This window comes from Cupressus sempervirens, chromosome 5 (assembly GCF_028749045.1).
Source record: "Cupressus sempervirens isolate cs-2001-9-10 chromosome 5, ASM2874904v1, whole genome shotgun sequence".
NCBI lineage: Eukaryota > Viridiplantae > Streptophyta > Pinopsida > Cupressales > Cupressaceae > Cupressus > Cupressus sempervirens.
Window position 1 is genome coordinate 446,715,025 of NC_143122.1, and position 144,179 is coordinate 446,859,203.

A 144,179-nucleotide genomic window follows, 5' to 3' on the forward strand; every position below is an offset into this window, starting at 1 on the left:
CCTACGTATGCTTTGAGCCTTTTTAGGATCCCAAGAGAATTTGTTGATGCACTTGACAAAATTCAAAGAAACTTCCTTTGGTATAGGATAGAGGAAAATAAGAGAATGGATTTAATTTCTTGGGATAAGATTTTTAAACCTAAATTAGAAGGGAGTTTTGGTATAAGATTTATTAGTTAAATAGGGTTGGAGAGTCTACCATGATAACAAGGAATGGAGCTCTATCTAGAAACATAAGTACCTTTATAAGGCTCCTTCCTTTTCTTATTTTCTTTCCTACCTATTGTTTCTTCATGTGATATAGTGAGCTAAACATATTTTAAATAAAGGTTATAAAGGGAAAGTAGATAATGGGAGCAAGATAAGGTTTTGGGATGATGAATAGCTTCTAGATCATCCTTTGATTGAGGATTTTGATGATATGAATTTTGTGGATAGATGTAAATAGGTTTATGGTGAATATGTGAGGAATTATTGGGCTTAGAGTAAATGGGTCAATATTGATGACATTAATCAAGATTTTTCCAGTGTTCAGTTGGCCTTAAATGCTGTTAGCCTCTACCCTCAAAAATTAGATACTATGGTTTCTAGGATTGAACCAAGAGGATGCTTCAAGGTCTCTTCTATGTTCAAATTAGAGGATAGAGGAAATAATCCTCTATGGGCTAAAGCATGAATTAAAGGGCTTACAACAAAAATCAATGTATTTTTTTAGACTTTGCTTCAAAATAAAATCTTAACTTTGGATAACTTGCAAAAGAGAGGTGTCTACTTGGTGAATAGACGTTGTCTCTATAAGAAGGAATTTGAAGAGAGGACCCACCTTTTTAAAATTTTCATTTCATCTAGAATGTTTGGAGCCATCTTCTCAAATATTGGAATTTAGATTGGGTTCAACACAATGAAATTGATCTATGTTTTCAAGGTTGAACTTTTCCTACCAAGAATGATGATATTCATTTTCTTTGGAAGATTTCTCTACCTCATGTCTGGTGGGGAATCTGGAAGGAGATGAATAATAGAATTTTTAGAAATAAGGAGACTCCTGATTGGGTTTTAGCTCATAATATAATTAGATCTATTAAAGAGAATTTTAAAGCTTAGAGGAAATGCCTAATGAGATTCTAATAAGTAATCCGATGAATGCTAATTGTACTACAACTAAACAAAAGGATCAAAGAAAAAATGCTAAGTGGAAATATCTGTCTATGAGATAGATTAAAGGTAATTTTGATTGCTCTACTAAAGGGAACCTGAGAAAATGAGAATGACAATCTTTTCACTATGAAGATGGCAATAGAATTTGATTTTTAGAATCTTTGGTTGGAAGGACACTCTCTTAACATCATTAACATGTTGAACAACAAGAGTCTGATTACTTTGAGTATAGAGGAAAGTATATTGGAAATAAGAACCTTATGAACAAATTTGATAATGACTTTATTTCTCATATTTTTTGGGAGGGCAAAAAAGTTGCTGACTAGATTGCAAATCAATCAATCTATAGGGAAACTAGGTTGAGTTGGCAAGATGACTTGATCAAGGATGTTGAATAGACAACAATTGTTAATTATGATATGGCACATACTAATGATGGAAAGATCAGGCAAGATCAAGGAATTTATTGAGAGAAGTGATGGGTTTGTGGTAGATTGTTTGAGTATCCATAAGTGGTACTTTTTCATAATTATGGATTATACTTAGCATGCATGCAAGGTTAAAGGATTTTTGGAAATAATTAAAAATTTACTCTACTTTTTGGTGACCATTTTTCAGTCCAATTGTAGATGTAGAGCAGAATACAAGATGGAATGGGAACCAAGAAAGCAAGAGCCAAACAAATGCAAAGAATAGAGGGAGAATTCAAATGTTTGGTAAATACTGAAAGAGGGAAATTCACGACTTATATTGAGAAAATTCAAGGGTATAAGCCACACATTACAAAGACTTTCTTCAAGAATTGGAGTGAGGGTAGGATAATGTTGCATGGAGTTATCATGAGGTTTTTAGAAAAGTCCATTGCTGAGATTATGGGTCTTCCAATGGAGGGTCTCTAACTTAGCAAGAAAACTAGTATCTTGAATGTGACCTTCAAAAAATTTCCTAAAGCTGATGAGGAGGAGAAAAGGCTAGAGAAGAATGGAAATTTTTATGATCTAAGCTAAATAATTTTTATGATCTAAGCTAAATAAAGGTAATCTAGAGGGATTTTCTATCATGCATTCATGAGTATTTTATCCTTGATTGTACAACTAAGAGATTCCACAAGTTTCATTTTGTGTTCCTAAATCATTTTAGGTATAAAGATAGAATTTCCTTCCCATTCTACCTAAAGTACTCTATGATACAAAGCCTCCAAGCACATATGAAGAAGGATTCTCATCTTGTACTCCATGAGGGATTAATCCTTCTTATTGAAAAGTATTATAAAATTAAGCTTGTTAAACCCTCTCTAACTTTGGAGAAAAAAGGGAAAGTGTTTGGTAATGAACCCTCAAAGAAAAACATTAAAAGTAAGGAAGGAATTAGTGATAGTAAGAGCACCAAAAAGGGTCATAAGCGAGAGATTAAAACAAAGAATGTTGAGGAAGTGACAGATTCTGATAATTCTACCAAGGAAGACAATAAGATTAAAATAGGAGACCTTATCTTGAACCTGGAAGGCTACTTTGGAAGTAAGGGCATGTCAACTCGTAAGGACTAAGTGGAGGAAAGTGAAGATAGAAAAACTAAATGAAATGTTGGGTCTAAAGCTTTAATGGATGAGGAGGGGAAATAAAGTTCTTCTTCTCCTCCTAATACTAAATCCAATGAGGAGAATATGGACATTGATACAATAAATAAAAATGAGGGTAATGTCCTTGTGATGAAAGAGTAAAGCCTGAGTAAGGAGAAGGAAGAGGAGTTAAAGGAGAAGCAGGATGCTAAACTAACATCCAGGTATGTTGTGGTTTCAAAATGCACACCCCATTTCTCATAGAAATAGGTGTATATGAGAAATATGTTAGCAAGTAATACTAATCTATCAAAATAACAAAGAATTAACTAGCATAAAAACCATAACATATATGAGACACAAAGTGAAAACCCTCAAATGAGAATATGAGCCATGGAATGGCTCTCCCAATGTGAATGGTCACTTGATCTAGAGATGAGTCTAATGGATTAGTTTGGTATGTATGCTCAAGGTTCTCAAAACTAGCTTCAATGGAGATGAAAAATGGAAAATTGGTAGCTTTTTGAGCTCTCAATTTGGCATCATAAGGGTATGGTTAAGGGCTTTGGTTTCTCAAACTAGCATTATAATTTTAGCTTCAAGATTGTGATGAAATGGCTTGGGAGGGGATTGAATGTATAGGCTAAGGGCTTGAGGGATGGAGGGCTAAGATGGAAGGAAAGATGAAAGCTTAAGGAGGGCTAGGATGCACTCAAAAGGGAGCACATGGATTGTGCTTGTTTAGCACCAATCAGGGAGTGACACATGTCACAAGGTGAGTGGATGGAGGAAAGGGGAAGGATGAGTCAACAAAGGAGGCTCAAAGGATAATATCTTCATAAAGACCCTTCATTATGGCTTGTAAGAGCTTGTAAGAGTCTTTATGGCTTTTGTAAGAGCATTCAATGTTGGGTGGTTGGGATATTTTGGAGGGAGTTGAGATTGTTGACTTTCCTTGGCTTAGGAAAGTCTTAAGCTTGTTTAGGGAATGTGACAACATTAGGGGGTGGATTAGGCTTGTGTTTAGGATTAGATTAGGGATGTTAGAGATTTGCAAGTGGATGGCATTCATGAGGGTGGGTGAGTTAGTGACTAAGCTTAGTTAGTATGGGTGGATGGGGTGGATTAGGCTAAAAAGAGGGTTTAGGAATAAGTTAAGGGCTATTAGATTTGTGGGTTTTATTTATCAAATAGATTTATTTAATAAATGGGGATTTTGGAATTAGATAGAAGAAAAGGATTAATTGATAAATAATAGGTTATTTGATTTATCAATTAGGACTATAGATGATTAATTAAATTAATCAGCTAGGGGATGGAAAAGGATTAATTAAATAGGAATTTAATTAATGATGCCTTTAGAGATGGCTAAATTAGATTACCAAAGCGGTGTAATCAAATTTAGGTTTCTACAATAGGGACCCCCTAGTATAATTTTTTACTTCCCAGACCCTAATCAGTCTTTTTTAGGGTTGTCTATGTTGTTTGAGTCTAGCTTGGCCCTCTGCTTGAAAAGACCAATTGTTAGAAACTAAGGATTTCAAGTGTAAAATTGATTTGAGAAAGGAAAGGTACACACTAGCGCTCCTAGTGCACATGCCCACCTAGCACACGTGCACACCCCACAAGGTGTGCTAATTTGCTAAGTGCCTTAGTGTGGGAACACTTCCCTTTAGAAGTGCACATATGCAGGTGTGCATCCCCAAAGGGTGCACACTTACCTTTTCTCACAAAATCTAACAAAACTAAAAGTATTCACCTAAGTGAAAGTTGTGAATTTGTGCACCTATCCAAGGTTCACACATGTGCACCTTTCAAGAACTTAAAACTAACTCTTTTGCATCGTTAGGGTGTGCACATGTGTAGCCTACAAGGTGCACAAGTGTGCACCCTATATCAAATACATAAGAACACTTTACATAAAGTTAAGGGTGTGCATAGGTGTGCACCCTTAGTTTTTTCAATTTGCTTAGCTGGTTAAGTGCACTTGGTGCACACTCAAGGTGCATGAAAAACAACATATCAGAGGATAAAATGAGGTTTTAGAGTATTTTACAATGTTTTTGCATTCTTGGTCTAATTTTTTTATAACTAGGGTTTGTTTAGGTTTTTATTTTTCAACTCTCTAGACTAATGTTTTCTTATTTATACAGATAAAAAGTATCCTTAACTTGTTGGTGTCATAAATTTTTACCTAGAGCTCAGAATTCAAAACCATTTACAGCATTGGAAAAGAAGAACTAAAATTCTAATTTCAGTCCCTAAAACAACGAGCCTTTGGTTTCCCAATTTTAGGGATCAACAAAGGTTTTCAACATGAAATTTTGAGCAGAAGACCTTTGAAAAAGCCAGTTAAAAAGACCTAAAAAACTTGTAAAAATGTATGAATTTTTTTCAAAAATTTGATTGTTTTGGATAATCCGAATCAATTGGTCTCTGAACAAGAAGGATCAATAGTTGGAGAGAAGAAAAGATCAAAGATACAAAGGTTGGAAACATGAACTAGAATAAGTTCCTCATCTTATGCAACTGTTAATGAAAAGATTCAACACAGGTACCTTGGGATTTTAGAAGTAGGAGCTCAGGTCTATGAAAGTTTTTGGCTATAAAGAGGGTATAAATCATTAAGAGGATCAAACTAAGTACACAAAAGTGATCTAAACCCCCATTTGAGAAAAACCCAGAAACCATTTTCAAAAGCGAGAACTTTAATTTTTTTGGTGAATTAAGCACCTTGCACAAATTTCTCCCAAGGTGTGCAAGGTGTGCTTCTTTAGAGGTGCACTGACAGCTAACTACCAGTTCCAAATTTAGAGCTTTCCATGCATTGAAAATTCATTTTGAGGATAGTTTAACTCCTACAAACATCTGGAGAAAGTTGAGCTTCTATTTTTTGCATCTCCAATGACTCCTACATCATCTAATGGTTGTCTTATTCTTATTTTCTCATGCTTTCTTTGTTTTAAGACATGTAAAGGCTCATGCATCCATTAAATAATATAAATAAGGATGGAGTCCTACTAAGTACTAGTTAGAGATGTTGATGTCAGATGGGTTTTGACAAATGAGTGTCTACACACTTAAGTCATTTATTTAGTTCATGTCGAACAAGTAGTACATGCCAAGCATAACATGCATATAATAGAGCATGTCAAGCCCATAGTGAGTATCAAGTCACTCATTTCCTGAGTCCCTCAAATGCCAAGTAGAAAGTGTATGCCAAGTGATTCAAGAGTTGAGCAAGTAGTACATGCCGAGCAATATAGATGTCAAGTGATTCAGGAGCTGAGCAAGCAATGCATGTCGAGCAATACATATGCCGAGTCATAGTATAGAAGATAGCATATGCCAAGCATCAAAGACTTCAGATGTGGAGTGAGATAGTTTTGTTATAGTTGTTTGTAATAACACAAACAACTATGTAAATTTTTTTGAGCTGACTTAAAGATGAATTACGATATTTTGGAGATAAGGACAATCTTAAGTTGGATTCCAATGCAAATACATGTGGCCAGTCAAAAAAAGGGAAGGTTCAAGTAGAAAAATTGATGAATCAAAGCTATTGATTCATACCTAAACCTAAGTCACCCAAGTCTTCTTAAGGAGGGAAAACCCTAAACTCTCTAGAATGCAAAGAAGGTGTATGAAGGAAAGTATAGAAAGGTTTGTATGCACAAAAAGAGAATTCATGGTGGCTAAGGAGTTATAATTTGAGATTGCATTGTAGAATCAGTTAAAGGAGAATAGAGGAAGAGAAGAGCATACAATAAAGAGTCATCTGATCAACAAGGATCAAGAATACATTAGTTTAGAGGCAATATTTTATCAAGCAATCAAGTGCTAATTGTAGGATCATTGCTAAATCATTCTAGCAGGTGAATTAGTCAAATCTCTTAACAGACTAGTTCTAACAGGCTATATTAAAATCCTCTAACAAGGTGCTTAATTGTGAGTTGAAGTCCTTTAGCAAGGCACACTTCTAATGGGATGTTGAAATCCTTTAATAAGGTGAGACCTAATAGCCTTTGTGAGCCTTTAACAAGGCAAACCTTTCATACGGTAGATCATATCTCATGATTAAAACATTGTAACCTTCATTGGATACACTTTATTACTATAGTAGTGAAGATTTGTGGGTGTCATCCCCACACCAATTTTACCTTCTCATTGGATGGTTTTTGGGTAATCATATCTGGTGTTATATGCGTGTGAATGCTTATATGTTTACATGACTTAGATGTACATGTTTTACATGTTGTTCTAGTTTACTCATTGAATGTATGAGATGGATGTGTGTTGAAAGTTTCATTGGTCAAAGTTTAAACTACCAATTCACCCCCACACCCACCACCACCCCCCGCCCCCCTTAGAAGTTTACCTTTCCTATTGTAATTCCAACAAGAGAGTTAGTTTGTACATTAATAGAATTGTTTTATTAGTTTAGAAGCATATGTTTGCGTAAAGAGATCTCTTACTCTCAACATAAATTGAGGAGATGATTTCTTATAAATTCAAGAATGTACTATGTATTCTAGGCCATTATTTTGATGCAATAATATATGCTATTGGTGCTCTCATTTGGAGTGTAGTTATTCTTTCCTGAGTGTGTTGTATTTTGTGAATGTATGTTCATGGAGTGTAATTGATACAATAGTTTTATTGTGTTATTTTGATTGTAGGATCTTTTATTTCTGGTGTTTTCCATGTATTTACAAACTCCACTAACATACTTAGTTGGAGAAGAGATCACCATATTGTTCCTGCATAGCTTTTTGTCTTGCATGAGCTCACTTTTTGTGGCCTTACAATTTGATGAAAAGTGAAACATCTTATGGTTATTGAATTTCCATTGATGATTGCATTAGTGGAATTGAGGAAGTGTTGCTCCTATTTTCATTGGTTGCCTATTGATCTTTTCAAAGGCTTAACTTGTAGACGTGTTGTTTCTGTGGCTTATGTCTTTTGGGATTTACTTTTCAAATAATTTTCTTAAACTTATTATTACCTTATATTCATTATTTTCTTTGCTAACCCTTGGTTAAATTAGGAATTCATATAGTTGCATTGTTAAATTCCATTTCATTATAAAACAAAAAACATAAAAATATATCTCTTTGTGGTTACTTTGAAAATAGCAAGATTGGACATCTTACATAAATTGGTTTAGACTAATAAATCCCTCTTTGTGAACAAATACATTTATCTTCAACTAAGAGGATTCTAGTAGGTTGCAAGATTGCCTAGAACCTTGGAGTTGATCCCAAATTAACTTTTCAAGAGATGAGTTCAAAAGGATTCCTTCCATTAAGAATTGTGAAAATTATAGCTCAACATTATACAATGAAATCATGGTGCTCAACAAAAAGGTTGGAATCATTCAAAAAGAGTTAGACCATGCACGTGTTATGAGAGCCCACCTAGAGAAACTTGTCGAAAACATCCCTGACAAACTAAAGGATTATGAGCTAGAACTCCATCAACTTATTAAGTAGGGGGAGAATGGATCAATTCACTTCCAATTTGTGTACTACTGCAGCTAGTCTAGGCAAGAAAAGCAACGAGGAGATCATATCTCCAAACACTACTGTGATGAGGATTCTAGAAGTGCCTAGAAAGAGAATGAGGTAGAGTATGAGAAAAAATATTGTTGATGCTCCTAAGTTTCCTGTTTCTACCGTGATTGATATTATCTAGGCTACTGTTGAAGCTGGTAAGGAGGTGGAGAAGAGCATCATGGAACTAGTGTAGGTGTTGGTTGTGGTCGTTGGTGTGCTAGTTGCTGGTCTAGTTGGTGTAGCTAGTTTTATTTTTTATTTTTTCTATCTTTCTATTTTAACTTTAGATTTGAGGTCCTTGTAAAACCTGGGTGTGTTTGGTTTAAACTTGCAGTTTCAAGTCCTTGTAAAACCTAGTTTTTTTATGTTTTTTCTTTACTCTAGGTTTTAGATCCTTGTAAAACCTAGCTAGTTCTTAAAGTTGATCTTTAGCTTTTGTTAAAGGGTTTTGGGTCCCTTCAAAAACTATTTTTACTTCAATCTAAAAAATTTGGCATCCTTCCACAAGATCAATATTGTGACATTGATTTTGGGTCCTCTACATCCATGTTTAATGAAAAAAAGAACCTCACATGGGAGGACATGCAAAGAATGTAGTTTCAAACTACTTGCTCAAAGAAGGGTTAAATTTTGAAGATTCTATTTGGCACAAATCTAAAGCAAGAGATTGTGGACATCCTCATACTCCTTAGACTGAAGGGAAAATAAGGGATTTTGGAGTTCATCGAGCACCATTTCTTCCTAGTACTAGCAATATGTGCTAAGGATATAAAGATTGATTGGGCACAGATCATCTATGATGAGCTTGCATCATGGTTGACTTCTATTAGAGGATTTAAATAATTCTTTATGTTTTCTTACTTGATTTATACTTTGGAAAAACATCATTTGTGGCCTGGTGTTTCTAGCATCCCAAATATTGATGAGTGCACCAAGGTTTATGAATTCTATCCGCATCTACAACTCCAAAGGAGCTATGAGGAGTATGTAGTTCTCAATGATGCCTTTATAATGAGGTTGTGTTAAGAATTGCAAGGGTGCCTTGAGATAAGATTCTCACCAGAGGCAATTTTGGCTATAACCCAATTTGGATGCTCATTCATCCAATTTTTGAGCTTCTCCTATGAATAGGAGACTATGATAGATTTCCTAAGAGATTGCCTAGATATCCAGAGGACAAGGTAGTTCTAGTCGAGCTATGTCAACAAATCCTAGAGGTGAATACCTTTTGTTAAAGTGTTAAGAAGATTGTTGGGATTCCATTCCCTAATATGGTAGTCTTGTATTTGTGTGTCTCTAGGTCAGATGCTCAAAAGCTAGTAAAGATTTTTGAAAAAAAAAATTGAATTGGCAGATTATGATGTGCTCAGGCCTCAATATGATCTAGTGAATTTTGTAAGGGATCATCTAAAGCTGGGATATGCCTATAAGCATGTTCTAGATGTTGATGATTTCTAGTCTAGGTGTCTAAATGAGTACTCAACTTGGGAAAGATTTTGGTCAAGACTAACCATTGTTCAAATAAAGTTTTATAATGGCTCTATTGATGTCTTTGACCTCGCAAATGATGGAGCCTACATGAAGCCCACATCTTACAAGAAAATCAAGAACACACCAATTCTATCTACCCCACCTACTGAGCCACTCATTGATACAATGAAGGTTCTCATGTGAGGGATAATCAAGACAATAGAAAAATGGGTGGAGTGGACCTAGGTAAGGAAGAAGAGGATTAGAGCCACTAGTTCTATAGATGGAGTGTCAACTAGGGCAGCCTAGTTAGCTGCAACAATAACTGCATGAATTGCCACAACATCAACATCTACATGGCCATCACAATCCATTGGCCAAGGAGGAGACCATCCTCCAAAAAAGAATGTGCCACTTACTCCAACCTGTGGAGTTGGACCTCTTCTAAACATTGGAAAGACTAGAGGAAAGGAAGATGATAATGATAAGAGGAAGGAACAAGAAAAATCTACGACCAAGCCATCATCCCCTATTCAAATCATTAATCTGGATGGAGATACCAACCCCATTGATGGTTATGATTAGGATGCATCTCAACCAAGGGATGCCTTAACCCTTTAAATAACTAAGGTAGCTTCCTTTCCCATTGCTTCTCAGAACATGCCTACTCCATTGATTCCAAGGAAGATATTCAACCCCTTTGCACTACAATCTGCTATCAATGTGCTCTCTACAGATTCTTGGATCAAAGAGACCATTGATAGGAAGAATAGGACATATGAGGATGTAGCCCCATCAAAGGACTTGATCAAAAAATTCACCTCCTCTTAGCCATCAAAGAAGACTAAGAAGTAGAAGACAATGACTGCATTATCTATAAATTTGAAACCTGGCCATATGCTAGTTGAAATTGTTGATCTTAGATTGGTTTTGACAATTGAGTGTCAACACACTTAAAATATTTTCTAAGTTCATGTTGAGTTAGTAATAAATTCTGAGTATAATATGTATAGATGCTAAGTTGAAATAAGTGTCAAGTCACTCAAGTGTCGAGCAAGTCAAGTGTCAAGCCAGAAATAGAACTATAGTATGTTCTAAGCATCAGTATTATCAAGTGTCTAGTAACATAGATTAGATCTAGTTGTCTGTGATGGCACAAAAAACTATGTAAACCATTTTTATGTTGATTTATGGATAAATCTTGAAGCTTTGAAGATAAGGGCAAATCTATTTGGATTCCCTATGCAATCAACATGCAACCAACCAAAAAATTGGAAGGGATTAAGTGGAAATATGAATGAATCTCAACCATAAATTCATACCTAACCCTAAGCCACCAAAGTCTTTATAAGGAAGAAGAAGCCCCAAAATTCAGTATGCATGCAAGCGAAGAGTAGAATGAAGAAAATGGGTGAATTGATCATAAAGAATTCAAGGTGATTTAGCAGAGTGAAAGAATTGCAGAATCAATTTACAGAATAGGGGATCGAGGATACATCATTGGCATATTAGATTAGAAAGGATTAAGAAGGATGGAATGGTGATTTGAAACTAGTAAGTTAAAGTTGTAAATCATCAGATCAAATGATAACTCTAGTGAATTCAATGCAGCAATTGCAAATCTAATTGAAAATAATTGAACACAAGCTAAAGAGATTAGAAATATCAAGTTGGAAAAAGAATCACAAGCTATAATGCTATATGAGGTGATTGAACAAAAGAAGGAAGTTGTAGAAAACAAGGCCATGATTGAAGAAGACAAAAGAATTTTGGAAAAAAAATTGGAGGAAAAGTCAATAGAACTATCCAGGATCTCAAACATGCAAATGGACACTCTAAGCCAAATGATGAATACTCATCATGAGTTGAATGTCAAGGAAATTGAAATAACCACTTTAAAGCTATAGAACGACGTGAATAGAGAAAAGGAATTTGTTGAAAGTTTCAACAAGCCAAATAAAGCCATCAAGTACTTTGAGCAACTACTAAAATCCCCTAGATCCAGTAGAGATACATTAGGATTGGGCTACATAAGCATTGAAGAAGGAGAATCATCCAAAGCTATTGAGGAAAGGAACAATAAAGGTAAAAACTCTAAACCTACTCATCATCATTGTGGCAAGAAAGGACATACAACTAATGTTTGTAGGAGCAAGAAAGAAAAATAGAATGGTAAGCCAAAGAACATGACTCATTATCACAAGTGTAACAAACAAGGTCATTAGGCACATGAATGCAGAATCAGAACTATGAATGCACCAAAATTTGAAGGACATTGCTAAAATTGTCAGAAGTATGGACATGAAGCCTTTGAATGTAGATCCAATTCCACATGCTCATCAAGCAACCCAACAAAGGTAAGAAGCTATGAAAAATCCTATAACTGGGATTAAAATACAAGATAAAGCTATCACTATTGTCAAGAATATGGGCATATACCTGAAAATTTTATTAGAACATACTTCAGTGGTAACTAGAAGAGATGGTTGAGTCAAATCACATGTTTTAGCTATCACAAGACTGGTCACATCAGCAAGCATTATCCAACTAGTTCAAAGGAACGCAATTCTAAATTTGACAAAGGTAAAGGCAAGATAGATGTTGAGGACATTAGGAATGAAATGAACAAAACATGGAAGAAGAACGATGCTAGGAGTACATCATATGGAGAAGGGATCACTTCACCCAATGGGTCAAGTGGTCACACTTCATCAAACTAAGAAAATAAAAGGAATGTAGGATTGATATTTAAAGTATTGCATTATACATCAGTCCCAAAAGAAATTAGCACTAAAATGATTCCATTAGCATGAATTAAGATGCAAGAATTCAAGGAAAATTCAAGGTTAAAATCTTCAAGTTTTTATGTTGTTACCAAGTATGAAAAATCTTCTATGTATGCCAAGTAAATACTAGTGTGTGTCGAGCTGTCAATCAAAGTCAGTTGGAGCCGAGTAAAGGTAATTCCAATAGCTATTGAGTGGTGGTAAAATCAATGGATGTTGAGTTTTATATTTATACACAACTAAGCATTAATTGTAGAGTTTTAAAGGGTATATGGTTTATTTTTACCTATTTTTCATCATTACAAACTCAAAGCAAGAACAAGTAGAGTGAAGAAGTGATCTACAAACTGGTTCAAAGAATTTGCAAGGATTTTTTGAATGATTAAGCCTTAGTTTATCAAATCTAAAAGGTATTCTTCATAAGCTGAGTTACACAATTTTTAAATTTGATAAAACCTAGTTTGTCAAAATGGCTTCTAGTTAAAAAAATTGTGAAAGAGAAAGAGGCATTTGACATTCAATTAGTTAGCAATGAAGTTAAACAACTAGATTTCAAAGCTATTCCAAAAGTTGCATATAAAAATGACCCAGTTATAGTGTTATCTATGATCCTGCCTAAGGTTATAATGGTACAAGATGTAATAAAGTGTTATAACTACAAAGTAGGAGCCATAGGTGACATGGAAATAAGACAAACATATGAAAAATTGTGTGAAAATGGAGTCTGAAGGAAGAATTCAAGATTTTGGAGAGAAAGGGTTTGACTCATGCCCTAGATTTTCACATAGTTTTTAAAATTGAATGGATTAAAATAGTTTGAAATAGAATAGATGATGGATGTCTATGGTTAGAGGATGGACCCATTAAAATTTCAAAGAGAATTTTCCATAGGGTTACTAGTTATCCAACCCTAGACCAGCCCAAGACATTAAGAAGCAACTCCAAAGAGGCAATAGAGAAAAACACGAGTACTAAGTCAAACAATTGTGGAATGACTATTGACATTGTTACAGATCCACTTCTTGATTTTGTAATAAGGGTCATATTAGAAAAATTCTATCAATCAAGCAGTTTAAACAATGTGCCCTATATAGCAATGGATGTTGGATACAAGATTGTCAAGAAGGATTATACTTATGATCTAGCAGAACTTCAACTCTAGCAAATAATGGAAAATCTTGGAGCTATTAGAAGGTCAAAGAGTGCTCAATGCATGTTTAGATCAATACTTGTATGCATGTTTTTCTATGTACAAAATGAGTTTCCATCTTTTGGTAAAGTAGGATGGAAGACAAATAGGTCAATTATTGTTCAGATCAATGAGTATATTGAGAAAATGGGAGAAAATTTTGAGTCAATTATGACAAGCTATTTTGAAACCTTCAAGAAGTCTATGAAGTAGAGGTTAAGGATTCCTATTTCCCTAGTTGAGAAATACTACAATGACATTTGTTTCCTTGTAGATATTGATTACACTTACATCCAAGCTATTGTACCTCTAGGGTAAAATGGCTAAGGCCCCTAGGCTATGAAATAAATGTCAATGAAGCCTTAGCTGCAATTATTGCAGTCCTTGCTGAAGAAATTGACAAAAGTGCCAAGATATTTGACAATTATGATGTTGTGAAGTAAAAGGTTGAGATGGAACTGAAGACAACCTCTACTTTGAAAAAGAAGGACAAAATTGTAAGGAAACTAAAGGAAAACTTTGGAGAAGATGCAGGCGATGATGAAGAAGATGAAGAGGAAGAAGATATGCAAGGTCAAGAATCTTTAGATTTAACCCAAGGCATGGGTGAAGACCAAGGAGAAGAAGGTGCAGAGGAAGCCCCAGTAAAGCCTCAACCTAAAAATAAGAAGGCTAAGGCATAGCGTATATCCAAACCAAAAGCAAAGAAGGCTACCAAGCCAAGCACAACAAAGCCAGTTGCCCCATTAATAAGGGCTAGTACAAGGGCCACTACTCAAAATGCAAAAGAGTAGACAAAGGAGAAAATAAATGCAACTGAACAGAAGGGCCCAGTGTAGAAGAAACAAAGGTTAAAGTACGTTGCACACCCTGAAATAGATGATGAAAAGATAAAGTTAGAAGATACAAGTTAGTTTAGGGTGGTAATTCATGCAACTAAATATGATCTTGAGAATATTTATGATAATGTTAAAGATAATGCAAATATGACAGGATTAAAGAACATTGATTTTGGAAAACTTTCTAGAGAAGAGAAAAACAAAGTAGAAGAGTCAGTGTATGCCATGATGTCTAAGTTCAAGAATACTCCACTTGAATTATACAACACAATTCCCAAGGAGCTATACACCCTTGTAGAAAATAAGTGGCATTATTGCTTAAACGTAGAGAAGAAAATAAGGGAATCAACCCTAGCCCAAGTGATGTCTAAACTAAAAAAGTGACAAATTATTAACGCAAATAAGAAGTATGGTAGCAGATTTGCACCCAAATATAGGGCATTCATCATACTCCAAAACAACATTGAAGATGTTGCAAATAAATCCACTCAAATGTGGAAACTGATATGTGGGTTAACAACTATCAAAGCAGGAGAAGAGGATCCCTTTTAGGAAAGAAATGATGGAGAAGGAGAGGAAGAAAAGGAAGAGGAGACAAAAAAGGAAAGGAAGATACCACTATGGAGGAGACAAAAAAGAAGAAAGATGAAATGGCCACAATTGAAAAACAAAAAGAAGCACAAAGTGTGTAAGACACAAAAATACCAGCCATGAGCCCTCCACATGATACAAGCACACCTACAAAAACCATAATAGTAAAGGATATTCCTGATAACTCACTTGAAAACATCAACCCATTAACTATAGAGGACCTAAAGAGAATCCTTGACCAATCCACGCTACAAGCTAGATTGTGTGAGAATCTTGTGTTGGTCAATGTTGAAGAGCTTCAGAAGGTAGTAGCTGATATAACAAGGGATAAGGTGAATAGACATGGACCACCTTTTTTCATCCCTTCAACTATTGGGTCTCAACCTTTAGTGCAAACATTAGATGATACATCTACAAAGGTTGACACTACTATAAAAGCTGACATGGTTGAACAAAAAACTCAGACTGCTCAAGAAGAGAAGGCTACAGAAGCACCAATAGGATAGATAGAGGTATCTATACCTAAAACACAAACACAAGGAGTAGGTTAGATATTAATGATTGATCAAGATAGAACTGAAGAAAATGACATACCAAACGAGAAGGAGCAAGAAGCCATACAAACATTGGTAAATTTACCAACATCTAGCACTCCAACTAAAGTCCTTCAAAGGTAGAGCACTGATGTGATACCATTGCTGATTTTAGCACTAGGCTCTAGCTCATCCTAGGTTGCCAAGGTATTTTTCGATGGAGATGTAATTTTAGATGAAGAAATAGTGATACCAAAATATGACTATGCAACCATGACACTAGAGAAAATAGGCATAATGCAAGAAGCCTTAGAAAAGAAGAAACAACAAGAAATACTCAAAAAATAGTATAAATAAAGGCAAGCATTACAAGATATTAAAGACATCTTTTTAAATTTTTTTAGCTTGCAAACACCTGATGAATTTAAGCCAATATTATAACAATTATTAGAAATTGGGGAACAGGTGAAAAATAAAGACTAGGAAGCCAATGTCAAACTAATGGAATGGTCTGAAAGAAAATTTCCATGGAAAGTCAATGGGAAAATATTAGGTGAAATAGCATTCTCACAAGTTGAATTGGCCACAAAAATAGAGAAAGTGAAGAAGGTACTTGAGAATATATTCTCATTGTACACAAAATTTTGTGATCCCACACTCTTCACATAGGAAAGAATCCATAAAATTTTGATTCTAGAGAACAATTTGAAACTATCAGGTATGCAATTACCTAAGAATCTAGCTCAAAGTGAAGCATTTCCATTCATTACTTCAAACACAAGTTAAGTAGTTGTGTTAACAGTAGAAGAGGCTAATAAAAGAGCCAAGTTGACTAACATTTAAGCCTTCCTTACCCTTCAAATGGAGACACTCCACAAGGAACTAGGATATGCAGAGACCTTCATGAAGAAAGATCCAAATCTCTTAACATCAGATGGACTAGTTCACCTTGCAACAAAGATAGCCGTCCAAATAAAATCATTAGATGTTACATTAGAAAACTAGGATGCTACTCTGATGATTATAATGGAAGTCCACAATAACTTTTTGGACAAATACAGAGACAATGTATAGACCCTTTGACATAAGTGTCAAAAAGGGGAAGATTATATAAAAGGGGGAGATACACAAATATACAAGGGGAGATATTAAGGAAAAGAGGGAGAGATAAACTAAAGGGGGAGAGCACACAAAAAGGGGGAGATTGTTAATCTCATATTGGTTTTGATAATTGAGTGTTAACACACTTAAGTTATTTACTAAGTTCATGCCAAGCTAGTAATAAATGTTGAGTATAATATGTATAGATGTTGAGTTGAAATGAGTGTCGAGTCACTCAAGTGCCAAGTAGATAGACCATGCTAAGTGATTCAAGTGCCATGTAAGTAGTTGATGTCAAGCAATTTAGGCATTGAGCCAAAAATAGAAGTATAGTATGTGCCAAGCATCAATATTATCATGTGCCAAGTAACAAATATTAGATCTAGTTGTTTACGATGGCATGAACAACTATGTAAACCATTTTTATGCCAACTTATGGATAAATCTTGGAAGATAAGGATGAATCTATTTGGATTCCCTATGCAATCAACATGCAACCAATTAGAAATTTGGAATGGATTAAGTGAAAAAATGAATGAATCTTAGCCGTAGATTCATACCTAACCCCAAGCCACCAAAGTTTTTATAAGGAAGACAAAGCCCCATAATTTAGTATGCATACGAGTAAAGAGTAGAAGGAAGTTAAGGGGTGAATTGATTAGAAATTATTCAAGGTGACTTAGTAGAGTGAAAGAATTGTAGAATTATTTTATAGAAGAAAGGATCGAGGATACAACATTGGAAAATCAGATCAGAAAGCATTAAGAAGGATAGAATGGTGATTTGAAACCATCAAGTTAAAGTTGTAAGTCATCAGATCAAACATTCTACTATTTCTTTCTAACAACTGTATCACCAGAGTTAAATCCTTTGGACTAAGGTTGACTTAACAGTTAGTACAAAATCCTTTAATAGGGTGACATTCCAAGTGAATGTTCTAATGTCCTTTATCTAGGGACACATCTAACATTGTATTAAAATCCTTTAATTGGGTGGGACTTAATAGTCTCTTGTAAGCCTTTAATAGGGCATGATTTTCACAAGATAGATCATGTTTTATGGTCAACTTATTATAACCTTAATTAGTGACAGTTTATTGTTGCAGTAGTGAAGAATTGTGGGTGTCATCCCCACCCCCATTTTACCTTCTCATTTGGAGGGTTTCTAGGTAATCATATCAGGTATTAAATGTGTGTATGCTTATTTGATGCATTTGCTTTACATTTCATTTCAATTTATTAAATGCATCTAATGAATGGTAAAAGAGTTTTAAATGCTTTAGTTTTAACTTCTAACTCAACCCCCCCCCCCGCTTAGAAGTATATGTTTCCCATTTGTAATTCCAAAAATAATTGTAGAGCCTTAGGAAGTAGAAAGATTTCATGATCTCTCAAAGGATGACTTCCAAATTAGAATGTTGGATCTTGGCATTCCAGTTCATGACCCCATGGTGAACATGTGGATGTCAACCAATGAGAAGATTGAGGACAAGATGTAAGAACTAAGAGTAGAAAAGGATGAAATCTAATTTCTTGGCATTTGTTGACAAAGCCATTGACCTGCTTAACTTCCAAGTTGCCAAGATCTAGGAACTGTCAGTAGTAGATGTAGTCATCAAGAGAGAAATGGAAAAGTTCGAATCAAGGGTGGCCATAATTGATGAAGTTATAGAAATGCATGATTACTGGATGATCAGAGCTGATAATATCCTCATTCGAGGTGTTGAAGAGTTGGATAAAGTAACCAAATCTATGAAAGCATATAGGGCTAAATCAATTACTTCTAAGAAGGCATGATGATTCTAATGCTTTTCCAGACATCTTTCATTCTTCCCTTCTCTTTCTTTTTTTAGAAATTCTTGGCATTTTTCTAATCTTTGTAATACAAAATTATTTGAGCTTGTCCTATTTTTATATTTTTCTATTCAAAGATGCTCTGTTGAGAAATCATCCAATGTAATTGGCCATTTTGAGAAGGCCTATAAATGTAACCTTTTAAGATGTAAATAAGATCGACAAAATTTACTTTGGGAAAACCCCTATAGTTGGGACTATTGTGTGAGTCTCTAAGTTCATTTTTAGGTTTTTTTTGTTCATTTAGTTTAAGAAAAATTTATGGAATGAATGTTTTAATGCTGAAAGTTGGATGAATGTGAATGAACTTGGTTTTATTTCCTTCATTCAATAGATTGTATTCTTTACTATTTTTAGAATAAGCATGGTTTCTGTTCATCATGGTCTATGTGTTTAGTTTAGTTCTTTGCATAAGGAAGATGGAAGCTGGTGTGGGAGCAACTAAGGAATAGATAGTCTAGGTATTATCAAAAGATTGACTAATTTTGTAATCCAAAAATTACTCACTTCACTATCTTTCCTTTCTTCCTGCTATTGTAGTCATTCCTACATGTTTCCTTTTCTTTGCATTATTAGTTTGAGTAGATTGCATATTGTGAGATAATCCCCTTCTTTGCCTGGGTTGTTTAAAGTGTTGAGCAACTTGGTTTCTTCCTCTTGTGATCTCTGATTAAGAGCATACCCCCAAAATCTGAAAGATAAATTCATTGCATATCTTGGACAAATAAGGGAGTTGTACCTTTCAATACAAGGGTCTTTGATAGATTACTACATTGACCCATTCTTTTGTTAACTTTGTATTTTCCATAAGCCTTTGGGAAATTAAAGAGTCAAGGTATAAACCAATATATCAAGGAAGAAAAATTATTAACCAAAAATATCAAATGTTATATATGATATGAATGCAACTATTTCTCATCAGATGGATACTCTAATTAAATAAGTTGCAAATAAAGTCCCCAGGTTAGAAATAATAAAATTGAAGGTAGTGGAAGATAATTATGAGCGGAAGAAAAAAGAAAAGATCTTGGATATAATAGAAAAGGATGAGGTGACATTATCTATAGAGATTAGTGAAGGAAAAAAATACATAAGGAAGTTGGAGAACTAATGATCAAAGTATCAAAACTATCATAACTCACAGATGATTTGAAGAAGTACAAATAGACAACATAGAAGGAAATGGATTCATTATCTAGAAAATTTGATCCACTATTAGGTTCAACAATGGAGCACTACTCTATGGTGAAAAGGATTACACTAAAGCTAAAAATAGATGCAATCAAATAAAAATAAAAGGGTGAATAAACTATTGGAGCTACAATCCTATCTATCATCTACATTGGAGAACATTAAGCAATGTATTAAGAATGCATAAATATTACTCAGTTTATTTGATATAAATCCATTGGATTCAATCGAGGAGCTAGTGGAAACTTGTTGAGTAACTAATTACCTTATCATACTTGAAGAAATACTTAGAGGAATCAATAGAGCAAGAACACACTTCAAATAAATCTTTGAAAAACTATGAAACACCTTTTTCATTGTTGAAAAAAGGGGTAGAAAATGATAGCAAGATAAATTGGCAAAAAGGGAAAAATAATCTCGAGAGTTGTGAGAGAAGATCAAATAAGTATGAAAAGATCAAGAAAAGATAAAAGGAAGAAGGAGACTACCCATACAAGGAGGTGTAAGATGAAAGGAGGATCTATCACAAGTAAGGTTTAAGAAAAGTTTTTCCATCACTGCCAAAGAGGGTGATTGTTGGCATTTGGCACTAACCAGAGAAGAGTGGTCAAACTCATTAGTCAAGAAAAATAGTCATAGATTATTAGTTGGTTTTCATTCATGTAAACTCAGTGATAAAAAGAGAGGTGATAGATGAAACTCCATAATGGAGGCAACTGACATGATCAATGATACTTACTCACAATTGGTAATGTAAGCAAAAGTGGTAGGTCAAAAGAGGATGCCAGGATCCTATGTTACATGTGACTAAAAGCATAATTAGATGATTGATATAACCAATTTAGTTGAAGATAAAGTAGTAATGATTAATTTTATTAAAAGGAGGTATTATTAAATTAAAAATTATAAGATGGAAGCAAGATAGGTGAAGAGGATTTGAGAAGGAATCTTAATAGATCAAACATGTTTTGAATTATCTTGGGAATTACACAAGAAGATCCAATTACAATCAAACAAAAATATTGAAAGTGTTTCAAGGACATAGATATATGAGAAGAGGACAACATACAAGCACATCAAGAATGTAATTTGAATGAATGATTAATATTAAGAGGCAAAATTAAATAAGCAACAAAAGGAACAAGTACATATAAATCAAGGACAAGTGATCAAAGAGGGATATAGTGAGAAAGTAAGTGGTGCACATAGAGAAAATTCTAAAAATAGAGATATAGAGGTGAATGCATTTCAAAAAAAAGATATTGACTAGAGGGAAGTTTTAGTGAGAGCATAGTGGGAAGGATCTGATAGACAAGGAGTGCCAAATATAGGTAATCAACTTATTGATACCTAACAATTTCAATGAGGGAAAACCCTTAAATGGGTGGACTTGAACCACTCTCTTTATGTAAATCCTTTAATAGGATAGACTATAAAAGGAGTTATAAATCATCTAACTAAGTTAGATCCTAATAGATCTTGTATTCCTGATAGTGTATAAAAAACTCTTAACATGGTGAACCCATAAAGGGTATTTGTAAGCTCCTTATAGGGAAGCATTTTAACTACAGTGAAAGAATTGTAGGTAACATCCTTGCTATAGTTGTTACCTTCTGACATGTGCTTCCTACATAACCAAAACACTAGTGTTATGTGTTGTGAGTAATTGGTGATATATGCTTATTATATTACAACAATTATTTGTTTTATATTTGGTTGTATAGTTTAACCAATGATTTAAATAAATTGATTACATATTGTATCAACCAACCCCACCTCTTAGCATCATTTCATACCAACAACCTCAATACTATTAGATCATAATCCAACCCAATTTTTTATAAAGATGAGGTGGAGGTGGAAGAAAAGGTTGAGAAGGTGGAAGAGAAGTAGTGGGCTAAGGATTAATCCTCATGGTGTGAGACACCAGATGATAATCCTTAGATTCACTAGAGTCCCTTTAAAATTAATTGGGGAACAACCTTTAAGGGTGATGAAAGATTTATTTGATGAAGGGTAACCCTTGAGAGTGAGAATATTTTGAGAAACATTAACTTGATTAAGGTCTTGCTTCTCCATAGATGCATCACTAGAAGTAAAATCATTAAGGAAACTTACATGATCATCTTTTCCTAAGGAATCCTTATAATAGGGATGGTATATTTCCATCAATGGTTTCTCACTATTAGGAGAATCAAATGAAGGTAAGGTCACATTGATGAAAATATTTATAATGTTTTCCTCTTTCTCTAAAATATCACTAAGAGAAGGATACATATTAGTAGAAGAAGAAACATGAAGCTTTTTATGTTTAAAGGATAATGTATCAATCATGTTAACTCCTTTGTGAGGAAGAAAATTGTTAATATTAGTATCAAGAGGTTGATCCCATATAGTGTATTTATCAATGAAAGACTCATATATATATATATAAATCACACCATATAGGAATGGTCATGAATTGAAGTGAGGCCCATTAATGGGAAAGGATTCAAAGTAGGACTACCTTCAAGAAATACATCCTCATAGTCAAGACCTATATTAGGAGAATGGAAAATATCAATCCACTACTCATCTTCATATGGTAAATCTAAGTTGATAGGAGGGTGATGTTTAATGTCAAAGATAAGGGAGTAATGTTTGGAAAATTCTTTTTCAATACGAGAAAAAGATAAGTTTATAAAGAGTAGATCCCACTAATCATTGATTCATCAAAATGTATAAAAAATCCCATAAATATTTTAAAAATAAAGCATTAAAAGTAAATACTTATGAATGTTGCAAAATCCATGAAAAAAAATTCAAAATGCTTCTAGATGTACAATAAAGAACCTAAATTAAAGAGGGAAATAAGGGAGATTAAATGATCTAACCCTAAAATCCACAAGAAGTAAATATAAAAGAAGAGAAAGTTTATGAAAGATCTAACTCCAAAAGAAAGAGGTAAGCTGAGGGGTTCACCAAAAGAAGGAAAAAACCTCAAAAAATCTAACTCCAAAAAGAAGGGGGGACTTGTCAAGTTCACCAAATTGTTTGGGATAAAAGGGAGGGATTGGAATAGGACTGTAGGTCTCCACAATTCTGGGCCACTAAGCCATTCAAATAAGTAAGAAATGGAAAGAGGGAAATTTTCAAATATGATTCCACTTATTATCAAAATTAGATTAGAATGAGCCCAAAGGAAGAAGGTTGATAATACTAGGTTTAAATTATGAAGGGGAATGTAATACAAGGAAAAGTACTCTTTGGACCTTACTAGGATAAAGTGAATGTAAAATTGAACTAATTACTTAAATAATGTAAATCCAAATGCTACATGAATATAAGTAGCCCAATAAAGACATAGATCTATAGTAAAGATATGAAAGGAAATAAAATATGAAAGACTCACCTTGAAATGTATAGAGGAAGATGTATTTTAGCTCCAAAACTTGTGGATTTGAATTATTTTTTGAATACCCATCCATAGATCATGAAATAAAATAATGAGAGGAAAAAAACCCAAAGATCTCCCCAAAAAATGGCATTGAAGGTCTAGGTAAACTTGGAACACCAACCTACAACTAGGTTGATATAATCCAATGAATTGGAACAAAATTCTCTAGAAACCTCCTGAAGAGTAGGTTCTAAATCTATATCCTTTGATTGGTATCAAGGTTGATATAGCATAATTAAGATATAGATCCAAAGTAAAGATATGAAAGGAAATAAAATATGAAAGAATCACCTTGAAATGTGTAGTTTTAGATGTATTTTAGTTCCAAAATTTATGGATCTGAATTATTTTCTAAATACTCATCCATGAATCTTGGAATAAAATGACAAAATGAACAAAACCTAGAAATCTCCTCGAAAAAAGGCATTAGAGGACTAGCTCAACTTGGAAGGGATTCCTAAAACTAGGGTGATGTAGTTCAACAAGTTGAAACAAAATTCTCCATAAATCTCACGAAGAGTAGGTCCCAATGTTGACATATTAGTCAAGTTTGTTATTAGTGACATACACTTATTCAGATTGTAAGTATCTACCGAGCTTATTGTATAGTTTATAGTGTTAACCAAGCATTTTAGTTGTTACTAAGTTCTACAATTTCTATCAAGTCCTTTGGACAAATTCCAATGTTTACCAAGCAGTTGCAACTATTGTGAAGATTAGTAGTGTAAACTGAGCATCTTAGTGCATGCCAAGTTTACCAATGCAAACTGAGTTGTGCAGTGCTTACCAAGTTCACAGTTGATGTGATGTGAGTCTAGTGTTAACCAACCTACTATGAGTTAACCAAGTGACTTAGTTTATATCAAGCTCATGTGGTGGTAGTTTTCACCAAGCTATGTAGTGGTAACTAAGTTATTTAGTTTATATAATGAGTTTTACAGTATTTATCGAGTCACCAGTGTAGATCGAGTTCAAGAGTACTTGGAAGTGATTAGGAAGGACCGAGCTTGTACGTCTACCAAGTGCATGATGATGCCAAGAATTTATAGTGGATGTCAAGTATTAGAACCTCACCAAGTCAGTCTTCAAAACTTGAGTGTCTATATTTGAGCCAACTTTGTAATATTTGTGTAAACTTGTATTATGGCTAACTTTGTAATTGTATAATTGGATTGGTATATATGTAATGTATTATATCACAACCAATGTGTGAATGTGTATATGAATATATGCATGGAATCAATGTGATAATTAGAGAAGAGCAAAAACTGCAAACTACAAAGGCTACAATAGTATAAGGAGTAGAAAAGATTCATCTATCACAGCAAGGTGATTTGTACACTTAAAGGAATCTCATTCAACAAACCAAGTTGCAGATAAAAGATCAGCTATTGCTTCATCCTAACAGGTTGATTAGTCAAATCCTTTTACGAGGTAGACCTAACAGTCTTTTTCAAATCTCTTGACCAAGTGCATACTTCATTGTATGTTTGTAAATCCTTTAACAGGTGGACCTAGTAGTCCTTATTACTCTTAATAGGGAAGATCATTAGAAGTGATCAATGTAAGCCTTAATGAGCCAAATTTATAATGTAGTACTAAAGCTTGTGGGTATCATCCCCACCCCAATTTTACTTTCTATTTGAAAGGTTTTTGGTTCACCAAATCTTTGTCTCAAAAGTGTTATGAATGCTTTCATGTTTTTAGTTTCTCATGCATGCATATTGGATTAATTGTTAATTGATTTAAAGTTGAAGAAGTTTTAGAAGTTACTAATTTACCCCTCGCCTCTTAGTAACTTAGCCTTTAAGAATATTTCTAGCAATAGATTATCTCCAAAAATTGGTATCAGAGTATTGTGGCTCTCAGGAGAAAGTTTAATAGCTTGAGCAAAGATCAAGGCCATGGAGATATTCAAACTTGACAAGGCTATTGACAACAAGAAGCTAGATTTGGAAATGACTATTGCCCAACTCAAAAAAGAAAAGGAGAAACTCTCTCAATCCTTGAAAAGAAGAAAAGAGCTTTCAATTCAAATGAATGATCATCTCTACATTTAAGAAAGAATTGGAGACTATCATTCAAATAATCTAGATGAAGCCAATGAAACAATCAAAGAACTCCTAGAAAAGAATGGTTCACTACAAGAAGAAGTAAGAAAACTAAGAAGAGAGCAAGAAATTCAGTTAGTAAGACTATGTGAAGTCATGGAAGAGAAGAAAAAGATAAGAGAAGAGATAGAAGGAAAGAACAATGAAAACCAACACCAATCCCTTCAGTAAGTAGACTTCATTGATCAAATCTCCAATGCAAATGAAGTAATCGTGAGCCTAAGATTTGAAAATGAAAGATTGTGGAATGATCTAAACTCTGAAAGGTAAATTAATGAAAGAATAATGAAGTCCCAAGCAAAAATGAATTAGGTGAATGAGAAAAATCCCTATAGACAAAAAGGAAAAGTAGGAATTGGATATACAGAAGAATGAGAATCATCCAAGAAGAGAGCTCAAAAGAATCAAAGACCTACTTGTAATCACTGTGGCAAGATAGGTCATACTTCAAACAAATGTTGGAGCAATGGAAAATGTTACAATTGCAATCAGCATGGTCATAAGGAAAATTAATGGAAAAAGAAACCAAGATTTGAAGACAAATGTCACAAATGTAAGAAGCATGGGCACAAATCACCAAATTGAAAAACCAAGATATTGAATCTAGCAGAATGAACTGTGAAATCTATTTTTGGTTGGGACTATAACACCTAGTGCAAATGTCATTACTATCGAGAATTTGGACACATTGGAATAAATTGTGTAAAGCATCATTTGAGGAAAAGAAATATTACTAAAAGATGTTTCATTTGTACAAAACTTGGTCATCTTGCCGAGAACTATATAAATACTAGTAGACTTGAAGATGAAAAGAAGAAAAAGGCTAATAAATTCCTAAAATAGATGAGACAACAATGGGTTCCAAAGTCTATAGAGAATGCAAGTCCAATCAATGATGAACAAGTTACTTAAGAATTGGGTGGCTCCACAACTTCTACTTGATTTCTCAAAGGAGAAACTAGGACTAGGCTATCAAAAAAGATATCCAAATCAGTTCCATTTGAAAGGACAAAAAGATCCATATCTATATTCAATATACAAATGGTACCAGTCACTACCGAGTTACTTTCCTTTCTGAGTGAGGTTGGGTCACAGACTCTACCGAGCTAGGTCAGGAGTAACTAAAATTTCATATGGTTGCCAAATGATGGAAGACTCCACTAAGTAATCAATGCAAGGAAGTGAATGACAGTTTATCAATTTGATCTACCATCCATATTGAACATTTATGGTGAATTTTGATAAAAGGAATGGAAACAAAGTCATTTTTACCATGAATTTTTTAGAGCTATTATGCAGAGCGATCTTTAGAGAATCCAAGCGATTTGAGTGAATCGTTACCAAAAGATTTCAAATTCTCTCAAAACCTATTGAGTCAAGATGGTATCCAACAATGGCAAGGAAAAGTGAGGTTCAGACATGCTAGTTTGTGGTGAACGAAAAGCTCAAAATTTTAAGCTCACTCCTACAATCGCTGAAACCCTAGATCTAAGTGGAGCGTAGTCACAAATCCTTCCAAAGGTACTATTAATTAATGAGATTCATTCTCACTTTAAATGCATGAAGAAGATGATTCATAGAATCACTCATCTCCCAATGTTAGCTAAGGCTAAAATGACCAAAACCCTAGGTCGGGCTGAACATGGGAAGAAAACCCTAGTAGAATGGGATGGTAGAGGCATTAAGATAAGTAGCATGACTAATATGGAATTAAAGTTTGGTATACATATCATTGCACATAAGATATATATCTCTAGAAATTTGAACACTGTGTCATGTGAAGCAATTGACCTTGAATACAAGGTAGTGAAGAATAATCTTTCTCTTGACCTTGTCAAGCTTCTATTGAAGCAATTCAGTAAAAACATGGAAAGCATCTGGATGTTAGAGAAAAACCTATTCAAGTTTGGTTCTCTATTGAATTTTTTATTCTTTTATGTATAGAAATTCTTCCTTTCAATAGGATCAGTTGTATGGAGAAAAGATGTGCTAGTTCTCTACCAAATTAATGAATACATTGTTGAGGCAGGAGAGAATTATAATAGTATCATGGATAACTATTTTGATTAATTTAGAGAGAAAATGAATAATAGATTCAAGATTGCAAAGAAATTAGTTGAAGACTACAAGGATGATGTATGTTTCAAGGTAGATAGTGATAAGGTATACATTCAGGCAATTAGGCCTAGAATTGCATGGGTGAAACCTATTGGATATGAGGTTAACATAGATGAAACTAAGGATATTATTGAGCCACTTATAAATGAACCAATTGATCCCAAGGCTGCATATTTTGGTATATATGATGAAGCTAAAGCTAGGATAGAACTAGAGATCAAGCTCCCTCAGGAAGTAAACAAAGTCAAGAAAATAATTGCCAAGTTGGAACTAGTTCTACTCTTTTGTTGACCAAGGGAAAAGGTGAGGATGAAAAAGTAGAGGATGAAGAAGAATCAGAGGAAGAGGAACCATTGAAGAAGAAGGAAAAGGTAATCATTACCAAGCCTACCAAGCCATCAACTACTGTGTTTACTAGAAGATCCTCAAAGAAGAAGGCTAATGAGGAAAGAGGAGATATAATATTTAGAAAACCTCCACCTACCTTCCAAGATAGATTGAAATAACTATAGGATGGGGTAGCTACAATTTTTTTTAAAGCATTAAAGTATGAAATTAGGATTGAGGAAGAATAAAAGTAGATTGAAGACCTTGTGATGGACAAAATGGGTAAGTGGAAATACTCACCAAACCAGCTTACTTCTCAGCTTCCTAACATTTTGTTGGATAAGATTAAGCCAAGATGAGAATTTTCCATGCAAAATATAAAATACATCTATGGGAAAACCCCGAGGCAGCTTATGCCAAGCTTAATAGACAAGGAGATTAAGGAATCTCTAAAGAAAAATCAGGAGAAATTAACTCTGAAATTCAACACTTGTCTAGTTTTGATAAAAGATATTGAGCATGTTGTAAGGAATGAAACTAATACATAGAAGAATATATATCTTCTTCATAAACCAAGTGATTTTTTTGTTGAAGTGAAAGATGATGATGATGATGATAAAGAAGAAAAAGATGTAGAGGAAAATGTTGAAGAATCAACACATTTTGATAACATTGATGATGAAGATGAACAAGAGCAAGAGGCTAATGAGGAAGAAACTAACCTGGTCAAGATTGCTACAATAGTTGTTGCCTCAGTTCCTCATTCTCCAAGTAAGGTATTGAAAACATCAAGCATGCAGATAGTCTCTACAGGATTGACTATGACTAGCACTCCAAGCATGACCAGCCAATCAATCTTTGCACCAACTTAGCTTAGCACATCATTGACTGAGCACTCCAAGCATGACCAGCCAATCAATCTTTGCACCAACTTAGCTTAGCACATCATTGACTGAAGTGACCTCCACTTCATCTACTGAGCTACAGATTCTTCCCTCTTCTACCTTGTTGGCTACATCAATTTTTGATACAGTAATTTTGGATACATCAATTTTGGCTACTATAGGTATTTCTATAGGTACTAGTACAAGTACTTCAACAAATGCAATATCATTTTTTTGGCTAGTCCTATTATGTCTACTATTGTTTCAATTCCTAGTAAGAAAGAAATAAGTGTAAGGATAGTTGAGACCAAGTCTCAACCAAGCACAAAATTTTTGGGCCATGGAAAAGAAAAGGAGGAAATAGTGATCCCAAATTGGGACATTTCCAAACTCGATCTAGATCAAATTCAGACATTTGGTGAACTTCTCCAAAGAAAGCCTAGTAGAAAAGACTAAGAGAAGAAAGGGACAAAGAATTCAAAATCATTGAAGATGCCAACAATATTTTTGCAGAGGCTATAGGTATAGAGATTGATTCATCTCAACCAATTTTTTTCAACTAGCAAAGGCAGTCCAGATGTTCAATGAAGATATAGATGGACAAGATAGATTATTGTAGAAGGCAAAGAAAAAGTTTGAAAATAAGGTGCTAGAGCACATTGCTTAACAAATTACAATTTATCAAGTAGAACTCTCTACTATTTTGGGATCTCTGGAAATGTCATGTACAAATGTATCATTACTTTTTGGTAAGTTATGTGATGTTTCAAATTTTACTAAGGAAATAAAGGACAAATTGTTCAAGATTGATGAAGACATTAAGGCAAGTTCTCAACAGCTTTAGCTTGACCCAAATTCAAGTTTTGAACATTTCAATAAGATTAATTTTTTGACAGATTTACAAGCAGAATTGCTTAGAGAAGAGGCCAAAATCATATCTACACTAGTAGATATTTAGAACATGATTCTTCCCAACATGAATGCACTACAAAAGCATATTGCACATTCAAAACCCTCATCCATGACAACAACTTCTCCATAGCAGACCACATGATTGAGTTTTCAACAGAAGTGTAGATTGCACTACATACATGTAAGGTATTGTAGGACAATTGGGAGAAAATATTGGCTATAATACTCAAAGTACATTTAGACATTTTGTCTCATTTTGGCATTAATACATAAATATATAGAATAAATCTTTGGCACTATTGTCAAAAAGGGGGGAGAAGATATAGAGAAAATATAGAGAAGACATAGAAGATATAGAGGGAGAAGATATGGAAATAACGAGTTATGGGGGAGATAATGTAAGAATTGATACATAAGCTATAAAGGAAATAGGGGAGATAGATGTGAGATAAATGTATAGCAAGTATGTATAGTATACTATATAGGAGCCTTACCTTGTACAGATATATATCCTACAAAACCAATTTTGAAAAATCTCAAAAATAGTATACTCTACTGAGCTAGAATTAAAAGATGATGGATAAAGATATTTAGAAACTTTTTTTGAATTTAGTTTTGGCTAATAAGTGTTTTTGTCATTAATGCCAAAGGGGGAGATTGTTGACATATCAGTCAAGTTTGTTATTAGTGACATACACTTATTCAGATTGTAAGTATCTACTAAGCTTATTGTATAGTTTATAGTGTTAACCAAGCATTTCAGTTGTTACCAAGTTCTACAGTTACTACTGAGTCCTTTGGACAAATTCTAGTGTTTACTGAGTAGTTACAACTATTGTCAAGATTAGCAGTGTAAACCAAGCATCTTAGTACATGCCAAGTTTACTAGTGTAAACTGAGCTATACAGTGCTTTCCAAGGTCACAGTTAATGTGATGCAAGTCCAATGTTAATTGAGGTACTCTACCAAGCTCATGGTGATAGTGTTTACCAAGCTATGTAGTTGTAAACTAGTGATTCAGTTTATATGATGAGTTTGACAGTATTTACCGAGTAACCAGTGCAGATCGAGTTCAAAACTACTTGGAAGTGATCAGTATGGACCAAGCTTCTATGTCTACCGAGTGCATGATGCTGGGTGTTGACACTAGATGCTGAGTATCAAAACCTCACTGAGTTAGTCTTTAGAACCTGAGTGTCTACATTTGAGCTAACTTTGTAAAATTTGTGTAAACTTGTATTGTGGCCAACTTTGTAATTGTATAACAGTCTTTTGCAAATCCCTTTACCGAGTGCATACTTCATTGTATGTTTGTAAATCTTTTAACAAGGTGGACCTAGTAGTTCTTATGCTCCTAATAGGGAAAATCAACATAAGTGATCAATGTAAGCCTTAACATGCCAACTTTATACTACAGTACTAAAGCTTGTGCGAATCATCCACACCCTAGTTTTATTTTCTATTTGGAAGGTTTCTAGGTCACCAAATCTTTGTCTGAAAAGTGTTATGAATTCTTTCATGTTTTCAGTTTCTCATGCATGCATATTTGATTAATTGTTAATTGGTTTAAAGTTGAAGAATTTTTAGAAGTTACTGATTCACCCCTTCCCTCTCAGTAACTTAGCCTTTAAGAATATTTCTAGCAATAGATTATTTCCAACACCCAGATCTATATAAGCTCTGATTGGTATCTTGTAAATAAATAAAGAAAAAAAGGGTTTTGGCAGTTTTGTTGGGGGAGGGCTTTCCTTTTTCAAGCCCTAGGTTAAGGAATTAAACACAAATTAAAAATGTAAATGTAAAGGGAACAAGATAAATGTAAATATTCACCTTACTTGTAGAAACCCTTGTCAATAAGGATTTATCATGATATATGTTGTAGATCTTGAAATCAGTATGAAGGAAGTAAGATATCTCCACAATTGCAATGGATAGACCATATCCACATCACATAGCCATGCATGTAAATGTGCACTAGTGAAGAATATAATAAAAACCTCAATGCAGATCTCCTCCCTTGATGGAAAACATTATGTTATATCCTGAAGAGAAAATGCTAACAAAAGATCGTTGAATGCTTAAAGAAACTTTCTTGCTTGAATGCTCACATGCTTGAACTCCTTGCCTAATTTTTTGATTTCTTGTGAAATTATTGTGATAAATAGATGAGATATGAAAATGAATCTTTGCACCTCTTTTTATACTATTTTTTGAGAAGGAAAACAACTAAAGCCCACAGGAAAATTAACTAAACTGACTGGCAAACTCAAGCTTGGGGCCTAAATCCTACAACCATCGGGGACTAGGTGGACCTAGGTTAACATAGTCTTGGACTAGGTAAAATTTCATTGACCTAGTCTAGATGAGGTCACACTAGGTTGACCTAGGCCCAAAGGACAAGATAGAAAGGTCACATAAGGTCTAGAAGGGGCTGCATGTGAAACTAGAAGATAACATACACATTAGGAAATATGGTAAAAAAAATAACAAAATGATAGCTAGAAGACCATGTCAGAAGGTGAGAGATGATAAAGAAGCATGAAATGGAAGGGGATAGGATAAAAAGAAACATCAAGAATAGGTAAATATATGGTTTGAGAAAGGACTAAAGGAAAGGCTACTAAAAGGTCTTAAAATGCAAGTGAATCCATTTTAAGATGGTACAATTGTCTCTCCTCATTCATATTTGGAGCCCTAATATATGAATTAAAAAATTTAATTCTCAAGCCTACTTCTATCTTGGCTTCTTTTTGTTGTTATGCACCACTCTTGTGAGATGTAGCTTGTTCGTACAAGAGTCATAGATGTTTAGTGTCCTCAATACTTTGCATTGTTAGACATAATTTAAATTCAAATTCTTTGACTTCTCCTTGATATGAAAAATCCATCACCATTAAGTGCAATGATGAGTGTACCTCTACCTACCTCATAACATGTTAGTCATGGGTATCCTACTCCATGATTTCCTTGTTGACTTGACCAATCCATCCTATGTGATTATCGATCACTCTAACTTCCTTTCATGGTTGAAATCCTTTAGTAAATTCTTGCTAGCATGAAGGTTGATGGCATTTCTATAGGGGAGTATCATATCTAGAGACATAAATCATAGCTTATTTTTTGCATTTATTATAGTGTTTATCATTGATGTCAATACATACCTTATTCTCTAAAGATTACTAGAATTACAGAGGAAGAATTGTTTGGTATGCTCAATGGTCAATGATTTTGTATGTGTGATCTTTGACATATGTTTAGAGATTCTTATAGATGGCACAATTATGTGTGCAAACACATATTTGGAGACATGATAGAGTTATGCAATGTTTTATGAAGGTAGCTTTCAAAGAGTTTCTAGAAAGAGGGTACTGGTAAATTAATTATATCTTTTAACAGAGATGAAATCTATTTAAGTGATCTTAGAGGAAGGTAAAATAAATGTTGAAGATGCTATGATCTAGATGGAAAAAATTAATTTTCATTTTGTGAGGTTTGGGAAGATTATTCAAAAGATGTTTCTCTCTGAGTTGACTATTGCAAATATCTTTGAGCAAGAGTATAAGTATGATGTAACATGCAATGTAATATCTTAAGGATGTCCTATATTATTATTGTAAATTGAGAAATCCTAAAGGATGACTCAATATTTTTTTTAGAACTTGGTATAAAGGAAATATCATTTCCTTGTGGATAGGTATCACTGTGGATGTTTTATAATCATTGAGATTATTTTGGTTGTTATAAAAACATGGATGTGAATTCATATTTGATCAAAAAAGAGATTAATGTTGAGGATTTAGTTTGAGCTTCAATAGAACTACATTGGAAAATGATTTGTTGTTTATTAATTTCAAATATCTTGGGTATTCTTATCTAGAAGACTATCTAGTGAAGACTAATTTTGAAGCTATTTGGATAGTGGGTTCAGTTGTCCTTCTTTCAACTCCTAATAGGGTTGGCACAACTCCTAACAGTGTTGGAACCTCCTAATAGGGATTCAAAATCTCCTAATATGGAGTCGTATATAGTAATTGTATTTCATTGGCTTCTAAAAAAGTCTATGCTTTCACAAGGAACTTTTATATTAGTACATCATCTTGTGGGCATCATTCCCACCAAGGTTTTCCATAGTAAACATATTCAGTGTTATTGTGTATGGTTATCTTTCTATGCTTGTTACATCTATTGTTTACATATTTTAGAATAAATAAAGTTTTTTGAGAATTACATCACTGATTCACACCCCCCACTCTGACCCCACCCTCTTAGTTATCTTGGTGGACTTTAGTTTCTAAGAATACATATTAAAGAATCATGTCCTTGAAGAAAATTTTTAACTACTTGAGAGGATCCATGGCTTTTAATTTTAAAAAACAAAGTATGAAGTTTGATGGAATGAATTATGACATATGAGAGGAAATTATGAACACTCACCTATTATGCATGGGTCTAGAATATGGGATAGTTACATAAAATGCAAAGCAGGTGATAAAATAAAATAAGCTTGAATCCTACAAAGAAAGTTAAAAATACATTTTCATGCAAAATATGCTTTCTAGAGAAGCAATATCGTCAGATCTTCCCAAAATAGAATGTGGAGAGGTAAAAATTTTACAACTTGCTCATGAAATTTGGAATTCTTTACATAAAATACTTGAAGGCGATGATCATCCTAAGAAGGCTAGATTATAGAGTTGGATATGTATGTGTCAAGATGCTAAGATGCATGAAGATGAAAATATAAGAGGCCACTTTGCTAGAATATTAGAGGTTGTTGTTAGAATTAGTAGTTATGGAAAATCTAAGACAAAAGATTAAATTATATTGGAAATTCTAAAGACTTTGGCACCTTCTTTACATTAGAGGGCACACATGATTGAACAAGTGATTGTTTGTACACCTAACTTTACAAAGGAAACTATTCTTCTAAGATTCAAGTCATCTAAACTATAGATGAAGTAGAATGAAGAATTACCTAAATTGGAAACAACTTTTAATATATAATGACATACCTATATTCACAATAAGCGCAAGTACAAGTGGAGATTATGCCAGTAACAACCAAACAAAATAGGTAGAAGATAAGAAGATGGAAGAATAAATTTCCCTACTTATTAAGAGAGAACCTAAAGGTAACAAAATTCTTGTTTTTTGGACATGTAAAGAACTTGGTCATTATTCTTCTAAATTTCCTAAAAGAGAAAAGAAGTTTAAACCTAGTAAGGCTCACAATTCAAGAATACCTAAGAATTTATTTTATATTGATAAGGATGGTGAGGTTGATTTTAACATGGTAAATTTACTAGATGATAATGATAATGAAGATGATGAAATTGGATTTGATATTATTAAGGAATAAATCCTTGGGAAAGAAAAGATATAAGAATAAAAAGAATTAGCATCACAAATTGAGAAGAAAAAGTTTAATTGGATTATAGATAGTGTTTGCTCTCATCATATGACTACATATATGAATAATTTTTTTGAGTTCAATAATTATAATAGATAAGTAGTAGGAGTTGGAAATAATGCAACATATCACATAAAAGTGAAATGATCTATTACACTTGATGGAAAGACTAAAACTGAGGATATTTACTTTGTGGACAGTTTGAAACATAATATTTTGAGTGTTGGACAACTTTTTGATAAGGGATATCAATTGCAACTAACAAACAAAACTTGCATTATCAAGGATAAGAATGATACCTTAATAGGTACATGTATAAGGACAAGAGGTAACATATTTTAGTAGAGCCCTATTGAAACTACATGTTTAGTTGCTAAAGTGGATGATAGTTGGTTATGGAATAAGAGATTTTTTCATATCAACTTTGATAACATTGTGAAGGTCAGCACTACATTTGCAATTAGAGATTTTCCTAAGATTGTGAAACCTACTAAGATTATTTGCAAAGAATGTATATTGGAAAGATAGAAGAAAAGTTCATTTCCAAGTAAGAAATTTACTAATTAAACAAAGTTTGAGATACTGCATACATATTTGAGTGGTACAATAAGAACACAAGATTCTTATGGGGAAAGATATTTCATGCTTCTTATTGATGATTTCACTAGAATTATTTGGGTTGTATTTCTTAGAGATAAATCTAATATTTTGAGAAATTCAATATATTGAAGAATAGAGTTAGAATGAATTGTTTTAAAGATTAAATGTTTGAGTTATTATAAAGGAGGAGAATTTATTTGAAGATAATGGTATAAAGAGACATCTTTCAACCCCTACAACTCTGTAATAGAATGTAATAACAAAAAGAAGGAATAGATCAGTGAGAAAAGCAGCTAGAGCAATGATGTTTAAGAATAATGTATCACATATCTTTTGGAGAGAAGCATTGAACAAAATAGTATACACTATAAAAAAAGTACATATAAGACACCTTATGAACTTTAGTTTAGAAATGCATTTATTGCAAAATGCTTTAGAATATTTTAAAGTAAATGCTACATTAAGAGAGATGATGATATTGGAAAGTTTGATTCTAGAAGTGATAAATAAATGTTTCTTGGATCTTCATTGGAAAGAAAAGAATATAGATGTTTCAATCAAAGATTGAAGACTATTCTTGAAAGTGGTAACATAAAAGTTGATGAAAAATTAAGAATACAAGAAAAAATACTTTGTTATAATTTTGATTTAGAGAACAATCAAAGGACTAACAATAAGAGTGTTGAACCGGACTTGTTTTATGAAACTGACATTGATTTGTAGAATGAACTACATAGAGATGAACAAGAACCAAGATTTGAACCTACAAAAAAAATCAATATTATACAAGTGACACCTAACAAAAATGTGGCAAAGAATCACCCTACTAAACATATCATTGGACATGTGAAAAAGGAGTTATGAAAAGGAACAAGGTTACTAAAGAATTGTGTTTTATTTCTCAAGTTAAGCCTAAGAATGTTGATGAAGCTTGTAAAGATGACTATTGGATTAGAATAGATTGAGAAGAACAAGACATGGAAATTTTTCCTAAACCTAAAGACAAGAATATAATTGGAACTAAATGGGTATTTAGAAACACAATGAATGAAGAATGTGAAGTTGTGAGAAGTATGGAAAGATTGGCTTGTAAAGGATATTCACATGTTTCTAGATTAGAGACAATGAGAGTGTTTTTGCCATATGCAGCTAACAAGAACTTCAAAGTTTATTAGATGGATGTCAAATCCAATTTTCTAAATGGTGAACTTGAAGAAGTGGCATACATTGAACAACTCGATGGTTTTTTTAGATAATTGAGAGGGGTGGGGGAGTGAATCAATTATGTTAAATCATTCTACAGTCCTTTCAAATAATTTAGTACCAAAAAAACTTCATAAACATCAAAAGAATTCACTATGTGTTCTCATCCAACTTCACTATAATCTCACACAATCAATTTACTCCAAACTATTCATTCAATGTTTCTATTATTATTGACTATTAGTAATAAAACTTAGTCATTACCAATCAACAATCTAGTTGTTACTGAGTTGTAATAAAAATAAATGACATGAAAGTTAACCAACAACATAACAAGAATCACAAATTTGACACCAAAATATTTAACATGGAAACCCTCTAAAGGAAAAAACCACCTGCGACCAACAACCCAAAATTTTTACTCTTATGAAGTGAGCTCTACTAGGATCCAACCTTTTTAAAGGTTTACATAAAAATTCTTAGTGTGACCTTGTTAGGGAATTGACACCAAAAGACCAACTAGACCTTATCACTCATTGATCTTGTCTAAAGAGTGTCCTGCTCTAAAGGACTTATAAACACCAATAATTGATGTTACCATATAGGATTTCATAGACTTGTTAGGTCCACTGAGTTAATGAGATTTTTTTGCTACAATGATTAGAAAGTAACAATATAAATTGATCTACTAGGTTTAACACCACATTTCTTATTCAGATCTCCTTTCTTCTCCATCTCTTTCTAATTTCTATACTTTGATCTCTTTACTTGTCTGATTCACACCTTTACTCTTTCACTCTTCTTTGGTACTCTCTTTCTTAACTCAATTAACCTAGATCTTTTTTATTCTTCAACAACATTTCACTTTGATTTTCTTCCTTTGATCACTTTTAGCATCCAAACAACAACATCAACAACCAAAAAAATTACTCAACTACTCCTTAAATAGTAGTCTATGTGCTTCTAGGTTCTTCAAATTATTGCTATTTAATCATGGTTGTCGATCTCAGATTCTTTGCATGTAACCACTTAGAAAATAGAACTTTTATAGAACTTTGTGCTCATCCTTATCCTTCTTCAATCTACATTGTTTATTTCCATCAAAATTTGACCTCACATTCCAACTTTATAAACTTGTTCTTCTTGTTGTTACTTGGTGAACATAACATTTTTCTCTGTTAAAATTTCACTTGGTCAATACTAAACTCACTTGGGTAATATAGTACTTTTTATTTCTTAGCCAAATTCTTGGTGAACACTATAGTCACTCAATGATACAATCTTCCTTCTTTAACCTTGTTACATGGTGTAGCTCGTATAGCTCATTACATTATAATATTACATGATTGTGAAATAATCCAACCAACATTACATTATCAATGCTCAAATCATTCAAGTGATGATTAAATACCATGTTTATCATCTCTGTCTTCAATAGAATTTCTTCAAATCCTCTTCATCAATCAACTTGATATACCACTCTACTGAGTTAGCATAATGTCAAGCCAGCTAAGACTTAACATCAATGATAAAATAACAATTGATATAAATATTTTACATACATTTATAACATTCTTAGTTACATTATTAATTGGGATAACAATTTTTGCTTTGACAGATGAAAAGGACATGATTTTTATACTAAAGAGGACATTATATGGAGTGAAACAAGAACCTAGAGCCTGGTATGAAATATTGGATAACACTTCACAAATTTTGGATTTATGAAAGGTAATGTTGAAAATAATCTATATTTGAGAAAGAATAAATATGGTTTATTGATTGTTATAGTATTTGTTGATAATAATATTTTTTTAGGTAATGATGAATCTAGTAAGATATTTTTAGAGGAAATGAGTAAATAAATTGAGATGAGTTTGATTTGAGAAATGAAATTCTTTTTGGGATTCTGAATTATGTAGAAAAGAGATGGCATGTTTATATCACAAGCTAAGCATCTCAAATATTTGTTGAATAAATTTGGTTTAGAAAATTGTAAAACTATTGAAAAACCTATGGTAATTGGCATTAAGTTATCTATCAAAGATGAATCCCCTAGTAGGAAGAAAACAAAATATAGATCTATGATAGGTGGATTAAAATACTTGACACATATGAGACCTGATATAGCTAACTCAATTGGAACCATGGCAAGATTTTAGGTAGATCCTAATGAGACACACCTTGCAACAATTTAAAAAAATTCAAATACTTGAAATGAAGACCTAATTATGGTTTATGGTATGAGATATCACATGATTACATATGGTCTACATACACTAATACTAATTGGGTAGGAAGTGGAAATGATAGAAATGGCATCACTAGTGGATCATTCTTCCTAGGAGGAAGATTGGTTTCTTAGTTGAGCAAGAAACATGACTGCATTTCATAGAGTATAACAAAAGTTGAGTATGTAGCGACAACAAACAATTGTAATTAGAATGTTTGGATGAAGCAGATGTTGAATGATATTAATGGAACACAATTTACTGATCCTATTATTGTACATTGTGATAATACAAGTATAATATGTATTTCAAAAGGCACCCATTTTACAATCAAAGATAAAGCATCTGTCTATTAAGTATTACTTTTTTCAAAGAAAGGGTAGTAGAAAAAGAAATCATTGTGTAATATGTTAGCACAAAGGAGTAGATAACATATGCACTTACAAAACATTTGCCTAAGGACTCATTTGAGCACTTGAGAGGTATGCTTAGGGTTATGCTACAATCTAATTCAAAGTAGTTGATGCAGAGAATGCATCAGTCTAGTTGGTAGAAGAGCAATAAATATTTTACCTGGACTAGATGATTCATGCTTCTCCTATGGGGGAGTATCTATGTTTGAGTTGAGTCATTGAGGACCCTTGGTGTTCATAATCAATAATGTATTTGGGCACTTGAGATTGAACATATTATTTTAGAAATAATTGAACTTTGAAAAATGATATAATGATACCTTTGTTATTGATGACAATGGGGGACAACTACACATGAAAAACATCCTCGCAGGGAGAGATTAGTACATGAAAATCATTTCCTGATGGGAGAGTATAAATGGTTATGTATGGGGGAGATTAGCACCTTCCTTGTACATGATAGTTACTATATGGTTGTGATTTGAACATGAAAAATTATTTACAACTTGTTTGAAATTGAGGTGTATGTTTATATTCATGGGTAGAATGAATGGGGGAGTAAAGGTAGATGAGGAGGAAATATATTCAGTATTCATGGTCCTTAATTGTTTTTCATCTATGTTTGCATCAATCCAAAAGGGGGAGATTATTAGCATGAATGTTGATGATATTTCTATGTGGAGTACAATATCAGTGTTAGCAACATAGTTCATAGCTTATATGTGTTGCATTCATGATACTGTTTGTCATTGATGTCAACATATACCTTATTTTATGATGATTACTAGAATTATAGCGAAAGAATTGTTTAGCACGGTAAATAGTCAATGAGTTGAGATGAATTCTCATAGATATATGTTTAGAGATGCTTAGAGATGATACAATTAAGTGCAAAAATAGTGATATAGAGCTATTGTAGAGTTATACATGTTTTATGAAGGTATCTTTTAGAGAGAGAGTTTCTAGGAAGTGGTGACTAGTAAATTCATTATAACTTTTAATAGAGATCAAGCAATTTGGTTAAGAGGACTTAGAAGAAGGTTAGAGACTGTTGGTCTTAGAATGGTTTTGACATTTGAGTGTCAACATAGTTGACCAATTATTAAAGTTAATGCCAAGTATAATATAAAAGCTCAGCTACAATGTATTTTGAGCCAAAGGATTCGACAAGTGTCGAGTGAACTTCAGGTGTCGAGCAAAGTTCAAGTGCCGAGTAGAGTATAGATGCCGAGTCACTATAGATACTGAGTGAAATAGAATTTCTATAGGAGCTAAGTGAGCCAATTTTTATATACGTGTAGAGCATCAACAACTAGTATATGTCAAGTAACATAGAATCAACATATGAGTTTCTGCCTTCACAAACTCAGATGTAAATCATTTTTGGAGCTAACATGGGATGAATCTCGAAGGATCTTGAGGATAAGATCTAATCTTTCACATTACCTATGCAATCAACATGCATCCAATAAGCAAAATATAGAAGGCATGCAACCAATAGGAAAAGTGCAAGAAATGAGCAGGAAATGATGATTTAATATTGATGGTAGATTCATACCTAATCCTAAGTCTTCAAAATATTTAAAAGGAGGACGAAGCCCTATTATAAAAGAGAGAGGATGCATAGGAGAGGATATGTATGGGTGAAATATAGTGAACTGCAGAAGGGTAAAAAACTTAGTGAAGAAAATAGTAGCATTATAGAATCTAGTTATTGAAGAACAAAGTATCAGAACCACACAGAGCCAAATATTAGATCAAGCAAGGATCAGATCAGCGAGAGCAGAACAAGGATCTAGAATCAGCAATTGAAAATTTCAAAGCTATTAGGTCAAAAGGCTTTCTAATACACTCTAGCAATTGTATTAGATATGAAAATCCTATGGACTTTGGTTGGCCTAGTAGCCATTTGTAAATCCTTTAATAGGAGGCATTCCAAATGAATGTGCAAAAGTCCTTTAACCAGGCCTACTTTTAGCAGGGTAGTGAAATCCTTTAACCATGTCACTTTTAATAGAGTGTAAAGTCTTTAACAGGACAAGCCTTTCATAGGGTAGACCATTGGAAGTGGTCAAACATTATAACCTTGAATAGTTACACATTGTTGTAGTGATATTTTTTGGGTGTCATCCCCACCCCAGTTTTACCTTCTCATTTTGGAAGGTTTCTGGGTTACCAAATTTGTGTGTTGTCTATTTTCATGCATGTCTTTACTTTCATGTTTATTAGATAAATTTGATGCATTTGAATAGTTCTAGTTAAATGAATTTGAAAAGGTTAAAGTTAGTTACTTCTGATTCACCCCCCCTCTTAGAAGTAAATCTTCCCGCTTGTTAATTCCAACAATTGGTATCAGAGCTAAGTTTTCACAAGAAGGAGACTTACAACTTGGAGAAAAAGATCTAGAAATGGAAGTCTACAAACTTGGCAAGATCATAGAGAATCATGTAATTGACATACAACATGTTTTACATGCTTTGGAAGAAGCTAGAGGAGAATTGAATAAATCCTTAAAAAGAAGAAGAGAGATTGCCATAGTTGAGAATGACACACAGTACAAGGAGATTGACACCTCAAATCTATTTTCAAATGGAGATTCTAAAGAATTTGATGAAACAATAGAAGATTTGATGGAGAAGAATAGAGGTCAAGCAGAAGAAATTAAAATACTCAAGCTCGAACAAGAATCACAAGCCATGATGCTTTGTGAGTTAACTAAACCGAAGAAAAGAGCCATTGAAGATAAGGCTATGCTAGAAGAAGACAAGAGAAACCTTGCCAACAGACTAGTAGAAAAGTCAATTGAGCTTGCAAGAATCTCAAACATGTAGCTAGACACCCTAAGTCAGATGATGAATGCACATCATGAACTAAATGTTAAGGACATTGAGATCTCTACACTAAAGATGCAAAATGAACAATTCCAAAATGATCTAAAAAGAGAAAAGGAGATTGTAGAAAGCTTCAACAAAACCAATGATGCCATCAAGTACTTTGAGTAGCTATTGAAATCACCAAGGGCTAGCAATGATACTTTAGGACTTGGCTACACCAGCACTGAATAAGGAGAATCTTCCAAAACTGCAAAAGAAAGGAATAACAAAGGTAAGAACACTAAACCTACTTGTCATTTTTGTGGTAAAAAGGGACATACGTCTAATGTATGTAGGAGTAAGAATTCCCATCAGCGTGACAAACCTAAGAATGCAAGTTATTTTCATAAGTGCAAAAAGAAAGGACATCAAGAACATAACTGCAGGACTAAGACTATTAGAACACCAAATTTTGAAGGTCACTACTACAATTGCAAGAAGTATGGACATAGAGCTTTTGAGTATAGATCAAAGCCTATGTGGGCATCAAATTAGGCAACAAGGGAAGGTAACCATGGTCATCACTACAATTGGGACTACAACACCAGGTATAGCTATCATTACTGTCAAGAATATGGACACAATCCTGAAAATTGCATAAGGACACATTTCAGAGAGAACTACAGCAGATGGTTGAGCCAAACCACATGTTTTAGTTGCTTGAAGATTGGTCATATTAGTAGGAACTACCCAACAAAGTCAAAGGCGCCCAAGTCAAAGAATGACAAAGGTAAAGAGAAGGTAGATGTTGAACACATTAGAGGAGAAATGAATAAGACATGGAAGAAGAATCATGGGAGTAGCACATCAAATGAAGGGACCACTTCACCTAACATGTCAAGTGGTCACACTTCATCAAACTAAGCAAGAGAAGGCATAAGGGACTAATTTACAAAGTTTCATCATGCATTAGTTCCTCGAAAAGAAATTACTAAAAAAGAATAGATCAACATGAACAAAGATGCAAAGTTAAAAATTAAAGAGATCACAAGTGTTGCCAAGTTGCCCTTAGATGCCAAGTAAAATTTAGTACAAGCCAAGTTGATTGTCAAGACCATAGAATCTGAATGATTGGTAGAAGTTGAGTTGGTAAAGGAAGGTGAGTGAAGAAGAAATCTTAGTTGAAGTCAAGTGAGTAATACTCCAATGGAAGTTGAGTAATGTGCAATCCTTCAGAAGATGAGTGGATAGTTGAAAATGTACTAAGCATTAAATGCAATAAAAATAGGGTATATTATCACATTTTTATTCATTTTTCTTCATGGAGAATGAAGAGAAAAGATGAGAAAGAGCGCAAAGTGAATCCAAAGTAGAGAATCCAGTTTATGTGAAGATTTCAATAGCATTCCAAGCATGATTCCATCAATTTTAAGGTATTTACGACTGTGTCGAGCTACGCAGTTTTTTTTTTTTTTTTCTGTGTTCAAACCCTAGATTGTGTAAAATGGCATCTACCTCTAGAAAAGCTCAGGAGAAGGAATCATTTGAGGTCCAATTAGTATCAAAAGAGGTTAGATAGCCTGATTTTCGTCCAATCCCTGAGGTTGCATATAAGGACAACCTAGCTGGAGCCCTATCCATCGTATCCCAAAAGGTTGTAATGGTTCAAGACATAAGGAAATGTTATAACTGCAAAATTGGATCCATAGGTGACATGGAAATGAGGGAGGCATATGAGAAATTGTGTGAAAATGGAGTGTTGAAAGAAGAGTACAAAATTGTTGAGAGGAAGGGTATAACACGTGCCTTAGAATTCCCTATAGTGTTCAAGATAGAATGGATTAGGCTAGTGTTAAGCCAAATGCATGATGGTAGTTTATGGTTGGAGGATGGTCCTATCAAGATCACAAAGAGCATTGTACATAGAGTGACAGGGTACCCAACCCTAGATCAGCCAAAGACCCTTTGAAGTGATTCTAAGGAGGCAATTGAGAAGAACAGAGGTGCAAAATGGAATAAGAGAGGGATGACAATTGACACTGTCCAAGATCCTCCAGTTGACTTTGCTATTAGGGTCATTGCACACAAATTCTACCAGTATAGCAGACTCAACAGTGTGCCTTGTATTGCAGTAGATGTTGGATACAAATTGGTGAAGAAGGATCATACATATGATCTTGCAAGGTTGCAACTACAATAGATCAATGAAAATCTAGCAGCAATTAGAAGAAGAAAGGGAGCCCAAAGCAAATTTGGTGCCATTTTTATATGTTTTTTCTTTTATGTTCAGAATGAATTTCCTTCTTTTGGTTAAGTGGCATGGAAAAATGATAGGTCAATCATAGCTCAAGTCAATGAATACATAGAGCAGATGGGAGCTAATTTTGAGACCTTAATGATTAGTTATTTTGAGGATTTTAAGAAATCAATGAAGCAGAGGCTCAGAGTTCTAGTTTCTTTAGTAGAGAAACATGTAAATGATGTATGCTTTCTTGTAGATATAGACTATACATACATACAAGTGACCATACCAAGAGTGAGATGGTTGAGACCTCTTAGGTATGAGATAAACATAGATGTAACATAAGCAACAATAACTACTTTATTAGCATAAGAAATTGGCAAGGATGCACCACATTTTGGAACATATGACATGGTGAGATCCAAGGTGGATATGGAGTTGAAAACTACCTCCACTTTGAAGAAGAAGGACAAGCTTGTTAAAAAGCTGAAAGCCAAATTTGGGGAAGGAACTACAAAAGAAGCAAAGGAAGAAGGTGAAGATGTCGAGAGTGATGAAGAAGAAAAAGATCAAGGGCCACTTGCCCTAACCCAAGGTATGGGAGAGGATGCAGATGAAGAGGAAGGTGCTAAGAAAGAAGCACCAAAGTCTGAGCCAAAGAAAAGCAAAGCTCAGAAGCAACCAGTTGTATAGCCTAAAGGTAAGAAGAAGAAACCTACAAAGCCAAGCCCAACCAAGCCAACTACAAGGGTTGAAACCAGGGCTACAACTCAAGGGGCAAAGGAGTAGGAAAAATAGAAGGAAATAGAACAAGGAGGACCTATAGAGTAGAAAAAGAGAAGAAAGTATGTTGCACCTCTAGAATTAGATGAGCAAAGAACGGAGTCTAATGAAGAACAATTCAGATTGGTAAGATGCTCTACCACATCTAAATTGGAAAATATTAGCAATAATATTAAAAATAATACAGATTTATCTAGTCTAAAGACCATAGATTTTAATAAGTTGTCAAAGGAACAACAAAACATAGTGGAAGAATCTATCTACACTATGATGGCTAAGTTCAAAACCACCCCACTTGAACTAGATAATTCAATGCCTAAGGAGATAATTTCATTAGTTGAGAATAAGTGGCATTACTATCTCAAAATGGAGAAAGAAATAAGAGAGTCTACATTGGATCATGTAATGCAAGACCTTACTAAAGGTCAAATAACAAAGGCTAGTAAGAAGCATGGGAACAAATTTGCACCCAAATATAGAGCCTTCAATATTTTAAAAAATCAAATTGAAGATGTTGTCCAAAAGTCCACACAAATGTGGAAATTAATATATGGTTTGAAAACTATAAAGGAAGGTCAGGAAGACACATTTGAGGGTATAAATGATGAAGAAGAAGAAGAGAATGAGAAAGAAGATGAAAGAGAGAAAGAAACAAAAAAAGAGGCAATGGAGGAGACACATGGTGAAAGGGTAATAGCTAAAGAGCAGCAAGAAGATCAGAGTGTCCAAGACACCCAACTGCCACCACCAAGCCCTCCACATACAACACCTGTAGATATAGTAATTGTACAGGATGTTCCTGACACCTCAGGTCAGAACATCAATCCTTTAACTATAAAGGATCTTGATGCAGGAGCATCCAGAGGTATAAGGGCAATCCTGTGTCACCCAAAAAAATGTACTTAGACTTGGTTTCTGTTTCACGTGTTTTCATTTTTGGATACCCATTTGGGTCAAATAAAGGTTCCAACTCTCACAGTTCAACTATCAGTGTGCTAGAAAATCCTGAAAAAAATAGGAGCATGCAATTTGGCCATCATTTTGGTGACCTAGAAGGTGTGAATTGGCTAGATGAATGTAATTGTGATTTAGAGCATTCCAAAAAAAGAATCAGGTCAAAAGGCCCCACGATTTGAAAGTTATTGCAGTTTTTCAAGTTTTGGAGACCTCCTAAGAATGCTTCAAAGTCAGGTTAGGGGCATTAAATGACCTCGAAAAGGGCCAAAAAATGGGAGACAAGCAAAGCTTGTCCATAGGGCTATAGAGCGCTTCGAGAGCTTTCCGAAAATGTAAACGGTTCATCAATCGGAGCTACAATTCAAAAGTTATGCCCCCCGAAAGTTCGGTTACCATTTTTGGATTCTTCTAGATTTGCACCGACTTCTAGCGTAGCTTCTAGAACCTTCTATTTGGTCGGTGGATGCGTACTAGAACTTTCTAGAATGTACTCCTAGTCCTTAACCCTCCGAGGGTCTATTTAAGGAGATTTCTGGCATTGTAAAAGGCAATTCGGAGTGGAGTTTGAGAGGAGGTACTGACAAGAGAAATTATCTCCAGATTTATGCTATTGTAAGCCCTTAGGGCATGTTTTGAAGTTTATTTTCTCTGTACTGTTTGTACTAGCTTATTTTCTCAGTGAATATAATTTCCCTTTTTTTGTTGTGTCCATTCTGTTCTTGGGTTGTGTCCCCATCAGATCTCAAAAAGATCCTTCACCAATCTACATTGTAAGCACAACTTTGTACAAATCTAGTTTTGGTGAGTGTTGATGAGCTGCAAAAATTTGTAGCAAAAATAACAAGGGAGAAAGAAAGCACACAAGAACAATCCTCACAACCTCCCACAGCTATAGTAGATCAACCCAAAGAGTAAGAAGTACAAGACAAAATTGCTAAGGTTGATTCTACAATAAAAGTGACAAAAACTACTGAGGAGAAAGCAAAGGAACAAATAGGGCAAGATGTTCCTATTGCACAAATTCAAGGTTCACCTCCTCAATTTTTCATCACTGATCAAGGTAGTAGAGAAGAGGAGAAAGAAGTAGAGAAAACCCCTAAGGAGCAAGAGGCAATACAAACATTGGTAAACTTGCCTACCTTGGGGACTCCTAATAAGAAGCTGAGCATTGATGCAGTACCATTGTGGATTTCAGCACTAGGCTCAAGCTCCACCAAGGTTGCAAGGGTACTTCACTATGGAGACCCTGCACTTGATGAAGAAATTGTCATATCCAGCTATGGCTCAAGAACCATGAACCTACAATAGATAAATGAAGTGCAAGAGGGACTAGAGAGGAGGAAGAAATAAGAGATACTCAGAAATGAGTATAGGCAAAAGCAAGCACTAGTCGAAATCAAGGACATATTTCTTGATGCATTCAGCTTGCAAGTACCTAATCAAACCTAGCCCATCATGGAGCAATTGTCCAACATTGTGGACCAGGTACAGAATGAGGACCTAAAAAATATTGTCAAATTATTAGAATGGTGATAAAGGAAGTTTCAGATGAAAGTAAATGAGAAAATATCAAGTGAAATGGCACTTTCACAAGTTGAATTGGCAAAGAAGATTGAAAAAGTGAAGAAAGTACTTGAGAATGTATTCTCATTGTACAATAAGTTGTGTGATTCCTCATATTTCACACAAGAAATGAGCCAAAGGATACTGAGCTTGGAGCGAAATCTAAAGATTTCTAGCACTTAGCTACCAAAAGATCTAGCTTAAAGTGAGAACCATTTTGTAGCTACACTTCACACACAAAAAGAATTAGCTGTGTTGACAGTAGAAGAGGCCAATATTAAGGCCAAATTGATGAAAATTCAATCTTCCATAACTCCACATTTGGAAGAACTCCATAAGGATCAGGCCTATGTAGAAAATGTTCTAAAGAAAGATCCAAATCTTTCTACTTTAGAAGGCCTTGTTCATCCTGTAGTAGAGGCAACCATCCAGCAGAAGTCATTAGAGATAGCTTTAGATAATTGGGATGCCTCTCTCAAGATGATTATGGAGGTAAATAAACTTTTTTTGGTAAAGTATTCTATTTATCCTTAGGACCATTTGACACAAGTGTCAAAAAGGGGGAGAATAAGAATATTCAATTCATTATTTATTGCATGTAATAAAAAGGGGGAGATATAATGTTTTGGGGGAGATGTGAATAAGAATGATTACATAATATATTCTTTGATGGAAGCAATAAAGAATATCCAAAGGGGGAGATATTCCAATTCACATTTTGAGGAAGTAATAAAGCCAAAAGGGTGCAAAAGTGCAAGGAGATGTGAAAAGGGAACAGATATAGAGTACATGAAGTAGAAATAGGGTACACATATATAGTAAAGGCAGATAAGGCAAAAGGTATTAGATATATCAGCATGAGACATATTCAACACAAGAATTTTGGTTATAGGAATGGTAATGGCATAGCAGCTTAAGGGAGTTACAAGATTTTGAGGTATACAAAATTTTGAATAAGTTTTTGAAGTCTTGGAGATATGCTGAATAGAATGTGTAGTATATCAAATTTATAATATCTAGTTAAGTGTTTTTGCCACTCATGTCAAAGGGGGAGATTGTTGGTCTTAAAATGGTTTTGACATTTGAGTGTCAACACACTTAACCAATTCTCAAAGTTAATGTTGGTATAATATAGAAGCCAAGCTACAATGTATGCCGAGCTAGAGAATTCAATAGGTGATGAGTGAACTTTAGGTGACAAACAGTCTTTAGGTGCCGAGCAAAGTTGAAGTGCCAAGCAGAGCATAAATACCAAGTCACTATAGATGTTGAGTGAAACAAAATTTCTATAGGAGTTGAGTGAGCCAATTTTTCTATATATGTCAAGCATCAACAACTAGTACGTGTCGAGTAACATAGAATCAACATATGAGTTTGTGCCTTCAAAAACTCAGATGTAAACCATTTTTGGAGCCGACATGGGATGAATCTCAAAGGATCTTGAAGATAAGATTGAATCTTTCACATTACCTATGCAATCAACATGCAACCAATAAGAAAAATGCAGAAGGCATGCAACCAATAGGAAAAGTGCAAGAAATGGGTGGGAAATGACAATTTAATATTGATCATAGATTCATACCTAATCCTAAGTCTTTGAAATCTTTAAAAGGAGGACGAAGCCCTATTCTAAAAGAGAGAGGATGTGTAGGAGAGGATATGCATGGGTGAAATATAGTGAAGTGCAGAAGGGTAAAAAACTTAGTGAAGAACAGAGCAACATTGCAGAATCCAGTTATTGAAGAATAGAGTATCATAACCATGCAGAGTGACATATCAGATCAAGCAAGGATCAGATCAACAAGAGTAGAACAAGGATCTAGAATCAACAATTGAAGATTGCAAAGCTATCAAGTCAAAAGGCTTTCTAATACTCTCTAGCAATTGTATTAGATATGAAAATCCTATGGACTTAGGTTGGCCTAGCAACCATTTGTAAATCCCTTAACAAGGTGGCATTCCAAGTGAATGTGCAAAAGTCCTTTAACCAAGCCTACTTTTAGCAAGGTAGTGAAATCCTTTAACCAGGTCACTTTTAACAGAGTGTAAAGTCTTTAACAAGATAGGCCTTTTATAGGGCAAACCATTAGAAGTGGTCAAACATTGTAACCCTAAATAGTTACACATTGTTGCAGTGATATTTTGTGGGTGTCATGCCCACCCCAGTCTTACCTTTTCATTTTGGAGGGTTTCTAGGTTACCAAATTTGTGTGTTGTCTATTTTCATGCATGTCTTTACTTTCATGTTTATTAGATAAATGTGATGCACGTGAATGGTTTCAGTTAAATGAATTTGAAAAGGTTAAAGTTAGTTACTTCTGATTCACCCCACCTCTCAGAAGTAAATCTTCCCTCTTGTTAATTCCAACAGAGACAAGTGCTAAAGATGTTACGTTCAACATGTAAAAACATATGTCCATTTTGTGAGGTTTGGCAAAGACTATTTGGAATATGTTTCTCTCTAAGTTAACTATTGCAAATATGTTTAAGAAAAAGCATGATTGTAATGTAATGTGTAATGTAATATTGTAAGGATGTCCTATTTTATTATTGGAAATTGGGAAATCCTCAAGGACTCAATATTTTTTTAAGATCATTTTTTTAATTATGAAAACTTGGATGCAAATTCATATTTGATTAGAGAAGAGATTAATCTTGAGGATGTACTATGAGTTTCAAGGGAAATGTATTGGAAAATGAGTTGTTTTTTAGCTAGTTCAAATATCTTGGGTATGCTTATTTAGAAGATTGTTTAGTGAAGGTTTCTTTTGAGGCTAGTTAGACAATGGGTTCAGTTGATATGGTAAAGAACATATTAGGTAGATTTAAACCTGATACCAAGAAATAAAGACCAAGGATAAGCCTAAGGATGAGCTAAATCCTATGTTCAGTAAGGCTAAATCTTAGTTCTGGACCAATTAATAGAGTCATTAGGACTCACTTCACTTTAGGCTCTACTAAGCCAAGGCGAGCAAATCTAAGGGATACCATCTTATTCACTTGATACTCTTCTATGCAAGACTATCCCCTATAGCAGAAATGGTCAATTATCTTCTATGATTTGCTGATAAACTTCTTGATCATGGTGGCTAACTATAACCAAAGGAAGAAATAGCAAACAAGCTATGACCCACATTTTATCTCTTTAATACATAAAAAGGGAAATTGATGTTCATTTTAAGTTTTGATCTCTCAGCATAACCCCGAGTATGCAACAATAGAGAATGTGTATCCTTCAAGTTGACTAGTCCCTTATCCATTGTGCATTAACTAAACCTTAACATGCAGATGGGTACCTAAAATATACTCATATATTTAGACACCTGATCCATCTACCTGACTTTTAAGTAGATATCTATCTTCATAAAAACTCTCATACTTACTATGAAATCCTCCTAGTGTAACCTACAACCCTGTTAGTATAAGCAAGCATTTATATGGATCGTTGTTCCATTAGCAAGTTTATCCAAACATACAACCTTTCAGGACTGCAATTGAGTTGAAGCTCTTCGTTCTCAAACAAAAAAGATTGCAAATAATAGAAGAAGGGGACAAAAATCAGAATGAAACTAAGAAAGTTAAGCTCTTGTATTAATTTCCTTGAAACCAATACATCATCTGCATGTTAAGACTCAAGAAAATACACAATGAATGACTGCATAATATGAAATGTCTCACAAGAATTACACTACTGCTGTTCATAACAGAAGAACACTGAGAAAATTGGTATCACAATAAAGGGAAGGGATTTCAACTAGACTGGAACCATAAAGTAGTTACACTGTAATGAAAAATATTAAAAAACTGGAACCCTTACAAAGAGCAAAGAAGGTTGATATATAGGATAGAAGATCTTTCAGGAAATGTAATTTGGAATTGACATCCGTCCCATTGAAAGAGTCTTCAATCTGAAGTTGCTAAAACTGAACTTCCTTTAACTGCCTATAATTAAAATCATCAATGATGCCAAAATATCTAATATATCTCACCTACATAATCTACAAATATCTCATGGAGAAAATATCAGGGATTCATCACAAACTCTACTAAAGCTCCAAAATCTGATCGTTGCATGTCACATCTGCCCTTTGCCAGCAATTCAATTGCACTGTTGCCAAAAACACAATTGCTTCAACCACCTTCAAAAACATTCAACTCATCCTTCAAATTGTTGGAGAAGTCATACATGATAAAATTATGTCCATATCTCATTGCAATTTCATCTGTAACATTAAATTAGCACTTTTATCTAAGAAGCCCCCAAAATCAAAAAACCTCTTGTGGCCGCTACTGGCTGATACTTGCAAAAAATCTAACTACAAAAATAGAAAATTCGCTCTTTTTCAGTTCTGTCGGTATATTACACTCCCTATTCTGAATAAAAATCATCCCCTTGAGACCATTTCAAAATTCTGGCTCTCAAACTGAATCAGAGCATAAAAAATTGAAAAATTAAAAAAGTTACATAGTCAAACTATATAAAACTTTAAAAATAATTCAAATCTTTGAAGATTTGAAATTTCATGCATTTGAATATATCTTTGAATTTGTATTTTATTCCTTTTTAATTTCTCTTCGATCAACAAGTGACATTTGTCAGATTTTCATTTGACCATCATCACTTAGCCGGTTCCACACCATATTATGCATTTGAAATACTTTATTTTTTAGCCTACAATTTTACGACCAAATTGTAATGTCGTGGCCCTCGAAATTATCCTTTCCCAACCATACACAAATTTCGTCGAATCCCAGACCCCTTTCTTCGGCCCGAACGGAGCCCTTCAAAATTTATGCTCTGGTCTTATGACAATCGTAGGATCAGAGCCCTTTATTATTCCATCTTCGATATGACGGAACTCGAATCAAAACATTACACATCCTCAAGGGTAATCCCCCATTCACACGATGGGGATTAAAACTCCATTGACCTTACATATCCGCTAACCTCAGAGGCCCGCCAAGCAACAAGTTTAACGTCACTTATCACGTGTGTCTTCTAGGACACAGCGCTGTTGACTCTTTTGAATTATATCGACATAAGAAAATTTCCACGCCCCCAATGTGGGAGATCCCAATTCAAATAAGATATAAAACCTGGTGAAGGATTGAGAGCCATTCCCTCACAGTCGGTTTTCTTGAAATCTTTTACGCGCAACAATGGCCAAGCTTGGCTTTGGAGGGGCACACTATGGCGGATTTAGTTATAACAGTGGCCACGGTAGTAGAGAGGAAAAAACAGACCAAGGTAAAGCCCTGGCACATGCATTCTACTGTCTCAACGGCTTCCCAAATACTTCAAACTGCTCCTCTCCTTCCTTGACGCTGGTTCTTCTGACTTCCCAAGCCGTGGGCAACTTCAATGTAAATTGCCTCAATCTGCCAAAAAAAAAAAACATGGAGCTCGCTGCTGATTTGGCTCCTCTTGAGCATCTTATTCCTGCCCTGTCATGCATTGCCACCTCTACATGGGTTATTTTCCAGCTCCCCTATTTTGTGTGGGATCTTCCCTATTCATGTAGCGGCTGGGTTCTTTTTACATGCTGCCCTGCCTTCTTCCCTTGGTGTGGGGTGCCTTGCCCTATCTACAGATCAAACGTGGAGTGCTTCCCTCATTCTACTGTGAATGGAAATGGGATTAGTTCATAATATCGCCTCCCCACTATGTGGATTGCTGCAGATGTTGAAGTTCCCAGCCATATACGTTGAAAGCCCCTGTCTTTGTTTTGTGGAGCTCCCTCTCCTTGGCGTGGACACAGAGCAAGGGAAGTACCCTACTCCAACATGGCATACCCCTGGTGGTGTCTTTGCATTAAGAAGGTAAAAGGGGTTTGCCACAAAACGTGTAGGTTGAGAATCAATAGAGTCAACATCTGAATTATTGTTATTCCCATTATCTTGACGAGCCAATAGTTTTTCTTGCTCCTGGAGCACCTTCTGTAGCATGCGAGCAGACATATTTGTTGTTGCTTTATTTTTAATTACTCGAATGATTCAAGAAACCTAATTGATTCAATCATGAACCCACGATCTCGAAGCTCTCTGTTGCTCCCTAAACTTGAAAGTACATTTTTCACATATGACATAGCCACCCCATCTTCAACAAAACTTGCTGGCTATCATCCTTGGGTCTATAGTCTCCACTTAATTCATTAGCATCTTACATAATCATTTGGAAACAAATGATGATATGCATACAATGAACATTGTAGTAATTAGAATCATTAAAATTTCCCTTTCAAACACTTCAATTTGCACAAATTCCCATCAATCTGACAGAATTAGTCAGACCCCAAAATGGGTCCGGCTAAAAAAGTTTTCGTTTTCGAACAACTGACAATGCAAACTGATCCAATGATCACCTTGAATTGATTTAAATCAAACTTAACTACAAATTCACCACTAAAAACTTTCTTTAAAACATTTTTGTACCACTGTGAAAACTATGTCAGGAGGCCTACTACCTAGCTTTAAAAACTGATATAAATAATTGGTCAGGCTCTGAAACTTAACAGGCCTGCCAAATCTCGTTACATGATGGCATCAAAGTCAAAAGATATCAACCTCTGAACATGCCTACTTAAAATCAGTTGTAGATAAACATGTCAGAAAGCTGGAAAGTGCATTCAGAAATGGCTTCGAAAACTAGGCAAACAGATGTTTGAGGTGACAAAAACTAGGGAATTTGTTTTTTTCCATGAGGAGAAAGTAATTCTATGATTTGGACTCATGGCGAATCATAAGATGCATTTGGAAAAGGTCTAAAGTTGGCTACCTGGATTTGCAAGATAGTGAACATTGACAAGATAATGATTTTTACAAATGGAAAGACCTTGGGAAAGTTTGCCGATGGATTTTTCAAGGCTTAAAAACTGGCACATAGATAGTATTTTTAGTATAGAATGCAGGGTAACAAACCATTTGGTCCCACCAATCACAAACTCAAGGATATGATATCCCGAATAGGGCTCCCAATCAATTTGCATCTCTGATTACCAGTGAAACCTTATAAATTGCAAATGGAATTACATTTGAAAACTAATCAAATGAATTCATCACAAGCTCAAAACTAGACCATAGAAATTCTCTGACCCCTAGAATAGGATGCAAAAGGAAATTTCTTATTTGGGTCAACTGGTCAAAAGTTATAGTTTGTCAAATAGGGCTACTCGAAAATATAAACAAAATGCAGATTTATGAAAATAGTAAATTACCAACTTTGAGGGGTTCAAAACCTAGTCAAATATGACTTCAAACTTGGAACATAGGTTCTCTATTATGCATATTAAACATCCTCAAAGTGGCGAGTTATGAATCATAACTAGGTGAAAGATATTTGAAGACAAACTGGGTCTTCTGTTGTTGTTTGACACAGGTAGAAAATGCAAAACTGAAGACTACTCAAAATGGACCTTTGCAAAATGGTTTGGAATATCAGTTTATCATTATAGAACATATGGATAGGCTGAATGAAAGGTGTTAGAAACATAAAACACCTCTTGGACCTTAATATGACAGCTAGGTACATTAAGCATGAAAGGCACTCATAGGGGCTTAAAGTGACTCAAAATTTGGAATGGACACTCAAAACGGAAATGCAATTTTGAGTGCCATCACTTCCTTAGTCAATAATCTTTACACATAACATTGTCTCATTACCTCTACTTTTTTCTCCAATAACTATATGTTTTCCTATCTTGTAAAATATTTTGCAAGAGTGTTTGTTAAATTCAAACCTATAACCTTTATCCATTAGTTTTGATACACTCAATAGCTTATATTTCAAACCTTCCACTAAATACACATCTTCATAATTAGTGGATTCATCAAGTGCTACATTATCCTTACCTATGACTGTACATGGTGAGTTGTTTATGAACTTTACCATTCCTTAATTGTAGGCTTCCACCTCATGGAAATTTCTCCTATCGCCATACATATGATACAAAAAACTACTATAAAAATTATCAAGTTTTTATGGATACCAATACTGGTCATCAAGGTTCTTTCCACCCTTTCTTTTGTGATAACAATAAAATATATTTCATCCTTGTCCTCATCATTATCATCGATCGACTCTTCACCAATCACTTCTTCTCCTTCCCTTTGGAGTTTTTCCATCTTTTTTCAATATCCTTCCTCACATTCTCTAGACATCTAGGAACATAATGTCCTACCTTTTTACAATTAAATAATTTTAAAGGAGGTTTATGTTTGTACTTCCCTTTCCATTTGACCATTCTCTTTGCGAATATAGCTTCCAACTCTTCTTGTTTGACTTCTTTAGTGTAGAGACTCTCCATTTCTTTTTGTATCTGCATGTGCTCATCACCTCTTTTCCTTTTTGAGTTATATCTGGTGGATCTAAGGCTTTGAATAGAGTCTTATCATAGGTTTCGATGTCCTCTCCTTCCTACATCCTCATATCATCAAAATTTCCTCTCAAGATTTTGGCTTTAACCTTCTAGACATGCTTATCACCATCATAGATGATTTTGAGCTTTTCCTACATCTTGTATGTTGTTTCCACTTCTTCTACATCTTTATACATAGAGTAGGACATGGTGTTACCTAAAACATTCATTGTGGAAGTGTGAGCATATTTCTTCTTTATCTAGCTTAACTGAGTTGACTAGCAGGTTCCACATATTTGACCTCCAAAAGGGCCTAGTAAGCATCACCAAGAGTTATCATATGCAACCACATCTATTTACACCTATAAGAATTTGGTACAGCTCTGATACCATGTAAGAATTTTTCTTAGGGAAAAATCACCCAAGTCCAAGAAGCACAATGACTAGCACAAAATAGACCAATAGAGTATGATCAGAATAGTTCAATATGATATTCAATTGATGTAATAGTACAATAGGAGTGTCTATATATAAAGGCCTCTAGAATGATTCTAGAATGTCTAGGAGTTAGCAAATATGATAAGCCTCACAACTAACCACATGTCCACTAGGAGTGGGTTATCCTCCATTAAGCACAGGAGTTAGTGTGATGATAAGAGGACAAGCCTACAAAGTTCTGTCAAGTAAAATTATGTTGTCGACACCATGTGCTTAATTAAGAGTGTGAACAACTATGTTGTCAACATGACAACTGAGTTGATTATGCAAACTCCAGTGTTGTAGACACCATGCGCTAAAATAGAGTTGCTTACTCTTGTGTTGTCAACATGACAACTCATATGAGTACACAAGCTCGTAGGTGTCTAACCTAATAAATAATAAAATAATGCATTTATCCTAAGCAGACTTAAGTAAAGTGTATATAATAATTATTTACATTAACACCCCCCCCCCACTTAAGTGCAACTTATGGGAATGCACTTAAGCTCACAAAAGCTATGATGAAATGCATAATGGGTCTCGGTTACTAGGCCATGTTAGGTACCCATGTACAAATGAAATGATCTACATACAATGCTATGCAATCTATTTGAAAATGAAGAAAGAGGGAAAACCTCATGGGAAAAACCCTTCCCCAAAAAGAGAGATAAATACAATAAAGAAAGATGCATTTATGGATGGAGTAATCAAGATCCCCCCCCCCACTATGACATACATCATGCATATACAATAGAGAATCTCTCCATGAAATCCCCCCCTTAGTGAAGGATCTCCTGATGATGAGTGCTTGAAGAAAAAAGAGAATCCAATGCCTACAAACAAAATTTCTCCCTTTAGGGGGAAGAAACACCAAGTATAGGTGCAAATATGCTTCCCACTATGGATAGGAAGATGGAAGAGGAATCTAGATGTAATATGGTGTGGATGCTGCCTCTAAAAGCTACTCATTTGTCGACAAGTATGTGATGAATGAAGATGCCAATAACCAATCTGGTGGATGCCCAAAATAAAGTGGTAAACAAGGTAACATGTCTATGGATGAAACAAAATCAACCTCCAAAGATGATGAAGCATCCTGATAGGAAGATGTAGGAGAGAAGCAATGTCGCCTCCCCTCAATGATGTATGTACACCCATGAAAGAAGCTCCTTGATGACTAAAGAATTTGTAACATGAAAATTGAGTGATATTCCTCCTTGTAGGAAGAAATGGTGCCATAGGTGTAGTAGAAAATGCTCCCCAACAGGTAGGAAGAATCCTCAAAAAATATAAAGTCTACGAAAACTAGAATACAATCTTTAAAGACCAATATGACTCCTCATAAGTGAAAGAGTCCTTCTCCATTTGTTGAAGAAATGTCCACAATCATGTCAAAATAATCAAATGGTTGAGGGTTAAAGTGTGCCCTTGCAATGAGTGAAGAAGTATCCTCAACAAAGAGAAGATTGATGTCATCGATGATGTCTCCCACATCTTCAATGTGAGACTCCATGAACAACCCTCCAATGTCTAGAAGGAAGTCATCCCATGAAGTTGAAGTAGGAAGACATGGTATATCTTGTTGCACTAAATCAGGAGTGTTTGTGGCTAGAACTAGATCAATAGAAGCAACATGAGTATTAGGATGTGTGATCTCATGTAGAGTTGAAGGTACTATAACTAGAGTGATGGGAGATATAATGTCTTCTAGAAATGGAGGAACTGTGGGATCTCCATATGCTTTCTAAAGACTATCCAAATGTCATAAGGATGATTGATCTTTTCAATGACCTCAAAGCAAGAATGTGTGACACTGAAATAAATGACATCCATAATGATTTTGATAGGTGGAAAAACAAGGGAAGAGGGTAGTTCTTTGGAACATAGATAAGGAAATACTTCCTTGTGATCTCTTCTTAAATGATCAATTATCAAAGCATTCCATTTTTTATAGTTCCTCTTTGTCAACCTAGGTCTTACACCAAACTGACATGTAAGACAAAACTCCATGAGATCAATGAATGTATGCAACCCCCAAAATGCAAAAATAATCAATCAACCCCCCCCCCCCCCCCCCCCTAATGTATGATTTGGCACTTTATATATAGTGCATTTACAATGGGCCACTTTGTCAATTTTGACCTTAGTGGACTTCTAATTTTCTATTTACAACCTCCTCTTATAGTTCAAATCTAGAACTTTACAATGTAGCTCAGAAATAAAATAATTTTAAAGCAATACAATAAAAAGAAAGAACCTATATCTAAAAGTGGTATTTTTGTCCAGACAAGCCTATAATCTAATTGCATATCTAGAATGTAGATGAAAAATTATTCACTATCAAAAACAATTAATCCTAATTTAGAGTCCAAATGAGCCCATATAGAGTAATTGAAGTTGCAAAATGTAGGATTCAACAAGTAAAATCACTAAAAATTGCAATTTCTGTCAAATCCATGCACCAAAACTAGAAAAGAATAGCATCATTAAAACTTTCAAGAAATTCTAGCCAAAATCAAAAAAATTGCACTTGATTTGGAGCCTAGATGACTGAGATATGGCCTCCCAGAGTCAAACTATCAAATCAAAACTAAATTTGGAGAGGGGTCTAGGTGGCAAACTATGAGGTTAAATTTGACATCCAAATGGGTGTTGCAGCAATTTAATTTGGCCTGCAGATGATGGTGAGATGACTGTCAATTTTAAACTAGTGACTAGCTGGTGTCAACAAAAGAATGGGTCCCATGGTGATGTGGCACTGACATCACTGCATAGACAATGATCTCATTGTATGGTCAGTATGGTAGGATTACATGGTAGGCTGAGTTGTCTACTAATATGTTCAGGCCATAGGGGTGCTGATTGGCACCATGTGGAGGCTAAGGTGTCACCAATGCTGAGGTGGCTCCACGCAGCTGATATAGCGAGACTCATCTATGTCGAGGGGTCCGCATTGTAGATGACATGGTGAAGAGTGTGTGGCTACTGATTGGGTTATGTGGTGGGTTGCTGAAACATCGCATGGAGTGCAGACAGTTAGTGGGAGTTTTTTGGTGACCACCAGTAGGTGAGATTGATGTTAGTGTATCTATTAGAGCTGTGTTTTGGAGTTTCCATTGGTGAACAAAATTACAAAGGTTGGTGGGGAGTTTTATTACCTTTGGTGGGGGGTGTGAATTTTATCCCACATGTAGTGCATAAACACACAGTAGGTGTTTTAAAACTCAAATGCCTACGGGGGTTAAACAAACACAAAGCCACCCGTGTTGTGGAGTGTTCAGCTGGTGAGTAGTGTGTTGGCCAAGATTTGTGTAACTGCCATATTATATGGAATATTTTCCTAAATATGATGTGAACCACTGGGTTATGTGATTCAGCTTGTAGTGGAATATGTTGAATTCTAAAAAATATTCCACCTACAGGGGCCGGGATTTGACCACCTAGTTCCTGCAAAAAAAAAATCTTTGTAGGCCTGATGGCCTAAATTTTTTTCCAAAAATATAATTTGAAAAATATAGAGAAAATAAAATTGACAGATCGAAAAAATAAATTCAGAGATCTGAAATGACCATACCAAATTTATAAATTAGCCCTTCAGGTGTCAGTTTGCAAAAAAAATTGCCTCAAATTTGACTATGGCCTAGGGTAGGCGAATTTACAGTCAATGTTCACCAAATCAATGCTCTAGAGGCAATAGTGAGGTCTGATTTGGCTCTAGATGTTCCCAATAGCTATGGATACTCCAAATCTAAATCGAGGTGTCCTCAGAGAGGTGAAGCAAGAATGGTCTCCAATGGCTATGAAATGACACCTCTATGCCTTTGATACCATCTAAGAATTTGGTATAACTCTGATACCATGTAAGAATTTGGTATAGCTCTAATACCATGTAAGAATTTTCCTAAGGCAATAATTCAAAACCAAGATCAACAAGCTCAATAGATAGCACAAGAGAGACTAATGATGATCAAATGAGAATCTCAATAATGATCAAGATAATGATGGATATCTAATTATTTGATATCCAATCATCTGATATCCATTATTATCTTGATCATTATTGAGATTCTCATTTGATCATCATTAGTCTCTCTTGTGCTATCTATTAAGCTTCTTGATCTTGGTGTTGAATTACTGCCTTAGGCAAATTCTTACATGGTATCGGAGCTATACCAAATTCTTACAACACCACGATGTATAGCTTTCCTTCAAAAACTTTGGTGCTTCTCTTTTAAACATCTTGATATTTTCGTCGAGTTGTTAAACTCTTCATTTATAGGACCTAGGATCTGATACCAATTTTTGGTCCAATCATTGGTTGGTATATTGAGAGGGGAGGTGAATTGGTATACCCTAGAAATTTAAAATTTTCTAGTTATAACATACTTTATGCTAGTACACAGGTTATTGCTAGATAAAACTTGACTTGTTAGGATCAAGCAAAAAAAAATGAACACATCAATAGAAACACATAACACAATATTTATCTCAAGGAAACCTAGCCAACATAAAAAATACAATGATTGAGTTGATCATCACAAAGCTTGGAATCTTTTGAAGTATGTCTGATCAAGGGCATATCTCTATTAAAAGCTTATAATGAGACTGTTATGTTCCACCTAGTTAAGAGATTTAGATAATACCTGTGAACTTATTGTCTTGTTAGGAGTAGTATGGTTTAATGAATTTGAAACAAAAGTTGATATGCCGCCTTATTAGGGGATTTAGTACAAAGAACAAGTTAGGGTCCATCCTCAATGAGATTTACTTTTGTAAGGATTAGTAAACAATAGGGAAATGATATAATGAAATAACTACTACACTTAGCTTGTATATATCCCTTTGTACCTCTTCAACCTATCAACAATTGTACTCTACCTTCTCTTTGATTCACAACTTTACACATGATTGCTTACATGCTTGGCACTGCTTTCTCTTGTATGCATTCACTCTTGTGTTGCTCTGACTCACAAGCTTCTCCTCAACACACTATCTCCTTAACTGTGACTTCTCTCCACTAGTCGTTTGCACTTCAATATTACAGTTAGCTTGAATCTCTTTGCTTTTGGCTAATCAATTGGAAATCTAAGATTTTCTCTTTAGAATCTAGTTTTTTTATACAATTTCCTCATTCAACTTTGAAACCCTGATCTATGAATTCAAATTTTAAATTCTCAAGCCTATTTCTAGTTTGACTTCTCATTGTTGTTGTGTGTCATTCTTGTCATATGTAACATGTTCATACAAGAGTCATAAATGTATTCTAACCTTAATGCCTTGTAGTGCTGGAAAGAATTTGAATTTCAAATTTGAATTCTTTTGACTACTCCTTGATGTGATAACTTCATCAGCATTAACTGCAATTATGAGTGCACCTCTACCTACTTCATGATGTGGTAGTCATAATTATCCCGCTCCATGATTTCCTTACTAACTCCTTCAATCCATCCTATGTGATTATCGGTTACTCTAAATTCCTCTCATGCTTGACATCCTTCAATATGTTCTCATGTTTCTTAGCATAACTATATCTAAGTTGATAATCTTTGTCATCACCTCTTTCGGGCTTGTCCTTCACCTTTCTCTAATCACCCTTGTGAACCAGAGTTGCACACACAAGATTGATGTGCCTTACCAGTCATGACTTTTATACTAATCTTGGTTCCTTCTATCTTGATATCAGTGACAACATAGTCATTACTAAATTCACCAGTAATTCTACCAGTCATTTGTCAAATATTGAGACAATTAAGCCAACAAACATCATGCTTTGAAGAAGAGGGTTTAAAAGGAATCATTTTCCCAATTCCTTAACTAAAGTCACTCTTCATCTATGTGTTATATCCCAAAATTTCAAGATTTAGTCCTTATACATTTTCTACTTGCTTCTACATACAAACAAATAGAAAAATTGCTGGGTTGAAAGAGGGTTGTCTTTATCAAACAATTGTTTGGAATCAACCTTGGAATAAAATTAAGAAAAAAATAATTGTTCAAAACCTTGGCAATGAAAATGTTTCTCTTAATGTGATCAATTATGTTGATGTTATAGCTTTTGCTTGACACAAAAAACTAAAAATAATCATGAAAGATAAAATATTGTGTAATGGATGTTGTAGCTTTCCACAATGGTTAATTGGGTTAATGGAGAGACTTGAAGTAACAAATGTAGATGGATGCTTGCACGATGATCTTTATTCTTAATTGTATACTTATTTTCTTGGCCTTAAATCAGGGAAAGAAGCTTGATACATGGATAAGATTTCCTTAATAACACCTTAGAATTCTTAAGATCTTGCTTGAGAAAGTTTGGATGCTAAAGAGCTATTGAATATTGATTCTTTATGAATGTTTGACTATAGATTCATACAAGGAGAGATATGTTTCATTTATACCTCTCACAACATTTCAAATCTCAAGCTTGCAAGAGACTAACATAGATGGAAAAATCCACTAAATCCATATGATGGTTCCTTAATTCAATTATTGGGAAAAACATTGGGGAAAAGTATGACCTGAGATAAGGACAACCTATGAATCTTCTTCCCACAAACCAAACATGAAATGAAAACCATATATCCCACATAGTAAAGGGAATTCCAAAATTTGAGGCATAAGTGATTCTGTGGTCAAGAATAACATAGGCCACAAATGGAAACATAGGGCCTATGTTGGGAGATAAATGATTGAATTAGAGAAATAATAAAGCACATCTAGAAATAAGGGCTCAAATCAAAATTTAATTAAATTGAATTAAGCTAGTACACGTATTTGAATTTAGATGTTTGATTAAGAACCGCATGAAGTCTCATTATGCATGCTAAAATGTAAACATATTAAGGTGGGTGCCAAAAAATCATGAAATTGTACACACTAATAAGGTGATTACAATCCATGATGGTACAAAAACTATTTTTCCTATCATATGTTGTGTGCCTAGGGACCCATTTCAAGGATGTTGGAACCATGTAATATACCAAAGGATTGACAAGGTTTAATCCAGTAGTTCTCCCTTCAAAAACTCTAAAATATAGTTCCTTGGAAATTGTTCTAAGGAACATTAAAGAAAAACATTTAGTATTTATATTATATAAAAAAATGGAAATGCATAGTTAAGATGTGAACACTTGTTTTTGCTAGAGATACATTAAAATGAAATAAGATGCTACATCTTAGACATATGCTATTGGGAATTTGAATTTGAGTCATGAGTTTGGTACCAAATATTAGAAGGTCAATTGTTTTTTATTGTGTGATCTAACAAGCAATCAAGAACTTATGGAGAATTGAGGATGTTGATTGGCTATGGACTAGGTGCTTAATTTTGGAGCTATGCAAATTATATAATCTTATTATCATGTCTCTATTGTATCTCCATTATCCTAGACATGAGTTTTTTTCCAAGTGGTTTCTTGCCTCTTGTTTTAGAATATACCAAAATGGTTTTCCCTCCAACAAGTTTCTATAATCTAGGGTCTTCAAATGGTAGCATTAATGAATTGATTTCATTCAAGTAAAAAGGTGCTTCTAATTTGATCAAACTATAGTAGTAAATTATATTGTTATACACTTCCTCATTAAATATTAACATTACACTTTCCATCTTTCCATCTATCTCATTATGAATTCTTTTCTTGCAACCATGTAAATCTAGTGTCCCTTATGGTTTATTCATATTTATATGAATGTTAAGTTTGTGTAATAACATAATCTTGTTTGGTAAAATTCTTTTTCAGATTTTCATACACATACATAAGTCGTTATTACCCCACCTTATTTTCAACATTGAAAACTTACAATGGGACAATAAAGTGGTTCTCATTGGCACGTGATTTCATTTGATTGTGTTTACCTTTCTATATGACCATTTATAAATATTGGTTCTTAAAGTAAAAGGCTTATGACACATAAGAGGAGGAAGGATAAAGTAGTGTAGGCCTTGAGGAGTCTTATAATATAGAATTTTATATTGTAAAATATCATTTTAGTAGGTTACATTCGTGTTGGAGATTCTCAAATATATATTATTTAAGATTTTGATTAAGTTTCTATTATTATTTATAAATATAAATAAAAAGTCACTTATTTAGCCTTATTATATGAGGAAAATTAACAAAATGTTTGTAAAATATTGTTCATGTTTTCAAAAAACTACAAAAAATCACATAACTAAAACATTACGGAGCAAGTGTACCTAGGATCAACCAATTGATCTTTAAATCACACACTCAAATTTGATCAAATAGAAAAATATTGGGAAATCTTGATTTTATTTTGATAAATACATGATTTATAACAATAATGTTAGATGCTATTAGGATTGAACTAATTTATTTATTTTAAATATAGATTATGAAAATATTTAAGAAACAATACAAATCTACAACCTTTATTTTTACCAAGTTTGATGTTATAAGCTCTATTTATTTATTTTGTTCTTTTAAAATTTCAATTGTGATCTTGTGAATGAGTTGAATGTCTTTTCTCTATCTTTCTGGTCTTACATATGTAGTCAATATGACACTATATATTGGAGCCATAATTTTTGGTAATATATTATAAATTTTATTTTTATTTATAGATTATTGAATTACAACATGCAAAATATTAGATATTTTTCCCTCTTCCATTCTTCCTCTTTCCTCTTTGCCAAATGAGTAAAAAAATACTCTGAAATAAGCATAAATATACCTAATAATGAAAACAAATGAAATAACAATAACAAACCAAAAAAAATAGAATGATTCAATAAAACCTACTTATATCCATATAGAGACATGCAAAAGATGAATGAGGCACAAAGAGAACCACTTTCTCTTTCCATTCATTATGCTTTTACAAAACATAATGGAAGCCCACATGCAAAGTTTCTTCTCATATTGCTTAGGAACTAGATTTTATCACTACCTATATATCTTGTTCCTTATACACTTTCCTAGTTCAAATTTCCTATTAAAATATCTCTAATTTTTATAATCAAACTGACTAAATATCTCTTTTTATTGACATTATTCTATACCAAATATGTCTACTTTAATATTTTATTTCTATCACTATTACACCCATGTATGTATACATGTTATGCACATAGACACACACACACACACACAAAACCATACACACATACATTATATGTATGTATTATATAAACACTTGAGTGTACATATACATTTGCATTTTCATATGCATATACATGTACATATACATCTACATTTACATATATACATATATTTAATACATGCATATAAGTTGTATAATTCCTACTTAACTAATACAACTAATTTTATCTTATGGCCTCATAAAAGATAAAATAAAAGAAGTTAAATATTTGGACACCATCCTATCCCCACTCCCAAACCCCCTAAACTATTTTGCTATGTTATCAAATAAAAAATAGTTAATAACTGCTCTCTTCCCCTAATACCTAGTGATAGATTTATTTATTTATTTCATTATTTAAAATTTGGTTACACACAATGTACTATGATATTACATGTAAAATGGCATCCTCGATGTTATACTTAACCATACAATATCCAATATTGACCATGATTATACCTTAGTCTTGAGTGGAGTAGATCTCATTTGATATATAATATGTTTCATCTATTAATTTAAAACTTGCAATTTTAAATAATATCTTTGAATCACTTAAGCAATGAGAGGGCCAACTCCTTAAGGTTGTAACTTAAAAATGCATGTCTCATTATACACTTAATAAATGAAAAATTTTAAGTACATCTAACTACATGAGACCCCTTGGTCAAGCAGTAGCCTAATATAACTTGCTTTTGATCCCAAGTGAATTTTACCCTATATTGTTTAGGCAAGTTCCCTGCACTAATAGGTTAAGTATTGTCTCAAGGGGATGCACATTACATCTATTCATTCAACAAATGAATCCTTTATGACTTTCTATTCTTTCATCTTCATGTGAGGCACCACAACATCATCTCTTTAGTTTTTCATTATATTTTCTTTTTTCTTATTGCACATTAGTAGTAGTAGCTATTATTGATACCATATGATGATGCTAGTACTTTCTTGATATATCTCTTACCTTATCACATAGACATCCAAAATATTTCTAGTGCTTTTAAAGTTTTCATTGGGTCAACTTTATGGGAATAACACTTCACATATTTATGCTTAGTTAAATAATATGATTGTTTTAAATACTCCTAGGATTCTCACCTTCATAGGTCATGGATGTAGATTTATCCATGGTATGATTTGCATTGTGATCTTATTCAACCATTTCAAATTCTAAATCACACTCTTAACATACACAATTCGAAGACTACTATATTCCACGTTGATAGATGTGCACACAAATAAATTTAGTCATTATTTTATGCTTTTTTATTTAAGGAATTCTAGGTCATTAGTTATCATTTAAGGCTAAATATGCCAAAATGCCACATCAACCCACATCATTGCAAGTCATTTCCATAAGAATTTCACCAACACTTAAATAACATATGCTACTTTACATTATCATCTTGAACACTTGCATATTTTTAAAGGGACTATAAATCACCAAGATTTAGTCATGGATGTAACATTGTCCTTGGAAAACTCAAGATCACTAAACATTTTTTAATAGTTTTAGAACTATATAAATATGATATTGGATCAAATATATCTTGAACATCAAATAATAAAAACTTAAATATCCATTACGAATAACATGAAACCAATATACTTATCTAAACTATTCTAAAATTATATCTAAATGTTGATACACACCATGGAGAGGTGTAGATGTTGATACACACCATAAAAATGTTTAGTTTGAACTAATCTACAAAATTTTGGGCCTCTTTTTCTTGAATATGTAAAATTATATTTTTTATTAATAGAAATAGACCATTCATAAAAAAATTGTATTTATTCTTTATGCTATAAGTAGTATTCAAAGATGTCACCACCAAATTATATGTCAAAACATTTTGGATAAATAGATATTTTGTCATTATATGAATCCTTAAAATTATTGATACTTATCTCATATTAAATATTATTTATATTCTTAAATTGAAAATATATATTATAATTATTATTATATTAATTGATTGGTAATGATGAATAATGCTGAAAATTTTTCCATTGATCAAATCTTGTTAAATATTAAAACTTGTGACCTTAGTCATGGTCCCAAAATGACTTCAACAAAATAAATACTTATAAAACTAAAAATCAATTATCCATAATCTATAATATACTTTCCATATCAACATATGTCTACAAAAATTCATACCATAATATTTATCCTCTCACTAAAAAACTAAACATAAACATAGTTGGTACATCGTAGAAATCATAAAAGATAGAAAATATCCTTTTAATCTTAGCTATGGATGATATTTCAGAACATAAAATTCTTTAACTTGGATAAGAGTGATATCATATGTCCACATTCATTTGATGTGGAACATTTTCTCTAGATATATTGTATTAAGACATGGTCACTATTCAACCTTCTATGTGATATTTTGTATTAAGACAATAAAATATATTAGCTCATGTACCTAGCCAATCCAAAATAGATTGTATTAAAGACCAAATCATCAACATCATTGTAGTTGTCATGAACTTTGGAAGAAGTCCATGTGGCATTAGATATCCCATGTGGAATAAGTATGCAAGCCTAGCTCACATGTGACATACCAGACTATGCCACCTCCTTTGCGCCAATGCAGAATGCCTATCTATCAGATCCAATCACTCTCAATTGTATGCAAATGGTTTAATCATGAAAGACATGTAAAATGGTGACAAAAGAAATAAAACAGACCAAGATGTATGGTGAGACAATTTCCTCAGTCTCTAATATATTATGTGCAAACTAGATTACAAGAAGCAATGAATAGGATGTTGTGCTCACAAAAAAAAATCACCCCTAGGATAAGATCACGCCAAACAAACTTGGTAGTCTCATATTACAAATGAGGAACTAGCTCTAAATCCATATGTCTCCAAAAGAAAGCCAGTTGAATGCAACCATGTGTCAAGACAACTCATCCAAAAATGGTTGCCAACTCCTTGCACTTCATTGTTCCTCACTCCAAAGATTCTAGTTGCTTTGTTATGTCTATGTCCCCAAAAAAATGCATAATGCTTCTTATATAAAAGGTTACCTTGGGTAGAACTCCAACTAGTTTGTTGCCAAGTCAGCTAGGATCGAGCTCCTTAATTAATGCAATTGACTTTTTTAGGCCATAACGGCTAGTAAGGGTGCATCTTATTGAAATCTCCAAGGTAACCACTAAGGGTCAGCCCTATTGAAATCTCCAAGGTGATCACTCATTAAGTGCTCCAACACGATGTTAGAGAAGCCCCACCATGGGATCTATTAGATGAATAATCTTGTGCAAGTGTCAATAAATTTGACTTCATACTCAGTGCATTGCCAAGTGTGAAGACCCAAGTCAGCTTGCTTGAACCATTCGAGTAAATGAATTACCTGGTCAATTGGCTCCAACAAGGTAACATGTGCAACGAAGACAGCTCAAGTGCATACCCATTACATCCTCCCTCAGTTTACCTTTCATGTTATAATTGTTGAATTATTTTAGACTAGTTTTATGGTTATTTTATGATTAGCAGTACTTGGTTATCAGATTTGATTGGATGTTATTTCATACTCAAATTATATATATATATATATATATATATATATATATATATATATATATATATATATATATATATATATATATATATATATATATATATATATATATATATATATATATATATGATGATGATGATGAGCTACTTGATAGTTATTTCATGTGTTCATGATTATTCTCTTGATGATGATATATGTATGTTTATATAGTGATTTTGGTTATTTCATGATGATAGCTAGATGAATGATTTATATGCAGTTTCTATGGTTACTTACTCCATACTTGCATGTGTATGGTGTACTTGTATTTTTTACTTTATGTTTGACATTTTTGATGTGGTTGAGGGAAGGAGTCATAGTCACCTACTAGTCAGGATCTACACGATGCACTACTCCATGCCATTGCCTATTTAGTTTAGATACATGTATATGTACATGCTCAACTTTTTATGTAGATTGCAGGTACCTAACATCAATTTCTCCAAATTGCCAAGATGAGCAATGGCATGGAGTAGTGCATCGTGTAGATCCTGACTAGTAGGTGACTATGACTCCTTCCCTCAACCACATCAAAAATGTCAAACATAAAGTAAAAAATACAAGTACACCATACACATGTAGGTATGGAGTAAGTAACCATAGAAACTGCATATAAATCATTCATCTAGCTATCATCATGAAATAACCAAAATCACTATATAAACATACATATATCATCATCAAGAGAATAATCATGAACACATGAAATAACTATCAAGTAGCTCATCATCATCATATATATATATATATATATATATATATATATATATATATATATAATTTGAGTATGAAATAACATCCAATCAAATCTGATAACCAAGTACTGCTAATCATAAAATAACCATAAAACTAGATTTTATGATTAGCAGTACTTGGTTATCAGATTTGATTGGATGTTATTTCATACTCAAATTATATATATATATATATATATATATATATATATATATATATATATATATATATATATATATATATATATATATGATGATGATGAGCTACTTGATAGTTATTTCATGTGTTCATGATTATTCTCTTGATGATGATATATGTATGTTTATATAGTGATTTTGGTTATTTCATGATGATAGCTAGATGAATGATTTATATGCAGTTTCTATGGTTACTTACTCCATACCTGCATGTGTATGGTGTACTTGTATTTTTTACTTTATGTTTGACATTTTTGATGTGGTTGAGGGAAGGAGTCATAGTCACCTACTAGTCAGGATCTACACGATGCACTACTCCATGCCATTGCCTATTTAGTTTAGATACATGTATATGTACATGCTCAACTTTTTATGTAGATTGCAGGTACCTAACATCAATTTCTCCAAATTGCCAAGATGAGCATGCCCTATTGCAATATATCAATGGTAAAGAGGAGATATAGTTATTGAGTCCAAATCCTAACCCTAAGCCAATTGTCCTAGAAAATAAGACAAGTATCTAAGTTATTTACCCTGCTAAATTTTTCAAGTGATGTGAATTCAAGATTTTGACACTTTAGATTGATTTAGTACTCTGTCTTTTTAATGACTTTTCTTATTTAGTTTTGTGGGTCTATTGTTCTTTTAAGTTATAATTAAATCAAATTAAGAGAATATTAAATGATTTAATTTAACCAAAAACTTATAAAAAAAAATAATATTTTAAATAATATTTAATTAATTGAGAAATTAATTAAATAGAAGAATTAAATTTAAAAAATTTAAGTAAAGTTCCAAATTTGGAGTAATTATATATTTTTAATTCAATAATAATTTATTTAGGAGTTTCATTTTAATAACAAATTATAAATCTTACTATTAGTTAAATTAATAAATATATTATTAGAGATTCCTCTATTTTTATGTGTGTGAGTGTGTGTGTGTGTGTGTGTGTGTGTGTGTGTGAGAGAGAGAGAGAGAGAGAGAGAGAGAGAGAGAGAGAGAGAGAGAGAATTAAATAAAGTTTATTTTAATTTAAAATGTAAAAAGTTGCATGAAGTTAAATTAAATTAAAATAATAAAGAAAATGAGTTTGCCTATTTGCAAAACTAAAATCCTAGAGGAGAAAGCTCTTTATTAAGAAATTAGAGCTCATTTCCCCACACACAAGTTCAGAGGAACAAATTTTGAGACAAGGGGTTTTCGAGAAGACAAGAATTTCTTGCGAGTTCCAAGAATTTGTTTGGTTAGCATTAGATTGAAGTAGGATCTTGTTGAGTTTGCACAATAATTTCCCTTTCAAAATTTCTCTATCTTCTCTGTGTTTGTATGGATCTATTTTCAGAATTTATTTAGTTTGAAACCTTTGCTATCATATTTATTGTTATTCATTATTGAAAAACATCTGTGAATTAAATCAATTTGAAATGCTTGTTTGTGTATTCTTATTTTGGAAAATAGAATGGATTTAGAAACTTATAATTCAATTAGGATTTAAAAAAGAAATCAAAATTTTATATAAAGAATTTGATCAGTTGTATGTATCTTTCCTATAAGATCTATACTAAAAAGTTTGTTAAATATATAAATAAAAATTGCCACAATAATTAATTACTATGATAACTTTTATGACATAATATAAATGTGTTTTACTAGAAAATTATTTTTTTCATTGTGTTGAAGGAAGGGAGGGTGATTGATACACACACACACACACACACACACACATACATATGTAGATATATATATATATACATATGTATATATATCTACATATGTGTGTATATATATATATATATATATATATCTACATATGTGTGTGTATATATATATGTATATGTATATATATATATATATATATACATATACATATATATATACACACACATATGTAGATATATATATATATACATACATATATATCTACATATGTATATATATACATATATATATGTATATATATATCTACATATGTATATGTATATATATATGTATATCTACATATGTATATGTATATATATATGTATATATACATATATACATATGTATATATATATATCTACATATGTATATATATACATACATATATGTACATGTACATATATGTACACACACACACACACACACACACACACACACACACATATATATCTACATATGTATATATATGTATATATATCTACATATATATATACAACAAGTCATCCACTTCTAACGTATGACATGCAATTTTTCTTTTTTTTAATAATTTTTCATTTATATATAGTGTTATTAAATTAGTTTAATTAATATGTAATATTATTATTAATTATTATTATATTATTAAATTAATAATTATTTTTATTGATAAATAAATTAATATTATTTAATTAATATTTTAATAATCATTATTATAATAATTTAATTTTTTAATAATATATATTAAAAGAATTAGTTTTATAGTTATTACTAAGTTGTACAATTTTATTTTTTAAATTGAAGAATTTATTTTAATGAAGTTTAGATTTTACTAAGTGATAGTTCTTTTTATATTAAAAAAATGGGTTTTTATATTTAGATAATTATAAGGAATTTGTTGAGTCTTTTGAGATTCTTGTGGACTCAAAAACCTTAGCAAATCTGAGACTTGAAAATGAAAACTTGAAATCCAATTGTGAAAATTGAACTTTTATGTTTTCAAACCAAATTAACTATGAAAACACTTGTTAAATTTCTTAATGAAATGTATTTTGTATATCATGTTAAGGTTCGGGTTTGACTTAGTATGTTGACCAATCAGGATGTTTACCCTAGCGGCTTGGGGAGTTTTTTTCTATGATGATGTTATACATATTTTGGTCAATATATTTTATACCTAACCATTGTAGTTTATTTGTAGGTGCTTTCCAATAGCTTGTATAGGACTGAGGTGAATATTGTCATTTATCTATAGGTTCTTTCCAGTTGCTTGCATAGGACTGAGGTGAATACCTATGATTTAGTTTTAGGTGCTTTCCAGTTGCTCATATAGGATAGAGGTGAAAATTGTGATTTTATAAGTTATACTTTTCATGAGCTTAGAGTAGGTAATCTATGTGTATTAATGTGATCAAGTTTCCACAATCCATCATAGTTTTGTGCATCAGTTTCTGGATTAGATTGTGTGACAATTTTTACCATCAACGTTTCGAATCACACTACGTGATCCATCATCAGGATGAGAGAGCAAGAGATGTCAAACAAAATAAGTGACATCAGGATGAGAGAGCACTTATTTTGTTTGACATCTCTTGCTCTCTCATCCTGATGATGGATCACGTAGTGTGATTCGAAATGTTGATGGTAAAAATTGTCACACAATCTAATCCATAAACTGATGCACAAATCTATGTGTATGTTAGAAAGTGACTTGCAATGGAGGTCAGAGCCCTAAAGAGAATGCTTGGGTAACCCATTGTAAGTTGTTTTAATAAGTGATAACATTTCATTAAATGGGTTTAAAATAAATTAGTAAGAGTCATTGTTTTTCCTCACTCATGCCTTGAGTGCTAGTACAAGCTAGGATGGGAGTAGAGATGATGCTTGGTTGCAACCTTGCTTCATTAGTATTCCTTGTCTATACACATGGATACTGATTCTGCATAGAGACACTAGGGGGACAAAGTCAAGAGAGGTTGCCAAGGTAACCATATAGCTGGCTCATGTGATGACACTTGCCCACTTATATAGTAGATTTTCTACATGTCTTTTTTTCCTCTGGGTTTAGATGTTAGTTGTATCTTGGTACCTTTGAGATAGATTGCTATCATGTTTTCCTTGACTTAGATGTTGGTTATGACTTGTGGATTGATATCTATATGGGACTTTAGATTATCTCCTTAGCATTTTGGGAGTGGGCCATTTAGGTTCAACAAGGTCAAGTGGTAGTATTTCTTATACCATTGAGATCTAATAGTTGGATGTCATTGCTGGATGTATTTGTGCAATTGTTCCTTTCATTCTGATATTGTGTTTCTGATGTATGGTTATATTCTATTGTACTATATTTGATTATCAGAGATCTTATGAGATGATTTATTTTATTCATGACATATATTCTTTGAGCTTTTCATACCCTGTGACTTGTACAATGGATGATTATGCATTTTGGTTATGTCATGTAACATCTTATGTAATTGTGTATTATTTAATTGGATTCATACTTGTGGTTATTTGATGATGTAGATTTTTTATGTATCAGATTTAATATTAATAAAATTTATGTATGTGATTCAATGTCATAGAACCCTTAAGAGATGTAATATATTTATGGATTGGTTGTATGTATGTGAGTTATTGCTTTCGCTATGCTATCTCTTGTTGTTTAAATTTTTTTAAAAAAATGTTTAAGAAACTTACTAAAAACTTTAGGTTAATTTCTTTTGGGTTCCCTAGCGAGGCATTACATGAATTTTTTAGGCCATAATGGCTAGCATGGGTGTGTCTTATTGAAATCTCGAAGGTAACCACTCAAGGTCAGCCTTGTAGAATTCTTAATGTGATTGCTCATTAAGTTCTTTGATCTAATGTTAGAAAAACCCCACCATGGGACCTATCATACCCTTGCACAAGTGTTAAGAAAGTTGGCTTCATACTCAATGTGACGCTAAGTGTGAAGACCCAAGTTGTCTTTCTTGAACCATTAAAGAAAACAAATTACTTGGTCAATTGGCTCCAACATAGGTCTAGAAATGTTTCTTTTTGAGAGGAACTCCATGATTATCTCTTCACTGTACCACAAAGTCTTGCCACGTTTCCATATAGCTATCTCATGACCTTGTCCATTGAACATGACTAAGAATTCTTGGATACCCCATTTTCCTCAAGCATGGGTTCTCATGGAAATCACTTCACTTACTTGATGATCTAGGTTATCCACTGCATTTTTTGGCCCCCGTGTGGAATGTTTCTCACTAAGTCTTCCTCATCTGGATGATGATTTCATAGTTGAGAGACATGAAAGATAGGATGGAATTACATATATAGAGGCAAGTTGAGTCAGTATGTCATGTTATTGATCTTTTGAACCACTTCAAAAGGACCATCCAATCATCTCACCAGTGAAGCACCCAATACTTTAGGTTCCTTGAATTGATTTTGGCCTATCTATAGCAATACTTTGTCTCCCACATTGAACTCTATTTTTTGTTGATGCCTATCAAAAAACTTCTTCATCCGATCAAAAGCATGTGTCAAGTGGTATTGTGCTAGATTAACTCTTTCGTTCTAGGATTGCAGGATTTCTATAGCATTTTTATTTAGTCCCTGATAACCAGCCATCATAGTGTGGGATGTAAGTGGTTTTTGTAGTGCTACCAATTCAAAAGGAATATATTTTGAAGAATTTCTCTTTTGTGGATTGTAGGAGAATTGGGTTGCATCAAGAAACCTAGGTCAATTTCTCTTATCTAATTCTACAAAGTGCCTTAGATAATCCTCAAGGATGTTGTTAATTTGTTTGTTTTGTCTATCTATTTGAAGGTGGAATCCAATGCTCATTAACAAATGGGCCCCTACGATTTGAATAGCTCTTGCTAAAAGGATGAAGTGAACCGTGAATCTTGATCACTTACTATTTTTATAGAATGCTCAAAAAATTAACCATGTCATTGAATAATCACTCAGCCATGTCTTCAACTATGCAAGGTGTCTTCAATGCATCAAGTATGATATAGTTGTTGAACCTAACATCAACCATGATGCTAGAAAAGTCATTGAAATTGGGTAACTAGGTGATAAAGTCCATACTCATGCTAGCCCAAGGTCAGATTGGAATGGGTAGAGGTTGTAGCATACCTTCTAGATGCATCATGATCATCTTGTCTTGTTCAAAAGTAAGACACATTTGTATATAATGATCAACATCATCTCACATGCTAGGCCAATCTATTCCTCTTTCCAAAAATGCCATAGTTCACTTTTATCGTAAATGGTCTACCCAAATAGAGTCATGGAACTCATGTTGTTTCTCTTTGTAAACATCACCCCACTTAGGAAGGTAGACTCAGGTATTGGTATAGTAAAGAAAACTATCACAGATCCTGAACCTTCTAGTCTATCCTGCTCAAACTTGTAGCACAATAATGCTAGAACTGGCACCTCAGTTAACTTCCCCTTCAAAGTGTCAAATGTATGTTGTTTCTTATCACCCCATTCCCAACCTTTGTATTTCTTGAGAAAATTGGTCAAAGGGATGGAAATCTTGGAATAACCTCCTGTGAACTTCCTTTAGTAGTTGGCAACGTCAAGAAACTACCTCACCTTGTGAACATTATGAAGTGGATCCTAGTCTTGAATCGTTGTTAGCTTCTCGAGATCTAGTTTGATCTATTTTTTTGAATGTCCCAAAAATGACACTTCCTCTTATGCAAACATGCACTTCTCCTTCTTCACATACAAGTCATGTGTCTTGAGTAGTTTGAACACCTCCCAAAGATGTTCCTTGTGTTCAACCACATCTTTGTTGTATAAAAGTATGTTATTCAAATAGACAACCACATACTTGTCCAACAAAGGTCTGAACACATCATTCATCAAAGTAATAAAAGTAGCTAGGGTGTTAGTTAGACAAACATACATCATCAATAATTCATAACTCACATACCTAGTTATTATGGTCATTTTCTCCTCATCACCTGATGTTATTATGACTTGATAGTACCCCTACCTCAAATCTAACTTGTTGAACACCTTTGCATCCACTAAGCAACCAAAATTATCTATGATCAAAGGTAGTGAATACTTGTTCTTTATCATCAGCTTGTTTAATTCCAAGTAGTCCACATAAAGCCTTAGTGTTCCTTCCTTCTTGCACTGAAACAAAAGCAGTGTTGCATAGGGTGATCTAGATAGTCAAAGGTAGCTAGCCTCGACAAGATCCATCAAGTGATTCTTCATCTTGACCATATTAATTCCTAAATGGAAGTATGATACTTTTGAAATTAGTCTAGATCCTTCTTCTAGCTCTATCCTATGATCAACGTGTCTTTGTGGTGGAAAAATTGATGGTAGCTTCTTGAGCATGAGATCATCATACTCTAGCAAAATTTCTTGGACAACCAAGGTATTGGAAGTCCCAAAGGAATCTCCTTTGTCCCATCCACCAAGAAATAGAGCTAATTTTAGCTCATCCTAGTCACTCTTATAAATATGAGTCACACTAAAGTCATTTAGGACCCTTTCACAATCGGGATCAAACAAGGTCATGTCAGATCAAGTACCAAAAATGCAACTTAGGTATGGTACCACCACTACTAACATTGTCCTTAAGAACTCTTGTCCAAGGATGAGATAAAAATCATTCATATCAATGGATACCAAGTAAATCACACCTTTCAAAGGTCTAGCATAGATGACCTCCTTTTGAATCTCACCATTCAGCTTCTTCATAGTTGTCATGACTATGTTTAAATGCATTGATGTTTCTTCCATCTTTAGGCCCAACTTCCTAGCTTTCCTAGACAATATTTACTTGTGTGTTGCCCTTGAGTTGACCATATCCATTACCTTTCTTTGCCTAAACAAATTCTATGAGTAGCATAACTCATATCTATTAGCCACAGATGAACCTAGTGAGTTGTGCAATGAGTTCAGAGGTTGTAAAGTGCTCATGTTGGGCATCTTTTCTTCTTCGCCTAAGAGTGCATTGGTCATGCTCTTGTCTTGACACTCCTTCACCTAGTGATTATTATTTTTTCAAATGAAAAAACCCAAGTCTAAATCATTCTTCTTTTTTGGGAATGGATATTTTTGGTATCTCTAAGTCTCATTGTCTATTAGTGTCAAAAACATAGTCATATAGAAGGAAGAGTTAATCGATTATCATTGTGACCAAGTTATTCTATATAGGTCAAGTCATGTAAATACTTGTAAATAATCATGTATAAGTCGATCTCTATAGGAGCTGAGAAATTATTTGATCAACGATTACTTTCTATACAACTCAAGTTCAGTGAATGTCGAGTATACAATGCACATATATTTTGAGTTATACAAAAGGTGTCAAGTAAGTTGAGGCCAAGCAATAGTAAAAAGAACAATTATGAACAAGCATTAGATATAGTATGTGTTGAGTAACACAAAGAGAAAAAAAATTTCTAGAATGGTACAAACTTTAAGGTAAACCATTTTGAGTCAACATGAACATGAAATTTAATGATTGTAGAGTTTGTTATGATGGTTGTTATGCATTTTAATGTGGATCAATGATCCCTATAAGGGATCAAAAACCAATCAATTGAAGAGGCAAAAAGGGAAGCATTTCAAAGACTCTATAGATGTATTTAAATAGGAACATCCAAACCCTATTTTGATAAAAAAGTGTGAGAGTGGATGAGAATGCAAAGCATGTGAAGTAAGAAAAGTATTGTGCAAAGGAGTTAAGTTTTGGATGTTGCATGTGAAAGTTTTCAAGAATAGAGTTAGTGACCTAATGAAGCAATGAAGGACATAGTAAAGACATATTGTATTAGAGATTAGATCAAAGATCAGAAGGAGGAGATCCATAATCAAAAATTCTAAGTGCAAACCGAAGGATCAGGTACTGAATTAGTTTTGACAAATTGAATCAAGGAAAATCTCTTAAAAGAGTCATTTTAACAGACCTTTGTAAATCTCCTAACATAGTCCTTACTTCATTGTAAGTGCTAAATCCTTTAATCAAGGTAAACCTAATAGTTTTAGATATCTTTTAATAGAGAAGACCCCTCATAGGGTAGATCATTAGAAGTGACTAAATTTGTAATCCTAATAGGCTAACACTAGTCTTTATTACTGTAGTAGTGAAGATCAGTGGGTATCATCCCTACCCTAGTTTTATCTTCACCTTGGAGGGTTTTCGGGTTACCAAAATATTTTGTGTTATGTGTTTACATTTCATGGATGTGTTGCATGCTTAGATTTATTTCAACATATGATATTTCAAGTTATGTTATGCATAAGTTAGAGATGAGATGGTTAATGTGGTGAATATAGTCAAGTTGTTTCAAAAGATACAAGTTTTTTAGATCTCGATTCACTCCCCCTCCCCAGTATCTCAATTTTCCAATAAACTTCCAATAATTGGTATCAAATAATTGGTTCTCTTGAAAGAAGTCTAACAAGTTGTAAGTTTAGATCTTGGAGATGGAGGCTTACAAATTTGGAAGGGTCATTGACAATAAAGTGATTGACATCCAACTCATATTGGAACAACTTGAAACAACTAGAGAGGAACTGAGGAAGTCCCTTAGAAAGAGAAAAGATATGAACATTCAACAAATGAAACACTTCATTAGGAAATTGACACACAAGGATTTCTTCACGCTAGAAATTCCAATGAAAGTGATGCAACCATTATAGATCTATTGGAGAAGAACGATATCCTAAATGATGAAGTCAAAGGATTGAAAAGAGAGCATGAATTCTAGTAAGGCTATGTGAAGTGATGAAATAAAAGAAGAAAATTGAAGAAGATACATTTATGGCTAAGGAAGACAAAAGACAAATGGCTATTAGACTTGAAGAAAGATCATATGATGTACAAAAGCTTACAAAAACTTAGCTAGACATGATGGATCAACTAAGGATTACAAATCAGGAACTAAATGGGAAAGATGTGGAGATATAAAATTTGAGATCATAGAGTTATCTATTGAGGAATGAGTCAAGATTTGAGAAAGAACTTGTTGAAAGGATGAAAAAGCCCAGTGAATCAATATTATACTTTGAAGAATTGATGAGGTCACCCATGTCATCTAGTAGTACCTCTAGACTAGGACATATAAAGCAACATTCATCTACTCAAAAAGGAGAAACATCCAAGAATGGAGAGCTAAGGAATGAAAAATTAAAAGAAAAACCTACATGTTATCATTGTGGTAAACTTGGACATACTAAAAATATTTTCATAGGCAAGAATGATATGCAAAACCATAAACCTAAGTTTACTAGTTATTATTTTTATTTCAAGGAACCAGGACATCAAATACATGAGTGTATATCAAAGATGAACAATACACCTATTGTGTGCACCTTGATTTGAGGGATATTGTTACTATTCTCAAAATTTTGTACATAGATCATAAGAATGTAGATCATAGGAAAAACCTAATTGGACAACCAAAAAGCAAAGCAATGCACCTAAGAAAGTTTGTTCTAATTATCTCAAAGTTGGACATGTGAATAAGAACTGCAAGAGTTGAGCACCAATACCAAATAATTAACACAACAAGGGTAAAGACAACATGGATGTTGAACAAAGAAAGAAAGAGATGAATAAAACCCAAAAGGAAAAGGCAGAAGTTGGAAGCAACAGAACAAATGAAGTCAAGATCACCCAATCCAATGGAGAAGGTGATCACATCACCTCAAACTAATCAAGAAAGCTATGTAAGGAACTGCATGCTTAATGGCTTAGCTTACATCAATTCCTAACATAAAATATGCTAAAGTTCATATCTACATGAGAAAAGATGCATTAAAATAGATCTATGAGAGAATAGCGCAAAAGAATCAAGCATCATTAAAATTGTCTATATTGACTAAACATTGCAATATGGACCAAGTACCCCCATTAATGAAACTAATGTATAGGCCAAGTTAGATGGAATTGACCGATCTATATAATGGAAACTAAGTTCATAAGTTTAGTAATGACTGAGACAACTGGATTCCACATAACAGAGGACACAACATTTCTTGAGTCCCTAACTAGAATGAATGGAGGTATATTCAAGAATTCAAAGACATTTTCACACCTCGCATTCAAATTTTGAGAGCATAGAGTGACTTGAGCAATTTGTGAAGTGATTTTGAAGTGATTAGAAGTGTATTAGTAGTGGAAGAATGATCGAGTATTGATCTCAAGTTATGTTGAGTTGTTCAGAAAGAAAAGTTTCAAAACCTTAACATGTAGAAATGATATCTTCATCATCTATAGTGAAGAATCAAGGACTTATAGGTAAGCAATGTTGAATTGGTGAAAAGTGACACTTGTCATCCACCTAAGTATCATGTTATTCTTGAAATTTGTATGAAAGGAGACTCAATGGGTGTGTTATCATTGATACTACCTAAAATCATTATGATTCACGATGTGAGGAGTTTTTACATGTGCAAAATTGGAAAAGTTGGAGACTATGAAATTCTTGTGGCATATGAGAATTTGTATGATGAAGGAATATTAAAGGGTAACTCAAAAATTGTTGAGAGGAAAGGGTTAACTCATGCCCTATATTTCCCAAGAAATTTTAAATTGAGTGGATTAGAATTGTGCTAAGCAGAATCATGACATGGAGTTGTGGTTAGAGAATACACTAGTTAGGATTACAAAGAAGATAATTCATGATGTTACTAGTTACACAACATTTGACAAGAGGAAGACAATGCATTGTTAAAGAAAAGGAGCTATCGAGGAAAATACCAAATCCAAGTGGAAATAATTTTTCAGATTTTCATACACATACATTTAAGTCATTATTGCAACTTTACTTCACCTTACTTTCAACACTGACAACTTAAAATGGGACAATATAATGGTTCTCATTGGCATGGGATTTCATTTGACTATGTTTTCTTTTCTATGTGACCATTAATAAACATTGTTTATAAAAGTAAAAGGTTTATGACACATAAGAGGAGGAAGGATAAAGTAGTGTAGGCCTTGAGGAGTCTTCTAATGTACGCTTGTATATTCTAAAATTTCATTTAGTAGGCTGCATTACTACTAGAGATTACCAAATATGGATTATTTAAGATTTTAATGAAGTCTATATTAAGTTTTTATAAATATAAATAAAAAGTCACATATTTGGCCTCATTATATGAGGAAAATTGATGAAAAGTTTATAAAATATTATATAAGTTTTGAAAATACTACAAAAAATCACATAACTAAAGCATCATGGAGCAAGTGTACCAAGGATCAACCAATTGATCTTTAAATCACACACTCAAATTTGATAAAATAATTTTTTTTGGAAAATCTTCATTTTATTTTGTTAAATACATGAATAATAATAATAATATTAAATTCCATTATGATTGAACTAATTAACATTTGTTATAGATTATGCAAATATTGAAGACATAATATGCATCTACAACTTTTATTATTACCAAGTTTGATGTTATAAGCTCTATTTATTTCTTTGTTCATTTTAAACTTAAGTTGTGATCTTGTGAATGGGTTGAATGCTTTTTCTCTAGAGATTATGATACTATATATTGGAGCCATCATTTGTGGTAATATATTATCAATTTTAATTTTTTTATAGACTAATGAGTTACAACATGCAAAATATTAAATATTTTCTCCTCTTCCATTCTTCGTCTTCCCCCCTTTACCAAATGAATAAAAACAATACTCCAAAATAAGCATAAATAAACCTAATTAATAATCAACCAAATAAAATAAACTAATTTTTAAAACCTACATATAGCCTTATAAAGATGTGCAAAAGACGAGCGAGGCACAAAAAGGCCCACTTTCTCTTTCCATTCACTATTTGATTTTACAAAACATAATGGAAGCCCACATGCAAAGTTTCTTCTCATATTCCTTGTGGATTTGGTTAGTAAATTTATCATACACGTCACTTCAAATAAAGAAATATTCAAAATACACCTAACTTTTATCACTACCTATATATCTTGTTCCTTACACCCTTTCCTTGTATATATTTCCTATTAAAATATCTCTAGTTTTTATCAAACTGACTAAATATCTATTTTCAATGATATTCTTATATGCCTAGTATGTCCAATTTAGTATTTTATTTCTATTACTATGACACCCATGTATGTATGCATGTTATGTGCACACACTATACATAAATTATATGTATGTATTATATAAACATTTGAGTATACATCTACATATAAATATACATGTATGCATATATACATATACATATACATATTTTTAATACATTCATACAAGTTGTATAATTCTTACTTAACTAAGACAACTAATTTTATTTTATAGCCTCCTAAAAGATAAAATACAAAAAGTTAAATCTTTACACACCATCCTATCCCCACTCCCAAACCCCCTAAAATATCTTGCTACATTATCAAAGAAAAAGTAAATAATTACTCTCTTCACCTAATATCTAGTGAGATTTTTCTATTTATTTCAATATTTAAGATTTCATTACACACAATGTACTATGATATTACATGTCAAATGACATCCCCAAGGTTGTCCTTTACCATACAATATCTAAGATAGACCAAAATTATCCCTTAGTCTAGAGTGGAATATATCTCATTCAACATATAATATTCTTCATCTATTAATTTAAAATTTGCTGATTTTAAATAATATTTGTGAATAACTTAAGCAATGAGAGGGTCAACTCCTTAAGGTTGTAACTTAAAATTTTATGTCCCCCTATACACTTAATAAAGAAATTTTATGAAGTACATTTAACTACTTGGGACCCCTTGGTCAAGGAGTGACCTAATATAACTAGCTTTTGATCCTAGGTGAATTGTACCCCATATTGTTTAGGTGAGTTCCCTCCACTAATAGTTTAAGTATTATCTTAGGAGGATGCACATCACATCTACTCCCTTCAACAAATGAATCTATCATGACTTCATATTCTTTCATCTTCACATAGGACACCACAAAACATCATCTCTCTACTTTTTCATTGTATTTTCTCTTTTCGTAATGCACATTAGTGGTAGTAGCTATCACCAACACCATATGATGATGCTAGTACTTTCTTGATATATCTCTTACCATATCACATACACATCCAAAATATTGTTAGTGTTTTTTATGTTTTCATTGGGTCAACTTTATGGGAATAATACTAAACATAATTATGCTTGGTCAAATAATATGACTATTTTAAATAACCCTAGGATTCTCATCTTCAAAGGTTGTGGATGTAGATTTATCCATAGTGTGATTTGCATTGTGATCTTATTCAACCATTTCATAGTCTAAATCTTATTCTTAATTACACAATTCTAAAACTACTATATTCCACATAGATAGATGTGCACAAAAATAAATTTACTCATTATTTTAGGTTGTTTTATTTAAGGAACCCTAGGTCATTAGTTATCATTTGAGGCTAAATATGGCAAAATGTCACATCAACCCACATCATTGTAAGTCATTGTCATAAGAATTTCATCAACACTTGAAATAGCATATGCTACTTTACATTATCATTTTGAACACTTGCATATTTTTCAAGGGACTTAAAATCATGAGATTTAGTCATGGATGTAACATTGTCCTTGCAAAAATTAAGATCACTAAACATTTTTTAATAGTTTTAGAACTATATAAATATGTTGGACCATATATCTAGAACATCAAATAATACAAAATTAAATATCTATTATGAGTAACATGGAACCAATATCTTTATCTAAACTATTCTAATGATATACATAAATGTCACTTTATACTATGAGTAATATTCAAAGATGTTGCCATCTATTGATATGTCAAAAATTTGTCGATAAATAAATATTTTGTCATTATATGAATCCTTCAAATTATTGATATTTATATTACATTAAATATTATATATATTCTTAAATTGAAAATACATATTCAAATAATCTATTATATTAATTGATTGGTAATGGTGAATAATGTTGAAAAATTTGTCATTGATCAGATCTTGTTAAATATTAACACTTGCGAGCTTCATACTAGATTCATACCCCCCAAAATGACTTCAACAAATAAATACTTTAAAAAAAGAAATCAATTATCCATAGTCTATAATATACTCTCCATATCAACAGATGTCTACAAAAATTCATACCATAATACTTATCCGCTCACTTAAAAACCTAAAAATAAACATAGTTGGTACATCGTAGCAATCATAAAAGATAAACAATATCCTTTTAAACTCAGCTATGAATGATATTTTAGGACAGAAAATTCTTTAATTTGGATAAGAGTGTTATCATATGTCCACATTCATTTGATGTGGGACATTTTCTCTGCATATATTCGCCATTGTTTGGGTATAGTGAAGACATACACTGACAGCTTCTTCTCTCATCTGTCTCTCCATGCAATGCATTCGTTGAGGATATTTTATTTCTCATGGCCCCATGAGAAATTGGTTCAGAGCTCTTGGAAAGCTCATTAAAATAGAAATAATATAATACACTTGGGGTAGCTTTTGCTTTAAAACCATCTTTGGTATTGTAAATTGTTGATGTTGTACACAATGTTTCCATATTTGAAACATTTTCATAGACTTCAAGCACCCTATTTTTTATTGATTTTAAAGAATATTTATATTTTTATTGTTTTTACTATTATAATGGATTAGGGAGTTAGATGATGCTAGATTATTTATGCAATTTTATTTTATGAGTTTTTTTGGGTATTATATTTTATGAATAGGGTATTAGATTTATAAGGATGAAAAGTGTATTTCTATCTATTGTTATATATTAGTTTAAAAAGGGGTTTTAACTATATTATCTTAGTATATGTTTTTGATTGACTTGGTGTTTGTTTCAATTTTGCATTCATGTTGTTAAAGATAAAATTGTTTAATAAATATAACATGTTTAAATATTAGATTGTAGTTTCTTTTTCTAATCTGAAATTTTTATGTATAGTCTTGATTTGTCTTAAGATCATAGTTCAAACTTGATCTAAGTCTAATTACTTGTAACTCATTATTCCTTTATAGAAAATATTTCAAGTTGTACACCTAGGCGTTCGTAAAACAACACCACTTTTAGGTCATTTTATAAAGAGTTCATATTTCATCTATCATTGAGAAAACCCTTCTACACATATATGCCAAAAGAATCACTTAATGGTCAATTTTCAACCTGCTATGTGAGATTTTGTATCAATACGAGGTAAAATATTAGCTCATGTTCCTAGTTATTCCAAAATCAAATGTTTTAAAGACCAAATGCATCTTGACATCATTGTAGCCACATTTGTTAAACTTTTTGTTTGTAATTTTCTAGCTTGAAATATTTTTTATTAATTTATAAGGCTTACCCAAAGAAAAAAGATAGGGACAAGTCGCCTCCTACAACTAGAATAATAATTTATTATGCTCATTAGTTCTCAAAACACCAAGTTGTTTTATAAGAAGCATAGACATGAAATATATTTCCTAATTAATTGATGAGAGGATGTAATTATAAAGAATAAACATATCATATGGTCACAGGGGAATAAGCACAACAATAATAATCATAACATAGTGACTTCATATATAGGCCATGCATGGTTTATGACAATGCTTTTCTTAAAGCATAAGGTTTGAGGAAAATATGTTGAAAATGACAAAAATTATAAGGACCTCTTTGAATTACTCACTCGAGATTGTGGTGATCTATTTGCTTAGCCACTCATTGATTGGCTTTTACATTTTTAGTTTATGTTTAAAAACCTACAAGGCTTTATATCCATTATTTCTTTGGACTTTGTTTTGATATTATGGATTTCCATTTAATGTAAATGAACTATTAATGTGTTTTGATGGTTTGTTGATGTTTCCTTCAAGTTGTTTTGTCTATAAGATCAACACCCTTGTTACATATGTTTTTTTTATAGAAAAATATAGTAAAATATATGGGAAAATATTTTTTAAGGAAAACAATACTCCAAATAAAATTAATATTTAGTTGATAATTAAATATTTTTTATCATTAAAAGGAGCAAGAGGGTGTTGGCCCATATAACAAACTAGCATATGAATAGCACTAGCAATTTTCAGCACATGAATAACAACAACTATCTTGCCTCTATCAAAAACCAAAAATGTAAAGTTAAGTGTATTAACAATACTGGTAATGTCATGCAATAAAATAATAATAATAATAATAACAAAGTACCTACGCCACACAAGGCAGGTAAATTTTCTAAAGCCATCTAGGTTGAGAAAAAAACTAGGAAAACCCATAAAGCAAAAAAACTAGAATTTTCCAACCATTTAGATCTAGCTATGTGGAGGTCCATTCTTCCTTGAGGAACTAGAAGACATCCTTGTAATCTTCACCGAGCTTCAGCTTAGTTCTAGAAAATTTTTCATGGAGGGCACAAAGGGTCACTAAATGGGCATGCATAACTTTAATAGAAAATTTGTTAAAATTTGTTATAGTCCTCCAAACGACTGTTGAAACTATCGACCTCCCTTCTTAGCTCTTGAATATTGAGTGTTTATCCATTTTCTCCTTCATTCTACCAAGAAGCCCACCAACAACCAAGTGAGTAGCCTCCTTAGTCTCCTCTAGATCTTGCACAACAAAGGGGTTAGGGGCAGGATTTGGGACATGGTTTTTTCTCTGGGTCTCGAAGGGGGAGGGAATAGGGGTGCATATTTGACATTAGATGGAAGAGGGGAATTTAAGGATTTACTAGATGAATTGCCAAAAAAAATTCAGCACAGTTACTCATAGAACTACTAGAATCCAACCCACCAACATTTTTTAAAGCTCGTTTACACTTCTCTTTAGCAAGGCGATTAGACCTATGGGCTCTAGGGGTTTCAATAACATCACCCAAATCAATAGTATAAACCTCACTCTTGCCCTTTTCATGAGCTCACTAGATTTTTCATCAAGTGGAGAATCCATTTTGGATCTTTTCTTGCTAGTATGGGAAGGGTCGACATCAAGGGGTCTAGGGGGCATGGCCACGTGAGAGAAAATGGGTTCCCTAATTGGCGGACAAAGTACATGGTGAAAGTTATAAAGCCTAAATAGTAACCCTTTATACAAAATGACAATAGATTTGTCTTTTTTGTTAGCCTCAATGTTGCCCTCAAGGGAATGTAGCAAGTAAAATAGAATGGAAATTAAGGTTTTGTGGTGTAAATGGTCCAGAAAAGGAAAGTGGTAGAAGTAGTAATTAATAAACTTGCCTTCAACAATGAAGTACTTCATAATATTATGGTAAATATCCTTCCAAATGCCTGGAAAATCTTCATTGCTAAGCCCACACTGCTTTTTAACTGGTTCCTCCAAGGGATTGAAGAGTTGGTTGAAGGCATCGTAGTCAAAAGCCTTATTCATTTTTTTCCATTTTCTCCCCTCCATGGCCAAGCCCATAGTTTTCGATATGACCTCTTCATTGACCTCAAATCTTAGGCCTCCCACCATAACCTTCCTATTATTCCAAGATGAAACTAATTGCTTTGAAATATTCTCATCATGTCCACCATACATGCATTCCATGAACTATAATAGAACCCCTTCCTCATACATAAACATGGCCTTCACATTGTTCCTAAAGGCACTATCAATCCTATTAGGCTCAATGTGAAGCTCATTTCCACCCATAGTTTCTAGCATGAAGAGCTCAAAGAAACACCAAAAAACTAGTTTTTTTGCATAATAGCCCAAATGAGATTCAAAAGGCCCTTTTGAATGCAGTCATAACTTTTCCTTATAATATCATGATGAAAGTGATAGGAATAGTCTCTAGAGAAGTCGTTTGACTAGGTGTACTCATGCGAACCCTTAATATTGGGTAAATAATCAGTATGCCACTTGCCTTTATAATTTAAGGAAAAGTTAGGGGAATAAATACTTAAGATCACTAAGGTCTCCCCATAATGATATGATATCATTAAAAATTGTGTGCCTATAAATCTTTAAAAAATCTCAAATTTGTCTTTTTGGCTCATAATAGTAGTGTGCCAAGTGTCTTTTTAGAATTTAAAAAAAAATCCTACTACACAAATGGTAGTCATCATTTCCCTTATGGTGTCGCCATGTGTATCGATTGATGGTGTTATGCATGGTTGTCTATATCTTTATATTCGTCCCTCAATATAAGGTTCCTTGTAACCCGTGGAAGTAGATTTTCCTCCCTCTAGCACTACAACCCCTCAATTTGTAGCCCATTGGTAGCCATTAAGTCCACAACCCCATTTCCCTCTCTGTATATGCGACCAAATTTCTAGTTTTAACATCTCTTTATTTGGGCATTGGCATCATCTAGGATAGTACTGACCCTCCACCCAAGACTAGTCTTTTTGTGCATGGCTTGTATAATAACTATAGAACCACCCTCCACATCAATATTAGTAAATCCTACAGCCAAAGAAAAATTAAGCCCCCCCCCAAGAGGATCACCATTCCCTTTGCTTAGTTAACTATGTGTTGTCTAAGAGGTCCCACATAGGCCACCAAACATTTACCTTTACAATCCCTTGGAATTCCTTGTGCTACCTATTTTTCTCCTCTAACAGCCCTATCAAAGTTAAGTTTGTACCACCTAGCCAATGATGGAGCTCATTTTGTGTTAACTCTACCAATTTCCTAGAAGTGTCAATTCTATTGAATCCTTGTAGAAGGTTCCATTCCCTAGATATTTAAATTTTAGCTAGGGAGGGGGGTGGATCTAAGTATTTCCAATAACTAGCATTGATAGTTTTCAAGAAGCATTTTGAGACCCAGATTGAAAGTAACTTGAGGGGTAATTTCCTCCTCCCAAAATATCATGTTATTTTGTTCCTTCCATATAAACTAGGAGACATGTGGGGGAATCATCTTCTAAAGCATAGAAACAAGGGGGTGATTAGAGAAACTAGTCTAGTAAAAAAATTGCTTGAGATCCACATCCATTGTCTTGTAGATCCTCAGTTTATTAAGAACATAATGCCAAATAGTAGTAGCAACCTCATAGTGGATAAAAAGGTTGTTAATGGTCTCCTACTCTTTTTAACACAAAAAAAATCTATTGGCTAAACTAAAGCCCCTCTTAATATGATTATTTTGGGTGAGAACCTTCCCATGTAGAAGGGTCCACAAAAAGAAATTTATTTTGGGGGTGAGGCACTTGTCCCAAATATTGCTCCACTCAAGGCCAACACAAGGGAGAAAGAGTGAGGTTTTAAGTTGATCTAGTGGGAAAACATCATGCAGGCATAGGGGCCCAAAGAATTTTGTCCTCCATGGAAGTTTGCAATATCCTTGTGTGCTTTGGTTGTTCAATCAGTTCCTAGGCAAAGACATATAGCCACTGATTATTGATTACTTAGCCTAGTTTGATCCACCTTCTCCTACTAATGTACTCCTCCACTTTTTCCCTTGATCCTTGTGTTAACATAGTACTCAAGTTATAATTCTTAGTAGTATTCAAGTGAAGCAAGTTATTCTAGTTATCCTTCTAGAAGTTAATTTTTTGACCATTTACAAGCTGCCACATTAGGCCTTTTCATAATAGAGATTTAAATTTGGTAATGGTGTTCCAAATTTTGGAACCCTAGGAAAGATTACTATACTTAAACTTATTCTTAAAACTTCCACCCTATAAGTACTTAGCATGCATGATGTTACACCAGTCCTCCTTTTCCAACATTAGCATCTAAGCCATTTTACAATTGAGGGCTCTGTTGGTGTTTCTAATTTTCCTTAAACTCAATCCACTAAATTGTTTGGGGGAATAGACCATGTCCCAATTAATATGGGAGAGATTTTTTACTCCAGTTCTAGACTATAAGAATTTGTGTTGTATCTATTCCAGTTTGTCATCCATGACCCCCGAGAATTTGAAAATGGAAAGAAATTTGACCAAAATACCTTGGAGGGTAGACTTCAGAAGATGGTATTTACTTGCATGAGTGAGGATTTTTCCCTTCCACCTTGCTAGTTTCTTTTGATTTATCTAAAGTATAGATTCCCATTAATCATACATAACATCCTTGACCCTGTGAGGGAGGCCAAGATAGTTAGATAGGAGGTTGTAAAGTTGGCACCCTAGGATCTTTGTAATATTGCTTTGAGTATCATGGTATGAATTAAAGAAGAAGACTTTTCTTTTTTAAAGGAAGATTTTTTGACCCAAAGCTTCTACATAATGATCCAACAGACATTTCCATTTGCTAGCTTCTAGCATTGAGGATTCACCAAAGCAAAAGGTTTCGTCTACAAACTATTGGATAATACAGGGGCAAGGGTTGAGGTTTGTTTGATGCCTTTGACATTTTTGTTATCCACCAAATGTTGCATGTTCCTTCCCAAGTCCTCGGCAATCATTATAAATGGGTATGGAGAGAGGGGGTCCCCTTCTCTGAGGCCTTTGCAGGGGTCAAAGAACTCCTCCAGAATGCCATTGATAATAAAAAAATAGTTAACAAATTCCAAAAACTATTTAATTAAATTGACAACTTCTTCATTGAAACAAAAGATAGAGTTTTGTATAGAAATGACCAATTAACACTATCATAAGATTTAGCAATATCAAGTTTTAGGGTCATACCTACATGCCTTCTTTTGTCCATAGAGTGGATGATTTCATGAGTTGAAATGGAAGCATCCAATATTTTCCTACTTGGGAGAAATTCCTTCTAATTGGTACTCATAAGTTTATCCAAGATGTTCTTGATCCTATTCACCAACACTTTGGATAGGATTTTGTAGAATGTGGTACATAGGCTTATAGACCTATGATCATTAATGTTCACAGGGGTACAATGTTTAGGGATCAACACAATAAAGGTTTATTTATGTTGTCTTAACATTTTACTAGTCTTGAAGAAGTCTCTAGCCACTCTGGAAACCTCCACCCCCATAATGTCCCATAATTTCTAGTAGAAGGTTTGGTGGAAGCCATATTAGCTAGGGGCTTAGTAAGAATTCATGGAGAACATAGTTGTCTTGACTTCATCATCTAAAACCCTTTCTAGAAGGTATAGATTGTCTTCATTAGTTACCACAACAGGGATGTTTTGTAGAAATTGATCATGGTACCTTCTCATGCCAGTGTCGATAGAGGCAAAGGAGGAGTTGAAAGAGTTGGTAGCCAAGCCCCCAATGATAGTTTATCCTTATAGGTTTCTCCCCTTTCATTCTAAAGGGTATCAATAGTATTTATTCTTTTATGATTTGTAGTAGACCTATGGAAAAAGGTAGTATTTTTATCCCCTTCCCTTAGCCATTGAACCCTCAAACACTACTTCCAATAAGTTTCTTCCCACCTCATAAGTTGCTTCCACTCTCCTATGCACTTATCTTCCTTGTGTTGAACATCCAATGGGGCATTCCATTTAGCCACCTGGACTTGGAGGTGGGAAAGTGATCCAACGAGATTCTTCTTGGTCGAAAAGATGTCTTCAAAATTAAGCTTTCTCCAACCTTTAACCTTAGTTTTAATTAGGTCCAATTTAGAAGAGACTCTAGACATAGAACTTCTCATTATGGGGGTGTTCCACAATTTCTCAACCATCTTCCTAAAGGATGGGTAGGAGCTCCACATAATTTTATATATGAATGGGGAATGACCCTAAGGTGGTGAATCCTTCCATATAAACATCAACGAGTTGTATTCAGACACAATGCATGGTAGGGATTTCAAAAGGAAGGCTTTAGTAGCCACCTAGGAAGTGGAGGCAAGGAATCTATCCAATCTGGCCTGGATCAAATGAGCTCTTTTGTAGTTGTTAGTCCATGCGAAGGGATTGCTAGTGAGAGAGATACCCACTAGGTTGGTACTATTTATGAAACTCACAATGTCCCCCATGTTATCGCTATAGCTAGCTAGACCCCCTACCTTCTCAAAAAAGAAAAAATGGGAGTTGAAGTCTAGTCCAAATAGGTTATTGTCAGAGTGGAAGGATTGTACACAATTTTAAGGTTCCTCTCATAGGGATTTTCTATCAGCCCTAGTGTTAGGGACATACACTCTAGATGGTTTCTAGAGTATAATAATGCCCCCTGGAGCACCATTGGATTCAAAGTAAAAGAACATGATCCCTGACCATAGGTTGTTAACAATTTTGGAAAAGCTAGAAAAAGTCATTTTAACTTCTCGGGTCATAAGGTTATCTACCTTGTGCTCAATAATGTAATGCTTAATAAAAAATTTATTTTTAGGTCTATTAAGCCCTCTTATATTCTAGGAGAGGAAGATCATTTCTTACCTCTGTGATGTGTGTCTAAGGTGAGTTTCCTTTCGACAACAATCTCTCTTGCAATAACTTTTCGATGCCTTACCCATTCTTTAGGTCTTCCTATTGTAGATTCTCCACCCACATTTGGTTTTTCAATCTTCTTGTCTTTAATCTTCTTCTTCTTCTTTTTCCACTCCTGCCTCATTAGTGGAAGCATCTACCAAAGTTTTCACTACCTATTACCAGTGATCATCGGCAAGTCCCTCCTTGGGGGTGAGTGACAAAGACATGGAGAGATCATTAACACTCACTAGATCAATAAAGGTCTGATCAATAGCTTCAATTAGGACCACATGAGTCTCATCTAAATGACCTTCCTTCATTTGGGTTTCCTCAATCGCATTGGGTTGGAAAACTAAAACTATGGTGCTTACCACTTCTACCAACACCTGTTGGTTGTCAAAGTCATTCTTAAGGGAATCCTTGGGTTGTCTAACGTCAACCACTAGATGGTTAGGAAGTAAAATTTGAGGGGGGAGTGTGAATCAGTCTTTTAAATATTTAACCCTTAAAACCTTCACCACACATCCATCTCGCAATTTGCATGTAAACTGAAATAGCTAGCTAAACATATTTATCCATAGCATGAAAGAAAATAACATTCAACACATACATGACATAATATATTTGGTTACCTAGAAACCCTCCAATGAGAAGGTAAAAGTGGGGTGGGGACGACACCCACAAATCTTCACTATTGGAGTAATAAAGTGTTTCTAATAAAGGCTACAATGTTTGATCATAAACTATGATCTACCTGGTGAAAGTTATGCACTATTAAAGGCTTAAAAGATTGTTAGATCTTAACCTATTAAATGATTTCAACACCTTGTTAGAAGTGTTCCTGATTAAAGGACTTAGACTTACAATGAAGTAAGCACCTTGTTAAAGGATTTACAACAGCCTGTTAGGACTACTCTATTAAGAGATTTAACTGATTTACCTATTAGAATGTCTAAACAATGATCTTACAATTAGTACTGTATTGTTAGATAATAGATCAACTCTTTCTTGATGTATACATGATCCTCTTTGATCAAATGTATCACTTCTATCCTCTAACTCCTTTCCTTTATTCTCCTTTAACTGATTCTATAATATATCTCAATTCACAACTCCTTAGCCACCATTAATACTCTATTTGTGCATGCAGACTTCTCTCTTCACTCTTTCCACTCTTTTTCTTTTAGGGTTTGTCCTCCTTTTGAAGATAGGTGACTTAGGGTTAGGTATGAATCAATGATTGTGATTCACCCATTTTTCTACTTAAAACATCCCTTCAATTGATTGGTTGCATGTACTGCATAGGGATTCTCAATATAGATTCATCCTTATCATCTAGAATCACAAAACAATCCTTAAGTTGTCTCAAAAATGGTTTACATAGAAGTTTGTGCCTTTATAAACAACTATGTCCAAAATTGTTTACTCGACACTTGAAGTGTTTGATGCTCAACATCCACTTTATCTTCAATGTTGTAACTCGCCCTCTGAATGACTTGGCATCCATTAATCACTTAGCATCTAAATGACTCAGCATCTACTATCTTCTCGACACTTGAGTGACTCAGCACTTACTGCTCACTCGACATATAGTGTATAACTCTTTCAACATACACTATTTGACATTTTATGCTTGACATACATTACTTTTTCAACATGAATTAAGTAAATGACTTAACTATATTGCCACTCATATGTCAAAACCAATCTAAGATTAACAATCTTCCCCTTTGACATGAGTGACAAAAACATTGCTCATGCATGAATAACCTTATTTCTTGACCATAAATCAAATAATCTCTATTTAGTGCTCATCTTACATACAAAATTTCAAAACTTCAAAATTTTGCAAAACTAACTAATGACTTATCAGTCATACTTAAAATTTTATAACTCCCCCTGAGTCAATTGTTCTATTCTAAATGTGAAACTGAATAGTCCTACTAAGTATATTTGTTCTATTGACTCTGTTTCTATACTCTCCCCCTTTGGTTGGTCTCCCCCAAACCTTATTCTCTCCTTTCATGCATTCTCCCCCTTTCAAAACTTATGTCATGGGTGGTATATGAATTGTGTGTTTATCCGAGAATAATTTATGGACCTCCAACATAATTTTCAGTGTTGCATCCCAGTTGTCACACACTACCTCTAGAGATTTGATCTAAATGTCCAACTCAGTAGCAAGGGTGACTAGGCCTTCATGAGTAGAAAGATGTGGATCTTTCTTCATCAACATCTCTGCATAGGCTAGTTCCTATGTAACACCTCCATGTGAAGGGTTAACATGGACTGGATGATTATTAGTGTAGCCCTAATATTTGCATCTTGAGTATGTAAAGCTGCTAACTAACCTTGTAATGACAACAAATTTATGAAATGAGAATGACTTTGACCAGGAGATTATTGTAGAAAGTTACCTATTTTCTTTAAATCTACCTCTAGATGGTCAATGTCTCTGCACTTCTTGTGTAAACATGGGAACATCACATAACTTGGTGTAAAGAGAGAAAAATTTCTCCAACATCTTCTTCACACCCTCAATTTTGGTTGCTAACTGAACCTAGTGTAGTGCAATGGCACTAGATATCTATTCATTCACCTTTGTTTAAAATTTCTTCGTAGACCATTCTAGTAATTTGAAATTAGTCTCTAGGTCTTCATCATTGATATTTTCCACAATATTTGCCAACTCCTCAATGATTGGCTTGGCTTCATTAGGTGTAGGTAGGCTGAATGCATCATGAAATATGTCCTTGAAGTCATGAAGTGCTTGTTTTTTCCTATGCTCCCTTCTGAGTAGTTCTTGGTGGTTCTTTCTTGTTAGAGCATCTTGCAATATGCTTATTTTTTCTATTGTGATAGATGCAAGATCAAACTTTGGCAATTCCATCACCTCATCTAAGTTGATATCACCATAGAATGTCACTTCATCAATCTTAGATGTTCTAGGACTGAGCCTTGATGCTTGCAAAGGTGTAGCTTTTGTACTTGGCCTATGAAGTGCTTGACTAGGAAGAGGAGTAGTAGTGTCTAGAAAGGTAACCAGTGTATGAATTGCTATCACTTCCTCTAGCTTTATAGTTAAGACTAAATCTTAAGTCCTAACCTTCTCCTTTTCTTTAACTTATGCTCCACTGTGTTCTTGTGGTGTAGGTGTAGGATTGGTGTCCCTTCTTTCTCAATTATTGGAACAAATAGTACTAAGACATTTTGTACTATAGTTCTAACATGTGAAGTCACAATTTCCTTCCTTTGGTATACTATAATAGACATTGTAGGTTGCACTTCTATAGATTGAAAATGGGCAATGGATAATACTTGTTTTTTCTCTATTGCAGATGCCAATTCTACCTTCTCAATCTCTTCCACACTCAAAAAAATAGGATGGGTGCATAAGTGTGCCTTAGTGGTGGAATCAATCAATATCTTTTGCATATCCTCCTCTATTAGGGGATTGATGTTCTGAATGGTGTTGTCAGAGACATCCTTAATCTTTACTGTATCTACTTTTGGACTAGCACTTAGAATATGTACTTCTGGTACATTCTAGTCTTGTTATTGCTCTTCCTTAGTTGTTGCCTCTATAGTGTCTTCCCCATGTATTTCCCTTACAAGTTCATCATTTGTTACTTCAACTACCTATTTTTCTTCATTTTTCTTCATCTACTTCCTTAGGTGATTTCTCGATAGCCTTTTGTGTTGTCAACTGATAGATCACTTTCCATAAATGTGTGCTCTACTAAACAACCTCTATAATTTTTCTCTGTAGAATATTAAAGGCTTGGTATATTAGAGAAAATCTTCCCTTATACTTGTTAATAGCCTTTGTCATCTCAGATTTGTCCAAGTCTAGCATCACTCTTGCAAGTGTAGTCTCTCTAATATTTCTCTCAATTGTGAGATATTGCCATCTTTGCTCAACTCTATCATATAGGCTCCTGGGTAAAGAGTTGGCAATCTCAATTGGAGTCTTCTTAAAAGTTGTCATCATGGCATATATAGATTCTTCTATTTTATTCATTTCTATCTATTTACACATAAGTTGTCCAAATTAGAAGAGGGACTATGATTTACCACTTTGAATTGGTTGTTGTCATCTGACTCAATCCTCTCCTCATCTGCTTTAGCTAGGGTAATATATTTCCTTCTTTGTTTTTGCTCAAGTTCATATTATTTTGTAGTTGTGCTAGCCCTGATAACAAGAACTATAGGCTTTTTTTGTGAAGGTTTCACAACCTTTTTGGGTTTTCTTGTTGTTGGCTTCTTTTCTTTTCTCTTCTTCTCTTCTATGGAAATAGGTGTTTCATTAGCTTCTTCTCCAATGATGCCTTCATAAAATTATGCTTCTTTTTCTCCTTGGTCCTCTCCTTGAGCCTATGTAAGAGCTAGTGGTGCTTAGGTAGGTGTATCTTCTTTTCATCTTCATTATCCTCTTCTTTATCTCCTTTTACCACTTCACCAAATTGTTCCTTGAGCTTTTTGTTTCTTCTTTCTCAACATAGAAGTTGTCTTCAAATCCATTTTGATTTTTGACTTTTCTACATCATAATTTCCAAATATAGCATTCTTATCTACATCCTTTTTTAGTAAAGTAGTGATGGTTGCAGATGCCTCATCCACATTGATCTCATAAGGCAATGGTCTGAGCCATCTAACCCTTGGAACAATAGCTTGGACATAAGTGAAGTCAACTTCAACTAGAAAAAAAACATCATTGAAATGCTTCTCTACTAGTGACACTAGAGTTCTTAGTCTTTTCTTTATTGACTTCTTAAAGTCTTCAAAATAACTAGTCAGTCTCAAAATTATCTCCAACTTGCCTTGTGAATTCACCAATCTGCACTGCAACTAACCTATTAGTCTTCCAAGCTACTTTTCCAAATGTGGGAAAAGTGTTATGTACATAGAAAACTATAAAAATAAGTATTGAACTTAATTTTCATTGTGCACTTTTTGTCTTTCTTATGGCTCCCAAGTTTTCAGATAACTGCTAGAGTTGTAAAATGGCAAGGTCATAAGAATGGTCTTTCTTTACTATCTTGCAAACCAAATCCACAACCATATATGGTACATTGTTCAATGAGCTAGATTGAGAGAACTTATGTGCAATAACTTTCACTACAAATGCAATTGGGAGATCATTAATTGTGTTTGGGGTCATCCCTCTCTTGTTCCATAGTGCCCCTATATTCTTCTTAATTGCCTCTTTTGCATCACTCCTCATAGTCTTAGGTTTGTCTAGGGTTGGATACCTTGTCACTCTGTGAGTAATCCTCTTTGTGATTTTGATAGGGCCATCCTCCAACCATACAGAGTTGTCATGAATTCTAATAAGCACAATATTAATCCACTCTATCCTGAATACATTAGGAAAATCTAGGGCATTGTTTAACCCTTTTCACTCTACAACCATGTATTCCTCTTTCAATACTATATTTTCACACAATTTTCCATATAAGTCTCTTATTTCCATATCTCCAATGCTTCCTACCTTACAAGTGTAGCAACACCTTACATCTTGTATCATTAAAACTTGTGGTGGCATCGTAGATAATGCACCAGACGGGTCTCCTTTATAAGAAATGTTAGGAATAGCTCTAAAAACTGGTTGTTTTATCTCATTGCTTATCAATTGAACATTTAAAACTTCCTTTCCTTCCTTAACCACAACAATAGAAGAGCTAGACGCCATAACAACTAACTAGAATTTGTGTAAATTCAAATAGTATAGCTTGGTGCACGATAAATACCTTGAAATATATGATGTTTGGTGTCAACTAGAAATTGAATTCAGTATGAAAATGCTTGAATTAATTTCTCCAAATTGGCTTTATCTCTTCGTGCTCTTTCTGATCTCAAATAATTGCATATGAGTCAAAAAATGATAATATAGCCCTTAAGACTTCACAATAAATGCTTAGTTCTTACATGGCTATAAGCTCGGCTCCAATAGCAATTTTGACTCACTTGGCTTCCATGTTATTACTGCTATGCTCTACAACCACAATGATCTCGACCAACACTATCACCTTTGATAGATCGACAACAACTAAATTTTCACTCGACAACAACAGTGAAACTTATAGATTTCTTCTAAGTTCAAACCAATATTTTGCATCTTACTTCATGCATATATGATCTTTTCATAACTGAATCCTTAGAACTAATGTATAATTGAACTTTGAAATATTAGTCCTACACATAGCTCTTGATTGCCTAGTTGGGGGTGGTATGATCACCTGATCCATTGGATGAAGTGATCTTATCTAAATTTGATGTGTTGAAATATTCCTTTTTCTTCCATATCTTGTTCATCTACATTTTGACATTCTCAACATCAACCTTTCCTCTTTGCCTTTATTGAATTCACTACTAGGTGCTTTTGACCTTGTTGGGCAATTTTTGTTAATGAGACCAGTCTTCAAACAACTAAAACATGTAGTTTGACTCAACCATCTACTATAGTCACTTTTGAAATGTATTCTAATGCAATTTTCAGCAATATGTCCATACTCTTGACAATAGTGATAACTTTACCTTGTATTGTAATACCAATTATAGGATCTGTCGATATGGTTTACCTTGGCTTGCTTGTTTGATGACCAATTAGGCTTGTAATTGCACTCATATGCTCTATGTCCATACTTCTTATAGTTTTAGTAGTAACCTTCAAATATTTTTGTGCATGATTTCTTGGTCTTGCATTTATTGGCTTAATGTCCTTGATTGTTGCACTTGTGATAGTTACTTATGAATTTCTTCTTAGGGTTCTGATTTACATTATTCCTCCTACAAACATTTGTTGTATGACCTATATTTCCACAATTATGACAAGTATGTTTATAGTTCTTACCTTTTTTGTTCCTTTGTTTACCTCTTTTAGATGATTATCCTTCATCAGTACTGGTATAACCTAGTCCAATAGTAACACTGTTAGATCTAGGAGATCTAATCAATTGCTCAAAATACTTGATGGATTCACTAGGTCTATCCAAACTTTTAGCAAATTATTTTTCTCTTTTTAGATCATTTCTCAGTTGTTCATTCTGTAACTTTAGTGTTGTGATCTCAATATCCTTTCCATTTAATGCATGATTATAAATCATCATTTGATTCAATGTTTCCAGTTGCATGTGAATAATCCTATCCACCTCTAATGTCTTCTCTTCCAATCCATTGGTTAGTATCCTATTGTCATCTTCAATCATGACTTTTTCGTCTTCAACTTTCTTTTTCTACTTGGTCACCTCATATAGAAATACTGATTCGATTTCTTGTTCTACCTCAATATTTTTGACCTCTTTACTTAGTGCACCATTCTTTTCCATCAGATCTACAACTGCTACATCAAGTTCACTTCAATTTCCATGTGCAAACAATTTAGTAGTGTCAATCTATTGGTAATGTGTGTCATTCTCTTCAATGGCTATCTCTGTCCCTCTCTTTAATCAGCACTTCAAGTCATTTGTTGCTTCATTCATCTAATGTAGTGCAAGTTAGATTTCAATCTTCTAATTATTAATAACCTTTCCCAACTTGTAGACTTCCATCTTCAAGATCTTTCCTCAAAGCGACAAAGCTTTCCTTTCTAGAGAACAAATCTCTAATACTAATTGTTGGAAATACAATAGGGAAAGTAAACTCTGGAAGGGGGAGGGGGGGTGAATTAGTCCTTCAAATCTTTAACCCTTAAAACATTCACCATACATCCATCTCGTAATTTGGATGTAAACTAAAATAGCTAGCTAAACATATTTATCCATAGCATGAAAGAAAATAACATTCAACATATATATGAAATAAGATATTTGGTTACCCAAAAACCCTCCAATGAGAAAGTAAATTTGGGGTGGGGATGACACCCACAAATATTCATTGCTATAGTAATAAAGTGTATCCAATGAAGGCTACAATGTTTGATCATAAACTATGATCTACCTAGTGAAAGGTCTTCCATGTTAAAGACTTACAAGATTGATAGATCTTACCTTGTTAAAAGATTTCAACACCCTGTTAGAAGTGTGCCTGATTAAAGGAATTAAACTTACAATGAAGTAAGCACCCTGTTAAAGGATTTAAAAAATCTTGTTAGGAATACTCTATTAAGAGATTTAACTAAACCACCTATTAGAATGTCTCAACAATCATCTTGTGGCTAGCACTCTATTGCTAGATAACATATCACCTCTTTCTTGATGTGTACTTGATCCTCTCTAATCAAATGTATCACTTATGTCCTCTAACTCCTTTCCTTTTTTCTCCTCTAACTAATTATGTAATGTATCTCAATTCACAACTCCTTGGCCATTATGAATACTCTATTTGTGCATGCAAACTTCTCTCTTCACTACTTCCACTCTTTTTCCTTTAGAGTTTGTCCTCCTTTTGAAGACTTAGGTGATTTAGGGTTAGGTATGAATCAACGATTGCAGTTCACCAATTTTTCTACTTAAAACATCCCTTAAATTGATTGGTTGCATGTATTACATAGGGATTCTTAATATAGATTCATCCTTATCATCTAGAATCACAAAAAAATCCTTAAGCTGGCTCAAAAATGGTTTACATAGAAGTTTGTGTCATTACAAAAAACTATGTCCAAAAAAATTTACTTAACACTTGAAGTGTCTGATGCTCATCATCTGCTATATCTTTAATGTTCTAACTTGACCTCTGAATGACTCAACATCCATTGATCACTCGACATCTACTCTTTGCTCGCCACTTGAGTGACTCAGCACTTACTACTTACTCAACATATATTGTACAACTTGCTTGGCATACACTATCCAAAATCTTATGCTTGACATACATTACTTGTTCAGCATGAAATAAGTAAAGGACTTAAGTGTATTGTCATTCATATTTTAAGACCTGTTTGAGATTAACAACATAGTCCATCTCAATAGGGGTTTGTTGAATCCCTTCCTCCAATGGGTCATCTTGTACTTTTTGAATACAATTGATTAATTGTGTATTGTCTTTGATGTTACAAAAATGTCATATCATTTCTAGTCAGTTCATGTTGAGATCACTCAAGTATTGAAGACAGTTTTCTGTGGCTATCAAGCAGTCTAGAGTTTTCCTAGTTCAGAAGGCAGTGTCTAATAAGTTCACCCAGGTATCAAAAGAAAGTCTGTAGAAGATGAGTGTTAATTAATCTCACTCGGTTAATGAAGGAAACATTGGATGGAAGTAGTGTTAACTAAGCTCACTTAGTTACCAAAGGAACTTTTCTAGTATGCAGTGTTGACCAAGTTTCAATTGGTTAACATAGGAAAATCATTTCTAAGTTAGTGTCTAATGAATAGGGTCAGCTAACGAAGGATTTTCTTATTTTGGCTTATTGAATCCATTTGATTTATCTGATGGTTCTAGCCAACTAAGAAGATGAATATTAATTATTCTAAGTTGTATTTGAGCCTACTTGACAATATGCAAGATATAAATAAATGGTTTGAGAATGTGTGTGTGTGTGTGTGTGTGTGTGTGTGTGTGTGTGTGTGTGTGTGTGTGTGTGTGTGTGTGTGTGTGTGTGTGTGTGTGAAAATATGAATGCATGGAAGATTTTTAAGATCTAATGATGAAAGGAGGAAGCAAATTATAAGGATTATTAGAATATCCTTGTGAAGCTAAAAGGATACATTCAATCAGGAAGGATCAAGGACAAGCCATAATTTAGATATGTAATCAGCAATTTAGTTGCATCCAAATCAAGTCATGTTATTGTTACTCTATAACCATTGTAGCACTAATCTAAATCTCTTAACAGAGTTGGCTTAACAGCTATTTGTAAATCCTCTAACAAGGTGGCAGTTCTATTGAATTGTCTAAAGATCTCTAACAAGGACACTCCTAATAGGGTGATTAAATCCTCTAACAAGGTCACACCTAATAGTGTGTTTTGTAACCTTTAATAGGGTTGGCTCTTAATAGGGCTTAGTTCAAAAGAGTGAAAACAATAACTAGTCATAATTGGTGGTTTTTCCAAAATTGGGTTTCCACATTAAATCTTGGTGTCAAATATGTTCATGCTATTTCTTTTCTATGTTTGCAAATAAGTTAAAGTAATAAGCAATCATAGATAATTTCTTAGGATTTGCATGTTAAGTAATTACCAAGCATTTTCAATGTTTACCGAGTCACAACATCTTTGTGTATTTTCTAAGCATTAGCAAAGTTTAGCTTTCAGAGTTTATTGTTTTATTCGAACATCTAAGAGATCTAGGATTTATATTTGTAGTAACTGATTCACCGCTCCCCTCTCAGTTACTCCTCTTATATTTCCAACAATTAGTATCAAAGCTTTTGGTGCTTGCAGAGAAGGTTTCAAAGACTTAAGATAAAGATCAAGATGTCTTATAGAAGAGATTCTCAAGTTGAATAGAGACAACTTTGTATCATGGCAAGGACTTATGAGATTACATTGGGTGACTATCAGTGATTCAGGTTGTAAATATCTTGATGTTGAATACAAGACTCCTATTGGAATATTATCAGTGAAAGACATAGTTGAAAAGAAGAATAATAACATCATGATGATTGATATTGCATTTGCTCTCAATTATGCTGAATTTGATGAGGTAAAAGACTGCAAAATAGCTCATGAAATGTGGACCAAACTGAAAGAAATCTATGGAGGAAATGACAATTTAAGGAGAGCCAAAGTAGAAAGTCTTAGAGGTCAATTTGATCAGATGAAAATGAGAGAAGATGTAAACATTGTAAAATATGTGGAAAGAATCAGAGCAAGTGTGAGTGCAATCAAAGCCTCTGGAGGAGACATTGATGAAAAAATAGTTGTAAGCAAGGTAATTATAACTCTTTTTCCTATTTATGCAATTAGAGTATCAACTATTCAAGAAATGAGATGTGATCCAAATTACAAAATAACTTTGGATGCTCTAGTTGGAAGATTGATAGCTTTTGAGTTAGATAACTATGATAATTATGTTCCTAGTTCCAAAAATATTGATTCTACATTTGAAGCAAAACTCTCACTCAAAGAAAAGAGCAAGAAATCAAAGGCTAATAGTTTAGGAAGTGAAGAAGAAACAAAAGAAAGTTTTGACAGTGATGTTGAAATTGTTGAAGCCCTACTTGCAAAGAAATACTCCAAAGGCGGAGAAAAGTACAAAGGAAAGATTCCTCTAATCCATTTTTCTTGTGAAGAAGTTGGTCATATTGCTACTAGGTGTCCAAATAGAGAAAAAAAGGATGAGAAGAAAAGTAATAAGTAAAAAGGCAAGAAGGAATTCAAGAGCTACAATGACAAAGGTAAGAAATCTTGTTTTATGGCTAAAGATTATGACAACAGTGAAGATTTAATGGTATAGATTGTTGTAAAAGATGAATCTAATAATGAAGGAGATAAGATGGCACTTATCTCTCATATTAGCAAAAATGATACATGGATTATTGATAGTGGCTGCTCACATCATATGACTGGAGATAAAATAAAGTTTGAGCACATGGAACATTATGATGGAGGTAGTGTGAGATTTGGAAATAATGAACCTTGTAACATAAAAGGAAAAGGTTGTATCTCATTAACCAATGAATTTATATGTGATAATGCTTATTGGGTTGAAGGAAAAAAGCGTAATCTATTAAGTATAACATAGTTGAATAACTTTGGATTCAAGGTAGAATTTATGAGTGGAAAGGACAAATTGCTAGATGGAAAAGGAAATATAGTTGGATTTGGCAAGTGTTGCCCTACTTTTTCATTCTCTAGTCAATTAGCAAAAGTGAATACTTGTGTTATAGTGAGATGAGTGAGTCCTTAGTGGTGATTGAATCTAGGTCTAAACCCTCTTAGGTGGAATGAGTCTCCATCAGATTTTTCATTTTTCCCCTCTCCCCTTTCCTCAATCGGGTGGTTTTTCTTTTTGTTGAAGTGATCTTATAGGTAGATTAATGCCTGGTCAGATGGAGATTCATGATACTCATTCAATGATCAATTACAAGTTATATCTACTTTTGGCCTATTACTTTTTCAACAGAAATAGATGTTGGCAGAAATCTAGAAATCAACTTCTCCTCGGTGAATTTCCAACCCATAAAGATGATTCTCCGCAAAAAGCACTAAATGATACATATTGATAAAAAACATGAAAATAGCAAGGTATCCTATGGAAAATCCATGTTCCATTTTGTAATTTTGACCTTAGAAAATGTTTAAGATTCATCAAAGCTCTCATAATCATTCCTAACAAAAAACTCAAAACGAACTTCTCCTTAACAGTTTTTCAACCTGTGAAGTTGGTTTTCTAAAAAGGTAGTTTAGAGAAAAAGAAAACAATAAGTGGGCTCCTACAAAATTTTTACAGCTCACTTAGAAAATTTCAATCCCAAAAAGGATAATGGTGTAAGCTTCAATTAAGAAAGGAAGTGTTGGCAGAGAAACAAAAATTGTCTTCTCCTCAGTGGGTTTTCTACCCATGAAGACAATTTCCTGAATTCCAAAGAAAATCAACCCAGTGATTAGATTGGACTTGCAATTTGTGCATAAAATGTCTTAGAATGATAATAGAAAGAATCTATCCATTATGGAAAATAGTTAATGATCATAATTCAACTTAGTAGACATTCTCCCATGGAGTACTCTATAAGTAACTTCCCAAAACTTAAAGGAAAATGGGAAAGTAAGTTATGGGAGATAGAAAGTTATCATTGAACCAACAAAATAGAAAAGACCCCTAGATATCCGTTAAACCCCCACATTTACTATTTCAATGAATCTCTTATTCATTTAGTTTGTGTGGCATTAATTCTAAAGATTAACAGATGAATTGAGGCTCCCATATATACGGAAACATGAACAGTTGAACAAACTACCACTATTTCTTTGAATTTCTATTCTATTAATGTACATAACATTTTCAAAAGGCTAGTATCTATTGCATTAGCTATTCCTTCTACTTTCTTAGTTCAAATCTTGTTCTCAACACAATGGAAACTAGATTTGTGGGTTTTGACAGGTTGAATGGAATCAAATCCCAATTGTAGAATTTCACAGATATCTCACTTCATTTCTATAACATGGAGGAATTTCAAAAGAGAGTGAGGTCTGAGTGGATTCATCCCATTACTGAGAAGCTCTAAGGATGTGAGTTGATTGAGGTAGCTGGTTTTCTAGTTGCAATTTAGGCCCCAAAATTGATTTATGAATGTATACATCATTACAACCTAGAGACAAGATAGATTGTATTGCCAAATAACATAGTGTTGATTTCAATAGATAAAAAAACTATGGTGAATTGCCTTTGAGTACTAAAACAAGAGGAATTATTAGATTTGACTTGAAAGGATTCATTTCTAAGTTCTCTATGAAGAAGATAATATGGAGTAAAGAGATCATGTAGACATGGTTCCAAAAACAACAGAGTGCCAAGAGTAAGGTTCCTAAGACCTTGTTTGGGACCAACCTCAAACTAGGGATCATTGATATCTTGATCCTCCTAGATAGATTGAAAGGTGAGATAGAAGCTTCTAATTTCATTAAGAAATATTTATTTTTAGTGCAATTCATCTGCTTTGACACCCAATATATTGATTGGGCTCATCAGGTAAGCAAAATTTTGTCCAATGCTCTTCGTGCCACAAATTTTTACAATACATTCTATATGTCTTATTTCCTCATCTATATGTTGAATTCCTTACAATTATGGCCAGGCCTCTTGAGAGTGGAAAATTTTCCTAATGATGTAAAATCTTATGAGTTTTGTCCATTCTTATAGTTAGAAAATAGCTATGCAGAATATGTAAAAGTTAATGATGTTTTCGCTATAAAGATTTGCATGGAGCTATAAGGATGTCTAGAAAGGACATTTAGTCCTAAAGCCATGGTAGCCATTAGCCAATTTGGGAGTTACTTCATCCAATTTTCATCCTTTCTTATTTGCATCTTGTAGCTTTTGATGGTTTCCCCTTGAACCTACCAAGATATCCCAATGATATGATCATGTTGATCGAGATCATGTGGCAAGCTATTCAAGTGAACATGTTGAGTGGAAGTTTGAAGAAGAAAGGGTACAAATTTCCCATGAAGGTGGGAGCTTTCAGTTGTGACACTCATTTAGATGCCAAGAACATGTTGAAGGTGTTTGAAATGAAGTACAAATTAGAGATGTACAAAGTGTTGAGGCCCATGTTTGATTTGAATGGGTATGCAAGGGATGTTTTGCAAATCAAAAGTGTAATCAATCACATTACCACCATTGAGGACTACTAGGCCAATTGCAAGAATGAATTCAAGAGTCTTGATCGTGCTTTCACCAGACTAAGAGTTGATCAAGTGAAAATGTACAAAGTTAATATTGATGTGGAAGGAGTGGAGGATGATGGTCAGAACATGTATAGCAATACTTATGTGACTAAGCTAAGAGGCACTCCAATAAGTTCAGAGCCTTATGAAGATTTTGAGGAAGAGCTAGATATAATGATGGCTTGAATCTATAAAAGGACTAGGAAATGGGCTGAATGGACCACAACTAGGAGCCAAAGAAAAAGCATAATTGCTCAAGTTTCCCCAATAGTTGCAGTGACTTCCTCCTCCCAGGGTGGCACATCAAGTACAATCTTGGCCATTACCCAAGGGCCAACACAACCATCAGATGGAGGTGATCAACCTCCCAACAAAAGTATTCCCTTAACTGATACTTGTTAGGATGGCTTCCTTCCAATAATCAAAACTTTGTCAAAAGTTGAGAAGAAGAAGGCAAAGGAATTAAAGGATGGTGCAATCACTCTTTCCCTTCAACCTCATTGCAGCCCAATCCCATTTGTAAGTGCTACACTACTCCTTCTAAGTAGTCCCCAAGCGCAAGTTGTAGATCTTGGAGATCATGAGAGTAGTGAGAGTGAGTCGACTGAATCTGATAAGACAACAAAGAAGACCTCAGAAGCAAAGAAAGGCCAAGATTCTTGAAAGCTTGTTTCACAGGCCCCAAATAATCCTTTCTCTTTGGCCAAAAAAAAACTCACCCCATTCAAGAGACAGATGTTTAGCATAGATGCTCTTGGGACTACTTCCAAGATTTTTGACATAGATTCATGGCTTGGGGATACCTTGGACAAAAAAAGAAAGAGGAGAGATTAAAGAGTCCCTAACAAGGAGACTTTATCTGTGGCCATCTACTCTAGATCAGCACTAAGCAAAGTCAAAAAGAAAAAGATGTTGTCCATCCTTGGGCAAGATCCTAAAATAGGGCATCTAATGATGGAAATTTCCAAGCCCAATAAGGAAGGAAGAATCGAAGATATGTTAGCAAATGCTTTTTCCCTACATTTTATGGATCTCAAGGAGGTTAGACATGACACCAAGGTTGGCTTATGGAAGTCAAAAAATGAGGTAATAAAAGGATAGTTTGAAAGTCTTAAGTTATCAAAAGTTAGAATGAAGGAAGAAATCCATGAATATAATGGCTTCATCAGGTAGTTGGTTACTCTGTTGGCAAGCATTTCTAAAATGTCAATTACTAGTTATCCTACTACTACTGATGTCCAAGCACTAATCTCTCAACTCCAAAAAGATAAACGCTTCAAGAAAATTGGTAGAGAGTGGAGTAGGAAACTCAAATTAGAGGGACTTTCCATTATAGAACAGATCAACAATGCGATAGTGAGGCTCAAAATAGAGAAGGATAACATTTCAGCAAATCGAGCTACTTTAGTAGCAAAGAAAGTCAAGAGTGAAGATTGTATTTCTTTACTAAAGATGATTATCCATATGAAGACTAAGGAGTCTATGGAAGAAAAGATCTTTCCTAAAGGAGATGAGCCTCTATTCGAGCAGCTTTAGAGTATGCAATTCAAGATTGAGATTATTATGGCAGCAGAAGAAGGACTTAAAGAAAAAGAAGCTAAAGTGAAAAAGGATCAAGATAGAGACTATGAACTCCTAAGAGGTCTACATATGGGCTCATAGAATAGTGGACAAGGGAAGGGAATCATTGGAGTAGCCATCATGCAAAAAAACTTCTCCAATTACATAGATAGTGTGACGGGGATATCTTCCGATTACCATAACAGAGTTTTTGAGCTCCAAATAATTGGTGGGTGTGTACATGTGGCCATGGAGGAAATACAAGATCGGTTAAATGTTGTCAAATATTTAGCTAGAGAAAAATCTAAATGGTTCTTAAGATATTCTAATGTACATGTTCATATGTATGAGGAATTGATTCCAATCATTGTCAACACCAAGGCCCATAGGACAAAATTAGAAAATGGAAAGAAGGTGAAGTGATTCATATTCTACCCATTTCATATTCTAATGTAATGATTGTAATGGAAAAATTGACTCCTTTCCATTTTTCATTTCTAAGGAGATGAAATGATTCAAGTTCTTTTTGTAACAATCATATTAGAATCCTATATGTACTAGATTGAAAAATTAATAAAGGTTGGCCGATTTTTGGTGTGAAATACTTGATGTTGCAGAGACACCGAATGGTATTTTATGTCAATTATTTTAATTCAATTCTATCTTATGTAGTTTTATGTATTCTCTTTTGTCTAAATTAATTAAGGAATGAATAGAGTTTCACTCCCCTGTTTCTAAACAACAAGCCAAAGATAATAATATTGTTATCATAGGTTCAAGAGAAATCCCTTTGTGTTTTCTTTTAAGTTAGTCTTTCAATCTCTATAGTTAGTTTCCTATTGATATCATTTTAGTTTTAGTTAAGTCTTGCAGATTTATAAGATGTGTGAATTCATAGACTTAATTAATCATAAAATACCAATTCTTGCCTAAGTTAGTTCCTATTTAGACCTAGCTTAGTTTTCCTTTTCTATTCTTGGGTTAAGAACACACCCCATTTTGGATTTATAAACGAACATAATTCTTTGCAAATTACTATACAATAGGGAGTTGTACCTAAGAATTCATAGGAAAGTCAATCATTTCAAAACAACTTTCCAACTATTGCAATCAGATGTCATTCGCGAATTTGGGTGTTTAGGAGTTAAATCAAAAGAACAATTTGTTTACCAATGGTAAGAAAACAAAAGGTAACCTATTTTATCTTGATCTCAGTGAAAGTTCATGTTTTATTTCTCAAGTAGAAGAAAGCTGGTTATGGCACAAAAGATTATGTCATGTAAACTTTGATAATCTGGTTAAGATAAGCAAACACAAAAGAGTAAGAGGTATTCCTAGTTTGAAGAAACCTGATATGGGTCTATGCAAAAATTGCTAAATTGGTAAGATGGGAAGGACTAGTTTCAAAAGCAAAAACTATCATTCTAGAGAAGTCTTATAGCTTGTGCATATAGACTTATGTGGACCTATTGGTATATAAATTTATAGTGGAGAATTTTTTTTTATTCTTTTTGTTGATGATTATTCTAGAATGATGATTGTATTGTATCTAAAAGAAAAATCATAAGCTTTTCAAAAGTTCAAGTGGTATCTAACAAGAGTAGAAAAAGAAACTAGAAAGAAGTTGAAATTCTTGAGATTAGATAGATGAGGTGAATTCATCTACAATGAATTATGCATTGAAAAAGGAATTAAAAGACAAGTATTACCCCCTGGTACACTAGAGCATAATGGTATAGTTGAAAGAAGAAACAGATCCATCATGGATTGTGCAAGACCATTGATGATAGAAAAGGATGTTGCAATCAAATACTGGAAGGAAGCAATCAACACTACTTTTCATACCTTGAATAGATTACAACTAAAGAATGACTAAAATCAAACTCCTTATGAACTATGGTATGGCTACAAACCTAGTGTAAGTTACTTTAAAGTATTTGGTAGAAAATGGTATATCTTGAAAGAATCCAAAGAAGTGTCAAAGATGATGAAGGAATATTTGAAGGATACTCTTGCAAAAGTAAAGCATACAAATATTTGAATTCATCTACTCATAAAATCATAGAAAGTGCACATGTGAGAATTGATGAGTTTGTAGAAAAGAGTGAAGAAGAAAGCAGTAAAGAGCTTGAGGATTACAGAAGATTTTTTTATTATGAACTTGATACCCTACCAAATCTATCTGAAAGAAAGAAAGCTTCACCTCCCAAGTCTCTAAAATCTTCAATAGTTGCCAAGCTGCAGATAGTGCAACCTGAGTCATAGTTTGAAGGACCCGAGTAATAGTCAAAAGCTATCGAGCTACTTCAAGAGAAAATTGAGTTTGATGAACCCGAGTCATAGACAATGGGACTCGAACTTGATGCTGAAGTTCATAATAAAATCAGTAAATCCAAAGAACCTATGTTAGAAAGATATGTTAGAAGGCATCATGCACTTGATTAGATCATTGGAGACAAATCAGATGGAAAAATGACAAGAGTCAAATTAAAAGATACATGTTTACTTGCTGAATTTGAACCTAGAAATATTAAAGATTCTTTGGAAAATGAAAGTTGGATTGAAGAAATGAATGAAGTAATAGAACAAATAGAGAAGAACAAAACTTGGACTCTTGTTCCTAGACCAAAGGATAAAAATGTAATTGGCACAAAGTGGGTGTTCAGAAATAAAGTGAATGAAGATGGAAAATAATGTAGAAACAAAGCAAGGTTGGTGTGTAAAGGCTATTCTCAAGAAGAAGGTATTGATTATGGTGAAACTTTTGTTAGAATTCTTTTAGAATAACTGAGAGTGGGGGGGAGGGGGAAGTGAATAAGTTATTCAAGGTCCAGATGTACAAAATAAAACCTTTTACAATTTAGCAAAACCATATAAGATCCTTAACCATGCATGCATTCATTATGTGTTAACCAAAACTAATATGTTATTGTAACATTAACATGCAAAAGTATAAAGCACAAAACACAACATATCCATCAGTACACTTGACACAATGATTTAACATGGAAACCCAATTTGGGAAAAACCACCAGTAACATGTTACTCCCTTTTCACTCTTTTGAAGTGATTCCCTGTTAAAGGTTACAATACACACTGTTAAATGTGACCCGATTAAGGAATTTCAATCACCCTATTAAAAGTGAGCCTTGTTAGAGGACTTTAGGTCATTCACTTGGAATGTCACCCTATTAAAGGATTTTCCAGTGACTGTTAAGTCAACATTTCTCTAAAGAATTTACCCTAATCTGATACAATTGTTAAAAGCTAACAGTAGAGCTTAGATTTGATAGAACTTACAACCTTACTTGTAGATTATAGATCACTATTCAGTCCTCAACTCTGCTTGGCTTTCAATCTTTATAGCTTTGATAGCTTTTTCACCCTTCAATAATTCATCCCCATTAAGCCTTCTTGCTTAGTTTTCCATTGCAAACTTCTTCTCTTAGGTCACTTGATGAAGCAGACCCTCTTCCTTCTCCTTGTCAAAATTTTGCATCCAAAACTCTCTGACCTCTATCCAACATTGCTTCATGACTAGTCATCCCTACATATAGGAAATTATAACTCCTTTTCCCACTCATTATCCATCTCAAAAATTAGGGTTTTCAATGGATTAGGTAGGATACAATGTATCTAGCCCATATCTTTTCTTCTCTAGAAACTTCTCCTAGAATCCATTTGAATTCACCTCGAAAATGGTTTACATAAGACTTTGTGCCTCCAGCTCATCAATCTTATCTTTCTCCTAATTTACAAGTTCTAGGAAAACAAACTTGTTGGCTTTTATGTGGTTAATCTTTGATCTTTTTGATAATGCAATAGCTTGGCATTATCAATTTACTGATGCTCAACATATACTATGTTACTCAACATCTATTGTAAAATCACTCAGCATCAACTAGATTTTACTAGTGCTTGGCATCTATTAAAAATCACTTGGCATCAACTACCTTGCTTGGCACCTACTAACTTTCTCGACATCCACTAGAAATCACTTTCACTCAGCTCCAACTAGCTTTTTGCTCAGCTTACACTAACTTTTCTTGGCACCTTCTATCAACTTGGTCAAGCTTAGCAAATGAACTTTATCCAACATTATTCTTTTGAACATTTTAAGTGTAGCCAATCATTTTTTAACCTAAGTAGATCATCAATACATTGTGTTATAACTATTTTAATTTATTCTTACACTTCAATACATAATCATAACTCAACCTTTCCTCTAGGTACTTTTGTTACATGTTGTTGATCAAATCCTCTTCATCAATCAACTAAGTGATAGTGCTTGAAATATTTAAGCAATTATCTTACTAGCATATATCAGGTTTGACATCAGTGACAAAACAATGATTGAAAACATATAGTCTTTTTCAATAGTCTTTCTATTCAAATGATCTTTTCAATCATATATCAACAATCTCCCTCTTTGGCATTGATGGCAAACCAAACTGATCAACCAATCAAACAAATGATGAACATCTTGTTCTATCAAACTAACTAGGTTAAAACAATAAGGCAATACCAAAAAGAAATCTTGCGATAGAACTTCTCCCTCTATTAGCAACTTCTTCAATTACAGAATAACTCCTATATATTTGATCAAAATATCTCCCTCTTTTTCTTTCTACTTTTATTCTTTTGATCTTCTAATGATGTACCTTCACTTCATTGTTCCTCTTTTGAACTATACTTTCTCCCAATGTACATTCTCCCTCTAACTTGATTTTTTTTTTTTGATCATATTCCTCTTGATCAGTTTCTTGTACTTTCTCCTTCTTTGACAACAATTCCAAAGACATGTACTCAATACTTGGCATCTTTATATATGCAGACATAGGCTTTTGCAGGCTCTTCAATTTTCTCCCTCTGTCACCTTGCTTATGATTGATTTGTAATTCCAGCTCTATGATTACTTTAGGCAACTTCCTAAAGTACGATCCAGTACATCAATTTGTATGAAATGAATGTGAGCTTGTCTAATGTAGGGTACTCCCTCTGTCTTTTGCATAGCCTTTGATAGGGGTATCACCCCTAGTTTACCTCTCAGATACTCATAAGGATCCTTAGGTAATGCTTTGGTGAAGATATCAACAATTTTCTCCATTGTGTTGATATATTCCATCTTTACCTCTTTGTCTTGAACCAACTCCCTTACATAATGATACTTTATTGCAATGTGTTTTTTCTTTGTATGCATTATAGGATTCTTTGATATGTTTATAGTACTTTTATTATCACAATAAAGTGTCACTAGTTCAGGGATTTCTTCCTTCATTCCCTTTAGTAGTTGTTTGATCCATACAATGTTTGTGCAATTAATAGTAGTAACAACATACTTTGCTTCAATAATAGATTGGGAAGTAAAACTCTACTTCTTTCTTGTCCATGTAACAAGTCTTCTACCTAAGAAAAATGCTCCTCCACTAGTGCTCTTTTTGTTAGCAATATTTCGAGCCCAATCAACATCAGTGTAGGCTTTTAGTTCAAACTTTTCATTCTTCTTATGTATAAACCATACTCTTCTGTTCCTTTCAAGTATCTCATTATTCTTTTCATGGCCATCAAGTGATTCTCTCTAGGGTTAGTAGAGAATCTAGCAATTATCCCCACAACTAATGCAATATCAAGTCTATTGTGTACTACATATTGCAATTTTCCAATCATAGATCTGTATAATGTTTAATTGACCTCAACTGAATCATCATTCTTTAATAGCTTGAGTGTTGTTACCATAGGTGTACTAACTGGTTTTGAAACCTCAAGTCTAAATGTCTTCAATATCTCTTTGACATATTTTGATGAAGTGATATATACACCATACTTCATTTGATAGACTTGTAATCTTACAAATAATTTGATCTCTCCAAACATTGACATTTCAAACTATTTTTTCAACTATTTTGCAAAATCTTTACACAAAGCATCTTGTCCTCCAAATATTATGTCATCAACAAATATTTTAGATAACAATATACCATTTTCTTTATCTGTCTTAATGTACAAATTGTTGTTATCATCTATCCTTTCAAATCCAATCTTAATAAGATAAGTATGAAGTCTCTCATACCATGCTCTTGGTGCTTGTTTCAATCCATATAGAGCTTTATGCAGTCTACATACCATGTTTTTATTGTTTTTGTCCACAAATCCTTCTAGTTGTTCTATATAGACCTCTTCTTCTAATATCCCATTTAGAAATGTAGACTTAACATCCATCTGATAAACTTTAAAACCTTTGTATGCAACATAAGCAAGCAGAATTCTTAATCCTTCTATTCTTGCAACAGGGACAAATGTTTCACCATAGTCAATTCCTTCTTCTTGTGCATACCTTTTGCAAACTAGTCTTGCTTTTTTTTTTGTTACTTCACCATTCTCATCTAACTTGTTCCCAAATACCCATTTTGTGCCAATCACATTCTTGTCCTCTGGTCTAGGAACTAGGCTCCAAGTCTTGTTCTTTTCTATCTATTGAATTTCCTCTTCCATAGCCTTGTACTAATCATCATCTTCCAATGCATCTCTCTCTATCTTAGGTTCCTTCATGCTTAGCAAACATGCTTCACCTCTCAACCTATTTCTTGTCATTGGCCTTGCATCTTTGTCTCCAATGATTTGATCTGTAGGATGGTGTCTTTTGACATACTTGGATAGTCTAGGCTCAGTTCATGTAGCTGTATTCCTTCTCTCAACTTCAGTATCACTATGTGCATCTCTATCAGGTATCTTGACATCTCTTTCATATATGCTAATCTTAGAGTCAGATTGTGCATTCTCCTCATTTTGCAACTTGGCATCTAAAGGTAACTCGACATTTACAGGATGTGACTCAATAGTTGTTGAAACTTGTTGTTGACTTGCCGCATGATTTGTAACATCTTCTTTAGTAGGCAATCCTTCATAATAGTATACAAATGTCTTTTAGTCTTCTAGTTCTTTTGTAGTTTCAGCCTCATGTGCTTGTGTAAACTCATCAAAATTCACATTTGCACTTTCCACAATTTTTTTATTGTTAGTGATTAAGAACTTGTAAGCCTTACTTCTTGTGGAGAAACCAAGGAATATACCTTCATCGCTCTTTGCATCAAACTTTCCACTCCTAACATATTTAAGAATTTAGCATTTGCTTCCAAATACCATAAAATATTTCACATTAGGTGGATGACCATACCGTAGTTCAAAAAGTGTTGAGTGAGTACCTTTCTTTACTTGCACAAGGTTCAAGGTGTATATTGTAGTACTTACAGCTTCTATCCAATATTTTAGAGCAACATTTTTCTCCATCATTATTGTTTTGGCATAGTCCATTACAAATCTATTTCTTATTTCAACAATTCCATTTTGTGGAGGGGTCCTAGGTGTTGATGTTTGCCTCTTAATTCCTCTATCATTACAAAACATCTCAAAGTCATGTGAAGTGAACTCACCACCTATATCTGATCTCAAGCATTTCAAGCTCTTACCTATTTCTTTCTCAACTCTTGCCAAGTACCATTTAAACATTTGAAAAGCATCTAATTTTTGTTCTAGAAACATGTCTATCATCATTCTAGAGTAATCATCAACAAGTAGCATTATATACTTGTCTCCTTTGTAGTTTTTCACTTCAATAGGTCCACACAAGTCAGTATGAACAATTTCAAGTATTTCCTTAGAGGTGTAAGCTTTACTTTTAAAGCTTGACTTTTTCATCTTACCTAGCTAACATTGTTTGCACATTATATTTTTTGGTTTCTTCAACTTAGGCAAACCTCTAACTCTTTTCATGTTACTTATGCTAATAATATTATCAAAGTTAAAATAACATAGTCTCTTGTGCCAAAGTCATACATCATCAAATTTTTCAATAAGACAAGTAGCATCTTCTATATCCAAATAGAATAGATTACTCCTAGTTTGATTACCTTTTCCAATCAAGTTTCCATTTGTATCATATATCTTGGCTGATTTATTTTCAAACTCAACTTTGCATCCCAAATTATTCAATTGTGACACACTTAGCCAGTTATAATTCAATCCTTCAACATAATAAGCATTATCACATGAAATCTTGTATGTGAGCTTGATAGACCCTTTTCCTTTTATTAAACATGGTGCATCATTACCAAATCTTACACTATTTCCATCATAATAGGTTAAGGTAATCAACTTACTTTTGTCTCCATTCATGTGATGTGAGCATCCACCATCAATGATCCATTTGTCATTCTTGTTTACACAAGTCATAAGTACAATAGCCTCATCCTCATCTGATTCATCCTTCATTGTAACATATACCACTTCATGATCATTTTCATTAGAGTTATTTTCATCAGCAATGTAGCATGACTTCTTGCTTTTATCTCTATAGTCTCTTCCATCATCTTCTCTTCTATTTTTGTGATTTTTCCCTTCTCTAAAGTTCTTCTTTTGTGTACATCTTGCTACAATATGGCCAACTTCATTGAAATTGAAAAAAATGATAGGCAACTTACCATTGAATTTATCTTTTCCTTTGTGAAATCTTCTAGCTAGCAATGCTTCAAATTGTTCAATGTCTTTTTCATTTGTACTACTGTCAATGGATGCATACTTTATCTTTCTTTTCTTCTTCTTTGGCTTTACCTCCTCAAAATCCTTCAGTAATAGTTTTTCTTTGAATGTTGATTCAATACTCTCTAGTCTATAGTTGTCAAAATTAGACAACACAAAAGCAGTGAGTCTTCCTAACAAACCTTCAAGGGTTAGATCATTTCCTAGCATACATCTTAGCTCTTGGATTGTAGATACTCTATTGGCATACACAAGCATTTATGTTCTTGCAACTTTACTTAGGATAGTATCATCATCTATTTTACTAGTTGCACCTTTTATTACACTAACAAATTTTATTCTAGCAACATATTGAGCGATGTTTTCACCTTCTTCCATTCCCATGTCATCAAACCTACCTCTGAAGCTCTCTGACTTGGCTCTTTAAGAATTTTTGTCTCCTCCATAGATGGTGTTTAGGGCATCCCACATCTACTTCACACTTTTAAGTTCTTTGATATCATCAAACTTAGCATAGCTTAGGGCAAAGGCAATCTCCAACATAGCTTGATTGTGTTCTTTCTCTTCCTTCATGTCTTCAACAGTCAGGGATCCTATTGGATCAAAATGTCCTATTGTAATGCAAGTTTGCGCATAATCTCCAAGTCCTCCAAGGTGTAGCTTCATAAAACTTTGCATGTAGGAAAGTTATTTCTATTTAGCTTGGGTACTTCTCTTTTTGACATCTTGATCTTTATGCTTTTAGTACCTTGAAACTAATCATCTTAAGCAACTACGCTCTGATACCAATTGTTAGAATTCTTTTAGAATAACTGTGGGGGGGGGGGGAGGTTGAATTAGTTATTCAAGGTCCAGATGTACAAAATAAAACCTTTTACAATTCATTAAACCCATATAACATCCTTAACCATGCATGCATTCATTGTGTGTTAACCAAAACTGATATGTTACTATAACATTAATATGCAAAAGTAGAAAACATAAAACACAACATATCCATCAGTACACATGACATAATGATTTAACGTGGAAACCCAATTTAGGAAAAACCACTAGTAACATGCTACTCCTTTTTCACTCTTTTGAAGTGATGCCCTGTTAAAGTTTACAACACACACTATTAAATGTGACCCGATTAAGGAATTTCAATCACCTTATTAAAAGTGAGCATTGTTAGAGGACATTAGGTCATTCACTTGGAATTCCATCCTATTAAATTATTTTCCAATGATTGTTAAGTCAACCTTTCTCCAAAGGGTTTACCCTAATCTAGTAAAATTGTTAGAAAGTAATAGTAGAGCTTAGATTTGATACAACTTACAACCTTACTTGCCGATTAAAAATCGCTAGTCAGTCCTCAACTTTGCTTCAATTTCAATCTTTGCAGCTCTGGTAGCTTGTTCACCCTTCAAGCATTCATTCTCATTAAACATTCTTGCTTAGTTTTCCATTGAAGACTTCTTCTCTTAGGTCACTTGATGAAGCAAACTGTTAGGATAAAACCATGGACAGAAATAAAAACTACATGCAAATATAACCAATAACAAAAAATAATAGATCACACAGAAATGAACACAAGGCACCAAGATTTAATGTGGTTCACCCCATCCCTGAGCTACATCCACCAAACAACAAGTCTGATCTTATTACAATCCAGTGATTACAACCTGATTGCAATTTGTAATTCCTTAAAGCTCAATATCACCACAAGAACCAATTTTGTATCATAACATAATGAAAATACCCAACCCTAAACTCTTTTATACAAGTATTAACAAGTATTAAACCACTTTAGGGTTATAACATGTCGGCCATAAATTAGCCATAACTTTAGTGGCAAATCTACGAATAGTACCAAAAAAAAATTCAAAATTATGGAGTATGTACAGTACTTTCCTGATCAGTCACCACAATCTAACAATCTCCCACTTGGAGACTGGTCCTGTAGCAAGACCACTACCACATGGGACTCCCACTAGATCAAACCACCCTAGACTCGACTATTCTTTTATTCATTTTTAGTCTAGAAGACCAACCGAAGCTGAAGAGGATTCAACTTCTCCCTTGTTACAACCTTTGTCAACATATCTGTTGGATTGTCATTTGTAGGTATCTTCTATCTTCTCTAGCAATTGGCCTTGTTGACTATCTGAGAATCACTGGTGTGTGTGGTATTTGTTTTTGTGGTTGTTGCACATCATGAGGAATGGCTGGAACATCAGCTTTTGGAGTATCATCCAGCACTACATAATCATCTTCTTTCTTCTCATGTTGCTGCAACAGATCTTTGTACAACACTTTCTAATTGAATATGACATCTTGACTTCTAACAATTTTATGATTTTCAAATTCCCAAAGCCTATAACAAAATTCATTAATTCCATATCCAACAAAAGCACATTTCTTTGATTTAGCTTCTAGCTTGGTTCTATTTTCAGAGTCTATATGAGAAAAAGCTTCGCAATTGAGGGTCTTGAGAAAATAATAACTCACCTTCTTACTAGTCCATGCCTCCTCTGGAATACCACAGCCCAAAGGAGTAGAGGGACCTCTATTAATCAAATATACTGCAGTATTGACAGCCTCCGACCACATGTGTAAGGGCAACCCAACATGCAACCTCATGCTCCTTGCGCGCTCCATTATAGTCCTATTCATGCATTCAACCACTCCATTTTCTTGCAGAGTCCTTGGAACAATTTTTTTTCTATGAATACCATTAGTGGAGCAATAATCTTCAAATTCATGACTACAATACTCACCACCATTATTAGATCTAAGACATTTTAATTTCTTACCAGTCTCATTTTCAACCAAGCATTTCCATTTCTTAAAAGTTTGAAATACATCATATTTCTGTCTAAGGAAATAAACCCATACTTTTCTAGTTGCATCATCAATAAATGTAACATAATAATGAGAGCCACCAAGGGAAGATACCTGAGCTGGTCCCCATACATCTGTGTGCACAAGCTCTAATTTCTCCTTTTTGTTTTCCTTCCCAGTCTTTACAAAACTCACTCTCTTTTATTTTCCATACACACAACTTTTATAGAAATCCATATTAACACATTTCAGACCTGGTAAAACTTTCTTTGAATGAAGTACTTTCGTACCTTTCTCACTCATGTGCCCAAGTCTATTGTGCCGCAACATTGTATTAGAATCTACAACAGCTATTTGTTCTCCCTGCTCAACTGCAGCAATTGTTCCTGAACATTCATTTTTCTCTGAAACAATCAAAGTAGAAGGAACAATATGACCTATACAAAGATATAAGGTGCTTACTTTCACACCTTTTTCTACTACAAGGGAACCTTTTGAAACCTTCCAATTTTTATCATTAAAAGTAACTACACAACCCTCATCACCGAGTTGCCCTGCTGAAATTAAATTCCTACTTAGCCTTGGAACATGTCTTACCTCATGTAGTAGCCAATGATTCCCATTTTTCAACTTAATCTTAATTTTTCCCTTTCCAACAATTTGACAGGGTTCATTATCCCCCAAATAAACAAGCCCAAAATCCCCTTGGACATAATCAATGAAATAACCTCTATGAAGTGTAGCATGAAATGAAGCACCAGAATCTAAAACCCATGAATCATCAATACTTTCTAAAGACAGAAGAAAAGCATCCTCTTTGGATTTGTTACTTACCACATTTGCCTCCTTGTCTCCATCTGATTTATCTCCTTCATTTTTCTTTCGATTCCAGCAATCTTTCTTTTTATGCCCTGGTTTGCCACAGTACCAATAGTCACTTGGTCCTCTTGATTGAGACCTCTTCCCCTTTGACTTTCCTCTTGATTTCCCATAATTTCTAGAGTTACTTCCTCTCTTAGTTGTTATGCCCCTACTTTTTCCATTCAAAGAACTTCCTGATGTAGATCCCCCTAAGGATTTCCTACGAGTTTCCTCACTCGAAACAACACCGATCACATCTTCACATTTTAGGGTACTACATCCAGGAATAGAATTACTCACTACCATTACCAAGCCATTCTAGCTTTCAGGCAAAGAACACAAAATCAAGAGAGCCCTAATTTCTTCATCAAAATTTATACCCATAGAAGATAATTGACTAGTAATAGTATTAAACTCATTTAAATGATCTGCAACAGATCCATCTTCTGCCATTTTCATATTAAATAAATGCTTCATGAGAAATACCTTGTTTGAAGCAGAGGGCTTTTCATACAGTGTCGCTAGGGTTTTCATCAACTCTTCTGTCATCTTTGTTTTTGTAATATTAAATGCCACTGATGGTGCCAAGCATAACTAAATGCTTTTGAGTGCCTTTCTATCCAAAAGATACCATTTAGCATCTGACATAGATCCCTGATTCTTGGCTTTGCCTTCCAACGGCTTCCATAAATCCCTCTGATAAAGATAGTCTTCCATTTGCATCTTCCATAACTTGAAGTTCTGCCCATTAAACCTATCAGCCCTCAACTTACCCTCATTTTCCATCGCTCCCAGTCAACCGTGAGACTCCCACTTAACCATGAGACTTTCCTATAGAGGATAACTAAAAGACAACTAGACTCTGATACCACTTGTTAGGATAAAACCACAGACAGAAATAAAAACTACATGCAAATATAACCAATAACAGAAAATAACAGATCACACAAAAATGAACACAAGGCACCAAGATTTAACGTGGTTCACCCAATCCCTAGGCTACGTCCACCAAACAACAAGTCCAATCTTATTACAATCCAGTGATTACAACCTGATTACAATCTGTAATCCCTTACAGCTCAATACTGCCTTAAGAACCAATTTGACATCACAACATAATGAAAATACCCAACCCTAAACCCTTTTATACAAGTATTAAACCACTTTAGGGTTATAACATGTCAGCCATAAATTAGCCATAACTTTAGTGGTGAATCTACGAATGGCAAATCTATGAATAGTACCAAAAAGAAAAATTTGGGACGATGCCCCAAACCCCACAAAATGATGGAGTATGTACAGTACTTTCCTAATCAGTCACCACAATCTAACACAAACCCTCTTCCTTCTCCTTGTTATATTTTCACATCCAAAACTCTCTAACCTCTATCCAACATTGCTTCAGGACCAATCATCCCTACATCTAGGAAATTAGAACTCTTTTTCCCACTCATTATCCATCTCAAAAGTTAAGTTTTTTGATAGATTAGGTAGGATACAATGTATCTACCCCATATCTTGTCTTCTCTAGAAAATTCTCCTAGAATCTATTTGAATTTGCCTCCAAAATGGTTTACATAAGATTTTGTGCCTCTAGCTCGTCAATCTTATCTTCCTCTTGATTTACAAGTTTCACAAAGACCAACTTTTTGGATTTTATGTGGTGAATCCTTGATCTTTTTGATAATGTAGTAGCTCGACATTATCAATTTACTAATGCTCGGCATATACTATGTTATTCAACATCTATTGTAAAATCACTCAACATCAACTAGATTTTACTGGTGCTCAACATCTATTAAAAATCACTTGGCATCAACAACCTTGCTTGGCACCTACTAACTTGCTTGGCATTGACTAGAGATCACTTGCACTCAGCTCCAACTGACTTTTTGCTCAACTTGCACTAACTTTTCTCGACACCTTCTATCAACTTGGTCAAGCTTAGCAAATGAATTGTGTCCAACATTATTCTTCGAAACTTTCTAAGTATAGCCAATCATTTTGCAACCTCAAGTAGATCATCAATACATAATGTTATCACTATATTAACTTATTCTTATACTTCAATACATAATCATAACTCAACCTTTCCTCTAGGTACTTTTGTTACATCTTGTTGATCAAATCCTCTTCATCAATCAACTAACTAATAGTGCTTAAAATATATAAGCAACTATCTTACTAGCATATGGCAGGTTTGACATCAATGACAAAACAATAATTGAAAACATACAATCTTCTTCAATAGTCTTTCTATTCAAATGATCTTTTCAATCATATATCAACAACTTTTTCTCTTGTTACAAGATTAGAAGGTGTTAGAACTTTACTAGCATATGCAGCTTACAGAGGATTTAAATTTTATCAAATGGATATAAAATTTGCATTCTTGAATGGAATCCTTGATGAGGAAGTCTACATTAAATAGCCAGAAGGTTTTGTAGATCCTAGCAAAAGGGACATGGTCTACAAATTACACAAGGCATTAAGTGGTCTCAAGCAAGCTCCCAGAGCTTGGTATGAAAGACTTCATAACTACTTGATACAGATTGGTTTTCAAATAAAAAATGATAACAATAGTCTTTATATCAAAGAAGGATGAGACAAGAAGATTGTGTTGGAAAAAATATTTGTTGATGACACTTTATTCATAGGAAATGATGACTTGTGCAAGGCATTTTCAGAAGAAATGAATAAGGAATTTGAGATGTCTATGTTTGGAGAGATAAAATTCTTTGTTGGATTATAGATTCAATAGAGGAAAGATGGTATCTACATTACTCAATCTAAATATATCAAGGAGATACTGAAGAAATATTTGAAATGGAAGATTCAAGACTAGTTGGAACCCTTATGTCTACTAGACATAAGCTTTCAACAAATGATGATTCCAAAGAGGGAGATCAGATCACATACAAATCAATGATTGGAAAATTGCAGTATGTAGTGCATACAAGACCTGATATTACATTAGCAATAGGTATGGTGGCAAGATTCTCAGCAAATCCCAAAGAAAATCATTTGATGGTAGTCAAAAGAATCATGAGATATCTAAAAGGTACTTAAGAATATGGGTTATGGTACAAAATAGGAGGCAATTTGGACTTAAAATTATTTATAGATGTTGATTAGGCTAGAAGTATGGATGATAGAAAAAGCACTAGTGGTGGAGCATTCTTTCTTGGTGAAAGACTAGTGTCTTGGACAAGCAAGAAATAAAAATGTATCTCTCATTCCACAACAGAGGCATAATATGTGGTAGTAAAAATTAATTTTTCTAACATTATTTGGTTCAAACAACTAATGACAAGTATAAGGGTAGAGATCAAGGATCCAATAGTCATATACCGTGATAACACTAGTACAATCAATATATCAAAGAATCCAGTGATGCATACCAAAAAAAAGCACATTGCTATAAAATATATCACTTCTTAGGAGAGTTGGTGCAAGACAAAGAAGTCAGATTAGAATATGTAAATACAAAAGAACAAATTGCAAACATATTCACCAAGCCATTACATAAGGATGAATTTCTGTATGTAAGAGGTAAGCTAGGGGTCATTCCCCTATTTGAAGCCCACTAAATGAAGTTTAGTGATGCATCAACCAAAGCATGTTGAAGATCAATCCATTGATGTAGAATTGGCAAGGGCATATTGCAAATGAATCAGTACTTGAGGTAAATTAATATTCATCAAGCATTTTCTTTGGCATGAGATGTTAAATAGGGAGAAGTTTACTATTCATAACTCGTTATCTCATAGAAATTTTTGTTTTTTTTGAAAAGAGGGAGAAGTTTGTTGTCATAGAAAGAATTGTCAAAAAGGGAGAATAAACTTGGCAGAAGTTCTAGTAGATAGAAGTTTTCTAATAAAGGGAGAAAATGAAGGTAGAAAGATTTCACAATGACAGAGGTAGTTCTCATGGATGAGAATCAGAATGAAACTAAGGATATTTTCCTTACTTTATTCTTGCTCCAAAAATTCCATTATACCATGACATGTTGTGTTGCCATCAATGTCAAAGAGGGAGATTGTTGAATACAATTGATTAATTGTGTATTATCTTTGATGTTACACAAAATCTCATATCATTTTCACTCAGTGCATGCTGAGCTCACTCGGGCATTGAAGATAGTTTTTTATGGCTATGGAGCAGTCTAGAGTTTGCCTAGTTCAAAAGGTAGTGTCTACCGAGTTCACTTAGGTGTCAAAAGAAAGTTTGTGGAAGATGAGTGTTAACCAATCTCACTTAGTTAATGATGGAAACATTGGATGGAACTAGTGTAATTGAGCTCACTTAGTTACCAAAGGAACTTTTCTTTTATTCAGTGTTCACCGAGTTTCAATTGGTTAACATAAGAAAATCATTTATGAGTTAGTGTCTAGAGAGCAGGGTCGGCTAATGAAGGCTTTTCTTATTTTGGCATATTGAGTTCATTTGATTTATATGATGGTTCTAGCATACTGAGAAGATGAATATTAATTATTCTAAGTTGTATTTAAGTCGACTTGACAATATGGAAGATATAAATAAAAGGTCAAATTGAGAATTAGAGAATGTGAATGCATGGAAGATTTTGAAGATCTAATGATGAAAAGAGGAAGCGAATTAGAAGGATAATTAGAATATCCTTATGAAGTTGAAAGGATACATTTGATCAGGAAGGATCAAGTACAAGCTATAATTGAGATATGTAATTAGCAATTCAGTTGCATCCAAATTAGGTCATGTCATTGTTACTCTCTAACCATTGTAGCACTGATCTAAATCTCTTAATAGAGTTGGCTTAACAACTATTTATAAATCATCTAACAATGTATTTTGTAACTTATAATAGGGTTGGATCCTAACAGGGTTCACTTTAGAAGAGTGAAAATAGTAACTAGTTGCAATTGGTGGTTTTTCCCAAATTGTGTTTCCACATTAAAACTTGGTATCAAATATGTTCACGCTATTTCTTTATGTGTTTGCAACTAAGTTAAAGTAATAAGTAATTATAGATAACATCTTGAGATTTGCATGTCAAGTAATTACCAAGCATTCTCAGTGTTTACTGAGTTACAACATCTTTGTGTGTTTGTCAAACATCAATAGAGTTTAGCTTTTAGAGTTTATTATTTTTTTCTAACATCTAAGGGATTTGGGATTTATTTTTTTAGTAACTGATTCACCCCTCCCCTCTTAGTTACTCATCTTATATTTCCAATAGTACCTCCATAATAAATTTTAAATTATCTCCTTCTGAGCTATTGGTGAAAACCTCAGACTAAGATTTAGTGGTCTTAGAACATTCTCCTTTAGCTATATTAACAACCCCAGGTGAGGATATTTTTTCCTCAGCTTTTTGTTCCTTTGACTTATAATTATCCATAATGTGACCCCTAGTTCTGTAGTTTTAGAAAAACATTTGCGCTTTCATAAACCAATGCTTGAATGTTCTTCCCAAACCTTTGATTTAGGATGAAAAAGGTGGGGAGGGTTTTGTTTATAGCCACATTAACATACAATCTAGCGAACACCAACCTAGATTTAGACAAATTGATATTATTGGCAGCTATGAAATTCCCAATTGAATCCCCAATCCAATGGTAAATATGCTCATCCCAATATTCCAATGGAAGCCCATGAAACCTAATCCAAATAGGATCCATGTGTAGTAGATTCATGGCTGGGTCAAACCATGGATTCTATTTAGCCAAAGTGAGGGGGTATTTTCCATAAAGTCATGACCCCACAAGGATCTTAGACAAGTCCTCAGCAACTGTAAGACTAAAGAGAAAAAGGCTACTCAACATAGAAAAGGTGGAAACATTCCTTTCAATTTCCATTGCCCCATAGCCCATTTCCTGACCATCTCAATTGAAGGTAAAAAATTTAGGAATTTACCCACCATGGCCAGATGAAGATTTGTCATGATTTGTCCACCACTAAGTTAGGGAGCCCTATCTCAATCCCTATGTCCATGGTGATAATTTTGAGTAAGATTAATTCAAGTATTTTCTTAGGTGCTCCCACCAATGCAGATTTCCATCCATTTTTTGTGGGTATCAATGGGTCAGTTTCAAGACCCATAATTAGTGGCACACCTTCCTTTGATAGGGTAAGTAGCAGACCATTGTCAACCTTAGCTAGCATCAGGTCCATGGATGGCTATGCTACCACATGGAAAAATGAACCAATGAGGGAGCATGGATCCTCTCCAAATTCAGGCATTAGAGATTTGAAAAGAAAAATGAATGGAAATGTTGCAGGTTGTAGAGCTGGTCTTATGATGGATACCCTTAGTGCACTTGTTAAACATTGATAATCAAATGTTACAACACACTTTTACATTCTAAATCTTAATAGGAATAGCATCAATCAAATTTTTTGAGTAATTCTCATAGCATAATGAAATATACAATACTTGTTACCTAAACTTACATCTCAAACACCCAAGAACTAAGAGAAGTTATATACGAAAATATAAAATGGAAAAAAATAGGAAACCAAGAACTAAACCCACCAAATATGGTGCTCTCAAATATATGATTAAAAATCTAACACCTAAATCTCAAGATGAATCTATAGAAGAAAAATATAATTTTACCTAGCATAATTTCATCATCATAAGTTAGTCAAAAAATGTAACTTCTTATTACAACTCTTTTATATATCAATGATGTTTTTGTATTTATATGTGGGAGACCTAATTGAAAAACCATAAATTTTGATCAAACTAGATAGTTAGGATGCATCTTTAAGAAAAATCATAGAGTTCAAATAAATCCATGTGCTAGGCATCCAATAAACAATGATAGTTATCCTAGAAATTTTTTTTGGCCAAAAATGACCTCTCAACCCAAAAATATTTTTTGAACATTTTAACCTAAATTTTTTTGTACATCATGAGGAACTCTGATACACCTTTCTTAAGACTTTCCAAGTTATCAAAAGCCTTGCAAAAGAAAAGGGAGTACCAAAACTATGAATTAATCACTAGGGTCCTAGAGGTCGAGTGACTCATAAGACCTCTTGCGCTTTACTTTTTTCACTCATTTTATGAATACATTTGTAAGATTCAGTGAAGTATTATATTTATCTAACATAACCCTTCCATCCTTTTTGTCAACTTTATGGCATTTTGACTATCATATACAAGTATGATAGATCTTATTGTAAACCTCACATAATTTAGAGAAATTATTTAAGTTACATGGTTCTATAGATGTCTAAAATTATTCTTTTATGAAATTGCTAATTCATACTAACTTGGACCTTGTAATTAATTAGATTATATTTACTTAATTACTTTTAGCCAAATTATATTTATATTATTTTCATTTTAGCATAATAGTAAATTTAATTTTGAATAAATTTATAATATTTTTTGTGCTTAATTATGTTAGAATTGGTAATCTTTCCTTGGTTGTATTTATTAAATGGGATAAACCAAGGTATCCCTTATGTTGTTTGTCCTCTAGTCCACATGTGAGGACAAGTCTATTTTGTAATTCATTTATTAAGGAAAATAGTTATTCCTCCTGAAGAGGATTATGACACTTGTTATGCACACACTTATGAATGTGGCAATCATTCACATGGGAGTTACAAATAACTCCTCTTCTCATCTCTTTATAAGAGATGCTTCTCTCTCATTCTCTACAACACACAATCACTATGTAGTTCTTGTAATGAGCCTATGGCTCCATTTTTTCTCTTCTCTCTCTTTCTTTCATTCTTTAGGCATTTGCCTCATTCATATTATTCACAAGGGGTTTTCTTTGTTTTCCCCTTTCAAAATCCTTGTCTCCTCCTTTGTGTTGATCTTGGAAAGCTCTTATAAAGTATGGTAATTATGTTCATCACAAACTCTCTTGAATTTAATTATAATTCTTTATTTTTAGTTCATTTTGATTTTATTATTTCTAACAAATTAATATTCAAATAATTTAATTATTTGAGTATTTCTCCTTTCCCATTTTAATTTATTGTATATTAATTAAGATAATCACTAACCTAATTGCCTAGACTACAACCTATAAATTGCTTTAAAGCCTATCTGCTAATTAATCTTTGATTGATTAGCCTAATTTCATCACTCGTAGTCTCATTAACTTTGTCCCTCATTTTCCCTCAATTTTTAATGTACAATTTGTTTTACACATATGAGCACAAGTCAAAATTATTTATACTTCAAGTTCACCAACCTTCTATAAATAGATACCATCCTCTTACACATGTATCTCCTATATTTTACTTGAGCCAACCTAGCCTTACATTACCCATCCTCCCAAGATTTCTCACACATTTGTGAGAAAAAAATCACCATGGTCAAATACCCTTTCCTATTTAGTATCCACCTCGTTAATCCAAATGCATCATAGCCCTCCATTTCAAATTTAATATCAATCATCCATCCTCCTCCAAATATTATAATAAGGACAAACACTTATGCATATCATCAATCCATCCTCCCTCCAAATACTATAATAGTGTGGACAAAAACTTATGCATATCATCAATCCATCTACAACATTTTTATGAGCTCTTAGTATTGTTATCTTGCAATCTTAGTATATACTTTGCACTTGATTTCATATTTAGTAACATATCATACTTAGCATAGTTTGACATCTAAAATCCATTAGTTTTCACTTAGATTTCCACCTAGATTCATCCATTTTCCATTTAGGAATTATTTGGAGTTTCTAATTATTTATTTGGAGAGAATACTCACATATATACATCAAATAAACAAATCGAGTATGGTGCCTCCATTTGGATCAATGGGAGGTATGAGAGGATTTCGGCTTAGATTAGCATGTTATTTGATTTTTTACAATGACTAACCCCTCATTATTTATTATACACATCTTGGTATTCCTATTATGATCCACATCCCTAGAAATCTAATCAAAATTTGATTGTTTTGATCAAGATTGCAAGTCTAGGTTTCACAACTATCGTGTGTTAAAATGCAAAGGCATTTCCACTATTTTATTGTAGATTACTTCGATTTTAATATGACATTTCTATGTGTATTGTATAGGTTTAGGGCTTTTGAAAGAAATTTTTTAGTGTTTTATGTTTTGGTTTATGAAAGACTGGTCTTTTGCAACCTAACCCATTTTGTAGGTTCAACTTCTTTTCACATGAGGAAAATTAGCACCTAGAGTTTTTGAAACTTGTAATCTTTAACATTTTTTAAAGTAAAGCAATGTTTTTTCATAGCTAAAAATATTTATATATATTTGGACATTATTTTGTTTATTTTCTCCTTTTATAATGTGCAAAACTTGAAAATCTAAAAAAAAATCATAAAAGTACATTTTTTTTAGCTATATTATTTTATTGTTTGAATTTTTTATTTTTAGTTAAAGTCTAGTAGTTATTAAGTCTCTATGGATCAAAGCTTACGTTTATTCGTATTTATGTTAATAAATTTTTACTTTTCCTTCAACATCTCTTTCTAAGATAGGTTTGAATTAAATTATTTTGGATTTCTCATAACTGATAACTATTTTGGCATGAGTTTATGCAAGAGGAGTTGAGACTTGGTTTTTAATCTTCTAGTAGCTTGTGTGGTGGGGGTGAGGAGGCGAATTGTCTCTTATAACCATGGGAAAGATGACCATTAAGGGAAATGGTTTCAAGGGTGAAGCCAAGCAATAAAAATGAGATGAGGAGCCAATTGACATAAATAAAATAAAATAATTTGCTTAAAAGAAGATGGGACACTATGCTAGTCAGTATTCAAACAAGAAGAAGGGTGTAGTAGCTTCATCTAAGGTTCATGCATTTTCCTCAAATTTTGAGAATGAGTTATCACTAGTTGTATATGTCTATGTACTAGTATGACTTCTTTATTGTTTAGTATAGAGATAGTGAAGCATATTTCCATACATGTTAGGTGTTAGAGAGTAGTTTTTAGATCTCACAAAGTTTGGAAATGACATATAGTATGCTTGGAGATATACTTGTGATAGAATAAGAAGATGTGGTATTGTATCCTTTCATAGGAAGAGATTTTATTCTATGGTACTGTAAGATGTTTTGTGTACATTCTGGGACTAAGGAAGAATCTAATTTCATTGTTTTAAATAATTCAAAATAGGGATTTTGAGGCAAACTTTAGAGGAGGAAAGGTACCTATGAAAATATGAGAGTGGAAGGAGGGAGCTTACAATACCTTATGAACCCTATTAGAATGGAGTTGTAGAGAGAAAGAACATAACAATTATTGAGGCATCTTGATATATGATACATGGTTATGGTTTACTAATTTTGTTATGAGCTAAGGATTGTAATGCATAATTTAGCTTTAAAGCACAAGTCCCTATAAAGTATTGGATAGTAGGCTAGTGAAGAGGAAAACTATTGTAAATATCCACATCTTTGAGTGAGTGACATAATCACATGTCACTCTAGAGAACAGGACAAAATTAGATCCCACTAAAGAGAAAGTTATTCTCTTAGGCTATAGTATGACCTCAAGGGCCCGTTTGGTAGTCAAAATTCGATGGGAATAAGAAAATCTAACTACCAAAATTTGAAAATTCAATGTTTGGTTGTAAACATGAAAAGTAGAATTAGAATTTATTAATTATAATTTTAGCCCAAAATGAGCATAACAGAATTCCTACTTAAAAGGTGGAATAGGAATAGCTATTCCTATTCCATTTTTTTAAAACCAAATTTTATATCTTGTTGGATTCGGCCCTAGTTGCATAAGCCAAATTGTTGGAGGTAAGTTATTTTTTGGTGAAATGTGGTGAGACAAGAAATGATAGAGGCATAGTTGGGGAGTTCTAACATATTTTTTTCAAATGTACTGAGCAAGCCCAACTCCAAAAAGACTTGTTAATGTCATTTGATGCTCAAGTTATTTCATTTTAAAAAAAACTTATTCCAATTCCAATTTCAATTCATGCAACAAAACATAGAAGATGCATCTTTCAACTCCTCTTCCAGTTCAACCAAACAGGTCCAAATGATATTCCAAAAATTATTTTAAGAACTTGTGAATTCTAGAAGTGGGCTTATTCTAGCATTACGAAATATCGCATTCGATAATTCTTGCAACCAAATGGACCCCAAATGCCTAATCAGATCTACATTTTAGTTTGAAAGAACTCTGCCATGAGGAGGGATGTAATATTTGAGGAGGAAGCATTTAGGAGGTCATGTGAGTTGAGAAGAAGTTATGATAAGGTTCCATAGGTACATTACAAAGGACATACTCATAGATTTCAAAGACACAAAATTCAAGGTTACATGTTTACCTAGTATAAGTACTCTTTAGGTATATAAGGTATAGGTACAAATTCATAAAATTTTGGTATATATTGGGAACAAGTCCAAGAATAAGTTTTAAAGATACATCTCCTATGGCTAGACTTAAATAGGGGAGTGGAAGCATGAGGATATTTTTCTGTAGGAGGTCACTTTAGGGAAGAGGAAGTTGAGATGGCTTTAGGACACCTTAAAATAAGTGAAGGAATGAGTGGGTGAGCTATTAAGGAAGGTTAGAGAGATTTGGAAACCTAAGAGGTTTTCATGTTATTTGGCATTGGTGAAAGACAAAAGAGATGTTGATATTTCCTTTTTTGAGGTAGTGGTATATCAAAGTGTTTAGAGGGATTCCATGTTGGAGGAGTATAACTCCATCACGAAGAATGATGTTTTGGATGGTGTGCTTAGACAAGTGAACAAGTCAATATTAATTTTAGTGTGGCTATATAAGATCAAGTATGCCACAACTAGAAACATTAAGAAGAATAAGTATTGCTTGGTGGTTTGGGGGTTTCTCCCAGATAGAGGATATTAATTTTGATGAGACTTTTTCTCTAGTAGCAAGATATACTGTCATATAGAATGTCAAGACTATTACAACAAAGATGGGTTGGAGAATTTATTAGAAGGATTTGAAAACCACTTTTCTATTTGTGGCCTCATAGAGGAGGAGGTATGCATTGATAAACCACATGGATTTGAAAAATTTGATGGATATTCTTATATGTGTCATTTGAACAAGGAATTGTATGGCTTAAAGTACTTTTTCCACTAGCTTAGTATGCTATGATTGATCAGATGGGATTTAGGAAGAGTTTAAGGAAAATCTAAATTTTTACTACATTGTGGCTAAGGACGACCCACTAATTCTAGTATTTTCTATTGATTATTTTTTAATTATAGGATAAATTTATCTCATAACTAGTTGCAAGACAAATCTCACTTTAAAGTTTGAGATGAAGGACATAAGATTGATGCATTATTTTGTTAGATTGGAAGTTTCGTAGGAGGATGGGTACATTTTTTTAGGGAAAGGGAAGGATGCCACGTACATTTATAGGAAATTTCATAGGGAGGGACACAAACCCATGTCTACACCACCCATGACCACTAGTTAGAAGAATTTGATTACTTCTAAGTTAGAGTTGGTGGATCCCACTTTGTATCATTTTTTGATTCACTCTTTGATGTATCTAGTCTTGATACTAAACCTAACATTTATTAATTTGTGAAAAATCCCAATTAGTGCATCTTGAATCCTACTTGAGAGTGGATTAGATTGTAATAGAACACATTTTGAGGTACATATCAAGCATAGTGGATTATGGGCTAAGCCATGTCGGGGGGTGGAGCTATACTAATTGGTTATATAGACACAATTAGGCAACATGTGCTCTAGATAGGAAAGATACTTCAAAGTGTTATTTTAGATTGGTCTTGATAGTTATGTCTTGATTAAGTTAGAAACAAATGTTAGTGGCTTTGAGTTATACTAAGGATAAGTATATTGCAACCAATCAAGCCATTTGTGAGTATATTCAGCTTTGCAAGTTATTGGGTTGATTTAATTGATCATGATCTAAGGTCTACAAAAATATACCATGATAATAAAATTTACATTAAACTTCATAGAACCCAATGTTTAATGAAAAGTTAAAGCATATTGAGTTCAAGTATCGCATAACCTAATATTGGGTTTTGAGAGGACTAGTTGAGCTAGAATGCATATCCACTTAGGAGAAGTAGAAAATGTCTGTATGAATTCTTTTCCAAGAAGATAACATGTCTTTCTCAAGAACACTTTCCTGGGTAAGAGGGATTGTTAAATGTTTACCTTGAAAAGTGTCTCTTAAAAATGTTTGGTGTCAATATGTTTTGAGATGTTAGTGTGGGCCACATCTCTTGTGCATTGGTATTCTTATTTCCAATGTATCCATTCATTTTCACTCACTTGATTGCCTCATGTAAACATCGGTGACTAAAAAAAAACTGGACTATCCCTTTTTGTTAATCATTGTTGTTTAATACTAGCTAGTGTTTGGGCATGTTAGTAAAAATTTGAAGGAAGTAGGAGGCAAAACAACATTCTTAAGATTCATGTTCATGAGTAGCATTGCATGAGAAGGAGAAACAAAGAAGATTTTTTTTTTTTTGCAAAGATAACAATAGTGTAAGGAGAATCTTCTTGACAATAGATGGCTCATTATCTGAGGGTGACCAATGTGTCAATAGTAGAATCAACAACTTGTGTTGACATGTGTTAAATTCATAATTTTAGTAGAGATAAAAACTAGTTCTAGACTTGATTAACACAGTGTTAATGTTGGACTACTAAAGGTCTTTCTAATTCAACTAACATGTCTCATGATTCAAAGATAAATTATTTCTGAGAATTATTAAGAGGCATGTTGCTGTGTGGTAGAGATCTCTATAGACTTTTGCAATAAAAATTCTTTCTTCAAGGTTTTATCCATGAGGTTTTGGTTAAAACTCTATGTTATTCTTAGGCTTGGTGAGTATTTTATTTTCATACTTTGAGGTTTGGTATTTATTTGTATCCAATTTAATGTTTTCTCAAGCTTTTAGTTTTATTCCATATGCTTTACAAAGTCTTTCATCTCATAAAAAAAAATTGTGCATAAGATCACATCAGGAAGAACAAATAGTGTTGTTAAACACATCTTTCCCACACAAAACTTAATAGTGGGATGTTGTCTACAAATAACTTATTTGAAAACTTGTTAAGTAAGGGTCATGTTATCCTTTGTCAAGCCCCTAGTCAATTTGATTTAACAACTTGGTAACAGTGAGCAAGACAATAAGAAAGCATATGATGATGCTTTTAATGTTATATGCTCTAATGATGTCGTTACAAATGCTTTATGAAAATACTCTCTAATATTTCCAAACCTTATTTTACAACTTCAAATGAATAAACAAATGTCTTTAAATATAAGAATATAGGACATAAAATAATATAATGTGTGATAGGTTGGCTTGCTATAGTTTGTTTGAGAAATTTAGCAAAAGCTAAATTGAAAACTTAAGGTTTAGAATCTTTACCACAAAAATAGTCTCCAAATCAATGTGTGAGAGACATAAGAATTGAGGCTAATTCTTAGACATGATTTATAATAGGATCATAATAAGATAATATTATGAATTGAATCTCATGTAACATATATCTCTTATAAACTTGTCATTATTTAAAACACTCTAATTAAAATCAGGGAACATATTAAAAATCATGACTATGCACATTTCGATATTACAATTTTTAATAAACCAAAATAAAAATTTGCTTCTTTTAAAAATAAATAAATATAGTGTAAATTGACCCTTGATCTATTACTAAACTTGAATGAAGATTGAAAAAAAGAGATGAAACCTTTAGTGAATTTGATAGAATGTATAGTTTGTATTTTCTACTTGTAGCCAAAGATGGTTTAAAGACTCACCTCCCATATGAAATAGCTACACATCAATAAGTTTATAAAACTGATTTATCAAGAAAAATTCATGTATTATTGTGATATTGCTATCAGAATTTAACTATGTAGTTTTTGAGTCAAAGTCGTTGACTCATGTTTTATGAGTAGTGATTCACACATGAATCTATCTCTCGTGAGAATAAATGGAACACTTAGCACTCATTGGATCTAGGTGATGCTCACAAAGGTGAAGCACTGGGACTTCCCAGGAGGTCACCCATCCTAGTACTACTCTCGCTTGAGCACGTTTAACTACAAAGTTTCCTCCATGGTTAAACCCACTCTACTTGCAACCCCATTTGCAAAACTTTCACCAAGTGTTGTGCCTTATGAACCATGGAGGAAACTCCATAGTTAAGCGCACTCGAGCTAGAGTAGTACTACGATGGGTGACCTCTTGGGAAGTCTTGGTGCTTCACCTCTGTGAGCATCACCTAGATCCAATGGGTGCTAGGTGTTCCATTTATTTTTATAAGACATGGACTCGTGTGAATCACTGCTCATGAAACATGAGTCAATCAATTTGACTCAAAAAGTACACAATTAAATCTTGATAGCAATATCACAATTTGACTTGTGGAAATATGCCCTAGTTATCACTTGATCAGCTTAAGGGGCTTTCTAATTAATGGTTCATAAGGTACAACACTTGGTGAAGGTTTTGCAAATGGGGTTGCAAGCAGAGTGAGTTTAACCATGGAGGAAACTTTGTAGTTAAGCGTGCTCGAGCTAGAGTAGTATTAAGATGCGTGACCTCCCGGGAAGTCCCAGTGCTTCACCTCTATGAGCATCACCTAGATCAAATGAGTACTAAGTGTTACATTCATTCTCATGAAAGATAGAATAATATGTAAATCGCTATTCATGAAACATGAGTTAACAAAATTGACTCAAAAACTACACATTTATTTCGTGATAGCAATATTACATGTATTAGAAGAAGAAAAAAATATATATATTAAAGAAATCACATTTTATGTCATTGTTTAATCTTGAGCGTGAGGATTAGAAACGGATGCCAAAATCTAGCAATAATTCCGTAGGATGTGGACCAAAACAAGAAAAAAGAAGATGAGATCAAATAAATAAACAATCTTAGTCGCCTAAAACTCTTCAGTCAGTTTAAATAAACTCGTTCACGTTTCCATGCTGACCAATCAATTTGGTAGATCAATTCTTCTCAGCCGAAGTTTCATACTAAACAATCAACTCTATTATTGATCAGATGAGAAAAAGTCTGTGAACGGCAATCATATATATATATATATATATATATCAGGTATTTGTAAAGATTGCTGTATACGCTCACATCAAATCTTTTTACAAATACCTGATATATATATATATATATATATATATATATATATCAGGTATTTGTAAAAAGATTTGATGTGAGCGTATACAGCAATCAAATAATCAAATATATCCCGAGTATTTGATGCGTATGCGGGCATATACTCTTTGCGTATATTAATTTGTACAATTTAGTTTGGACTGTATTGAGATTGAGATTGAAGTTGACAGAGCGCATCCAAAGGAGTTTTGCTTTTACATCTTTTGACAATGGAAATTTCGTATATCACACTAAAAGATTATGAAATTTACTTGGGTCCCATTTGTTATAAATTTTGTGTAACATGATTGCAAAATGATAGACGGTGGGGAGGTTGAAATGTTTTGATAGCCAGAATGTGTAAATCGGTGAGTGTGATGGTATGTTTAAAAGATTTAAATGATATAAAAATGTATGATATATAAGAAGGAATATTGCATTCTAAATAACTTCTATAGAATGAGTGTTTCTTAATTTTTTATTTTTACTTGAAAAATTAAAATAGTGATTCTTCTATATGAAATCTTATTTCAATTTTCAGATCTAATAGAAAAATAGGTTTTAGAAGACAATAAAAGTAATAAATCTATATAGTTTGTATGATTTACTTTGGTGGTACTTAATTACTATTCATCTTGTATGAGAAATAAATTATGTATATGAAGATATAAAAAGTAAAAGTAATATTAAAGAGAAAATATAATGTATTAGTGTAATATGATTTTGATTTTTGGGTTGACTTTTTATTTGAAACAAAGAACACATTAAGCTAAATGATTCTTTGTTTTGAAAAAATATCTTATCTTGGCTTGTTTGGAAAATAAATAAATTATTTGAACCAAAAGGTATGATGAAATTGATTAACTATAAGATTTAATCTATGCTAGACAAATCAAAACATTTAAACATATGCATTAAACTCATTTTAAATCAATTAATTTTTATTACAACATAATTACAATAAGAGATAGATAAATCTTGATTATTCAAAAAAATTTAGCATCCCCTTTAATATGAAATAAAAGGATTCACAACACAATTTAGGTGACAAATATAGACAACAAAATGTCACTATGAACCTCTTTCAGATGCAATCAATGCTAAGAGTTAGCATGTTGGTGCATTTTAATTTTCCTTTTAGTTTAATAAGTTTTATTATATTGCATTATATGCATGATCTAATAACATGTGCTTTGTAATGCTTTGCCAAGGAGCCCTTAGTACTTAGGGGAAAATATGCACTAAACAAATATTTTTAAGGTAATGATATATATATATATATATATATATATATATAAGCATGAACAAAAGCTTGTTCATGGGTGTATTGGGGTTAATCCAATCTCAAAAAGGGAGAAGGTGTTATGGATACTTCCAGAAGAGGGGTGGGTTAAAATTAACTTTGACAGGGCGGCAAGGGGTAACTCAGGCATATCAGGGTGTGGATGTGTGGCAAGAGATCATAAAGGCAACATAATTGTGTTTACAACCAAACGATTATCAGATGTTACAAGTAATATTGCAGAATTTTTTGTTGCCAAGGAAGCTTTGAGGTTAGGAGCAAAAATTGGATGTCAATGTATACATTTGGAAGGAGACTCGAAAATCATTATCAATGGCATTAATAAAGGAAAGATGGAGGCATGGCATCTGGATCAAAGTATACGACAAATCAAGGAGTTGCTTCTGGACTTCGTGGATTTTAAAGTTTCACATTGCTTCAGGGAAGTGAATAGAGTGGCGGATTAGCTAGCCAATTTAGGTGCCAATTCAACATTGGGTCCTCAATGTGAAAATTTTGAGGACTTCTATCACATTGGAGAGTAAATAAAGAGAGAAAATTTGATGGCCATTAGATTTAATAATCCACTCATGGTAACTCAATTTGGGGTTTGAAAGGAATGACATCATGATTTCGACTCATGAGGACATTAATCATCCTAGGGTAAGCAAAGATTTCCATGTTACCAATGCATCCCTTGCGCGTGTCAAAGGAGTGTTTGGTTGGCTTCAATACCTTGTTCCAAAGAGTTCTGAGGATGTTAAATTCAAGCTGAAGGTAAGGAAAAGTCATTGTTTTATCTGAGATAGAATGGAGGCAAATTTTGCTCTTGGTTTGGATTCTTAGATACAAACCTATGAAGGCCAAACATCTACATGGTGCCTGAAACACATCTTCATTATTGATGACTTGAGCTTTCTAAAAAGAATTCAATAGTTATTTGGGCCAGAGTATCTGGACAATTTTTGGAAGAGGAGGTAAAATTTGGATGTGGCATCACTATTTATGGTGCTTGCTTTGATGGTAGGGGGATCGAAAGAAGAGGTTTTTTGGTTTGTGGCTGCAAGCATCGACAAGCAATGGCTTCTAGGACTAGACGAAATTATTGAGTCAATTTTTTTGGGTGTTGGAATTGAAATGGGTACTAAATCCTGGCGTTTGATTGGCAGTGGGGACTCCTCTATTCAACCATTGGTGGTGTGGCCTTCTTCAAATCCGTAGGGCATTCATATCCCCAAAGAAAAATAGAGATGGAAAATGATCACGAAATACCTAGTTGAGAAAATTTGGGTGACGAAGGAGGAGGGGCGAGGTTTTATGAAGGTCACGCCAAGGAAGAGCACTTTGGCCCTTGGACAACAACTTCACCATTAAATTGCAAAGAAACCTCAATTGAATGAGGGGGCATACACAACAGAGGGAATGTGGGTCGATGCCTTTCTACTTCTAAATGAGGGGAAAGGTAGTGGAAAGCATCACAAGATGGGTCAGGGATTATCGGTGAAGGATGATCGCACAACCCCAACTTTTATTCATGAGGAAGCGGTAAACTAGTTCAAGGAGTAGTTGACAATAGAGACGGTGGCACTTCTTTTTTTTATAAAGATCGAATAATGTATGGGTGGGTGTTTGAACTTTCAGAGTGTTAATACTTAATTTTTTATTTATCTAACGGTATATGTAAGGGAAAGGGTAGCTTAAAATGTAAGGATTGAAGCCATATTTCCATAATGTACTCTCTTTAACAATATCCATACGAACAAATATTACCAATAAAAAAAATGAACAAAACTGCAAAATGATAAACACTTTGCACAAGAAAGATAAAAGTATTTCATAATTTTCATGTGGTCATAGACAAGAAAAATACTCAAACCTACTTCTAAGGGTTCCATGGAAACCCCTAATATAAACAAGAATGAGTAATTCATGCTCAAGTCACCATGTGAGATTCAAGACTACATCCAAAAACTTCAGGAGATAAGATCAGACATCATCCACTATCAACTCCACTACATCATCAACAATCTCAACATTACCCTTAGCAAAAGGCAACTCCACTGCATCACCAGTAATCTCATTATCAATAAAAGTATGCTCTATAACTTTCACATCAAACCCAACCATCTAGGCATGAATTCTAACTACCACCTCAACCTTTAAAAGGTTAGCATTTACCTCTTCAAGTTTTACCTTTCTAGTAGCAACCCTAAGTTTCCTTGTCCATTTTTTTTGAACAAGTCTTCTGACTAGTTGGACAACCTTCTTCCTGATTGGAAGATGCTAACTCTCACATGATTGGTTCAACTCCTCAAGTGTACCAATGATCTTATCCAACTTCTTCTCAAGACAATTGTAGAACTTAGCCTCCAACTAATCAAAATTTTCCATTAATCTCCTCACAAGGTGCAACTATCTCACATGGTTATCTAATTGCAAGACTACAATTTCCTCATAGTCCACAATCTACTACACATCTTCACAACCTATCTTGATTCAACAATTTTTTTTTACCAATAACATGATGTCTCAAGGGTTTCACCTCCTTACTAGGTTCATAAATAGTAACATTATCTTTCTGAAACATCCTCATAATAATCATTTGTAATTGTAGACTAGATCTACAATCTTCCATCTCTCATAAAAAAAAATTAGGATTTCACAAGCTCAAACATTTACCTAATTGGATATGTGATTCGCTCATCCAGAACAACCACCAAATCAACTGCTAGAAAATTATAAATCATAGGATTCACTTATAACTCTACTAGTTATAAGTTAGATCTAAGATCTTCCACCCTGTACCATCTTAAATTTGAAGCACTCCAATTTGACAAAGGTTTAGCAACTATTTAATGTGAGATCATTAATCTATATGCATCTTCCCTTTTTTCTTCACTTTTTTGTCCTTTCTCCTAGGTGGAATTGGGATAAAACCTAATAGATCCTCTATAAAATTCATATTCTCATGACATAAAGCTTGATGTAGGATCTATTCACCTAGTTCCTCCCTTCCCTTCATTTAGTTACTTATAATCTTCTCTCTACACCAAAACAACTATATCTCATACTATGTGCCTGATTTCTAGGATGTAGGACATATTTTGGGATCCTAAAGGGATCCCAAAGGTTTTGGGCCCCAGTTGATAGGGAAGTGATGAATCCTTGTAGATCCATTTAGAGATGCAATACATCCCTGTTTGGGCCCCATTTTGGGTCCTTCATTTGGGTCTCATGTTCGGATAGCTTTTGGGGTGTTAATTATTAGGTGGATCAACATGCAGGAGTTAGTCAATTTCAAGCCCTTTATAAGCCCTTCCATTTGTTCTATTTCTTAACTTATCAAGTTCAAATTCAAGGCCATATACACACAAGTACTCTAGCACTCAAGATTTCAAGATCTTGAGTTTTCAAGTCTTCAAGTCTTCAAGCATCCTTCAAGTGATTCCTTCATTGAAGATCAAGGACTCAAAGATTTCAAGAAATTGAGGGAGACATCTTCAAGATCTTCGTCAATCTATTCAAGATCCTTTGTTGCATCTTCTACATTCATTCATCTTCATCTTCTTGATCCAAGTCAATTGGTGAAGAAAGAACATTGCATTTTATTCAAGAGATCCTACTATTGTAAGTTTGTAGATTTTAGATTAGCAAAAAAATTGCAAATCTGAGTACCTATTTCATCTTTTTTTGGTATAGTAAAATTAGAAATAACATTACACTCATTCTTGCAAGGTCAACCAGGTCACCCTTGATACACAACATCAACCAGGTTACCCCTGATCATTCAATTTGGTCCTAATAGATCGCCAAATAGTTTCTAGGCTTTTTCTGTCATGATCTGATGATTTTCATCTATTTTGATCAATATAGCTAGCATAAAATCATGTTTAAAATGTGTATTTTCTATCTTCTTTGTCTTATCGTATCTATATATGCATATATGTGTGTATATATATGTATATTTTATATATATATATACATATATATACATATATACATATATGTGTGTATATATATATGTGTGTGTGTGTGTGTGTGTGTGTATGTATATATATATACATATATATATATATACACATATATATATATATACATATATATACATATATATACATATATATACATATATATACATATATATATATATATATATATATATGTATGTATGTATGTATGTATGTATGTATGTATGTATGTATGTATGTATATATCCCTATATTGTCATCTCACAAAAGGTTTTTGAGGATTTAGTTATCTTTTCCCTTATCCTTCCTTAGACCTAGTTTTCATTGGCACTTCTTTCTCAATTGGTTAGCACTAGTCTTTCGAGATCTAGTTCTTTAAGATTGGGATTGGAAGGATATATCTCCTTGAATTCCCTCCCTCAATTGTGTATGTGAGGTCATGTGTAAACTTAGGATTTCTTATCCTTGATTCACATTTCCAACCCTACATTAATTGGTGAACTCGATTGAGATGACTATTTCTTTTGTGTTTTTAGATTAGACTCCTTTGCATTACCTTCTAATATCTATTTCCATGTTTTACATCCTTACTTTTATTAGATCATATTACATGTTCTTTTTTATTTAGTTCATATCATAAGGCTAGATTCCTTTCATCTTGCCTTGTTTGGTGTATTAGCTTTATTACCTCCAGCCCTACCTATAGTATTCTCATTAGGAGGATTCATAGACTTGTGACTCTCTTTGATTTGGACTCCTCTTCTTCTCACCTTAGGAACCTTAGTGATCATATAGTTTCTTATGGTCCTAGTCCTTCTATGGAACATGACTCTTTCCACTCATCTTATGATAAGGATTAGGCTTTAAGAGTTCCTCTTGAACAAGTTGATAAACTTGCTACTAAGATTGATAAAATGCATTATTTTCATCTTCAAGAGAATCACAATATTGATACTATTGATTATTTTTATTCTCTTAATAAATTTATCTATAATGATGAACATGGTGTTAATATTTTGTATGGTCTTACTCACCTTGTCCATAATCATGTTAAGCCTTTGGCTCAAGCCACATATAAAATAGGGATAGCTCCGCTTGTTACTACTCTTGAACCTATCTTGCCTATTTTTGCACCTATCATTTGCATTTCTAACTATGTTTCTTCTATTGTGACTACTTTTGTGTAGTCATCTAATCCTTTTCCTACTAGTGATCCTATTCCTTCTTTTCTTCAAAATGTTTTGCTTGCTTTGCTGGTGATTTCAAAGCCTTCATAAAATAGTGTTCCTTTGACTTATCCTAACATTTCTATTGTGTTTCCTAGTTTCCCACCCATAGTTTCTTTTATTTGAGCTAATTAATACACTCTTTCTAGTATATTGAATGTGTATGTGTTGCCTTTACTCTAATTATTATGCTATCCTTATCCTTGCTCAAACTATTTCTTATTTGTAATAGAAACTTTATTCCTTTACTTAATCATGCCCCTAGATGTGATATGGGTAGTCCTTTGTCTTTTGACATTATCCATACAACCACTCCTCGACAAGTTGATATGCCTTATCTTGAAACATATACTAGTAGAGGTG